This window comes from Solanum lycopersicum, chromosome 2 (assembly GCF_036512215.1).
Source record: "Solanum lycopersicum chromosome 2, SLM_r2.1".
Lineage (NCBI taxonomy): Eukaryota > Viridiplantae > Streptophyta > Magnoliopsida > Solanales > Solanaceae > Solanum > Solanum lycopersicum.
In genome coordinates, this window is record NC_090801.1 from 55,175,063 (window position 1) to 55,316,133 (window position 141,071).

The following is a 141,071-nucleotide window of genomic DNA, read 5'->3' on the forward strand; positions in this document are numbered from 1 at the left end:
AGAAATTTTATTATAAATTTGGATGAGTTTTGGGTGTAAGCTAGAGATATAGCAATATGAATGTTGTTAGTTTCGAAATCATATCGTGGTTATTTATTTGAATAGATTTTATTGGTTTGGAAGTCAACCAAAAGAGGAAGGCTCAAGTTTTGGAGTCATTGTTCGACTATTTGAGGCAAGTGGATTTCTAAACTCTTGTTAAGTGTATTAAATGCGTGTATGTCCTTGTGGTATATGTTGGGAGTAACGGGATCGGTGATGGGTTGACTTGTCCACATTGATTAATTCTAATGATGAAAAGAATGGGGATAACAAAAGGCATTGAGATTAATTGTTTATGTGTGTTGTGTTGAGAAATGGTTGAAGGCTTGTTGAATCATTGTTTATGTAACTTCATGTTTTTGTGGTTGTGAACTGTGCGATGTTATGAAAATGGTCATCTCCTCATTATATGTGTGAACTTGTCATCTGCATTATTCTGAGGCATTGGTTGTGGCAAGTGTTATGTGCATTGAGAAATAATGGGTACTTAAGAGGATGTACCATTTCGAGGGACGTATCGCGCGCCGCGATGGATACTATATTTCGAGGGACGTATCGCGCGCCGCGATGGTTACTATTATCGAGGGTCGTGTCGTGCGCCGCGACAGATGCATGGACAGATATGTCCCCCATGGGTCCCGGACTGAGAGACAGCGGGTGTGTATCACTAGGTCAGACATGCATCATTATACTTGACATTGCATTCCATTACGTTGCACATACTTATCATTAGTGAACTTGATATTGTGTTTTGCTGATCTAGTGATTGCCTTTTTGTGGAACTTGTGATTGTTGAATACTGAGCTTGTTATTGAGGATATATAATTTGTTAAAGTGTTGTTGTTGAGGATATGTGATTTGTTGAAGTGTGTTATTGAGGATATGTAAGTTTTTGGAAGTGTTGCTATTGAGGATATCTAATTTGTTTAAGTGTTGATGTTGAGGATATATAATTTGTAAGGTGTTGTTGTGGAGGATATGTAATTTGTTAAAGTGTTGTTGTGGAGGATATGTAATTTGTCTAAATGTTTTTGTTGAGTTACGTTCTATGTAAACTGTGAGTTGTTAGGTTGGGCTGATGTTTATGTAGGTTGTAGTTGTGGAGGTTCGGTTGGGGGTGGTAGGAGTACCCGTATTTCATCCCCTTAGCTTGTGTTTAGAGGTTTACTTGCTGAGTACCGTGTAGTTTGGTACTCACCCCTTGCTTCTACAAATTTTTGTAGGTTACTAGCCCGGACTTTATGATATATTCTCTTCTTTTCCGAGGCTTCCTGCAGATTTTGTGAGGTAGTTGTTGGTCATCTCAGCATCCCTCCTTACTCTTGTTTATGATTTTGTTCTACTCTAGAAACAATATCATATGAGACTTATATTTTCTTTTGATCCGATTGTAATACTTTAGACGCTTGTACACGTGACAACCAGGTTTTGGGGGTATAATGTAAGTTGATAGTAAATTTTCCGCATTTTTATTGTAATAGTTAAGTTTTAGGCTTACTTGTCTTGGTGGGATAAGACGAGTGCCATCACGTCCATTTTGGGTCGTGACAGACATACATGTTGAAAAGAATACAAACTAATCAAGAGATATAAGTTTCATTATACAAAATACAACATGAAAATTAGAATGAATATAAATGCAAATGGTATACAGATTGGAATGAATATGATTTAAGCAAGGATACAAAATTTGAAAGATAGAATAAATACACTGTGAAAAAAAGTATGTCAAATCAAATTTCTAAGTTAAAAATTTTTAAATTTAATAGATAAAACTATAACCTATTATCATAAAGTTTCATTACAATAATTATTGAAAACTGAATATTGAATTTTTTGATTCCGTGATTTTCATAACAATAAATATTAGTGAAAATTGGATATTGATAATTTTATAGTTGTAGTACTTCTTTAGTTCTTTGATTTTCATAACAATAATTAGTGAAAATTAGAAATTTATTTCGGTAAATAAAAGTGTTTATAAACAAAAAAGATTAAATTTTTTATGGATATATATTGAATTTTTTAGAACAATGGTGAAAGACGTGTTTTTTAGAACATGGTGAGAGAAGAAGAAGAGATGGAAATTGGTGTATTTTGATAAATTGTAACTGATGAGACTTTTAAGTATTTGTTTCTTTTTTAAAAAATTATCTCCCCTAAATTTCCTCAATATGTTATATAAAAGTTGTATTCTTTAAATAAAAACAAATAATAAAAACATAAATAATATGCGTAACAAACTAAAATTTTGACATTTTTACTCAATATTGAAAGTGTTGCTAATGAGCCTTCTTATATGTTAAAATATTGATATTTAAAAAAATTTCCCCAAGAAAATGAAGAATCACTTGATTCTACTCGGCCAAAATTACCTCAAACTAATAAAGCCACAAGTTCCAATAAAAAAAATGGGAAATGCATAAGTACCCCAATCTGTGCTCAAAATTCTAGAGACCCTATTACCCCATGAACTTATTTCGTAAATAATTTTTTACTTTTTTTCAGCCTACGTGGCACTAGTTTGGAAAAAAATTCATAACGCATTAGGCTCATACGTTAGTGCCGCATAGACCGAAAAAGGATAGAAAATCAATTAGAAAAATAAGCTGAATAGAGTAATAAGACATCAATATAGTATACAAATGGTATTACGTGAAAGTATTCTTTAAATATAATTTTCTCTAAGTTTTTAAAAACATTTTTTAATCATTACTCCCTCTGTCCCATTTTATATGTCATGTAAATAGTTGAATAATAATACTTGTTATTTCATTAAATCAATGCATAAATTATCATATTCTTTTTTTTTATGCTTGAGAGTTATTAGCCTTGAAAATATACATTTGACCAATTTAATAAAGTTAAGTAAATGATTCATGTTCATTAGTTAAATTAATTAATCAAAATAAATTAATTCTTATTCATTAATTGAAACTTGAGTTTCAGAAAAATTAAATAAAAATAGAAGAATAAAATTATATTATTTCTTAATGCAAGTGCAAAGTTAAAAAGGTGACATATAAAATTAGACGGAGGGAATATTTATGTATTCTTGTAATACTTTCATATAGTTTTGTGACGAGTAAATTTCATCTTAAAAAATTATAATCAAAATGAAATATTTAGCTCTTACATCAAACCCTTGTATATAAAATGAGAGAAAGGGAGAGCAAAAAGGAATGATAAGGAAAAATATTTTTTCTCATCTTATCCCGTATGATCAATAATGTTTTTACTTACCCTTTAATATCTATCCCGTGACGTATTTGTGGTGCATGTAAAGCACTTCAACACATGAAATTTGTTTAACATGTCCTAGGATGACATCAGTTTTATAAACAAAATACAGCGCACAATTAAGAGAATACTGATAAAATGAAAATATGTGAGATTATTAAAGTTGAAGGGTAACCCGTGTATTTTCACTTCTTATAGAAGAACAAACGTAATATCCAACTTTTAATTATCTTTAAGTTAATAAGCTCAATATGATTGGGAATATTCATAGTTTCATTCATGATGTGAGCAATACAAATCAAATACCATTTACAAATTTTATTTAAGAAAAACATACTCTGAAATACGTGAATAATAATAAAACTTTTAACTTCAATTTATTCTATTTTAAATTCTGATATACGAAATGACAACACTCGATTTATTCAATTTCTAGATTTCTATTAAGTTTATGGAGTGAATTTTGAGACCTCCTTTCCACTTTTTGTTCCAAACTTCATACAATCCAAAATAAATCTTATCCACATTGTTCCCCTTCCCTTTTGTTATCATAATAGTTTTTGATATCATATTTTTGTCATTAGTCTAATTTGTCAAATTCACCTTTCTCCATTGAGTATTATCTCCCCATTTAGCCATAAGATATATTGGTGAGTCGTTCCAACCGAATGTATCAGTCATCAATGACATTGTAAATTCAATGTTGTATGATGTTTTCTTCGCTATATTAATATTGTCGATACAACCAGTTACCTCCAACCAATTTACTTGTATAAGTTTTGCACCATCTTTTCTGTAATTCAAATACATTTACCAACAACATATTAGTTGACATTAAAAAATATACCGTATGTTAATCCAATTAAATTGATTTATATAAACTTAATTAATTAGCACCCTTTAGTTCTTACTCATATTTGGGTAACTTCCAGAAGCGTTTATCATTTCTCCAAATAATATCAAGTGCTTTCGGATAAACTATATAACCCTACAAACAACAAAAATAACATAATTCATATTTTTAAAAAAAAAAAATAGAAACTCGAACATAACTTAATATACATTGAAAGAAATTTCTTGCACCTTTTGTGTTTTGCAGAATTTATTATGATATGTTATAATAAATCAAATATATATAGAGATAGGAATTATTTTCATGCATGCATGGGAATCAACTACGTTGTATGAAAGAGGCATTTAGCTAAGCATACCACCGACTAAAGTAGAAATGTCGGATTTTAGTCGTATGAAACTTAATTTAAATATCGCATATTTGATGTTTGTCAAATAATTAGGTGCAAATTAAATAATTTTAGTACAAGTTGAATAGTGACGTTCAAATAAGATACATCGTGATTTTTATTTTTTTCTTTTAAAAAAATGTTATTGTTAATACCTTATAGGGTTTACTGGATGTAAATCTGAATTAATCGAAGTAATTAGCTTAACAAAATCGGAGATGATTGGACGTTAAAAAGAAGTTAAAAGTATATATATATACTATAAATTATTGTCAAAATTGAACGCATAAAACTAGAACCGTCCTTTGTCAAATTGCTAAGAGATGGAATAACATTTACCCACTACAAACTGGTTTTGTGTTATATTCTCACATGTTTAGCATAGATATTATTCTTTCTGTTCATTTTTATTGATTCGTTAATTTTATATGTCGTTAAGAAATAATAATAATTGATATAAGTATTTTATTATAGTATTCCTATTAATTAGTGTATATTCTTAAATGAAATTTATTTAGAAAATAAGTCAGTAATATTGGTGATAAAATAGAGATTTGTTCTTTTGTCTTTTCTTGCATACTTAAGAAGTAACAAAAAAAATGAAAATGTATTAATGCTAAATATGTCATTGAACTCTCATAATTAAAAGTTTGGTTCATTTATGTTATTATCGTTAAAGAAAATAATTATTTATATCATTATTGTTAATGGTGGTTTTGCAAAATTATTTTTGACACGTGACCAATTATAATTTGACTACGTCATCAATTTATTAAATAAAATAAATTGAAAAAAATAATTCAAATTTTTTTCAGAATTATGATTTTTTAATTAAAAAATTAATGACGTGACTAAATTATAATTGATCACGTGTCAAAAATGATTTTATAAAACCATTATTAAAAAATAATGGCATGAGAGTCTTTTCTTTAACAATGATGATATAAATAAGCTAAATTTTACTGACGGCATAAATAAGATTTTTCCGAAAATTTAATGGCATATTTTATCTTTTTCCCTTTATTAATAGTAGACAAGTAAAAATTAACGATTGGTGTAAGTATCTTTTTGATTGCTTTAGTTGACATCTTCCACTTTTAGACCTTGTTTTCATTGCCTTTTTAATTAATTAGATGTCAAATACCTGGTGCTGAGTTCTAGAAAAAGATTGCAAAAAGTTGTAGTTCAATTGACTCTATTTGTTTTTCTATTTTCTTAAATATATATAAATAAATGAAACATGTAAATTAGGGGTGGGAGTAGAGGTGAAGTAAAATTTTTAATAAGGAGCTCAAAATTTATAGAAATAGATAGCCGAAAGGGTTCAATATCTACTATATATACCTATAAACTTATTTTAATCAATATAAGTAATATAATTTTTTACTGAAAGAAATTCGGATGAACCCTTCATACAAGGTAGCTTCGCTCCAACACAAATAAGATAAAAGTTTAAATAATCAACGAGTTACTAATATTTTTCTTATTAGATTTTTTAATATTAATTATATTAATTAAAAATAATAATTAAGCACTCAGTATTTGATGGTGAGGAGCGCAAATTAGTTTATGCTTAAGCCGATAGAAAGAATAATAAGTGAAAGTGAATACTAATTACTTATTTTTCAACATTCAATAATATACATTGACTAATATAAAAATTGTGACGAAATACATATACTGGTCACAGATTCAAATAGTTTATAAAATAGAAAAATGGACAAATAAAAATAAATAAAATAAATATAAAATATAAATGGAATAAAGATGAATGAACCAAGCAACAGTTTTCAAACTTAAAACTTTAAAAGATTCATATTCTCATTGAAGCGGTCAAGGGAATGATATGATGTTTGTTTGTTTCTTTCTTTTATATCAGTTATTAATAATAATATTAATTTTCTATTTTTAAAATATATTGTGACTTATTGCACTTTTTGCATAGTTTTCAAACTTAAAACTTTAAAAGATTCATATTCTCATTGAAGCGGTCAAGGGAATAAGCAAGCAATATAAGAAGACTTGTTAATGCTATGATATTTGTTTCTTTCTTTCTTTTATATCAGTTATTAATAATAATATTATATTTATAAAATATTTTGTGACTTATTGCATCTTTTACATAGTTTTTAAATATGTATATTTCAAATCCAAATATTAATCAAATTAAATAATTTTGCTATTTTTTAAAAATTAGTTGTACTAATCATATCTAGGAAAAGTACATTCAAGGTTTATATATTTTTTGTGAAATATATGGCTAAATACTAGAGCCGTCAATATGGGCTACGCCCGTTGGGCCGGCCTGGCTTAACCCGAAATTTAATAGGGTTGGGCTAAGATTTTTGGAGCTCATTTAAGAAAAAGGTTTTTTAGTCCGACCTGAATAAGTCTGCTTATTTTGGGGCTTGAAAAATATCGATAGGGTCAGCCCGTGGGCCAATAAAAAGTAATTAAAAATATAATATGATATTAAAATTTAAAAATAAAGAGAGTTCAAAATCAAAACAATTAGTATAATATTTCTATTTAGATATTTATATTTTTAGTTTAAAAAAATTAATAAATATCAAGGAAAATGCACAAGTACCCCTTAGACTATGGCCAAAATCATAGAGACACACCTTAACTATAAACTAAGGTCCTATTACCCCCTGAACTTTTTTTTTGTAATTTTATACACCTTTTGTCTTATGTGGCACTCTATGTGACTCCACGCAATTGAGGCGCATCAGAGATATTTGGATGTCACGTAGGCCAAAGAGGTACACAAAGTTTCAAAAAAAATAAATTAATAAGTTCAGTGGGGTAATACGACCTTAGTAAGGTGTGTCTTGAATTTCGGTCATAGTCTTGGAGGTACTTGTGTATTTTCCCTAAATATTATAAAGATAATTTTATTTGTGAATTTGATTAACAAGTAATGACATTAAGGTCTGATTTGTTTCCATTAAAATCAAGACGTCTGAATTTGAATACGCATTTAAATATTAAGATGTGCATTAAGATCTAGATGTGTAAATGTGAATAAACATTTGAATATTAAAATAGTCTCTGAATCTGAACACTAAATTACTGGAACAGTTTGTTTTCAATATATGAATGCACATATGAAATTTAACGTTATATCGATAAAATATTATCAAAATCTTGTTAGTAAAATAGTATTTTTCATATAAAATTATATTTTGAACTTTTTTACCGTAACAAGGTAATATGATTTATCTTTTAAGAACTCAACATCAAGTTACATCTTTAATATGACTATTTTTTGCACTCAAAATACTTTGAGAATCTAATATAATGCAATTTGAAATAGTTTATATAGAGTAGTAAATATATAGTGTAGAAAAATATTTTATTTTATTTTATTATAAAAATTTATTATTGTTATCGATCAAATAACTAATATTTTTTTTTTGAAATCGTGCTAAATATTATATCATAACGTAATATTGTTTTGTCGATATTTATGATAATATTTTTAAATTATAATTTATAATTTAATTTAATAATTGTAAAAAAAATATATATTTTTAAAAAAAGTGGACTGGCCGAGCAAGACTGTAGCCCACGTACTTGTGGGCTGGGCCGACCATTTTCTGGCCCACACAAAAAATGGGCTAGCCCGGTCTGATCCGTAAAATGTCAAAACCTATATGAATTAGCCCTAATGGGTGGGTTAGACCATATTGACAGCTCTACTAAATAGAAGTAATAATTAATTATATAAAAACAAGAAGAAAAATGTCATAATTAATTGCGAAATGTGGATCATTTATATGGTTTTTCCCTCTTTTAGATAGTAATACTTTTTTTTCCCAAAAGAGCAGTAGTTTGAAGATACATGATGGCTCGATTAATATTCTTGAGAATATTGACGGTAAATAATTTTTTTATTTTATTAATTTGTCTTATTTATGTAATTGAAGCCACAAGATTTTTCTACTTGTTGACTATGCTTGTGCTTATTTTTGGTGATCGAATAGAATGGTCATTGATATTATGAATTGCTAGAGAGAATAAATTGCATATTTAGATTGTTATCAAAAAATGTCATTCTTAAGAATATGAAAGATCATTTATAAAAGTGAGCTTAGAGAAAATAAATTTTTGATATTATCATAATAAGTGAATGAGAAATTGCTAACTGAAGTAGTTCGAAAGAATACACCTCGTACTAAGTTAAAATTATATCAATCTATTAGATATTGTGTTATACCTCAACACTTCACTTAATATGGATTAAAGAGGGTGACATGTAACACAATCTTTAATAGATTGATATAATTTTAACTGCTTTATTATTTATTAGTTAAGTAATTTAGTAAACATAATCTTAATCTTTACAACTCGAAAAATTGTTCGAGAAATAACTAATTGTGGTAAGTTAATGCTGATTCTCAACACATAGAAATTGCAATTGTGTCACACTCACTGTAACAAGGCTAATTTGGGGAGTCATTTTTGAATAGCAGTGAACAAAATGTGGTTAACAGAATAACTTATCATCGTAATTAAATAGGAAAAAATTTGAAAATATATATATATATATATATATATATATATATATAAATTTTGATCGAAATCGATGTAACAATCTTAAATTTTGGGCTAAGTTTATTGTCCCATGCACTATTTAATAGTATATTTTAAAAATATATAAGTGTCTACGTGAACAACATCATTATAAATAATAATGTGTCGATCTCGACAGTTATATATCTTTAAAATACACTATCAAATAGTGCAATCGATAATAGTCCTGCCCTAAATTTGTTACAGTAATTTCGATCATAATTCAGATATATTTCGAACTTGTTGCCCTAACTAAATTAGATATAATCCTCAGGATACTCCTCCTATAGTCCTATATTTATGAGACTGTTACTGTTTAGGAAACCAATAATTTTCTTCGTAGTTTCATTTATGAGTTGAGAAATACAAATACAAAGTCACAAACACGAATTTATTTAACAAAAATATCTCTTGACAATTGAGTTACGAATGACAATTATAAATGTATTTCTAATATTACTTCTTCACTTGGCTAAATTAGTTTTTAGGTCTCTATTAAGTTTACAGAATGAATTTTGAGACCTCCTTTCCACTTTTTGTTCCAAACTTCATACAATCCAAAACAAATCTTATCAGTATTGCTCCCTTTTCCTTTTTTTATAGTAATAGTTTCTGATATCATCTTTTTGTCATTAGCCTTAGTTGCCAAATTCACCTTTCTCCATTGAGTATTATCTCCCCATTTAACCATAAGATAAATTGGTGAATCACTCCAACCGAACGCATCAGCCATCAATGCCATTATAAATTCAATATTGTATGATGTTTTCTTCATTATATTGATATTATCGATGCAACCAGTTACCTCCAACCAATTTACTTGTATAAGTTCTGCATCATCGTTTCTGTATAATTCAAATATATTTGATTGAAACGTCAACATGTTAAATACAACAGGAGATCAGTATAATTAAATTGATCTCAAGATGAATTTATATATGTACTCCTATATTGTCTTTTCATTATGCAGAATGTTGTCCTTTTATAAAAATTTATGTTCAACTTCTTTATGAAATGAAAATATAGTTGGCAAAAAATAAAATTAAAAAAAATTGTATTCTTACTCATCTTTGGGTAGCTTCCAATAACGCTTATCATTTCCCCAAACGATATTAAGTGATTTAGGATGAATTATATAACCCTACAAGCAACAAAAATAACAGAATTAAATAAATCAACATAACAAAAACTCGATGGATTAAGAATATGTAACGAGAGAAAGAAGAATTGCAATATAGGAAGTATGTGAAGTGTTCTGTACCTTTTTTGTTATAGTGAATGATGGATTGCCTTGATAGTGAAAAGATTTTGAAGCCATTTAATTTGCTATATAAGTTGAATTGTAAAGAATTTGGAGATTTCAGTGTCTTATAATAATTTTGGTTACAAAAATCACATATATATAGAGAGATAGAAATGGAATCAATAGTCACACGTAGTATTGGAATATGGAATAAAATATCATGTCTTATATTCTTATACGTCGGCATGCATTTTCCTAAGTGCGTATAAATCAAGAGTGTCGCGCGTGAAATTAATAATTAAGATATGAGTTTGATAAAATTCAATAATTTTTATTTAGTTGGTATATTTGTTTTTAAGGTAATCACTAAATATATATTAAATTTTAGAACTCAATATAATAAAAAATCGCCATATTGAAATTCATAAAATTAAAATTGTGACTCTATCAACATAAATCAGATTAATTTATTCAATCATGAAAAATGACCGAACCCACCAATAAAAAGTTCAGAATATACTCCTCACTATAATGAGTTGTCAAAATTGAATAATATAACATACCTACAATAAATTTGACAGTGTATATTATTCTCACGCGGTGAATATTATTAGTTCACATATTTCACATTTAAGATGATCTCTTCATTGCCTTTTTTTGAAAAAAAAAATGAATTATCACTTGATTCTAGTATAGATTATAGGGTTTTAGACCATTTTCTTTGCTATATTTCATTATTGGTTATGCATTTTACTATTGTGTTTCAACTTTTTTAATAAATAATTAATTTTTAATCATGGATTTTGATGAATAATTATAGAATGAATTCTTGTTACATTTTTTATATATAGAGCCGTTTAATATTTTTACTTGTTCAACTATGTTCTTATTTCAGTTGATTTGCAAGTTCATAGATTTAAAAGAGGCTTTAAAGATAACAAAGTTTTGATATGGTCAATAATGAGCGGCGACATATTATTGCTAGCTAGAATAATTTGAGAGAATACGTCCAGTAAATTATGATCATGATTGATCGAAAAATAATTGTGATAAATCGTGTTTAATATCCTGCAAATCATACATCACTCGGGGGATTCAAACCACACTAGACAAGCTCTGTACGATAAGTTCAACTCAGAAGGCATTGAGCGGGAATCAATCTCATAGTCCAAAACCTAAAAGGTAAAAAAAATCATGTATGCATGCACTAGATTAAAGGGGGAAATGGAATAAGTCATGACATCTAAGACGAACGCATTTTCAGGAAAATGGAATATATTCACATCGTATCTCTATTTTGATAATCAAAAATATACTCCAAAGTCGACGTACTGACTATAATTAATTGTCAAAAATTGAATCATAAAGATAGAGATAGACTCCAAATTGATAAAATCTCGAATAAAAATTATCATGACGCGTTAAGAATATTAGAGTACTATATTATATCGTTTTCATTGCTTATATATTGATTACTTGGTTCACATATTCCACTTTTAAAACATCTTTTTCATTTCCCCTTTTTATCAACTGCCACAAAGTTTTAAAAGTAAGGGCCAGAAAGGGTCAAATCAAAATTCCACCTATTAATTAAATTAGTTGCATTAAGTAATGTTTAAATAACACAAAAAATGAATGTGGATTTCCTTTTATATTCCAAAGCAAAGCAAGTAGTCTAGCTTGTCTCAATTTCATTATGTCAATGCGATATTTAAAAATATTAAATATTTGAATTTTAAAGTAGCAAGAATTTTAGTTAATTGATATTATACTTTTGTAATGATTAATGGTCAAATTAAGTCTCAATTGGATTATAGTAGAGTGTTGGGGGTTTTGATTCCTAATTAATGAATTGTACAATGTCTAATATTACTTAGCGTGTCCAATGAATAAACTCAGTCAATAAACAAATAGTCCTGACTAAACTCACTAAATGATAATGAAATAAATTTTAGGGTATTTAAAACATCTAAGATTATAATGTTTTGCACAACTATGAGTATTTTGTAGTTATTGAAAGGTGTGGGGATGCAAATTGAACCACTGAATTAAGTGTTTACTGTGGAATTTTCGAATTTTTAACCAAACTAAGTCATTATATAAAACAATTTATCAAAGTAATTCATTTTTCTAAAATTTTACAAAACTAGTATAAACGTATTTCATGGTAACGTTTTAGGGGGTAATAGGACATTAGTATAGTATAAGTGTGTCTCTGGGATTTCGGGCATAGGTTGAGGGGGTACTTGTGCATTTTCCCAATATTATATGTGTAAAGATTAATTTCTCTAATATAATTGAATTAAATATATCAAAGCCAATTTTTTTTTTTAAATGAGACACGTAAGAGATAAAAACAATTGTTGTATGTCACTTAAATTTCTTTATTCCTTTTGCGCATATGAATCACATAGGAGATAATAAGTTTCATCAATGTAATTATGTATACATCGTTCTTAAATAAACATAATACAACAAGGAATTTTGCTTCTTGTTATAAGAACGAAAGGTTTGTGAAAAGCAAGGTCTCAACAAAATCAAATCTAACAAATTAAATGCTTTAATTCAAATATCACATCAATACTAGACTGGTCTCTAAGTTAATCATCATTGGGTTTGAGATGATGTGATTATATAATTTATGAAGATTATCGTTCAAACAATCCACACTCTGATTCCACATGTAAGATTAAATACTTTTTATGCATAATATCAAGATCTTGAACACGATAATCTTACATAAAGATTGTCAAGAGCACATAACTAATGAGGAAGACATCATCACAGAGAAAAGCGAAAGCGTCAGTCGTAAATTGGTTCTACCTCCTTACTCTAACTTTTATGTTACCAATACCGTCGGTGATGGAATTATTCTAGAGAATATGTGATAACCCTAATGGGTAGAGTGAGGACCAATTTATAGAGGTTATGATTTAATCTGGTACGTACATCAAGTAAACAATGTACATACGAGATATATTCCTTATTAAATACTATTTATGGTATTACGTGGGTTATAAATAAACTTGGGTCATAAAAAAAATAATTAATAATAATTAATAATAAGGCGGAATGGCCTGAGAGACCCCTGTACTTGACTTCGTTTGTAAGTTGGACCCTCTTACTTATCAATTTGTAAATTGAACCCCTAAACTGGTCAGAACGTAATATTTTAAGCCTATTTTTCATCTGACTAGGGTGTGTGAAGTACTTTGCTTACATGTGGAATTCCATGTCATTTTTAATGAAATGTAAGAAATTACAAGTTAAAAATTTAAAAAAAAATAAATCAAACCACTTTTCTAATTTCTGGAAATTTTAGATGAGCATTATTTTTTTAAAATTTTTTAATCCAAATAAGCATGTTCTTCATATTTATTCCAAATTGAACACTAAATTCATGTCAAATAGATGAGATTTTTCTCCATTCGACTTGAAAATTCAAATACAAGTTCACTACCACAAATCCAACAAATCTCAATCACAATTTTGAATCAATTTCACAAATTCACAACATACGCTTGTTATTTTTCAAGCTTTCTCTAGCTTATCATGGAGTTTTAATTATTCCATATCCACCATTATCCTTTGTGTTAATCCTTAGATCTCTTTTTTGAAACCTAAAAAATAAATAATAATCTTAATATTTTTAGACTAAAAAGTTAAAATCTAAAAGACTTTTAAACTAAGTGATTAGGGTGAATGGTTGATTTGTAATGAAAAAAAAAAAGTGTGGGTTGAGAAGAAAATGGATGAAGGAGAGAATGAAGAGTGAGAGTGGTCATGTGAGTGATGAAATTCCAAGAAAAAGAAGAGAGAAAGGGGGCTGGGGGCGGAGGAGAGAGGGGTGGGGGTGGGGTGTGAGAGGGATGGTCGAGGAAGATGGGTTTTTAATTTTTTTCAAAATAATTTGATAATTATTATTATATTTAAATATTTTATGTCAAATACCTTTTTCTCTTGTTGTCAAACTTGTGTTGTCAGGTAAATTTCCAACTTATCATTATCAATTACACATAAGTTCGGTCAATAATAAAAGGGGTTTAATATATTGTGTTTTGATGAGTTTAGGGATTCAGTTGACAAATTGATAAGTAAAAGGGTTCAACTTACAAATAGAGTCAAGTACAAGGGTCTCCCGGGTCAATCCGTCTAATAATAATTCTTACACGTTTTACCCTTGAGATAAAATGTTCTTGATAATGTAATGTATGTATCAAAAATATAAATATTACTGAATCATCAAATATAAGCTATGTAAAATAGTTCAATTCCATGCAAAACACAAATTATTTTTTCCTAGCTTATGTAAAAAAATCGATAGTTAAGAAAAGTTATAACTAAGCTCCTCTTAAATCTTATATGATAATTGAGAATAATGCAATTTCGTCACACTCACTCTAACAAACTAATTTGGGGAGTCATTTTTCACTAATAAGGAACAAGTTGTGGCAAATCAGAACAATTCTATATAAATCAGTCATCACAACAACATCAAATATAATTGTTTCAAGTTACTCCTCTAACCGCCCCATATCATGTAAAAATGTTACTATTTTGTGAACCAAACTATTTTTTCTTTTAATTACAACTTTTTCTAACTTCATGTTAATGTATTGAATCATTCACTGTATTAGCTTGTAACGATTTTCGTATATATAATATTGTCAGCTATCACAAAGTTATAAATTTATTTGCTTTCGCTGATATAAAAGGGAGGAGTGTACGCAAAATTCTGGAGGAGTTAAGTGGCAAGAAAATTATAATTATATTCATGACGTAAGAAATATAAATTAAATACAAAATTACAAAATACAAATCAATTTAAGAAACACTCCAAAATACATGAACAAAATAAAAAATAATTAATTAAGCTATTCCTTTTTTGAACTCTGATTTATGGAATTACAAGGACACATGTTTCAATCTTACGAGTATTGTTTTTCCACTTGAGTTAGGTTTATGGGATGAATTTTGAGACCTCCTTTCCACTTTTTGTTCCAAACTTCATACAATCCAAAATAAATTTTATCAGTATTGCTCCCTTTTCCTTTTTTTATAGTAATAGTTTCTGATATCATCTTTTTGTCATTAGTCTTAGTTGCCAAATTCACCTTTCTCCATTGAGTATTATCTCCCCATTTAGCCATAAGATAAATTGGTTTATCACTCCAACCGAACGCATCAGTCATCAATGACATTGTAAATTCAATATTGTATGATGTTTTTTTCGCTATATTAATATCATCGATGCAACCAGTTACCTCTAACCATTTAGCCATAAGATAAATAGGTGAATCACTCCAACCGAACGCATCAGCCATCAATGCCATTATAAATTCAATATTGTATGATGTTTTCTTCATTATATTGATATTATCGATGCAACCAGTCACCTCCAACCAATTTACTTGTATAAGTTCTTCATCATCGTTTCTATATAATTCAAATATATTTGATTGAAACGTCAACATGTTAAATACAACAGGAGATCAGTATAATTAAATTGATCTCAAGATGAATTTATATATGTACTCCTATATTGTCTTTTCATTATGCAGAATGTTGTCCTTTTATAAAAATTTATGTTCAACTTCTTTATGAAATGAAAATATAGTTGGCAAAAAATAAAATTAAAAAAAAATTGTATTCTTACTCATCTTTGGGTAGCTTCCAATAACGCTTATCATTTCCCCAAACGATATTAAGTGATTTAGGATGAATTATATAACCCTGCAAGCAACAAAAATAACAGAATTAAATAAATCAACATAACAAAATTCGATGGATTAAGAATATGTAACGAGAGAAAGAAGAATTGCAATATAGGAAGTATATGAAGTGTTCTGTACCTTTTTTGTTATAGAGAATGATTGATTGCCTTGATAGTGAAAAGATTTTGAAGCCATTTAATTTTCTATATAAGTTGAATTGTAAAGAATTTGGAGATTTCAGTGTCTTATAATAATTTTGGCTACAAAAATCACACACATATATATAGAGAGAAATGGAATCAATAGTCACACGTAGTAATAGTAAGAGACATTTATATTAGCATAGAATATGGAATAAGATATCATGTCTTATATTCTAATACGTCGGCGTGCATTTGAAGAAAACGTTTTATTCCTTATGGGCTTAACTAAGTCAACTAGCTATGTATTTTATTTAAAAATGATTGCGATAAATATTCTCGTATTCTTTTTCAATTTTATATTTTATTTTCACTTTTCTGTCATATTAGTTTTATATTTTTGATACATCATTGTACAAATACAATATAAAAATTAGAACGAATACAAATACAAATGATATACATATTGGAATGAATATGACTTAGGAAAGGAAACAAAATTCTAAATAGAAAAATAAATATGAAAAAAATATATGAATACAAATATGTTTCTTAAATAGCTACATATTTATTTGACATACATGTTGGAAAGAATACAAACTAATCAAGAGATATAAGTTTTATTATACGAAATACAACATGAAAACTAGAATGAATATAAATACAAATGGTATACAGATTGGAATGAATTCGATTTAAGCAAGGATACAAAATTTTGAAAGATAAAATAAATACACTATGAGAAAAGTATGCGAAATAACAGCTAAAACTATAGGTGTAGAAATTTCTAAGTTAAAAAAATTTAAATTTAATAGATAAAACTATAACGTATTATCATAAAGTTCCATCAATAATTAGTGAAAATTGATATTGAATTTTTTGATTCCGTGATTTTCATAACAATAATTGGTGAAAATTCAATATTGATAATTTTATAGATGTAGTATTTCTTTAATTCTTTGATTTTCATAACAATAATTAGTGAAAAATGGATATTTATTTTGGTAAATAAAAGTGTTTATTAACAAAAAAGATTAAGAAAATTGGATATATATTGAATTTCTTTAGAATAATGGTGAAAGATGTATTTTTTAGAATATGGTGAAAGAAGAAGAAAGAGATGGAAATTGATATGTTTTGATAAATTGTAACTGATGAGAATTTAAGCATTTCTTCCTTTTAAAAAAATTATCTCCACTAAATTTCTCCAATATGTTATATAAAAGTTGTATTCTTTAAATAATAATGAATAATAAAAACATAAATAAGGTACATAACAAACTAAAAGTTTGACATTTTTACTATATATTGAAAGTGTTGTTAATGAGCCTTCTTAAATGTTAAAATATTAATATTTTAAAAAAAATCCCAAAATAATGAAGAATCACTTTATTTTAGTCTGCCCAAATTACCTCAAGCTAATAAAGTCACAAGTCTCAATAAAAAAAATGGGAAAATGCACAAGTATCCCTCAACCTATGCCCAAAATTCTAAAGACACACTTATATTATACTAAGGTCCTATTATCCCCATGAACTTATTTTGTAAATAATTTTCTACCCCTTTTCGGCCTACATGGCACTAGCTTGAAAAAAAATGTCAAGACGCATTGAACCCACAAGAAAGTGCCACGTAGGCCGAAAAGGGATAGAAAATCAATTATAAAGTAAGTTGAGTAGCGTAATAGAAACTTATTATAGTATAAGTATGTCTCTGAGATTTCGGACACAAGTTAAAAAACTACTTATGCATTTTCCCTTAAAAAATTACAAAATTATAGGTTGATTTTACTTTTCTACTTATTCTTATAAAGACTTTTAAAATTCACTTTTTTGCTCTGATTTCTAAGTTTCACCACTTATTCATCTAAATTTTATGATGTGAAAGCAGTATTTGAAATTATAAATATTTAAATTTCAAAATATCAAGAAATTCATTAGACCTTAGCAATATGCATTCACATATTTTGCATGAACTTTAAATAACTTTTTATATTAGTAATATGCATTCACATCTTTTGCATGAACTTTAAATAACTTTTTATTTGGGGAAATCTAGAAGCCATTGAGGAGTAAGGCAAATAAATTGGGTAACAAAATTTATCCTCAAATTCTTCTCATTTATATCTGAAATTTCAATTACATATTTATTTCAACTATATTTCACTCGGTGAGAGTAAGTTTTTTTCATTTTATACCATTTTCTTTGTTATATTTTCATTTTATACCATTTTCTTTGCTATATTGCATTATTGGTTATGCATTTACTATTGTGTTTCAACTTTTTTAATAAATAATTAATTTTCTATCATGGATTTTGATGAATAATTATAGAATGAATTCTTGTTACATTTTTATATATAGAGCCGTTTAATATTTTTACTTGTTCAACTATATTCTTATTTTAGTTGATTTGCAAGTTCGTAGATTTAAAAGAGGCTTTAAAGATAACAAAGTTTTGACATGGTCAATAATGAGCGGCGACATATTATTGCTAGCTAGAATAATTTGAGAGAATACGTCCAGTAAAGTATGATCATGATTGATCAAAAAATAATTGTGATAAATCGTCCTGCAAATCACACATCTCTCAGGCACGACTCAGAAGGCATTGAGGGGAAATCAATCTCACAATCCAAAACCTAAAAGGTAAAAAAATCCATGTATGCACGCACTAGCTTAAAGGGGAATAAGTCATGACACCTAAAACAAACGCATTTTCAGGAAAATAGAATATATTCACATCGTATCTTTATTTTGATAATCAAAAATATACTCCAAAGTCGACGTAGTAACTATAATTAGTTGTCAAAAATTGTATCATGAAGATAGAGATTGATTCCAAATTGATAAAATCTCGAATAAATATTATCATGACGCGTTAAGAATATTAGAGTACTATATTATATCGTTTTCATTGCTTATATATTGATTTATTGGTTCACATATTCCACTGTTAAAACATCTTTTTTCATTTCCCCTTTTTATCAACTGCCACAAAGTTTTAAAGGAAGGGCCAAAAAGGGTCAAATCAAAATTCCACCTATTAATTAAATTAGTTGCATTAAGTAATGTTTAAATAACACAAAAAATGAATGTGGATTTCCTTTTATATTCCAAAGCAAAGCAAAGCAAGTAGTCTACTCTTGTCTCAATTTCATTATGTCAATGCGATACTTAAAAATATTAAATATTTGAATTTTAAAGTAGCAAGAATTTTAGTTAATTGATATTATACTTTTGTAACGATTAATGGTCAAATTAAGTCTCAATTAAATTACTTAGCTTGTCCAATGCATAAACTCAGTCAATAAACAAATAGTCCCGACTAAACTCACTAAATGATAATGAAACAATTTTTAGGGTATTTAAAACATCATAAATTATAATGTTTTGCACAACTATGAGTATTTTGTAGTTATTGAAAGGTGTGGGGATGCAAATTGAACCACTGAATTAAGTGTCTACTGTGGAATTTTCTTTGCCATATATATTTGAATTCACTAAATTTTAAAATTAATTTGTACATTTGCCACTATTGCAACATAGTTTTCTCGTTCTATTCTGGAATTTTTTTATCCAACTATATTGACAAAAATGAGGGGTAAATTACTTAGAGTACACACAAGAGTTGTCTTTTTTTGAATTCCAAGATAACCCGCAGTTGTTACAATCTTTGTCCTTCGGGTGAGCACTTTGTGATTTCTGGATAAATCCCCCACTGTGTATTAGCTTGCAAATCACATAGGGAATGTAAACCGCATTAGGCAAACCCTATGCTACAAGCTCAACTCAGAAGGCATTAAGGGGAGATCAATCAGGGGTCATCCGTGTGGATAACCACCCTCCTAACCAACTAAGTCATCCCGAAGGACTTATTTTTTTTATTTTTTAATCAAACAGGAAAATTATAATCCTTTAATAATATTTTTTTCCAATTTTTTTTAAATATTTTAAATTATTAATTAGGTTAATTTTACAATATTTTTGGTTTAATTTTCCTAATTAACAACATTGTATCCATAATTAATATATCCAAAAAAATCATTATTAATATGTATTCAAAGTTGCTAAAGTATTTAACAACATTAAGTGTTGGTTATAAATACACTATTATATTATTGCTAATAATAATATAAAGACAATTATATTATTGCGGTAAATTATTCATTTGTTGCGATGAATATTTTAAACTTCTTTCCGTGAAACTAGTTAAATTGAATATATGTAATATATTTATATTAGGAGGGGGGGGGGGGGGGGGAGAGAGAAACTTGAAACAAATAAAAGAACAAATGTAAATCAATTTAATTATAGTTATAATACGAGTTTTATTCATGATATGCCAACAATCAATTAATTATTTTCATCTTACGTTTTTTCTGTAGTACAGCAAAATCAATATCTAGTTAAATCTCCGTTAAGTTTAAAAAATAAATTTTGAGACCTCCTTTTTGTTTTTTTGCTCCAAACTTCATACAACCCAAAATAGATCTTACCAGTATTATTGTCTTTTCCTTTTCTGATCATAATACTTTTTTATATAAATTTTTTCCCATTAATCTCACTTGTCAAATTCACCTTTCTTTCCATTAATCTCACTTGTCAAATTTACCTTTCTTCCATTGAGTATTATCTCCCCATTTAGCCATAAGATAAACAGGTGAATTGGTCCAATCAAATGCATAAGTCATTAGTGACACTAGACTATATTAGTATTATTAATGTATCCAGTTATCTATAACCAATTACTTGTATAAATTTTGCACCATGTGTTTTGTAATTCAAATATATTTAATGACTATGTCAGTTAATTTACAATTGCACAGTATTATATGTGTGGTAACACATTTAATTTATATAACTTAGAGTTGGTACACCAATTAATTCTTACTCGTCTTTGAGTAACTTCCAAAAGCGTTTATCATTTTTCCAAACAGTATTAAAAGCTTTTGGATAAATTATATAATCACTAAATAAGTGTATAATTTGTTCCGCCATATATATTTGAATTCGCTTAACTTCTGAAATTAATAATTTCCTCGTTCTATCGTGAAAATTTTTTATCCAACTATGACAAAAATGAGGGGTAAATTAATTAGAGGACACACAAGAATTCTTTTTTAATGACACTAGAAAATAATAATCCTTTAATTATATTTCTTTTGAAATTTCTATTAAATATTTTTAATTATTAATTACTTTAATTAACAATATTTTTGGTATAATTTGCATAATTAACAACATTGTATTCATAAGTAATATCATTGTATTCAAAGTTATTGAAGTCTTTAACAACATCAAGTGTTGATTATAAATACATAATATGCTATGTTATTGCTACTAATAATATAAAGTCAATTATATTATTGTAGAAAAATTATTTATTTATTGCGATGAATATTTTAAACTTTTTCTAGTGATACTATAGTAAAATTGTATATATGTAATATAGTAATTAGTGTGTCGGGGGGGCGCAAACTTGAAACAAATAAAAGAACAAACGTAAATCTAAATTAATTGAAGTTATAATTGAGTTTAACATATGAGTTTCATTTATGATATAACAATAATCGACAAATTATTTTGGTCCTACAATTTTCTTTGTAGTACAACTAAATCAATATCTAGCTAGATCTCTGTCAAGTTTACTGAATGGATTTTGAGACCTCCTTTCCACTTTTTGTTCCAAACTTCATACAATCCAAAATAAATCTTATCAGTATTGTTCCCTTTTCCTTTTATGATAGTAATAGTTTCTGATATCATCTTTTTGTCATTAGTCTTAGTTGCCAAATTTACCTTTCTCCATTGAGTATTATCTCCCCATTTAGCCATAAGATATATTGGTGAGTTGTTCCAACCGAACGCATCAGTCATCAATGACATTGTAAATTCAATGTTGTATGATGTTTTCTTTGTTATATTAATATCGTCGATGCAACCAGTTACTTCCAACCAATTTACCTGTATAAGTTCTGCATCATCCTTTCTGTAATTCAAATAGATTTAAAAACAGTGTCAGCTTGTAAGGTAGTACATATATATGTAGTAGCACACATTTAATTTATACGACTTAGATTTTGTTCACCAATTAACTCTTACTCGTATTTTGGTAACTTCCAAAAGCGTTTCTCATTTCCCCAAACAATACTAAGAGCTTTCGGATAAACTATATAACCCTGCGAGCAATGAAAATAACAATAGCAAATTTTAAAACATAAACTCGAACACAAGTATAATGCCCAAAGGGAAGTAGAACAAGAATTGCGAATATTGGAAGAAACTAATGGATGAAATTTTGCTCTACCTTTTGTGTTTTAGAGAATGTGTGGTTGCCTTGATAGTGAAGAGATCTTGAAGCCATTTGATTTGTACTAATTACTCACAAAGTTACAAAGAATAATGTGTAGATTTAAGTGATATGTGATATGTATATATAGAGATGAAATGCATGCACTAAGCCAAATTAAAAGGAGAAATTGGGGAATCAACTAATAGTCAAAAAGGAATGTCACATGCACTGTCCAAATAATATATTTCTTGAATGAAATGTTTTAGTTATTCATTATATCGGATTACTTTATGCACTAATTAGAATCTATGGGCTGAGCTAGTTGCCACCTGAATACGAGTTTAACGAATTCAAATAACTTTTACTTAAAGTTTTAATATATTTGTATTAAAGAAAAACTCATTAATCAAACAGCTTTTATTCATTCATATATTTAGAAAATATTCTATAATTAGTCAAAAATTGGATACGTAAAACTAGAAGTCTAGAACCGTCCTTTGTTTATGTAATGGATTCCAGTAATTACCTTGACTTAATTAATCGGATTAATTATAGAAATTCCACTTTTAGTTACTTGCTGTCATTATTCCCTACAAGTTTTGCAAATTTTCGAAATTTCTCATTTTTTTCTTAAGTCAAATATATCATTAATGTATCCCGACCTTCTTTTTAATGTGTCGTCGCATGTATCCGACCATCTTTTTAATATATCAGCGCTTTAATTTTTTGGCCATTAATGTTTCTGTTTCTTTTTTTAAAATGTATTAGCGTTTGTATTATTGTATCTGTTTGAGGGATTGCTATAGTTATAAAACTTTTAAGAGGTAAATTATAATTTTACCTTGAAAGTATGTAATTTCTGTAATTTGCCCTTAATTAATTTGTCGTCCAAATTTGACTTTTCTACTTAATTAATCTTGTGAGTAATGTCTTTCTAAAATTGATTTTTTTTTTTTTTTGCTTTAATTGTGTTTATTTATATTTATGGAATCCGATTTGGTCAGAAGATATGGAGGCAAATGATCAATTTTATGACTATGCCGACAGAGAGCATAATAGTAATGGCCTAAGTTAAATTTGACCAAAATTAAATTAGTTGCATTAAAGGTGATGTTTTTTAATAACGAAAAAGAAAAAAGAATATGGAGTTGCTTTACAATATTAGATATTGTTCAATGAACAATATTAGTTGAAAGATGATAATTCTAGAGAACACATTGATAACTAATAAAAACGTGTTCATGAAAGCAAAAGTTGATGCACTTAATTTGTTATGTGACATACAACACCGATTTATTAGTTCTTTTAATATTACTTATATCATTGCTATTTCGAGTCTTTTCATTTTGATTTCCATTGTCATCTATACGTTTTTTATGCTTTAATTATATATTAATTATCTTTTTAATAGATAATTGAGTATTTTTAATCAAACATATTCGATATCTTTAGATATACAATATATATTTAACTAAAAATATTAATTTACTTCATAATTTTCACTATTCTTAGAATGATGAATTCGCCTTTGGTAAATTCTTAAGTTCTAAAAATAGTGAAAGTCAAATTATCTAGATATATTTTTTTCAATATTGATATTTAATTGATCTTCTTAGATAACTGTCAGTGGCCACTACCGCCTCCATCGTGGCCATTTTAACGCATGAGTCGTGACCAAACTTCTTTTTTTCTTTCTCCACAATTTATTGGGATGATAATAATTAAATTAGTGATGGATAGTGGAATGGATCTTTTCGTTCAATCAGCATATAAGCCTATTTTTGCTACTATTCCATTGCTCCCTTTGCTTACTTCTTAGAAAGCTACACCTTTATTTTTGTTTTTGAAATTACTTGTGGAGAAATAGAAATTAAAAGTTGATTGTTGAGCAGATTTTGGCAACTCATTTAACATGGAGGGAGAAAGCGGACCAACGATCACTGGAGACCACTGAATCACAATGGTGGCGTGAGAGAGAAGCGGCGCAGTGGTGCACGCCATCACTGTTTCGCAATAGATCGGTGTGAGAGAGAGGTGACACAGGCTAGTGGAGAGGAGAACGAGCAGGGTGAGAGTAAAGTCATGGCAGTTAAGGGGTTTTTCGTCCAAATATGGTGGTGTGGTGGCTTAGGTTGTTATTTTTGTGGAGTTGAAAGAGGAAAGAAAAGTAGTGATGGTATGCGGCTGAGATGAAGATGGGTGAGGGAGAAAGTATATGTAATTTCACCGACAAAAAATGGCGACGATGGCGGCAATAGTTTTCTTCGGACGATTTTGGGAGTGAAATAGTGAAAATTAAGAGAATTGGATGTATGGAAATTCTCTTTAAAAATTACCAAAAATAAATTAAAATGTTATTATTTTACATTTTATTAAATAATTTTGATTAATAATTTTAAGAAAATAGTTTTGATATGACATTAATATATCTGACGTGGATATGTCATGTCAATATATAAAGGAGAGTGAGCTACAAACAATGTTGAAAAGACTTAAAAGTCTCATTTTAATTGAGTATAAGGGTCCATATGACAAGGGGGTGAATAGAAGGGTTTAGAATACAAATTGATACATGTATAAGAGTTCATATCAAACCATTTTGTCTAAATATTATATGTGTAAAGATTAATTTCTCTAATATAATTGAATTAAATATATCAAAGCCAATTTTTTTTGTTAAATGAGACACGTAAGAGATAAAAACAATTGTTGTATGTCACTTAAATTTCTTTATTCCTTTTACGCATATGAATCACATGGGAGATAATAAGTTTCATCAATGTAATTGTGTATACATCGTTCTTAAATAAACATAATACAACAAGGAATTCTGCTTCTTGTTATAAGAACGAAAGGTTTGTGAAAAGCAAGGTCTCAACAAAATCAAATCTAACAAATTAAATGCTTTAATTCAAATATCACATCAATACTAGACTGGTCTCTAAGTTAATCATCATTGGGTTTGAGATGATGTGATTATATAATTTATGAAGATTATCGTTCAAACAATCCACACTCTGATTCCACATGTAAGATTAAATACTTTTTATGCATAATATCAAGATCTTGAACACGATAATCTTACATAAAGATTGTCAAGAGCACATAACTAATGAGGAAGACATCATCACAGAGAAAAGCGAAAGCGTCAGTCGTAAATTGGTTCTACCTCCTTACCCTAACTTTTATATTACCAATACCGTCGGTGATGGAATTATTCTAGAGAATATGTGATAACCCTAATGGGTAGAGTGAGGACCAATTTATAGAGGTTATGATTTAATCTGGTACGTACATCAAGTAAACAATGTACGGACGAGATATATTCCTTATTAAATACTATTTATGGTATTACTTGGGTTACAAATAAACTTGGGTCATAAAAAAAATAATTAATAATAATTAATAATAAGGCGAAATGGCCTGAGAGACCCCTGTACTTGACTTCGTTTGTAAGTTGGACCCTCTTACTTATCAATTTGTAAATTGAACCCCTGAACTGGTCAGAACGTAATATTTTAAGCCTGTTTTTCATCTGACTAGGGTGTGTGAAGTACTTTGCTTACATGTGGGATTCCATGTCATTTTTAATGAAATGTAAGAAATTACAAGTTAAAAATTTTAAAAAAATAAATCAAACCACTTTTCTAATTTCTGGAAATTTTAGATGAGCATTATTTTTTTAAAAAAAATTTATCCAAATAAGCATGTTCTTCATATTTATTCCAAATTGAACACTAAATTCATGTCAAATAGATGAGATTTTTCTCCATTCGACTTGAAAATTCAAATACAAGTTCACTACCACAAATCCAACAAATCTCAATCACAATTTTGAATCAATTTCACAAATTCACAACATACACTTGTTATTTTCAAGCTTTCTCTAGCTTATCATGGAGTTTTAATTATTCCATATCCACCATTATCCTTTGTGTTAATCCTTAGATCTCTTTTTTGAAACCTAAAAAATAAATAATAATCTTAATACTTTTAGACTAGAAAGTTAAAATCTAAAAGACTTTTAAACTAAGTGATTAGGGTGAATGGTTGATTTGTAATGAAAAAAAAAAGTGTGGGTTGAGAAGAAAATGGATGAAGGAGAGAATGAAGAGTGAGAGTGGTCATGTGGTGGATGAAATTCCAAGAAAAAGAAGAGAGAAAGGGGGCTGAGGGGGGGAGGAGAGAGGGGTGGGGGTGGGGTGGGAGAGGGATGGTCGAGGAAGATTGGTTTTTATTTTTTTTCAATATAATTTGATAGTTATTAGTATATTTAAATATTTTAGTGTAAAATACCTTTTTCACTTGTTGTCAAACGTGTGTTGTCACGTAAATTTCCAACTTAGCATTATCAATGACACATAAGTTCGGTCAATAGTAAAAGGGGTTTAATATATTGTGTTTTGATGAGTTTAGGGATTCAGTTGACAAATTGATAAGTAAAAGTGTTCAATTTACAAATAGAATCAAGTACAAGGGTCTCCCAGGTCAATCCGCCTAATAATAATTCTTACACGTTTTACCCTTGAGATAAAATGTTCTTGATAATGTAATGTATGTATCAAAAATATAAATATTACCGAATAATCAAATATAAGCTATGTAAAATAGTTCAGTTCCATGCGAAACACAAATTATTTTTGCCTAGCTTATGTAAAAAAAATCGATAGTTAAGAAAAGTTATAACTAAGCTCCTCTTAAATCTTATATGATAATTGAGAATAATGCAATTTCGTCACACTCACTCTAACAAACTAATTTGGGGAGTCATTTTTCACTAATAAGGAACAAGTTGTGGCAAATCAGAACAATTCTATATAAATCAGTCATCACAACAACATCAAATATAATTGTTTCAAGTTATTCCTCTAACCGCCCCATATCATGTAAAAATGTTACTATTTTGTGAACCAAACTATTTTTTCTTTTAATTACAACTTTTTCTAACTTCATGTTAATGTATTGAATCATTCACTGTATTAGCTTGTAACGATTTTCGTATATATAATATTGTCAGCTATCACAAAGTTACAAATTTATTTGCTTTCGCTGATATAAAAGGGAGGAGTGTACGCAAAATTCTGGAGGAGTGAAGTGGCAAGAAAATTATAATTATATTCATGACGTAAGAAATATAAATTAAATACAAAATTACAAAATACAAATCAATTTAAGAAACACTCCAAAATACATGAACAAAATAAAAAATAATTAATTAAGCTATCCCTTTTTTGAACTCTGATTTATGGAATTACAAGGACACATGTTTCAATCTTACGAGTATTGTTTTTCCACTTGAGTTAGGTTTATGGGATGAATTTTGAGACCTCCTTTCCACTTTTTGTTCCAAACTTCATACAATCCAAAATAAATTTTATCAGTATTGCTCCCTTTTCCTTTTTTTATAGTAATAGTTTCTGATATCATCTTTTTGTCATTAGTCTTAGTTGCCAAATTCACCTTTCTCCATTGAGTATTATCTCCCCATTTAGCCATAAGATAAATTGGTGAATCACTCCAACCGAACGCATCAATCATCAATGACATTGTAAATTCAATATTATATGATGTTTTTTTCGCTATATTAATATCATCGATGCAACCAGTTACCTCCAACCAATTTACTTGTATAAGTTCTGCATCATCCTTTCTGTATAATTCAAATATATTTGATAAAAACGTCAACATATTAAATACAACAGGAGATCAGTATAATTAAATTGATCTCAAGATGAATTTATATATGTACTCCTATATTGTCTTTTCATTATGCAAAATGTTGTCCTTTTATAAAAATTAATGTTCAACTTCTTTATGAAATCAAAATATAGTTGGCAAAAATAAAATTAAAGAAAATTGTATTCTTACTCATTTTTGGGTAGCTTCCAATAACGCTTATCATTTCCCCAAACGATATTAAGTGATTTAGGATGAATTATATAACCCTGCAAGCAACAAAAATAACAGAATTAAATAAATCAACATAACAAAATTCGATGGATTAAGAATATGTAACGAGAGAAAGAAGAATTGCAATATAGGAAGTATATGAAGTGTTCTGTACCTTTTTTGTTATAGAGAATGATTGATTGCCTTGATAGTGAAAAGATTTTGAAGCCATTTAATTTTCTATATAAGTTGAATTGTAAAGAATTTGGAGATTTCAGTGTCTTATAATAATTTTGGCTACAAAAATCACACATATATATAAAATATATAGAGAGAGAAATGGAATCAATAGTCACACGTAGTAATAGTAAGAGACATTTATATTAGCATAGAATATGGAATAAGATATCATGTCTTATATTCTAATACGTCGGCATGCAATTGAAGAAAACGTTTTATTCCTTATGGGCTTACTAAGTCAACTAACTAGGTATTTATATAAGAATGATTGCAACAAATATTCTCGTATTTTTTTCAATTTTATATTTTATTTTCACTTTTTCATCATATTTTGTACAAATGATATATACATATTGGAATGAATATGACTTAAGAAAGGAAATAAAATTCTGAATAGAAAAATAAATATAGAAAAGATATACGAATACGAATGTGTTTCTTAAATAGCTACATATTTATTTGACATACATGTTGAAAAGAATACAAACTAATCAAGAGATATAAGTTTCATTATACAAAATACAACATGAAAATTAGAATGAATATAAATGCAAATGGTATACAGATTGGAATGAATATGATTTAAGCAAGGATACAAAATTTGAAAGATAGAATAAATACACTGTGAAAAAAAGTATGTCAAATCAAATTTCTAAGTTAAAAAATTTTAAATTTAATAGATAAAACTATAACCTATTATCATAAAGTTTCATTACAATAATTATTGAAAACTGAATATTGAATTTATTTGACATACATGTTGAAAAGAATACAAACTAATCAAGAGATATAAGTTTCATTATACAAAATACAACATGAAAATTAGAATGAATATAAATGCAAATGGTATACAGATTGGAATGAATATAAATGCAAATGATATAAATGTAACGACCCTCTTAGTCGTTTTAGAAATTTCAACCATTATTTTTATATTAACCTTTTTAGTAGATTTTATGATTAATTTATATCACTTATAAGAATGAGTGACATGATTTTTAGATTTAATAAAAGATTATTTTGTTGCTAATAATAATGGAAAAAAAAGAAAAGAAAAGAGAAAAAAAAGAAAAGAAAAAGGAAATTAATTCAATAAATAAATAAAATAAAATATAAAGAAAAGGGGCAAAGTGCCCTAACCCTTTTAAAAGCTGCGAGTGCTCATACGAAGAAAAAAAAAACAGAAAGAAATACGCAGGTAAGAAAAGAAAAGAAAGGGAGAAAAGAAAAAGAAAAAGGAGGAGAAACATCGATATTTTTATCTCGAGATATCAAGGTAATTATTCTTATCCTTTCTATTAAATTTTTGTGTAACTAGGAATAGATTTTTAGGTTAAAATGTGTATAATTTATACTAATATGTGAACTTGTGAACTTGAGATTATAAATGTGTATAAGTATTATGGTTCAATCATTGGACAATGATTAGTCCTAATCATTGGACAATGATTACTCCAAGATTAGGATTATTAATAGTGGAACGATAAATATGAATTTGAACATTGAAAATAAGTGGTTTCAGCAAATAGTTTTGTAGTCCGCCATTGATGTGTTGGGCAGTTAGTTTCGGCTTTAATTATTTTCATTTGATTATCATATTAGGATTCAAGTTTTGATATATTGAGATATGTGTTAAATAGTGGGTGCATTATGATATATAAAAATCATTATAATTATGTTATTCGGAGAATTAAGATTTAACCCTAAACTTGAAATTCAGAAAATATGAGATTTGATCAATTGGTTGGAATAAAAATTTAGAAATTTTATTATAAATTTGGATGAGTTTTGGGTGTAAGCTAGAGATATAGCAATATGAATGTTGTTAGTTTCGAAATCATATCGTGGTTATTTATTTGAATAGATTTTATTGGTTTGGAAGTCAACCAAAAGAGGAAGGCTCAAGTTTTGGAGTCATTGTTCGACTATTTGAGGCAAGTGGATTTCTAAACTCTTGTTAAGTGTATTAAATGCGTGTATGTCCTTGTGGTATATGTTGGGAGTAACGGGATCGGTGATGGGTTGACTTGTCCACATTGATTAATTCTAATGATGAAAAGAATGGGGATAACAAAAGGCATTGAGATTAATTGTTTATGTGTGTTGTGTTGAGAAATGGTTGAAGGCTTGTTGAATCATTGTTTATGTAACTTCATGTTTTTGTGGTTGTGAACTGTGCGATGTTATGAAAATGGTCATCTCCTCATTATATGTGTGAACTTGTCATCTGCATTATTCTGAGGCATTGGTTGTGGCAAGTGTTATGTGCATTGAGAAATAATGGGTACTTAAGAGGATGTACCATTTCGAGGGACGTATCGCGCGCCGCGATGGATACTATATTTCGAGGGACGTATCGCGCGCCGCGATGGTTACTATTATCGAGGGTCGTGTCGTGCGCCGCGACAGATGCATGGACAGATATGTCCCCCATGGGTCCCGGACTGAGAGACAGCGGGTGTGTATCACTAGGTCAGACATGCATCATTATACTTGACATTGCATTCCATTACGTTGCACATACTTATCATTAGTGAACTTGATATTGTGTTTTGCTGATCTAGTGATTGCCTTTTTGTGGAACTTGTGATTGTTGAATACTGAGCTTGTTATTGAGGATATATAATTTGTTAAAGTGTTGTTGTTGAGGATATGTGATTTGTTGAAGTGTGTTATTGAGGATATGTAAGTTTTTGGAAGTGTTGCTATTGAGGATATCTAATTTGTTTAAGTGTTGATGTTGAGGATATATAATTTGTAAGGTGTTGTTGTGGAGGATATGTAATTTGTTAAAGTGTTGTTGTGGAGGATATGTAATTTGTCTAAATGTTTTTGTTGAGTTACGTTCTATGTAAACTGTGAGTTGTTAGGTTGGGCTGATGTTTATGTAGGTTGTAGTTGTGGAGGTTCGGTTGGGGGTGGTAGGAGTACCCGTATTTCATCCCCTTAGCTTGTGTTTAGAGGTTTACTTGCTGAGTACCGTGTAGTTTGGTACTCACCCCTTGCTTCTACAAATTTTTGTAGGTTACTAGCCCGGACTTTATGATATATTCTCTTCTTTTCCGAGGCTTCCTGCAGATTTTGTGAGGTAGTTGTTGGTCATCTCAGCATCCCTCCTTACTCTTGTTTATGATTTTGTTCTACTCTAGAAACAATATCATATGAGACTTATATTTTCTTTTGATCCGATTGTAATACTTTAGACGCTTGTACACGTGACAACCAGGTTTTGGGGGTATAATGTAAGTTGATAGTAAATTTTCCGCATTTTTATTGTAATAGTTAAGTTTTAGGCTTACTTGTCTTGGTGGGATAAGACGAGTGCCATCACGTCCATTTTGGGTCGTGACAGACATACATGTTGAAAAGAATACAAACTAATCAAGAGATATAAGTTTCATTATACAAAATACAACATGAAAATTAGAATGAATATAAATGCAAATGGTATACAGATTGGAATGAATATGATTTAAGCAAGGATACAAAATTTGAAAGATAGAATAAATACACTGTGAAAAAAAGTATGTCAAATCAAATTTCTAAGTTAAAAATTTTTAAATTTAATAGATAAAACTATAACCTATTATCATAAAGTTTCATTACAATAATTATTGAAAACTGAATATTGAATTTTTTGATTCCGTGATTTTCATAACAATAAATATTAGTGAAAATTGGATATTGATAATTTTATAGTTGTAGTACTTCTTTAGTTCTTTGATTTTCATAACAATAATTAGTGAAAATTAGAAATTTATTTCGGTAAATAAAAGTGTTTATAAACAAAAAAGATTAAATTTTTTATGGATATATATTGAATTTTTTAGAACAATGGTGAAAGACGTGTTTTTTAGAACATGGTGAGAGAAGAAGAAGAGATGGAAATTGGTGTATTTTGATAAATTGTAACTGATGAGACTTTTAAGTATTTGTTTCTTTTTTAAAAAATTATCTCCCCTAAATTTCCTCAATATGTTATATAAAAGTTGTATTCTTTAAATAAAAACAAATAATAAAAACATAAATAATATGCGTAACAAACTAAAATTTTGACATTTTTACTCAATATTGAAAGTGTTGCTAATGAGCCTTCTTATATGTTAAAATATTGATATTTAAAAAAATTTCCCCAAGAAAATGAAGAATCACTTGATTCTACTCGGCCAAAATTAACTCAAACTAATAAAGCCACAAGTTCCAATAAAAAAAATGGGAAATGCATAAGTACCCCAATCTGTGCTCAAAATTCTAGAGACCCTATTACCCCATGAACTTATTTCGTAAATAATTTTTTACTTTTTTTCAGCCTACGTGGCACTAGTTTGGAAAAAAATTCATAACGCATTAGGCTCATACGTTAGTGCCGCATAGACCGAAAAAGGATAGAAAATCAATTAGAAAAATAAGCTGAATAGAGTAATAAGACATCAATATAGTATACAAATGGTATTACGTGAAAGTATTCTTTAAATATAATTTTCTCTAAGTTTTTAAAAACATTTTTTAATCATTACTCCCTCTGTCCCATTTTATATGTCATGTAAATAGTTGAATAATAATACTTGTTATTTCATTAAATCAATGCATAAATTATCATATTCTTTTTTTTTATGCTTGAGAGTTATTAGCCTTGAAAATATACATTTGACCAATTTAATAAAGTTAAGTAAATGATTCATGTTCATTAGTTAAATTAATTAATCAAAATAAATTAATTCTTATTCATTAATTGAAACTTGAGTTTCAGAAAAATTAAATAAAAATAGAAGAATAAAATTATATTATTTCTTAATGCAAGTGCAAAGTTAAAAAGGTGACATATAAAATTAGACGGAGGGAATATTTATGTATTCTTGTAATACTTTCATATAGTTTTGTGATGAGTAAATTTCATCTTAAAAAATTATAATCAAAATGAAATATTTAGCTCTTACATCAAACCCTTGTATATAAAATGAGAGAAAGGGAGAGCAAAAAGGAATGATAAGGAAAAATATTTTTTCTCATCTTATCCCGTATGATCAATAATGTTTTTACTTACCCTTTAATATCTATCCCGTGACGTATTTGTGGTGCATGTAAAGCACTTCAACACATGAAATTTGTTTAACATGTCCTAGGATGACATCAGTTTTATAAACAAAATACAGCGCACAATTAAGAGAATACTGATAAAATGAAAATATGTGAGATTATTAAAGTTGAAGGGTAACCCGTGTATTTTCACTTCTTATAGAAGAACAAACGTAATATCCAACTTTTAATTATCTTTAAGTTAATAAGCTCAATATGATTGGGAATATTCATAGTTTCATTCATGATGTGAGCAATACAAATACAAATACCATTTACAAATTTTATTTAAGAAAAACATACTCTGAAATACGTGAATAATAATAAAACTTTTAACTTCAATTTATTCTATTTTAAATTCTGATATACGAAATGACAACACTCGATTTATTCAATTTCTAGATTTCTATTAAGTTTATGGAGTGAATTTTGAGACCTCCTTTCCACTTTTTGTTCCAAACTTCATACAATCCAAAATAAATCTTATCCACATTGTTCCCCTTCCCTTTTGTTATCATAATAGTTTTTGATATCATATTTTTGTCATTAGTCTAATTTGTCAAATTCACCTTTCTCCATTGAGTATTATCTCCCCATTTAGCCATAAGATATATTGGTGAGTCGTTCCAACCGAATGTATCAGTCATCAATGACATTGTAAATTCAATGTTGTATGATGTTTTCTTCGCTATATTAATATTGTCGATACAACCAGTTACCTCCAACCAATTTACTTGTATAAGTTTTGCACCATCTTTTCTGTAATTCAAATACATTTACCAACAACATATTAGTTGACATTAAAAAATATACCGTATGTTAATCCAATTAAATTGATTTATATAAACTTAATTAATTAGCACCCTTTAGTTCTTACTCATATTTGGGTAACTTCCAGAAGCGTTTATCATTTCTCCAAATAATATCAAGTGCTTTCGGATAAACTATATAACCCTACAAACAACAAAAATAACATAATTCATATTTTTAAAAAAAAAAAATAGAAACTCGAACATAACTTAATATACATTGAAAGAAATTTCTTGCACCTTTTGTGTTTTGCAGAATTTATTATGATATGTTATAATAAATCAAATATATATAGAGATAGGAATTATTTTCATGCATGCATGGGAATCAACTACGTTGTATGAAAGAGGCATTTAGCTAAGCATACCACCGACTAAAGTAGAAATGTCGGATTTTAGTCGTATGAAACTTAATTTAAATATCGCATATTTGATGTTTGTCAAATAATTAGGTGCAAATTAAATAATTTTAGTACAAGTTGAATAGTGACGTTCAAATAAGATACATCGTGATTTTTATTTTTTTCTTTTAAAAAAATGTTATTGTTAATACCTTATAGGGTTTACTGGATGTAAATCTGAATTAATCGAAGTAATTAGCTTAACAAAATCGGAGATGATTGGACGTTAAAAAGAAGTTAAAAGTATATATATATACTATAAATTATTGTCAAAATTGAACGCATAAAACTAGAACCGTCCTTTGTCAAATTGCTAAGAGATGGAATAACATTTACCCACTACAAACTGGTTTTGTGTTATATTCTCACATGTTTAGCATAGATATTATTCTTTCTGTTCATTTTTATTGATTCGTTAATTTTATATGTCGTTAAGAAATAATAATAATTGATATAAGTATTTTATTATAGTATTCCTATTAATTAGTGTATATTCTTAAATGAAATTTATTTAGAAAATAAGTCAGTAATATTGGTGATAAAATAGAGATTTGTTCTTTTGTCTTTTCTTGCATACTTAAGAAGTAACAAAAAAAATGAAAATGTATTAATGCTAAATATGTCATTGAACTCTCATAATTAAAAGTTTGGTTCATTTATGTTATTATCGTTAAAGAAAATAATTATTTATATCATTATTGTTAATGGTGGTTTTGCAAAATTATTTTTGACACGTGACCAATTATAATTTGACTACGTCATCAATTTATTAAATAAAATAAATTGAAAAAAATAATTCAAATTTTTTTCAGAATTATGATTTTTTAATTAAAAAATTAATGACGTGACTAAATTATAATTGATCACGTGTCAAAAATGATTTTATAAAACCATTATTAAAAAATAATGGCATGAGAGTCTTTTCTTTAACAATGATGATATAAATAAGCTAAATTTTACTGACGGCATAAATAAGATTTTTCCGAAAATTTAATGGCATATTTTATCTTTTTCCCTTTATTAATAGTAGACAAGTAAAAATTAACGATTGGTGTAAGTATCTTTTTGATTGCTTTAGTTGACATCTTCCACTTTTAGACCTTGTTTTCATTGCCTTTTTAATTAATTAGATGTCAAATACCTGGTGCTGAGTTCTAGAAAAAGATTGCAAAAAGTTGTAGTTCAATTGACTCTATTTGTTTTTCTATTTTCTTAAATATATATAAATAAATGAAACATGTAAATTAGGGGTGGGAGTAGAGGTGAAGTAAAATTTTTAATAAGGAGCTCAAAATTTATAGAAATAGATAGCCGAAAGGGTTCAATATCTACTATATATACCTATAAACTTATTTTAATCAATATAAGTAATATAATTTTTTACTGAAAGAAATTCGGATGAACCCTTCATACAAGGTAGCTTCGCTCCAACACAAATAAGATAAAAGTTTAAATAATCAACGAGTTACTAATATTTTTCTTATTAGATTTTTTAATATTAATTATATTAATTAAAAATAATAATTAAGCACTCAGTATTTGATGGTGAGGAGCGCAAATTAGTTTATGCTTAAGCCGATAGAAAGAATAATAAGTGAAAGTGAATACTAATTACTTATTTTTCAACATTCAATAATATACATTGACTAATATAAAAATTGTGACGAAATACATATACTGGTCACAGATTCAAATAGTTTATAAAATAGAAAAATGGACAAATAAAAATAAATAAAATAAATATAAAATATAAATGGAATAAAGATGAATGAACCAAGCAACAGTTTTCAAACTTAAAACTTTAAAAGATTCATATTCTCATTGAAGCGGTCAAGGGAATGATATGATGTTTGTTTGTTTCTTTCTTTTATATCAGTTATTAATAATAATATTAATTTTCTATTTTTAAAATATATTGTGACTTATTGCACTTTTTGCATAGTTTTCAAACTTAAAACTTTAAAAGATTCATATTCTCATTGAAGCGGTCAAGGGAATAAGCAAGCAATATAAGAAGACTTGTTAATGCTATGATATTTGTTTCTTTCTTTCTTTTATATCAGTTATTAATAATAATATTATATTTATAAAATATTTTGTGACTTATTGCATCTTTTACATAGTTTTTAAATATGTATATTTCAAATCCAAATATTAATCAAATTAAATAATTTTGCTATTTTTTAAAAATTAGTTGTACTAATCATATCTAGGAAAAGTACATTCAAGGTTTATATATTTTTTGTGAAATATATGGCTAAATACTAGAGCCGTCAATATGGGCTACGCCCGTTGGGCCGGCCTGGCTTAACCCGAAATTTAATAGGGTTGGGCTAAGATTTTTGGAGCTCATTTAAGAAAAAGGTTTTTTAGTCCGACCTGAATAAGTCTGCTTATTTTGGGGCTTGAAAAATATCGATAGGGTCAGCCCGTGGGCCAATAAAAAGTAATTAAAAATATAATATGATATTAAAATTTAAAAATAAAGAGAGTTCAAAATCAAAACAATTAGTATAATATTTCTATTTAGATATTTATATTTTTAGTTTAAAAAAATTAATAAATATCAAGGAAAATGCACAAGTACCCCTTAGACTATGGCCAAAATCATAGAGACACACCTTAACTATAAACTAAGGTCCTATTACCCCCTGAACTTTTTTTTTGTAATTTTATACACCTTTTGTCTTATGTGGCACTCTATGTGACTCCACGCAATTGAGGCGCATCAGAGATATTTGGATGTCACGTAGGCCAAAGAGGTACACAAAGTTTCAAAAAAAATAAATTAATAAGTTCAGTGGGGTAATACGACCTTAGTAAGGTGTGTCTTGAATTTCGGTCATAGTCTTGGAGGTACTTGTGTATTTTCCCTAAATATTATAAAGATAATTTTATTTGTGAATTTGATTAACAAGTAATGACATTAAGGTCTGATTTGTTTCCATTAAAATCAAGACGTCTGAATTTGAATACGCATTTAAATATTAAGATGTGCATTAAGATCTAGATGTGTAAATGTGAATAAACATTTGAATATTAAAATAGTCTCTGAATCTGAACACTAAATTACTGGAACAGTTTGTTTTCAATATATGAATGCACATATGAAATTTAACGTTATATCGATAAAATATTATCAAAATCTTGTTAGTAAAATAGTATTTTTCATATAAAATTATATTTTGAACTTTTTTACCGTAACAAGGTAATATGATTTATCTTTTAAGAACTCAACATCAAGTTACATCTTTAATATGACTATTTTTTGCACTCAAAATACTTTGAGAATCTAATATAATGCAATTTGAAATAGTTTATATAGAGTAGTAAATATATAGTGTAGAAAAATATTTTATTTTATTTTATTATAAAAATTTATTATTGTTATCGATCAAATAACTAATATTTTTTTTTTGAAATCGTGCTAAATATTATATCATAACGTAATATTGTTTTGTCGATATTTATGATAATATTTTTAAATTATAATTTATAATTTAATTTAATAATTGTAAAAAAAATATATATTTTTAAAAAAAGTGGACTGGCCGAGCAAGACTGTAGCCCACGTACTTGTGGGCTGGGCTGACCATTTTCTGGCCCACACAAAAAATGGGCTAGCCCGGTCTGATCCGTAAAATGTCAAAACCTATATGAATTAGCCCTAATGGGTGGGTTAGACCATATTGACAGCTCTACTAAATAGAAGTAATAATTAATTATATAAAAACAAGAAGAAAAATGTCATAATTAATTGCGAAATGTGGATCATTTATATGGTTTTTCCCTCTTTTAGATAGTAATACTTTTTTTTCCCAAAAGAGCAGTAGTTTGAAGATACATGATGGCTCGATTAATATTCTTGAGAATATTGACGGTAAATAATTTTTTTATTTTATTAATTTGTCTTATTTATGTAATTGAAGCCACAAGATTTTTCTACTTGTTGACTATGCTTGTGCTTATTTTTGGTGATCGAATAGAATGGTCATTGATATTATGAATTGCTAGAGAGAATAAATTGCATATTTAGATTGTTATCGAAAAATGTCATTCTTAAGAATATGAAAGATCATTTATAAAAGTGAGCTTAGAGAAAATAAATTTTTGATATTATCATAATAAGTGAATGAGAAATTGCTAACTGAAGTAGTTCGAAAGAATACACCTCGTACTAAGTTAAAATTATATCAATCTATTAGATATTGTGTTATACCTCAACACTTCACTTAATATGGATTAAAGAGGGTGACATGTAACACAATCTTTAATAGATTGATATAATTTTAACTGCTTTATTATTTATTAGTTAAGTAATTTAGTAAACATAATCTTAATCTTTACAACTCGAAAAATTGTTCGAGAAATAACTAATTGTGGTAAGTTAATGCTGATTCTCAACACATAGAAATTGCAATTGTGTCACACTCACTGTAACAAGGCTAATTTGGGGAGTCATTTTTGAATAGCAGTGAACAAAATGTGGTTAACAGAATAACTTATCATCGTAATTAAATAGGAAAAAATTTGAAAATATATATATATATATATATATATATATATATATATATATATATATAAATTTTGATCGAAATCGATGTAACAATCTTAAATTTTGGGCTAAGTTTATTGTCCCATGCACTATTTAATAGTATATTTTAAAAATATATAAGTGTCTACGTGAACAACATCATTATAAATAATAATGTGTCGATCTCGACAGTTATATATCTTTAAAATACACTATCAAATAGTGCAATCGATAATAGTCCTGCCCTAAATTTGTTACAGTAATTTCGATCATAATTCAGATATATTTCGAACTTGTTGCCCTAACTAAATTAGATATAATCCTCAGGATACTCCTCCTATAGTCCTATATTTATGAGACTGTTACTGTTTAGGAAACCAATAATTTTCTTCGTAGTTTCATTTATGAGTTGAGAAATACAAATACAAAGTCACAAACACGAATTTATTTAACAAAAATATCTCTTGACAATTGAGTTACGAATGACAATTATAAATGTATTTCTAATATTACTTCTTCACTTGGCTAAATTAGTTTTTAGGTCTCTATTAAGTTTACAGAATGAATTTTGAGACCTCCTTTCCACTTTTTGTTCCAAACTTCATACAATCCAAAACAAATCTTATCAGTATTGCTCCCTTTTCCTTTTTTTATAGTAATAGTTTCTGATATCATCTTTTTGTCATTAGCCTTAGTTGCCAAATTCACCTTTCTCCATTGAGTATTATCTCCCCATTTAACCATAAGATAAATTGGTGAATCACTCCAACCGAACGCATCAGCCATCAATGCCATTATAAATTCAATATTGTATGATGTTTTCTTCATTATATTGATATTATCGATGCAACCAGTTACCTCCAACCAATTTACTTGTATAAGTTCTGCATCATCGTTTCTGTATAATTCAAATATATTTGATTGAAACGTCAACATGTTAAATACAACAGGAGATCAGTATAATTAAATTGATCTCAAGATGAATTTATATATGTACTCCTATATTGTCTTTTCATTATGCAGAATGTTGTCCTTTTATAAAAATTTATGTTCAACTTCTTTATGAAATGAAAATATAGTTGGCAAAAAATAAAATTAAAAAAAATTGTATTCTTACTCATCTTTGGGTAGCTTCCAATAACGCTTATCATTTCCCCAAACGATATTAAGTGATTTAGGATGAATTATATAACCCTACAAGCAACAAAAATAACAGAATTAAATAAATCAACATAACAAAAACTCGATGGATTAAGAATATGTAACGAGAGAAAGAAGAATTGCAATATAGGAAGTATGTGAAGTGTTCTGTACCTTTTTTGTTATAGTGAATGATGGATTGCCTTGATAGTGAAAAGATTTTGAAGCCATTTAATTTGCTATATAAGTTGAATTGTAAAGAATTTGGAGATTTCAGTGTCTTATAATAATTTTGGTTACAAAAATCACATATATATAGAGAGATAGAAATGGAATCAATAGTCACACGTAGTATTGGAATATGGAATAAAATATCATGTCTTATATTCTTATACGTCGGCATGCATTTTCCTAAGTGCGTATAAATCAAGAGTGTCGCGCGTGAAATTAATAATTAAGATATGAGTTTGATAAAATTCAATAATTTTTATTTAGTTGGTATATTTGTTTTTAAGGTAATCACTAAATATATATTAAATTTTAGAACTCAATATAATAAAAAATCGCCATATTGAAATTCATAAAATTAAAATTGTGACTCTATCAACATAAATCAGATTAATTTATTCAATCATGAAAAATGACCGAACCCACCAATAAAAAGTTCAGAATATACTCCTCACTATAATGAGTTGTCAAAATTGAATAATATAACATACCTACAATAAATTTGACAGTGTATATTATTCTCACGCGGTGAATATTATTAGTTCACATATTTCACATTTAAGATGATCTCTTCATTGCCTTTTTTTGAAAAAAAAAATGAATTATCACTTGATTCTAGTATAGATTATAGGGTTTTAGACCATTTTCTTTGCTATATTTCATTATTGGTTATGCATTTTACTATTGTGTTTCAACTTTTTTAATAAATAATTAATTTTTAATCATGGATTTTGATGAATAATTATAGAATGAATTCTTGTTACATTTTTTATATATAGAGCCGTTTAATATTTTTACTTGTTCAACTATGTTCTTATTTCAGTTGATTTGCAAGTTCATAGATTTAAAAGAGGCTTTAAAGATAACAAAGTTTTGATATGGTCAATAATGAGCGGCGACATATTATTGCTAGCTAGAATAATTTGAGAGAATACGTCCAGTAAATTATGATCATGATTGATCGAAAAATAATTGTGATAAATCGTGTTTAATATCCTGCAAATCATACATCACTCGGGGGATTCAAACCACACTAGACAAGCTCTGTACGATAAGTTCAACTCAGAAGGCATTGAGCGGGAATCAATCTCATAGTCCAAAACCTAAAAGGTAAAAAAAATCATGTATGCATGCACTAGATTAAAGGGGGAAATGGAATAAGTCATGACATCTAAGACGAACGCATTTTCAGGAAAATGGAATATATTCACATCGTATCTCTATTTTGATAATCAAAAATATACTCCAAAGTCGACGTACTGACTATAATTAATTGTCAAAAATTGAATCATAAAGATAGAGATAGACTCCAAATTGATAAAATCTCGAATAAAAATTATCATGACGCGTTAAGAATATTAGAGTACTATATTATATCGTTTTCATTGCTTATATATTGATTACTTGGTTCACATATTCCACTTTTAAAACATCTTTTTCATTTCCCCTTTTTATCAACTGCCACAAAGTTTTAAAAGTAAGGGCCAGAAAGGGTCAAATCAAAATTCCACCTATTAATTAAATTAGTTGCATTAAGTAATGTTTAAATAACACAAAAAATGAATGTGGATTTCCTTTTATATTCCAAAGCAAAGCAAGTAGTCTAGCTTGTCTCAATTTCATTATGTCAATGCGATATTTAAAAATATTAAATATTTGAATTTTAAAGTAGCAAGAATTTTAGTTAATTGATATTATACTTTTGTAATGATTAATGGTCAAATTAAGTCTCAATTGGATTATAGTAGAGTGTTGGGGGTTTTGATTCCTAATTAATGAATTGTACAATGTCTAATATTACTTAGCGTGTCCAATGAATAAACTCAGTCAATAAACAAATAGTCCTGACTAAACTCACTAAATGATAATGAAATAAATTTTAGGGTATTTAAAACATCTAAGATTATAATGTTTTGCACAACTATGAGTATTTTGTAGTTATTGAAAGGTGTGGGGATGCAAATTGAACCACTGAATTAAGTGTTTACTGTGGAATTTTCGAATTTTTAACCAAACTAAGTCATTATATAAAACAATTTATCAAAGTAATTCATTTTTCTAAAATTTTACAAAACTAGTATAAACGTATTTCATGGTAACGTTTTAGGGGGTAATAGGACATTAGTATAGTATAAGTGTGTCTCTGGGATTTCGGGCATAGGTTGAGGGGGTACTTGTGCATTTTCCCAATATTATATGTGTAAAGATTAATTTCTCTAATATAATTGAATTAAATATATCAAAGCCAATTTTTTTTTTTAAATGAGACACGTAAGAGATAAAAACAATTGTTGTATGTCACTTAAATTTCTTTATTCCTTTTGCGCATATGAATCACATAGGAGATAATAAGTTTCATCAATGTAATTATGTATACATCGTTCTTAAATAAACATAATACAACAAGGAATTTTGCTTCTTGTTATAAGAACGAAAGGTTTGTGAAAAGCAAGGTCTCAACAAAATCAAATCTAACAAATTAAATGCTTTAATTCAAATATCACATCAATACTAGACTGGTCTCTAAGTTAATCATCATTGGGTTTGAGATGATGTGATTATATAATTTATGAAGATTATCGTTCAAACAATCCACACTCTGATTCCACATGTAAGATTAAATACTTTTTATGCATAATATCAAGATCTTGAACACGATAATCTTACATAAAGATTGTCAAGAGCACATAACTAATGAGGAAGACATCATCACAGAGAAAAGCGAAAGCGTCAGTCGTAAATTGGTTCTACCTCCTTACTCTAACTTTTATGTTACCAATACCGTCGGTGATGGAATTATTCTAGAGAATATGTGATAACCCTAATGGGTAGAGTGAGGACCAATTTATAGAGGTTATGATTTAATCTGGTACGTACATCAAGTAAACAATGTACATACGAGATATATTCCTTATTAAATACTATTTATGGTATTACGTGGGTTATAAATAAACTTGGGTCATAAAAAAAATAATTAATAATAATTAATAATAAGGCGGAATGGCCTGAGAGACCCCTGTACTTGACTTCGTTTGTAAGTTGGACCCTCTTACTTATCAATTTGTAAATTGAACCCCTAAACTGGTCAGAACGTAATATTTTAAGCCTATTTTTCATCTGACTAGGGTGTGTGAAGTACTTTGCTTACATGTGGAATTCCATGTCATTTTTAATGAAATGTAAGAAATTACAAGTTAAAAATTTAAAAAAAAATAAATCAAACCACTTTTCTAATTTCTGGAAATTTTAGATGAGCATTATTTTTTTAAAATTTTTTAATCCAAATAAGCATGTTCTTCATATTTATTCCAAATTGAACACTAAATTCATGTCAAATAGATGAGATTTTTCTCCATTCGACTTGAAAATTCAAATACAAGTTCACTACCACAAATCCAACAAATCTCAATCACAATTTTGAATCAATTTCACAAATTCACAACATACGCTTGTTATTTTTCAAGCTTTCTCTAGCTTATCATGGAGTTTTAATTATTCCATATCCACCATTATCCTTTGTGTTAATCCTTAGATCTCTTTTTTGAAACCTAAAAAATAAATAATAATCTTAATATTTTTAGACTAAAAAGTTAAAATCTAAAAGACTTTTAAACTAAGTGATTAGGGTGAATGGTTGATTTGTAATGAAAAAAAAAAAGTGTGGGTTGAGAAGAAAATGGATGAAGGAGAGAATGAAGAGTGAGAGTGGTCATGTGAGTGATGAAATTCCAAGAAAAAGAAGAGAGAAAGGGGGCTGGGGGCGGAGGAGAGAGGGGTGGGGGTGGGGTGTGAGAGGGATGGTCGAGGAAGATGGGTTTTTAATTTTTTTCAAAATAATTTGATAATTATTATTATATTTAAATATTTTATGTCAAATACCTTTTTCTCTTGTTGTCAAACTTGTGTTGTCAGGTAAATTTCCAACTTATCATTATCAATTACACATAAGTTCGGTCAATAATAAAAGGGGTTTAATATATTGTGTTTTGATGAGTTTAGGGATTCAGTTGACAAATTGATAAGTAAAAGGGTTCAACTTACAAATAGAGTCAAGTACAAGGGTCTCCCGGGTCAATCCGTCTAATAATAATTCTTACACGTTTTACCCTTGAGATAAAATGTTCTTGATAATGTAATGTATGTATCAAAAATATAAATATTACTGAATCATCAAATATAAGCTATGTAAAATAGTTCAATTCCATGCAAAACACAAATTATTTTTTCCTAGCTTATGTAAAAAAATCGATAGTTAAGAAAAGTTATAACTAAGCTCCTCTTAAATCTTATATGATAATTGAGAATAATGCAATTTCGTCACACTCACTCTAACAAACTAATTTGGGGAGTCATTTTTCACTAATAAGGAACAAGTTGTGGCAAATCAGAACAATTCTATATAAATCAGTCATCACAACAACATCAAATATAATTGTTTCAAGTTACTCCTCTAACCGCCCCATATCATGTAAAAATGTTACTATTTTGTGAACCAAACTATTTTTTCTTTTAATTACAACTTTTTCTAACTTCATGTTAATGTATTGAATCATTCACTGTATTAGCTTGTAACGATTTTCGTATATATAATATTGTCAGCTATCACAAAGTTATAAATTTATTTGCTTTCGCTGATATAAAAGGGAGGAGTGTACGCAAAATTCTGGAGGAGTTAAGTGGCAAGAAAATTATAATTATATTCATGACGTAAGAAATATAAATTAAATACAAAATTACAAAATACAAATCAATTTAAGAAACACTCCAAAATACATGAACAAAATAAAAAATAATTAATTAAGCTATTCCTTTTTTGAACTCTGATTTATGGAATTACAAGGACACATGTTTCAATCTTACGAGTATTGTTTTTCCACTTGAGTTAGGTTTATGGGATGAATTTTGAGACCTCCTTTCCACTTTTTGTTCCAAACTTCATACAATCCAAAATAAATTTTATCAGTATTGCTCCCTTTTCCTTTTTTTATAGTAATAGTTTCTGATATCATCTTTTTGTCATTAGTCTTAGTTGCCAAATTCACCTTTCTCCATTGAGTATTATCTCCCCATTTAGCCATAAGATAAATTGGTTTATCACTCCAACCGAACGCATCAGTCATCAATGACATTGTAAATTCAATATTGTATGATGTTTTTTTCGCTATATTAATATCATCGATGCAACCAGTTACCTCTAACCATTTAGCCATAAGATAAATAGGTGAATCACTCCAACCGAACGCATCAGCCATCAATGCCATTATAAATTCAATATTGTATGATGTTTTCTTCATTATATTGATATTATCGATGCAACCAGTCACCTCCAACCAATTTACTTGTATAAGTTCTTCATCATCGTTTCTATATAATTCAAATATATTTGATTGAAACGTCAACATGTTAAATACAACAGGAGATCAGTATAATTAAATTGATCTCAAGATGAATTTATATATGTACTCCTATATTGTCTTTTCATTATGCAGAATGTTGTCCTTTTATAAAAATTTATGTTCAACTTCTTTATGAAATGAAAATATAGTTGGCAAAAAATAAAATTAAAAAAAAATTGTATTCTTACTCATCTTTGGGTAGCTTCCAATAACGCTTATCATTTCCCCAAACGATATTAAGTGATTTAGGATGAATTATATAACCCTGCAAGCAACAAAAATAACAGAATTAAATAAATCAACATAACAAAATTCGATGGATTAAGAATATGTAACGAGAGAAAGAAGAATTGCAATATAGGAAGTATATGAAGTGTTCTGTACCTTTTTTGTTATAGAGAATGATTGATTGCCTTGATAGTGAAAAGATTTTGAAGCCATTTAATTTTCTATATAAGTTGAATTGTAAAGAATTTGGAGATTTCAGTGTCTTATAATAATTTTGGCTACAAAAATCACACACATATATATAGAGAGAAATGGAATCAATAGTCACACGTAGTAATAGTAAGAGACATTTATATTAGCATAGAATATGGAATAAGATATCATGTCTTATATTCTAATACGTCGGCGTGCATTTGAAGAAAACGTTTTATTCCTTATGGGCTTAACTAAGTCAACTAGCTATGTATTTTATTTAAAAATGATTGCGATAAATATTCTCGTATTCTTTTTCAATTTTATATTTTATTTTCACTTTTCTGTCATATTAGTTTTATATTTTTGATACATCATTGTACAAATACAATATAAAAATTAGAACGAATACAAATACAAATGATATACATATTGGAATGAATATGACTTAGGAAAGGAAACAAAATTCTAAATAGAAAAATAAATATGAAAAAAATATATGAATACAAATATGTTTCTTAAATAGCTACATATTTATTTGACATACATGTTGGAAAGAATACAAACTAATCAAGAGATATAAGTTTTATTATACGAAATACAACATGAAAACTAGAATGAATATAAATACAAATGGTATACAGATTGGAATGAATTCGATTTAAGCAAGGATACAAAATTTTGAAAGATAAAATAAATACACTATGAGAAAAGTATGCGAAATAACAGCTAAAACTATAGGTGTAGAAATTTCTAAGTTAAAAAAATTTAAATTTAATAGATAAAACTATAACGTATTATCATAAAGTTCCATCAATAATTAGTGAAAATTGATATTGAATTTTTTGATTCCGTGATTTTCATAACAATAATTGGTGAAAATTCAATATTGATAATTTTATAGATGTAGTATTTCTTTAATTCTTTGATTTTCATAACAATAATTAGTGAAAAATGGATATTTATTTTGGTAAATAAAAGTGTTTATTAACAAAAAAGATTAAGAAAATTGGATATATATTGAATTTCTTTAGAATAATGGTGAAAGATGTATTTTTTAGAATATGGTGAAAGAAGAAGAAAGAGATGGAAATTGATATGTTTTGATAAATTGTAACTGATGAGAATTTAAGCATTTCTTCCTTTTAAAAAAATTATCTCCACTAAATTTCTCCAATATGTTATATAAAAGTTGTATTCTTTAAATAATAATGAATAATAAAAACATAAATAAGGTACATAACAAACTAAAAGTTTGACATTTTTACTATATATTGAAAGTGTTGTTAATGAGCCTTCTTAAATGTTAAAATATTAATATTTTAAAAAAAATCCCAAAATAATGAAGAATCACTTTATTTTAGTCTGCCCAAATTACCTCAAGCTAATAAAGTCACAAGTCTCAATAAAAAAAATGGGAAAATGCACAAGTATCCCTCAACCTATGCCCAAAATTCTAAAGACACACTTATATTATACTAAGGTCCTATTATCCCCATGAACTTATTTTGTAAATAATTTTCTACCCCTTTTCGGCCTACATGGCACTAGCTTGAAAAAAAATGTCAAGACGCATTGAACCCACAAGAAAGTGCCACGTAGGCCGAAAAGGGATAGAAAATCAATTATAAAGTAAGTTGAGTAGCGTAATAGAAACTTATTATAGTATAAGTATGTCTCTGAGATTTCGGACACAAGTTAAAAAACTACTTATGCATTTTCCCTTAAAAAATTACAAAATTATAGGTTGATTTTACTTTTCTACTTATTCTTATAAAGACTTTTAAAATTCACTTTTTTGCTCTGATTTCTAAGTTTCACCACTTATTCATCTAAATTTTATGATGTGAAAGCAGTATTTGAAATTATAAATATTTAAATTTCAAAATATCAAGAAATTCATTAGACCTTAGCAATATGCATTCACATATTTTGCATGAACTTTAAATAACTTTTTATATTAGTAATATGCATTCACATCTTTTGCATGAACTTTAAATAACTTTTTATTTGGGGAAATCTAGAAGCCATTGAGGAGTAAGGCAAATAAATTGGGTAACAAAATTTATCCTCAAATTCTTCTCATTTATATCTGAAATTTCAATTACATATTTATTTCAACTATATTTCACTCGGTGAGAGTAAGTTTTTTTCATTTTATACCATTTTCTTTGTTATATTTTCATTTTATACCATTTTCTTTGCTATATTGCATTATTGGTTATGCATTTACTATTGTGTTTCAACTTTTTTAATAAATAATTAATTTTCTATCATGGATTTTGATGAATAATTATAGAATGAATTCTTGTTACATTTTTATATATAGAGCCGTTTAATATTTTTACTTGTTCAACTATATTCTTATTTTAGTTGATTTGCAAGTTCGTAGATTTAAAAGAGGCTTTAAAGATAACAAAGTTTTGACATGGTCAATAATGAGCGGCGACATATTATTGCTAGCTAGAATAATTTGAGAGAATACGTCCAGTAAAGTATGATCATGATTGATCAAAAAATAATTGTGATAAATCGTCCTGCAAATCACACATCTCTCAGGCACGACTCAGAAGGCATTGAGGGGAAATCAATCTCACAATCCAAAACCTAAAAGGTAAAAAAATCCATGTATGCACGCACTAGCTTAAAGGGGAATAAGTCATGACACCTAAAACAAACGCATTTTCAGGAAAATAGAATATATTCACATCGTATCTTTATTTTGATAATCAAAAATATACTCCAAAGTCGACGTAGTAACTATAATTAGTTGTCAAAAATTGTATCATGAAGATAGAGATTGATTCCAAATTGATAAAATCTCGAATAAATATTATCATGACGCGTTAAGAATATTAGAGTACTATATTATATCGTTTTCATTGCTTATATATTGATTTATTGGTTCACATATTCCACTGTTAAAACATCTTTTTTCATTTCCCCTTTTTATCAACTGCCACAAAGTTTTAAAGGAAGGGCCAAAAAGGGTCAAATCAAAATTCCACCTATTAATTAAATTAGTTGCATTAAGTAACGTTTAAATAACATAAAAAATGAATGTGGATTTCCTTTTATATTCCAAAGCAAAGCAAAGCAAGTAGTCTACTCTTGTCTCAATTTCATTATGTCAATGCGATACTTAAAAATATTAAATATTTGAATTTTAAAGTAGCAAGAATTTTAGTTAATTGATATTATACTTTTGTAACGATTAATGGTCAAATTAAGTCTCAATTAAATTACTTAGCTTGTCCAATGCATAAACTCAGTCAATAAACAAATAGTCCCGACTAAACTCACTAAATGATAATGAAACAATTTTTAGGGTATTTAAAACATCATAAATTATAATGTTTTGCACAACTATGAGTATTTTGTAGTTATTGAAAGGTGTGGGGATGCAAATTGAACCACTGAATTAAGTGTCTACTGTGGAATTTTCTTTGCCATATATATTTGAATTCACTAAATTTTAAAATTAATTTGTACATTTGCCACTATTGCAACATAGTTTTCTCGTTCTATTCTGGAATTTTTTTATCCAACTATATTGACAAAAATGAGGGGTAAATTACTTAGAGTACACACAAGAGTTGTCTTTTTTTGAATTCCAAGATAACCCGCAGTTGTTACAATCTTTGTCCTTCGGGTGAGCACTTTGTGATTTCTGGATAAATCCCCCACTGTGTATTAGCTTGCAAATCACATAGGGAATGTAAACCGCATTAGGCAAACCCTATGCTACAAGCTCAACTCAGAAGGCATTAAGGGGAGATCAATCAGGGGTCATCCGTGTGGATAACCACCCTCCTAACCAACTAAGTCATCCCGAAGGACTTATTTTTTTTATTTTTTAATCAAACAGGAAAATTATAATCCTTTAATAATATTTTTTTCCAATTTTTTTTAAATATTTTAAATTATTAATTAGGTTAATTTTACAATATTTTTGGTTTAATTTTCCTAATTAACAACATTGTATCCATAATTAATATATCCAAAAAAATCATTATTAATATGTATTCAAAGTTGCTAAAGTATTTAACAACATTAAGTGTTGGTTATAAATACACTATTATATTATTGCTAATAATAATATAAAGACAATTATATTATTGCGGTAAATTATTCATTTGTTGCGATGAATATTTTAAACTTCTTTCCGTGAAACTAGTTAAATTGAATATATGTAATATATTTATATTAGGAGGGGGGGGGGGGGGGGAGAGAGAAACTTGAAACAAATAAAAGAACAAATGTAAATCAATTTAATTATAGTTATAATACGAGTTTTATTCATGATATGCCAACAATCAATTAATTATTTTCATCATACGTTTTTTCTGTAGTACAGCAAAATCAATATCTAGTTAAATCTCCGTTAAGTTTAAAAAATAAATTTTGAGACCTCCTTTTTGTTTTTTTGCTCCAAACTTCATACAACCCAAAATAGATCTTACCAGTATTATTGTCTTTTCCTTTTCTGATCATAATACTTTTTTATATAAATTTTTTCCCATTAATCTCACTTGTCAAATTCACCTTTCTTTCCATTAATCTCACTTGTCAAATTTACCTTTCTTCCATTGAGTATTATCTCCCCATTTAGCCATAAGATAAACAGGTGAATTGGTCCAATCAAATGCATAAGTCATTAGTGACACTAGACTATATTAGTATTATTAATGTATCCAGTTATCTATAACCAATTACTTGTATAAATTTTGCACCATGTGTTTTGTAATTCAAATATATTTAATGACTATGTCAGTTAATTTACAATTGCACAGTATTATATGTGTGGTAACACATTTAATTTATATAACTTAGAGTTGGTACACCAATTAATTCTTACTCGTCTTTGAGTAACTTCCAAAAGCGTTTATCATTTTTCCAAACAGTATTAAAAGCTTTTGGATAAATTATATAATCACTAAATAAGTGTATAATTTGTTCCGCCATATATATTTGAATTCGCTTAACTTCTGAAATTAATAATTTCCTCGTTCTATCGTGAAAAATTTTTATCCAACTATGACAAAAATGAGGGGTAAATTAATTAGAGGACACACAAGAATTCTTTTTTAATGACACTAGAAAATAATAATCCTTTAATTATATTTCTTTTGAAATTTCTATTAAATATTTTTAATTATTAATTACTTTAATTAACAATATTTTTGGTATAATTTGCATAATTAACAACATTGTATTCATAAGTAATATCATTGTATTCAAAGTTATTGAAGTCTTTAACAACATCAAGTGTTGATTATAAATACATAATATGCTATGTTATTGCTACTAATAATATAAAGTCAATTATATTATTGTAGAAAAATTATTTATTTATTGCGATGAATATTTTAAACTTTTTCTAGTGATACTATAGTAAAATTGTATATATGTAATATAGTAATTAGTGTGTCGGGGGGGCGCAAACTTGAAACAAATAAAAGAACAAACGTAAATCTAAATTAATTGAAGTTATAATTGAGTTTAACATATGAGTTTCATTTATGATATAACAATAATCGACAAATTATTTTGGTCCTACAATTTTCTTTGTAGTACAACTAAATCAATATCTAGCTAGATCTCTGTCAAGTTTACTGAATGGATTTTGAGACCTCCTTTCCACTTTTTGTTCCAAACTTCATACAATCCAAAATAAATCTTATCAGTATTGTTCCCTTTTCCTTTTATGATAGTAATAGTTTCTGATATCATCTTTTTGTCATTAGTCTTAGTTGCCAAATTTACCTTTCTCCATTGAGTATTATCTCCCCATTTAGCCATAAGATATATTGGTGAGTTGTTCCAACCGAACGCATCAGTCATCAATGACATTGTAAATTCAATGTTGTATGATGTTTTCTTTGTTATATTAATATCGTCGATGCAACCAGTTACTTCCAACCAATTTACCTGTATAAGTTCTGCATCATCCTTTCTGTAATTCAAATAGATTTAAAAACAGTGTCAGCTTGTAAGGTAGTACATATATATGTAGTAGCACACATTTAATTTATACGACTTAGATTTTGTTCACCAATTAACTCTTACTCGTATTTTGGTAACTTCCAAAAGCGTTTCTCATTTCCCCAAACAATACTAAGAGCTTTCGGATAAACTATATAACCCTGCGAGCAATGAAAATAACAATAGCAAATTTTAAAACATAAACTCGAACACAAGTATAATGCCCAAAGGGAAGTAGAACAAGAATTGCGAATATTGGAAGAAACTAATGGATGAAATTTTGCTCTACCTTTTGTGTTTTAGAGAATGTGTGGTTGCCTTGATAGTGAAGAGATCTTGAAGCCATTTGATTTGTACTAATTACTCACAAAGTTACAAAGAATAATGTGTAGATTTAAGTGATATGTGATATGTATATATAGAGATGAAATGCATGCACTAAGCCAAATTAAAAGGAGAAATTGGGGAATCAACTAATAGTCAAAAAGGAATGTCACATGCACTGTCCAAATAATATATTTCTTGAATGAAATGTTTTAGTTATTCATTATATCGGATTACTTTATGCACTAATTAGAATCTATGGGCTGAGCTAGTTGCCACCTGAATACGAGTTTAACGAATTCAAATAACTTTTACTTAAAGTTTTAATATATTTGTATTAAAGAAAAACTCATTAATCAAACAGCTTTTATTCATTCATATATTTAGAAAATATTCTATAATTAGTCAAAAATTGGATACGTAAAACTAGAAGTCTAGAACCGTCCTTTGTTTATGTAATGGATTCCAGTAATTACCTTGACTTAATTAATCGGATTAATTATAGAAATTCCACTTTTAGTTACTTGCTGTCATTATTCCCTACAAGTTTTGCAAATTTTCGAAATTTCTCATTTTTTTCTTAAGTCAAATATATCATTAATGTATCCCGACCTTCTTTTTAATGTGTCGTCGCATGTATCCGACCATCTTTTTAATATATCAGCGCTTTAATTTTTTGGCCATTAATGTTTCTGTTTCTTTTTTTAAAATGTATTAGCGTTTGTATTATTGTATCTGTTTGAGGGATTGCTATAGTTATAAAACTTTTAAGAGGTAAATTATAATTTTACCTTGAAAGTATGTAATTTCTGTAATTTGCCCTTAATTAATTTGTCGTCCAAATTTGACTTTTCTACTTAATTAATCTTGTGAGTAATGTCTTTCTAAAATTGATTTTTTTTTTTTTTTGCTTTAATTGTGTTTATTTATATTTATGGAATCCGATTTGGTCAGAAGATATGGAGGCAAATGATCAATTTTATGACTATGCCGACAGAGAGCATAATAGTAATGGCCTAAGTTAAATTTGACCAAAATTAAATTAGTTGCATTAAAGGTGATGTTTTTTAATAACGAAAAAGAAAAAAGAATATGGAGTTGCTTTACAATATTAGATATTGTTCAATGAACAATATTAGTTGAAAGATGATAATTCTAGAGAACACATTGATAACTAATAAAAACGTGTTCATGAAAGCAAAAGTTGATGCACTTAATTTGTTATGTGACATACAACACCGATTTATTAGTTCTTTTAATATTACTTATATCATTGCTATTTCGAGTCTTTTCATTTTGATTTCCATTGTCATCTATACGTTTTTTATGCTTTAATTATATATTAATTATCTTTTTAATAGATAATTGAGTATTTTTAATCAAACATATTCGATATCTTTAGATATACAATATATATTTAACTAAAAATATTAATTTACTTCATAATTTTCACTATTCTTAGAATGATGAATTCGCCTTTGGTAAATTCTTAAGTTCTAAAAATAGTGAAAGTCAAATTATCTAGATATATTTTTTTCAATATTGATATTTAATTGATCTTCTTAGATAACTGTCAGTGGCCACTACCGCCTCCATCGTGGCCATTTTAACGCATGAGTCGTGACCAAACTTCTTTTTTTCTTTCTCCACAATTTATTGGGATGATAATAATTAAATTAGTGATGGATAGTGGAATGGATCTTTTCGTTCAATCAGCATATAAGCCTATTTTTGCTACTATTCCATTGCTCCCTTTGCTTACTTCTTAGAAAGCTACACCTTTATTTTTGTTTTTGAAATTACTTGTGGAGAAATAGAAATTAAAAGTTGATTGTTGAGCAGATTTTGGCAACTCATTTAACATGGAGGGAGAAAGCGGACCAACGATCACTGGAGACCACTGAATCACAATGGTGGCGTGAGAGAGAAGCGGCGCAGTGGTGCACGCCATCACTGTTTCGCAATAGATCGGTGTGAGAGAGAGGTGACACAGGCTAGTGGAGAGGAGAACGAGCAGGGTGAGAGTAAAGTCATGGCAGTTAAGGGGTTTTTCGTCCAAATATGGTGGTGTGGTGGCTTAGGTTGTTATTTTTGTGGAGTTGAAAGAGGAAAGAAAAGTAGTGATGGTATGCGGCTGAGATGAAGATGGGTGAGGGAGAAAGTATATGTAATTTCACCGACAAAAAATGGCGACGATGGCGGCAATAGTTTTCTTCGGACGATTTTGGGCGTGAAATAGTGAAAATTAAGAGAATTGGATGTATGGAAATTCTCTTTAAAAATTACCAAAAATAAATTAAAATGTTATTATTTTACATTTTATTAAATAATTTTGATTAATAATTTTAAGAAAATAGTTTTGATATGACATTAATATATCTGACGTGGATATGTCATGTCAATATATAAAGGAGAGTGAGCTACAAACAATGTTGAAAAGACTTAAAAGTCTCATTTTAATTGAGTATAAGGGTCCATATGACAAGGGGGTGAATAGAAGGGTTTAGAATACAAATTGATACATGTATAAGAGTTCATATCAAACCATTTTGTCTAAATATTATATGTGTAAAGATTAATTTCTCTAATATAATTGAATTAAATATATCAAAGCCAATTTTTTTTGTTAAATGAGACACGTAAGAGATAAAAACAATTGTTGTATGTCACTTAAATTTCTTTATTCCTTTTACGCATATGAATCACATGGGAGATAATAAGTTTCATCAATGTAATTGTGTATACATCGTTCTTAAATAAACATAATACAACAAGGAATTCTGCTTCTTGTTATAAGAACGAAAGGTTTGTGAAAAGCAAGGTCTCAACAAAATCAAATCTAACAAATTAAATGCTTTAATTCAAATATCACATCAATACTAGACTGGTCTCTAAGTTAATCATCATTGGGTTTGAGATGATGTGATTATATAATTTATGAAGATTATCGTTCAAACAATCCACACTCTGATTCCACATGTAAGATTAAATACTTTTTATGCATAATATCAAGATCTTGAACACGATAATCTTACATAAAGATTGTCAAGAGCACATAACTAATGAGGAAGACATCATCACAGAGAAAAGCGAAAGCGTCAGTCGTAAATTGGTTCTACCTCCTTACCCTAACTTTTATATTACCAATACCGTCGGTGATGGAATTATTCTAGAGAATATGTGATAACCCTAATGGGTAGAGTGAGGACCAATTTATAGAGGTTATGATTTAATCTGGTACGTACATCAAGTAAACAATGTACGGACGAGATATATTCCTTATTCAATACTATTTATGGTATTACTTGGGTTACAAATAAACTTGGGTCATAAAAAAAATAATTAATAATAATTAATAATAAGGCGAAATGGCCTGAGAGACCCCTGTACTTGACTTCGTTTGTAAGTTGGACCCTCTTACTTATCAATTTGTAAATTGAACCCCTGAACTGGTCAGAACGTAATATTTTAAGCCTGTTTTTCATCTGACTAGGGTGTGTGAAGTACTTTGCTTACATGTGGGATTCCATGTCATTTTTAATGAAATGTAAGAAATTACAAGTTAAAAATTTTAAAAAAATAAATCAAACCACTTTTCTAATTTCTGGAAATTTTAGATGAGCATTATTTTTTTAAAAAAAATTTATCCAAATAAGCATGTTCTTCATATTTATTCCAAATTGAACACTAAATTCATGTCAAATAGATGAGATTTTTCTCCATTCGACTTGAAAATTCAAATACAAGTTCACTACCACAAATCCAACAAATCTCAATCACAATTTTGAATCAATTTCACAAATTCACAACATACACTTGTTATTTTCAAGCTTTCTCTAGCTTATCATGGAGTTTTAATTATTCCATATCCACCATTATCCTTTGTGTTAATCCTTAGATCTCTTTTTTGAAACCTAAAAAATAAATAATAATCTTAATACTTTTAGACTAGAAAGTTAAAATCTAAAAGACTTTTAAACTAAGTGATTAGGGTGAATGGTTGATTTGTAATGAAAAAAAAAAGTGTGGGTTGAGAAGAAAATGGATGAAGGAGAGAATGAAGAGTGAGAGTGGTCATGTGGTGGATGAAATTCCAAGAAAAAGAAGAGAGAAAGGGGGCTGAGGGGGGGAGGAGAGAGGGGTGGGGGTGGGGTGGGAGAGGGATGGTCGAGGAAGATTGGTTTTTATTTTTTTTCAATATAATTTGATAGTTATTAGTATATTTAAATATTTTAGTGTAAAATACCTTTTTCACTTGTTGTCAAACGTGTGTTGTCACGTAAATTTCCAACTTAGCATTATCAATGACACATAAGTTCGGTCAATAGTAAAAGGGGTTTAATATATTGTGTTTTGATGAGTTTAGGGATTCAGTTGACAAATTGATAAGTAAAAGTGTTCAATTTACAAATAGAATCAAGTACAAGGGTCTCCCAGGTCAATCCGCCTAATAATAATTCTTACACGTTTTACCCTTGAGATAAAATGTTCTTGATAATGTAATGTATGTATCAAAAATATAAATATTACCGAATAATCAAATATAAGCTATGTAAAATAGTTCAATTCCATGCGAAACACAAATTATTTTTGCCTAGCTTATGTAAAAAAAATCGATAGTTAAGAAAAGTTATAACTAAGCTCCTCTTAAATCTTATATGATAATTGAGAATAATGCAATTTCGTCACACTCACTCTAACAAACTAATTTGGGGAGTCATTTTTCACTAATAAGGAACAAGTTGTGGCAAATCAGAACAATTCTATATAAATCAGTCATCACAACAACATCAAATATAATTGTTTCAAGTTATTCCTCTAACCGCCCCATATCATGTAAAAATGTTACTATTTTGTGAACCAAACTATTTTTTCTTTTAATTACAACTTTTTCTAACTTCATGTTAATGTATTGAATCATTCACTGTATTAGCTTGTAACGATTTTCGTATATATAATATTGTCAGCTATCACAAAGTTACAAATTTATTTGCTTTCGCTGATATAAAAGGGAGGAGTGTACGCAAAATTCTGGAGGAGTGAAGTGGCAAGAAAATTATAATTATATTCATGACGTAAGAAATATAAATTAAATACAAAATTACAAAATACAAATCAATTTAAGAAACACTCCAAAATACATGAACAAAATAAAAAATAATTAATTAAGCTATCCCTTTTTTGAACTCTGATTTATGGAATTACAAGGACACATGTTTCAATCTTACGAGTATTGTTTTTCCACTTGAGTTAGGTTTATGGGATGAATTTTGAGACCTCCTTTCCACTTTTTGTTCCAAACTTCATACAATCCAAAATAAATTTTATCAGTATTGCTCCCTTTTCCTTTTTTTATAGTAATAGTTTCTGATATCATCTTTTTGTCATTAGTCTTAGTTGCCAAATTCACCTTTCTCCATTGAGTATTATCTCCCCATTTAGCCATAAGATAAATTGGTGAATCACTCCAACCGAACGCATCAATCATCAATGACATTGTAAATTCAATATTATATGATGTTTTTTTCGCTATATTAATATCATCGATGCAACCAGTTACCTCCAACCAATTTACTTGTATAAGTTCTGCATCATCCTTTCTGTATAATTCAAATATATTTGATAAAAACGTCAACATATTAAATACAACAGGAGATCAGTATAATTAAATTGATCTCAAGATGAATTTATATATGTACTCCTATATTGTCTTTTCATTATGCAAAATGTTGTCCTTTTATAAAAATTAATGTTCAACTTCTTTATGAAATCAAAATATAGTTGGCAAAAATAAAATTAAAGAAAATTGTATTCTTACTCATTTTTGGGTAGCTTCCAATAACGCTTATCATTTCCCCAAACGATATTAAGTGATTTAGGATGAATTATATAACCCTGCAAGCAACAAAAATAACAGAATTAAATAAATCAACATAACAAAATTCGATGGATTAAGAATATGTAACGAGAGAAAGAAGAATTGCAATATAGGAAGTATATGAAGTGTTCTGTACCTTTTTTGTTATAGAGAATGATTGATTGCCTTGATAGTGAAAAGATTTTGAAGCCATTTAATTTTCTATATAAGTTGAATTGTAAAGAATTTGGAGATTTCAGTGTCTTATAATAATTTTGGCTACAAAAATCACACATATATATAAAATATATAGAGAGAGAAATGGAATCAATAGTCACACGTAGTAATAGTAAGAGACATTTATATTAGCATAGAATATGGAATAAGATATCATGTCTTATATTCTAATACGTCGGCATGCAATTGAAGAAAACGTTTTATTCCTTATGGGCTTACTAAGTCAACTAACTAGGTATTTATATAAGAATGATTGCAACAAATATTCTCGTATTTTTTTCAATTTTATATTTTATTTTCACTTTTTCATCATATTTTGTACAAATGATATATACATATTGGAATGAATATGACTTAAGAAAGGAAATAAAATTCTGAATAGAAAAATAAATATAGAAAAGATATACGAATACGAATGTGTTTCTTAAATAGCTACATATTTATTTGACATACATGTTGAAAAGAATACAAACTAATCAAGAGATATAAGTTTCATTATACAAAATACAACATGAAAATTAGAATGAATATAAATGCAAATGGTATACAGATTGGAATGAATATGATTTAAGCAAGGATACAAAATTTGAAAGATAGAATAAATACACTGTGAAAAAAAGTATGTCAAATCAAATTTCTAAGTTAAAAAATTTTAAATTTAATAGATAAAACTATAACCTATTATCATAAAGTTTCATTACAATAATTATTGAAAACTGAATATTGAATTTATTTGACATACATGTTGAAAAGAATACAAACTAATCAAGAGATATAAGTTTCATTATACAAAATACAACATGAAAATTAGAATGAATATAAATGCAAATGGTATACAGATTGGAATGAATATAAATGCAAATGATATAAATGTAACGACCCTCTTAGTCGTTTTAGAAATTTCAACCATTATTTTTATATTAACCTTTTTAGTAGATTTTATGATTAATTTATATCACTTATAAGAATGAGTGACATGATTTTTAGATTTAATAAAAGATTATTTTGTTGCTAATAATAATGGAAAAAAAAGAAAAGAAAAGAGAAAAAAAAGAAAAGAAAAAGGAAATTAATTCAATAAATAAATAAAATAAAATATAAAGAAAAGGGGCAAAGTGCCCTAACCCTTTTAAAAGCTGCGAGTGCTCATACGAAGAAAAAAAAAACAGAAAGAAATACGCAGGTAAGAAAAGAAAAGAAAGGGAGAAAAGAAAAAGAAAAAGGAGGAGAAACATCGATATTTTTATCTCGAGATATCAAGGTAATTATTCTTATCCTTTCTATTAAATTTTTGTGTAACTAGGAATAGATTTTTAGGTTAAAATGTGTATAATTTATACTAATATGTGAACTTGTGAACTTGAGATTATAAATGTGTATAAGTATTATGGTTCAATCATTGGACAATGATTAGTCCTAATCATTGGACAATGATTACTCCAAGATTAGGATTATTAATAGTGGAACGATAAATATGAATTTGAACATTGAAAATAAGTGGTTTCAGCAAATAGTTTTGTAGTCCGCCATTGATGTGTTGGGCAGTTAGTTTCGGCTTTAATTATTTTCATTTGATTATCATATTAGGATTCAAGTTTTGATATATTGAGATATGTGTTAAATAGTGGGTGCATTATGATATATAAAAATCATTATAATTATGTTATTCGGAGAATTAAGATTTAACCCTAAACTTGAAATTCAGAAAATATGAGATTTGATCAATTGGTTGGAATAAAAATTTAGAAATTTTATTATAAATTTGGATGAGTTTTGGGTGTAAGCTAGAGATATAGCAATATGAATGTTGTTAGTTTCGAAATCATATCGTGGTTATTTATTTGAATAGATTTTATTGGTTTGGAAGTCAACCAAAAGAGGAAGGCTCAAGTTTTGGAGTCATTGTTCGACTATTTGAGGCAAGTGGATTTCTAAACTCTTGTTAAGTGTATTAAATGCGTGTATGTCCTTGTGGTATATGTTGGGAGTAACGGGATCGGTGATGGGTTGACTTGTCCACATTGATTAATTCTAATGATGAAAAGAATGGGGATAACAAAAGGCATTGAGATTAATTGTTTATGTGTGTTGTGTTGAGAAATGGTTGAAGGCTTGTTGAATCATTGTTTATGTAACTTCATGTTTTTGTGGTTGTGAACTGTGCGATGTTATGAAAATGGTCATCTCCTCATTATATGTGTGAACTTGTCATCTGCATTATTCTGAGGCATTGGTTGTGGCAAGTGTTATGTGCATTGAGAAATAATGGGTACTTAAGAGGATGTACCATTTCGAGGGACGTATCGCGCGCCGCGATGGATACTATATTTCGAGGGACGTATCGCGCGCCGCGATGGTTACTATTATCGAGGGTCGTGTCGTGCGCCGCGACAGATGCATGGACAGATATGTCCCCCATGGGTCCCGGACTGAGAGACAGCGGGTGTGTATCACTAGGTCAGACATGCATCATTATACTTGACATTGCATTCCATTACGTTGCACATACTTATCATTAGTGAACTTGATATTGTGTTTTGCTGATCTAGTGATTGCCTTTTTGTGGAACTTGTGATTGTTGAATACTGAGCTTGTTATTGAGGATATATAATTTGTTAAAGTGTTGTTGTTGAGGATATGTGATTTGTTGAAGTGTGTTATTGAGGATATGTAAGTTTTTGGAAGTGTTGCTATTGAGGATATCTAATTTGTTTAAGTGTTGATGTTGAGGATATATAATTTGTAAGGTGTTGTTGTGGAGGATATGTAATTTGTTAAAGTGTTGTTGTGGAGGATATGTAATTTGTCTAAATGTTTTTGTTGAGTTACGTTCTATGTAAACTGTGAGTTGTTAGGTTGGGCTGATGTTTATGTAGGTTGTAGTTGTGGAGGTTCGGTTGGGGGTGGTAGGAGTACCCGTATTTCATCCCCTTAGCTTGTGTTTAGAGGTTTACTTGCTGAGTACCGTGTAGTTTGGTACTCACCCCTTGCTTCTACAAATTTTTGTAGGTTACTAGCCCGGACTTTATGATATATTCTCTTCTTTTCCGAGGCTTCCTGCAGATTTTGTGAGGTAGTTGTTGGTCATCTCAGCATCCCTCCTTACTCTTGTTTATGATTTTGTTCTACTCTAGAAACAATATCATATGAGACTTATATTTTCTTTTGATCCGATTGTAATACTTTAGACGCTTGTACACGTGACAACCAGGTTTTGGGGGTATAATGTAAGTTGATAGTAAATTTTCCGCATTTTTATTGTAATAGTTAAGTTTTAGGCTTACTTGTCTTGGTGGGATAAGACGAGTGCCATCACGTCCATTTTGGGTCGTGACAGACATACATGTTGAAAAGAATACAAACTAATCAAGAGATATAAGTTTCATTATACAAAATACAACATGAAAATTAGAATGAATATAAATGCAAATGGTATACAGATTGGAATGAATATGATTTAAGCAAGGATACAAAATTTGAAAGATAGAATAAATACACTGTGAAAAAAAGTATGTCAAATCAAATTTCTAAGTTAAAAATTTTTAAATTTAATAGATAAAACTATAACCTATTATCATAAAGTTTCATTACAATAATTATTGAAAACTGAATATTGAATTTTTTGATTCCGTGATTTTCATAACAATAAATATTAGTGAAAATTGGATATTGATAATTTTATAGTTGTAGTACTTCTTTAGTTCTTTGATTTTCATAACAATAATTAGTGAAAATTAGAAATTTATTTCGGTAAATAAAAGTGTTTATAAACAAAAAAGATTAAATTTTTTATGGATATATATTGAATTTTTTAGAACAATGGTGAAAGACGTGTTTTTTAGAACATGGTGAGAGAAGAAGAAGAGATGGAAATTGGTGTATTTTGATAAATTGTAACTGATGAGACTTTTAAGTATTTGTTTCTTTTTTTAAAAATTATCTCCCCTAAATTTCCTCAATATGTTATATAAAAGTTGTATTCTTTAAATAAAAACAAATAATAAAAACATAAATAATATACGTAACAAACTAAAATTTTGACATTTTTACTCAATATTGAAAGTGTTGCTAATGAGCCTTCTTATATGTTAAAATATTGATATTTAAAAAAATTTCCCCAAGAAAATGAAGAATCACTTGATTCTACTCGGCCAAAATTACCTCAAACTAATAAAGCCACAAGTTCCAATAAAAAAAATGGGAAATGCATAAGTACCCCAATCTGTGCTCAAAATTCTAGAGACCCTATTACCCCATGAACTTATTTCGTAAATAATTTTTTACTTTTTTTCAGCCTACGTGGCACTAGTTTGGAAAAAAAATTCATAACGCATTAGGCTCATACGTTAGTGCCGCATAGACCGAAAAAGGATAGAAAATCAATTAGAAAAATAAGCTGAATAGAGTAATAAGACATCAATATAGTATACAAATGGTATTACGTGAAAGTATTCTTTAAATATAATTTTCTCTAAGTTTTTAAAAATATTTTTTAATCATTACTCCCTCTGTCCCATTTTATATGTCATGTAAATAGTTGAATCATAATACTTGTTATTTCATTAAATCAATGCATAAATTATCATATTCTTTTTTTTTATGCTTGAGAGTTATTAGCCTTGAAAATATATATTTGACCAATTTAATAAAGTCAAGTAAATGATTCATGTTCATTAGTTAAATTAATTAATCAAAATAAATTAATTCATATTCATTAATTGAAACTTGAGTTTCAGAAAAAATAAATAAAAATAGAAGAATAAAGTTATATTATTTCTTAATGCAAGTGCAAAGTTAAAAAAGTGACATATAAAATTAGACGGAGGGAGTATTTATGTATTCTTGTAATACTTTCATATAGTTTTGTGATGAGTAAATTTCATCTTAAAAAATTATAAACAAAATGAAATATTTAGCTCTTACATCAAATCCCTGTATATAAAATGAGAGAAAGGGAGAGCAAAAAAGAATGATAAGGAAAAATATTTTTTCTCATCTTATCCCGTATGATCAATAATGTTTTTACTTACCTTTTAATATCTATCCCGTGACGTATTTGTGGCGCATGTAAAGCACTTCAACACATGAAATTTGTTTAACATGTCTAGGATGATATCAGTTTTATATACAAAATACAGCGCACAATTAAGAGAATACTGATAAAATTAAAATATGTGAATGTCTTTTACAGATTATTAAAGTTGAAGGGTAATCTGTTTATTTTCAGTTCTTATAGAAGAACAAACGTAATATTCAATTTTTAATTATCATTAAGTTAATAATCTCAATATGATTGGGAATATTCATAGTTTCATTCATGATGTGAGCAATACAAATACAAATACCATTACAAATTTTATTTAAGAAAAAACACACTCTGAAATACGTGAATAATAATAAAACTTTTAACTTGAACTTATTCTATTTTAAACTCTGATATACGAAATGACAACACTCGATTTATTCAATCTAGATTTCTATTATGTTTACAGAGTGAATTTTGAGACCTCCTTTCCACTTTTTGTTCCAAACTTCATACAATCCAAAATAAATCTTATCAACATTGTTCCCCTTCCCTTTTGTTATCGTAATACTTTTTGATATCATCTTTTTGTCATTAGTCTTAGTTGCCAAATTCACCTTTCTCCATTGAGTATTATCTCCCCATTTAGCCATAAGATATATTGGTGAGTCGTTCCAACCGAACGCATCAGTCATCAATGACATTGTAAATTCAATGTTGTATAATGTTTTCTTCGCTATATTAATATCGTCGATGCAACCAGTTACCTCCAACCAATTTATCTGTATAAGTTCTGCACCATCTTTTCTGTAATTCAAATACATTTACCAACAACATATTAGTTGATATTAAAAAAGATACCGTATGTTAAGCCAATTAAATTGATTTATATAAACTTATTAATTAGCACCCTTTAGTTCTTACTCATATTTGGGTAACTTCCAGAAGCGTTTATCATTTCCCCAAATAATATCAAGTGCTTTCGGATAAACTATATAACCCTACAAACAACAAAAATAACATAATTCATATTTTTTTTTTAAAAAAAAATAGAAACTCGAACATAACTTAATATACATTGAAAGGAATTTCTTGCACCTTTTGTGTTTTGCAGAAATTGTGATTGCCTTGATAGTGAAAAGCTTTTGAAGCCATTTGCTATATTAAGTTAAATTACTCAAAATTAGTAAGAATTAATGTGGAGATTTTAGTGATATGTTATAATAAGTCAAATATATATAGAGATAGGAATTATTTTCATGCATGCATGGGAATCAACTACGTTGTATGAAAGAGGCATTTAGCTAAGCATACCACCGACTAAAGTAGAAATGTCGGTTTTTTTGTCGTACGAAACTTAGTTTAAAGATCGCATATTTGTTGTTTGACAAATTAAATAATTTTAGTACAAGTTGAATAGTGACGTTCAAATAAGACACATCGTAATTTTTATTTTTTTTTCTTTTAAAAAATATTATTATTAATACCTTATAGGATTTAGTAAATGTAAATCTTTACTAATCGAAGTAATTAGCTTAACAAAATTGGAGATGATCGGACGTAAAAAAGAAGTTAAAAGTGTATATATATATATATATATATATATATATATATATATATATATATATATATACTATAAATTATTGTCAAAATTGAACGCATTAAACTTAGAACCGTCCTTTGTCAAATTGGTAAAAGATGGAATAACATTTACCCACTACAAACTGGTTTTGTGTTATATTCTCACACGTTTAGCATAGATATTATTCTTTCTGTTCATTTTTATTGATTTGTTAATTTTATATGTCGTTAAGAAATAATAATAATTGATATAAGTATTTTACTATAATATTCCTATTAATTAGTGTATATTCTTGGATGAAATTTATTTAGAAAATAAGTCAGTAATATTGGTGATAAAATAGAGATTTGTTACAAAAAAATGAAAATTTATTAATGCTAAATATGTCATTGAACTCTCGTAATTAAAAGTTTGGCTCATTTATGTTATTATCGTTAAAGAAAATAATTATTCATGCCATTATCTTAACGGTGGTTTTGCAAAATTATTTTTGACATGTGACCAATTATAATTCGACTACGTCATCAATTTATTAAATAAAATAAATTGAAAAAAATAATTCAATTTTTTTCAGAATTATGATTTTTTAATTAAAAAATTAATGACGTGACTAAATTATAATTGATCACGTGTCAAAAATTATTTTATAAAACCATTATTGAAAATAATGGCATGAGAGTCTTTTCTTTAACGATAATGATATAAATAAGCTAAATTTTTAACTGACGGCATAAATAAGATTTTTCTAAAAATTTAATGGCATATTTTATCTTTTTCCCTTTATTAATAGTAGATAAGTAAAAATTAACGATAGGTGTACGTATCTTTTTGATTGCTTTAGTTGACATCTTCCACTTTTTAGACCTTGTTTTCATTGCCTTTTTAATTAATTAGATGTCAAATACCTGGTGCCGAGTTCTAGAAAAAGATTGCAAAAAGTTGTAGTTTAATTGACTCTTTTTGTTTTTCTATTTTCTTAAATATATATAAATAAAAGAAACATGTAAATTAGGGGTGGGAGTAGAGGCGAAGTTAGAATTTTTAATAAGGAGCTCAAAATCTATAGAAATAGATAGCCGAAGGGGTTCAACATCTACTATATATACCTATAAACTTATTTTAATCATATATAAATAATATAATTTTTCACTGAAACAAATTTGGATGAACCCTTCATACAAGGTAGCTTCGCTTGAACACAAATAAGATAAAAGTTTAAATAATCAATGAGTTACTAATATTTTTCTTATTAGATTTTTTAATATTAATTATATTAATTAAAAAAATAATTAAGCACTCAGTATTTGATGGTGAGGAGGGCAAATCAGTTTATGCTTAAGCTGATAGAAAGAATAATAAGTGAAAGTGAATACTAATTACTTATTTTTCAACATTCAATAATATACATTAATTAATATAAAAATTGTGACGAAATACATATACTGGTCACAGATTCAAATAGTTTATGAAATAGAAAAATGGACAAATAAAAATAAATAAAATAAGTATAAAATATAAAATATAAAATATAAAATATAAATGGAGTAAAGATGAATGAACCAAGCAACAGTTTTCAAACTTAAAACTTTAAAAAATTCATATTCTCATTGAAGCGGTCAAAGGAATAAGCAAGCAGTACAAGAAGACATGTTAATGATATGATGTTTGTTTGTTTCTTTCTTTTATATCAGTTATTAATAATAATAGTAATTTTCTATTTTTGAAATATATTGTGACTTATTGCACCTTTTGCATAGTTTTCAAACTTAAAACTTTAAAAGATTCATATTCTCATTGAAGCGGTCAAGGGAATAAGCAAGCAATATAAGAAGATTTGTTAATGATATGATGTTTGTTTCTTTCTTTCTTTTATATCAGTTATTAATAATAATATTAATTTTATATTTATAAAATATATTGTGACTTATTGCATCTTTTACATAGTTTTTAAATATGTATATTTCAAATCCAAATATTAATCAAATTAAATAATTTTGCTATTTTTTAAAAATTAGTTGTACTAATCATATCTAGGAAAAGTACATTCAAGCTTTATATATTTTTTGTGAAATATATGACTAAACACTAGAGCCGTCAATATGGGCTACGCCCGTTAAGCCGGCCTGGCTTAACCCGAAATTTAATAGGGTTGGGCTAAGATTTTTGGAGCCCATTTAAGAAAAGGGTTTTTTAGTCCGACCTGAATAAGTCTGCTTATTTTGGGGCTTGAAAAATATCGATAGGGCCAGCCCGTGAGCCAATTAAAAAATATAATATGATATTAAAATTTAAAAATAAAGAGAGTTCAAAATCAAAACAATTAGTATAATATTTCTATTTAGATATTTATATTTTTAGTTGAAAAAAAATTAATAAATATCAAGGAAAATGCACAAGTACCCCTTAGACTATGACCAAAATCTCAGAAACACACCTTAACTAAACTAAGGTCCTATAACCCCTGAACTTTTTTTTTTTGTAATTTTATACACCTTTTGTCTTATGTGGCACTCTATGTGACTCCACGCAATTGAGGCGCATCAGAGATATTTGGATGCCACGTAAGCCAAAGAGGTACACAAAATTTCAAAAAAAATAAATTAATAAGTTCAGTGGGGTAATACGACCTTAGTAAGGTGTGTCTTTTGAATTTCGGTCATAGTCTTGGAGGTACTTGTGTATTTTCCCAAAATATTATAAAGATAATTTTATTTGTGAATTTGATTAACAAGTAATGACATTAAGGTCTCATTTGTTTCCATTAAAATTAAGACGTCTGAATTTGAATACGCATTTAAATATTAAGATGTGCATTAAGATCTAGATGTGTAAATGTGAATAAACATATGACTATTAAAATATTGTCTCTGAATCTGAACACTAAATTACTGGGACAGTTTGTTTTCAATATATGAATGCACATATGAAATTTAACGTTATATCGATAAAATATTATCAAAATCTTGTTAGTAAAATAGTATTTTTCATATTAAATTATATTTTGAACATTTTTTACCGTAACAAGGTAATATGATTTATCTTTTAAGAACTCAACATCAAGTTACATCATTAATATGACTATTTTTTGCACTCAAAATACTTTGAGAATCTAATATAATGCAATTTGAAATAGTTTATATAGAGTAATAAATATATAGTTTAGAAAAATATTTTATTTTATTTTATTATAAAAATTTATTATTGTTATCGATCAAATAACTAATATTTTCTTATTTTTTTGAAATCGTGCTAAATATTATATCATAACGTAATATTGTTTTGTCGATATTTATGATAATATTTTTAAATTATAATTTATAATTTAATTTAATAATTGTAAAAAAATATTTTTTTTAAAAAAGTGGACTGGCCCGGCAAGACTGTAGCCCACGTACTTGTGGGCAAGACCGATCATTTTCTGGCCCACACAAAAAATGGGCTAGCCCGGCCTGATCCGTAAAATGTCAAAGCCTATATGGATTAGCCCTAATGGGTGGGCTAGACCATATTGACAGCTCTAATAAATACAGGTTCAACTTTAACTAAATTTTTAAAAAAATATTTGTTGATTATATAAAAAAAAATATAGAAACGTAGTTTTCAATATTTATATTTTAAAATGTTTTAGATATTTTTTTAGAAATTATATGTATAAATCATATTTAAGAAAAGTACAAAGAAACCTTTTTTTTTTGCGTATGGCTAAACAGAAGTAATAATTAATTATATAATTTTAACTGCTTTATTATTTATTAGTTAAGTAATTTAGTAAACATAATCTTAATCTTTACAACTCTAAAAATTGTTCGAGAAATAACTAATTGTGGTAAGTTAATGCTGATTCTCAACACATAGAAATTGCAATTGTGTCACACTCACTGTTACAAGGCTAATTTGGGGAGTCATTTTTGAATAGTAGTGAACAAAATATGGTTAACAGAATAACTTATCATCGTAATTAAATAGGAAAAAATTTGAAAATAAATAAATATATATATATATATAAATTTTGATCGAAATCGATGTAACAATTTTAAATTTTGGGCTAGGTTTATTGTCTCATGCACTATTTAATAGTATATTTTAAAAATATATAAGTGTCTACGTGAACATTATAAATATTGCATCATTATAAATAATAACGTGTCGATCTCGACAGTTATATATCTTTAAAAAACACTATCAAATAGTGCAATCGATAATAAGTCCTACCCTAAATTTGTTACAGTAATTTCGATCAAAATTCAGATATATTTCGAACTTTTTGCCTTAGCTAAAATAGATATAATTCTCAGGATACTCCTCCTATAGTCCTATACTTATGGAACTGTTGCTGATTAGGAAACCAATAATATTTTCTTCATAGTTTCATTTATGATTTGAGAAATACAAATACAAAGTCACAAATACAAATTTATTTTTAGAAAACACACTCTAAAGTACATGAAAAAGAATATCTCTAAACAATTGAGTTACGAATGACAATTATAAATGTATTTCTAATATTACTTCTTCACTCGGCTAAATTAGTTTTTAGGTCTCTATTAAGTTTACAGAATGAATTTTGAGACCACCTTTCCACTTTTTGTTCCAAACTTCATACAATCCAAAACAAATCTTATCAGTATTGCTCCCTTTTCCTTTTATGATAGTAATAGTTTCTGATATCATCTTTTTGTCATTAGTCTTAGTTGCCAAATTCACCTTTCTCCATTGAGTATTATCTCCCCATTTAGCCATAAGATAAACTGGTGAATCACTCCAACCGAACGCATCAGCCATCAATGACACTGTAAATTCAATGTTGTATGATGTTTTCTTCGTTATATTTATATTATCGATGCAACCAGTTACCTCCAACCAATTTACTTGTATAAGTTCTGCATCATCCATTCTGTATAATTCAAATATATTTGATAAAAACGTTAACATGTTAAATACAACAGGAGATCAGTATAATTAAATTGATCTCAAGATGAATTTATATATGTACTCCTATATTGTCTTTTCATTATGCAAAATGTTGTCCTTTTATAAAAATTAATGTTCAACTTCTTTATGAAATCAAAATATAGTTGGCAAAAATAAAATTAAAAAAAAATTGTATTCTTACTCATCTTTGGGTAGCTTCCAATAACGCTTATCATTTCCCCAAACGATATTAAGTGATTTAGGATGAATTATATAACCCTACAAGCAACAAAAATAACAGAATTAAATAAATCAACATAACAAAAACTCGATGGATTAAGAATATGTAACGAGAGAAAGAAGAATTGCAATATAGGAAGTATATGAAGTGTTCTGTACCTTTTTTGTTATAGTGAATGATTGATTGCCTTGATAGTGAAAAGATTTTGAAGCCATTTAATTTTCTATATAAGTTGAATTGTAAAGAATTTGGAGATTTCAGTGTCTTATAATAATTTTGGTTACAAAAATCATATATATATAGAGAGAGATAGAAATGGAATCAATAGTCACACGTAGTAATAGTAAGAGACATTTATATTAGCATAGCATATGGAATAAATTATCATGTCTTATATTCTTATAAGTCGGCATGCATTTTCCTAAGTGCGTATAAATCAAGAGTTCGATAAAATTCAATAATTTTTATTTAGTCGGTATATTTGTTTTTAAAGTAATCACTAAATATATATTAAATTTAGAACTCAATATAATAAAATATTGCCATTTTAAAATTCGTAAAATTAAAATTTTATCTCTATCAACATAAATCAGATTAATTTATTCAATCACGAAAGATGACCGAACCCACCAATAAAAAGTTCAGAATATACTCCTCACTATAATGAGTTGTCAAATTTGAATAATATAACATACCTACAATAAATTTGACAAAGTATATTATTCTCACGCGGTGAATATTATTAGTTCGCATATTTCACATTTAAGATGATTTCTTCGTTGCCTTTTTTTAAAAAAAAAATGAATTATCACTTGATTCTAGTATATATAATGATTTTTTTAATATATTCTTAGTTCCTTCTTTTATCTTTATTCATTTTTTTTCTTTTAAAATCTGTAAATGGTATATGTACACAAATTGATTCATCAAATTTTCGATTGCTATAATACTTGCTTCAAAATCATTCAATTGTTTTCTTGGCTTTATTAATTTCTAAAAATTTGAAGAAAATTTATTGTTCTCCATCGTGTTCATTGGATTTGTGCGAATCTGTGAGTGTAATTAAGTTTGGTGTATGGAATCTAAACAATTGATATCTAATTTGGTGCGAAGATTTGAGCCAAAAACTAAAAAACTCCATTGACATACAAAGCATCTCAAAATCAAAAAAGAAATGTGAATTTTTGGGTTTGAATCTAAAGCTAAAAATCTTCATTTGCAATTACTAATCTGTAGAGACTAAATTGAATCCTTTATGAGAATTCAATTGTTGAGTTCTTGAATTTGAAAACATTTGAATCAATTGATTTGAACTAAAAAAATTGATGAATGAAGGGTGAAATACAAATTTATGGATAACCATCGTTAAAGAGCTTTGAAGTTCAAGTATAAATTTTTAAATTTGTCGACGAATTCATTTTTCCGGGTGATTATTTCCTTGTCATTGTCGGCTCCTTCAATGAGTTTCTCTGATAAATATAAAATTTACCATCCACCAAAGATGCAGTTGAGACTGGGACAATAATATCCTCCATTAAAACAGTATCATTTTGCTTATAAAAATAAATAATATAATATATAATATACTATTTCATTGTAAAAATATATAATAAAAATATTGTTTTTACTGCTCTTTTGCTTCTCAATTTTACTTCTCAATCTCTTTGAGAGAGCGAATGTACTTTCTATGCCAACTCAACATTTAAGACGTTATTTATTTTATTTTTAAATTATCCAATAGGGTGATAAAATATCCATAAATTTAGAATGTGTAATTGAAATTTCAAATATAGATTACGGGATTTTAGACCTATATTTCATTATTGGTTATGCATTTTACTATTGTGTTTCAACTTTTTTAATAAATAATTAATTTTCTATCATGGATTTTGATTAATAATTATACAATGAATTCTTGTACATTTTTATATATAGAGCCGTTTAATATTTTTACTTGTTCAACTATGTTCTTATTATAGTTAATTTGCAAGTTCATAGATTTAAAAGAGGCTTTAAAGATAACATAAGTTTTTGTTGTGCGGAATTTGATATAATACGAGAAAATATAAACGCGAAAAACAAGACAACAGATTTACGTGGTTCACCAATAAATTGGCTACGTCCACGGGAAGAGGGGGAGCAGTTTTATTATGGAGAGACCCCCGTCTTTTCTGTTTGTAGCGGGTCTGATTCAAAGCATTCAACAGTTTTGATATGGTCAATAATGAGCGGCGACATATTATTGCTAGCTAGAATAATTTGAGAGAATACGTCCAGTAAAGTATGATCATGATTGATCAAAAAATAATTGTGATAAATCGTCCTGCAAATCACACATCTCTCAGGCACGACTCAGAAGGCATTGAGGGGAAATCAATCTCACAATCCAAAACCTAAAAGGTAAAAAAATCCATGTATGCATGCACTAGCTTAAAGGGGAATAAGTCATGACACCTAAAACAAACGCATTTTCAGGAAAATAGAATATATTCACATCGTATCTTTATTTTGATAATCAAAAATATACTCCAAAGTCGACGTAGTAACTATAATTAGTTGTCAAAAATTGTATCATGAAGATAGAGATTGATTCCAAATTGATAAAATCTCGAATAAATATTATCATGACGCGTTAAGAATATTAGAGTACTATATTATATCGTTTTCATTGCTTATATATTGATTTATTGGTTCACATATTCCACTGTTAAAACATCTTTTTTCATTTCCCCTTTTTATCAACTGCCACAAAGTTTTAAAGGAAGGGCCAAAAAGGGTCAAATCAAAATTCCACCTATTAATTAAATTAGTTGCATTAAGTAACGTTTAAATAACATAAAAAATGAATGTGGATTTCCTTTTATATTCCAAAGCAAAGCAAAGCAAGTAGTCTACTCTTGTCTCAATTTCATTATGTCAATGCGATACTTAAAAATATTAAATATTTGAATTTTAAAGTAGCAAGAATTTTAGTTAATTGATATTATACTTTTGTAACGATTAATGGTCAAATTAAGTCTCAATTAAATTACTTAGCTTGTCCAATGCATAAACTCAGTCAATAAACAAATAGTCCCGACTAAACTCACTAAATGATAATGAAACAATTTTTAGGGTATTTAAAACATCATAAATTATAATGTTTTGCACAACTATGAGTATTTTGTAGTTATTGAAAGGTGTGGGGATGCAAATTGAACCACTGAATTAAGTGTCTACTGTGGAATTTTCTTTGCCATATATATTTGAATTCACTAAATTTTAAAATTAATTTGTACATTTGCCACTATTGCAACATAGTTTTCTCGTTCTATTCTGGAATTTTTTTATCCAACTATATTGACAAAAATGAGGGGTAAATTACTTAGAGTACACACAAGAGTTGTCTTTTTTTGAATTCCAAGATAACCCGCAGTTGTTACAATCTTTGTCCTTCGGGTGAGCACTTTGTGATTTCTGGATAAATCCCCCACTGTGTATTAGCTTGCAAATCACATAGGGAATGTAAACCGCATTAGGCAAACCCTATGCTACAAGCTCAACTCAGAAGGCATTAAGGGGAGATCAATCAGGGGTCATCCGTGTGGATAACCACCCTCCTAACCAACTAAGTCATCCCGAAGGACTTATTTTTTTTATTTTTTAATCAAACAGGAAAATTATAATCCTTTAATAATATTTTTTTCCAATTTTTTTTTAAATATTTTAAATTATTAATTAGGTTAATTTTACAATATTTTTGGTTTAATTTTCCTAATTAACAACATTGTATCCATAATTAATATATCCAAAAAAATCATTATTAATATGTATTCAAAGTTGCTAAAGTATTTAACAACATTAAGTGTTGGTTATAAATACACTATTATATTATTGCTAATAATAATATAAAGACAATTATATTATTGCGGTAAATTATTCATTTGTTGCGATGAATATTTTAAACTTCTTTCCGTGAAACTAGTTAAATTGAATATATGTAATATATTTATATTAGGAGGGGGGGGGGGGGGGGGAGAGAGAAACTTGAAACAAATAAAAGAACAAATGTAAATCAATTTAATTATAGTTATAATACGAGTTTTATTCATGATATGCCAACAATCAATTAATTATTTTCATCTTACGTTTTTTCTGTAGTACAGCAAAATCAATATCTAGTTAAATCTCCGTTAAGTTTAAAAAATAAATTTTGAGACCTCCTTTTTATTTTTTTGCTCCAAACTTCATACAACCCAAAATAGATCTTACCAGTATTATTGTCTTTTCCTTTTCTGATCATAATACTTTTTTATATAAATTTTTTCCCATTAATCTCACTTGTCAAATTCACCTTTCTTTCCATTAATCTCACTTGTCAAATTTACCTTTCTTCCATTGAGTATTATCTCCCCATTTAGCCATAAGATAAACAGGTGAATTGGTCCAATCAAATGCATAAGTCATTAGTGACACTAGACTATATTAGTATTATTAATGTATCCAGTTATCTATAACCAATTACTTGTATAAATTTTGCACCATGTGTTTTGTAATTCAAATATATTTAATGACTATGTCAGTTAATTTACAATTGCACAGTATTATATATGTGGTAACACATTTAATTTATATAACTTAGAGTTGGTACACCAATTAATTCTTACTCGTCTTTGAGTAACTTCCAAAAGCGTTTATCATTTTTCCAAACAGTATTAAAAGCTTTTGGATAAATTATATAATCACTAAATAAGTGTATAATTTGTTCCGCCATATATATTTGAATTCGCTTAACTTCTGAAATTAATAATTTCCTCGTTCTATCGTGAAAAATTTTTATCCAACTATGACAAAAATGAGGGGTAAATTAATTAGAGGACACACAAGAATTCTTTTTTAATGACACTAGAAAATAATAATCCTTTAATTATATTTCTTTTGAAATTTCTATTAAATATTTTTAATTATTAATTACTTTAATTAACAATATTTTTGGTATAATTTGCATAATTAACAACATTGTATTCATAAGTAATATCATTGTATTCAAAGTTATTGAAGTCTTTAACAACATCAAGTGTTGATTATAAATACATAATATGCTATGTTATTGCTACTAATAATATAAAGTCAATTATATTATTGTAGAAAAATTATTTATTTATTGCGATGAATATTTTAAACTTTTTCTAGTGATACTATAGTAAAATTGTATATATGTAATATAGTAATTAGTGTGTCGGGGGGGCGCAAACTTGAAACAAATAAAAGAACAAACGTAAATCTAAATTAATTGAAGTTATAATTGAGTTTAACATATGAGTTTCATTTATGATATAACAATAATCGACAAATTATTTTGGTCCTACAATTTTCTTTGTAGTACAACTAAATCAATATCTAGCTAGATCTCTGTCAAGTTTACTGAATGGATTTTGAGACCTCCTTTCCACTTTTTGTTCCAAACTTCATACAATCCAAAATAAATCTTATCAGTATTGTTCCCTTTTCCTTTTATGATAGTAATAGTTTCTGATATCATCTTTTTGTCATTAGTCTTAGTTGCCAAATTTACCTTTCTCCATTGAGTATTATCTCCCCATTTAGCCATAAGATATATTGGTGAGTTGTTCCAACCGAACGCATCAGTCATCAATGACATTGTAAATTCAATGTTGTATGATGTTTTCTTTGTTATATTAATATCGTCGATGCAACCAGTTACTTCCAACCAATTTACCTGTATAAGTTCTGCATCATCCTTTCTGTAATTCAAATAGATTTAAAAACAGTGTCAGCTTGTAAGGTAGTACATATATATGTAGTAGCACACATTTAATTTATACGACTTAGATTTTGTTCACCAATTAACTCTTACTCGTATTTTGGTAACTTCCAAAAGCGTTTCTCATTTCCCCAAACAATACTAAGAGCTTTCGGATAAACTATATAACCCTGCGAGCAATGAAAATAACAATAGCAAATTTTAAAACATAAACTCGAACACAAGTATAATGCCCAAAGGGAAGTAGAACAAGAATTGCGAATATTGGAAGAAACTAATGGATGAAATTTTGCTCTACCTTTTGTGTTTTAGAGAATGTGTGGTTGCCTTGATAGTGAAGAGATCTTGAAGCCATTTGATTTGTACTAATTACTCACAAAGTTACAAAGAATAATGTGTAGATTTAAGTGATATGTGATATGTATATATAGAGATGAAATGCATGCACTAAGCCAAATTAAAAGGAGAAATTGGGGAATCAACTAATAGTCAAAAAGGAATGTCACATGCACTGTCCAAATAATATATTTCTTGAATGAAATGTTTTAGTTATTCATTATATCGGATTACTTTATGCACTAATTAGAATCTATGGGCTGAGCTAGTTGCCACCTGAATACGAGTTTAACGAATTCAAATAACTTTTACTTAAAGTTTTAATATATTTGTATTAAAGAAAAACTCATTAATCAAACAGCTTTTATTCATTCATATATTTAGAAAATATTCTATAATTAGTCAAAAATTGGATACGTAAAACTAGAAGTCTAGAACCGTCCTTTGTTTATGTAATGGATTCCAGTAATTACCTTGACTTAATTAATCGGATTAATTATAGAAATTCCACTTTTAGTTACTTGCTGTCATTATTCCCTACAAGTTTTGCAAATTTTCGAAATTTCTCATTTTTTTCTTAAGTCAAATATATCATTAATGTATCCCGACCTTCTTTTTAATGTGTCGTCGCATGTATCCGACCATCTTTTTAATATATCAGCGCTTTAATTTTTTGGCCATTAATGTTTCTGTTTCTTTTTTTAAAATGTATTAGCGTTTGTATTATTGTATCTGTTTGAGGGATTGCTATAGTTATAAAACTTTTAAGAGGTAAATTATAATTTTACCTTGAAAGTATGTAATTTCTGTAATTTGCCCTTAATTAATTTGTCGTCCAAATTTGACTTTTCTACTTAATTAATCTTGTGAGTAATGTCTTTCTAAAATTGATTTTTTTTTTTTTTGCTTTAATTGTGTTTATTTATATTTTATGGAATCCGATTTGGTCAGAATATATGGAGGCAAATGATCAATTTTATGACTATGCCGACAGAGAGCATAATAGTAAAGGGCCAAAATTCCTCTAATTAAATTAGTTGCATTAAAGGTGATTGTTTTTTAATAACGAAAAAAAATAGAATATGGAGTTGCTTTACAATATTAGATATTGTTCAATGAACAATATTAGTTTAAAGATGATAATTCTAGAGAACACATTGATAATTAATAAAAACGTGTTCATGAAAGCAAAAGTTGTTGACTTAATTTGTTATTTGACATACAACACTGAGAATATTTCATTTCATTTTGATTCCCATTTACTACTAGTTCTTATAATATTACTCATATAATTGCTACTTCAATACATTTCAATTTGATTCCCACTATTAGTGTGTTTTTTATGCTTTGATTATATATCAATTGTTTTCTTTTCTGAATGTTATGCAATGTTTTCTTTAACAATCAACTAGTTTATTTATTTATTTATTTTTAAAAAAAACTAATTTAAAATAGTTTATTTGAGCCAAGAGATTCTAATCAAACATAAATTAAGATTTAATATGAAATAAATTATGTAAAGAACTTTAAAATAAAAATGATAAAATTTCAAAACGCTAGAAGGAGGGCTTGAACCTCCGACCTTGTGGTTAACAGCCACACGCTCTAACCAACTGAGCTATTCCAGCTTGTTTGAAATGAAATTGGTTTTGTTATTAAAATACCAAATTTCTGTTGCAATATATGTGTCCAATAAACACAAAGTCAAGGAAATCTAATTCAAATTGAGGTCTAAAACAAATCGTAAATATTTCTATAATTGGAAATAATAAATGAGGGAGTAAAGCATTTCAATTTGACAATGAGTAGGAAGTTTATTTAATCGTAAATCTAATTCACTCTATTTTGCTCCCTAAATATAAGAAAAGGCTAGAAACTCATATTTTTCTTGTTATATAATACAAAACACACAAGGTGTGCTAAAGAATGTTTTCTAATATCAGTACATTTGATTGGTCTAAATGTTTGAAAAATATTTTGGTTATTAAAAATAAACTTGCCTAGTGACGTTTAGTCACATTGGTAGTCTGTTCCCTTATGTCACATAAAATGGGTATAAATCTGACTATAACTCAGAGAATGTAAAATCTTAAGAAACGAAGGGAAATTTTTGAGATATACGAAATACATGTGTTAATATGTTAGGCGCTTGTACATGTTAGACACATGATAAATGGAGTCCTGATAAATAATGAAGAGCGCTTTCCATAAACTGGCAAAGAGCATGAACGAGCTCGAAAATGTACTGCTCATTGTGGAGGTTATATCTCCTCATATTGCCAATTTATAGCTCTAGTTCTTGATCGATTGATGCAGCTTCCAGGTCTTCAAGACTGACTGGTTGGTGCAGCTGCATTGATGAAACACAAGTTTAATATGGGCTCAACCGAAGACTAGATTGCTAGGTACTCAAAGCAGCAGAAAAAGCATGTAACAATGATAAAGAGTGCATAGAAATGCATCCAGACCATTTTAGTTGCAGCTCATACATAGAATATCCTCATTTGCCAATATTAGTGTTCATAAGCATTTATCAGAGGAAAGACAACTAAAGAGAACCAAAATTAGCCAAACATTTGGTCGCATGTTTGAGACTACTGGAGCTTTTTTGATACTGTAAAAACTCAAGTTACCAACACAACAATGATATGTATTATAACCGCTGAAGAACACAAAATACAATTGAGGAATGGAAACAACAAGCTAATGAGAAGGTTAACCGAAGGGGAAGAAGATCAGAAAATATAGAGATAAAATGATAAGATAGAAGGGGATGAAAAGCTCGACTAAGAATGGAGATGAGAGAATCAAACTCTTTACTCAACAATTTGCGTTAATCATTGAATCACATACCACTACCTTATTTAAGGAACCGTTCCCATGCCCACTTCTCAACCCGGATGCCAAATTAACCTGCCCTATTACTTGTTCTAGGCCCAATAGCTCTTGTCAACCCAATAACTACTTTTGCGTCCCTGGTATCCACATTAGGCTGGACTTAGTTCATAACAGATACTCCTCCCAACAAAACCAAGAAAGATTAATTAAAAAACAGTCAAACTTTGGAGAGGTAAAATAGCTGACTCGATGCATGTTTGGTCATGAAAGCCACAATCTGAAAAATATTTTAGGCAGCCAGGGCATGTCAAAGCAGGTAGCGTAGTCAGTAGAAACTGTTGTTGTCTAAGGAGCAGCTTTAATATGAATCTTGCTTTAGCAACTTAACAGAAAATTAAACAGATAAATAGCAGGAAAGGCATCTCCAGATAACTAGGATCAAGAAGAAACATACTGCTGTTGCAACAGAAAATAGGTGGAAGGCACGCAAGGAAGCATCATTTTCTGAGGGAAGAGAATCATGGTTCCACAATGTTATGTTTTGGAACTTTGCCTTCATCTCCCAGCAACTTGAATCTTCCTCGGACCTTTTCCTTTTCTCAACAAGCATTTTCTTTCCCAAGACAAACCCTGAAGAAGCAAGAAAAATGGTTTCAAATTACACAAAGTTAAGTAGATTAAGAGGACCCAAAATAAAGTTGAACTAGAATAATCCAGTTATGAAGCCTCCAAAATCAATGATGCTGGATGGGCAATTATATCAACATAGCAGTGTTTCCTCAGTACTACAGCATATAAAGCACAGTTGTATGTGCAGCCACTCACCAAGAGTACAATGTAGTCATTGATGGTTATTATCCAAGCAGCAAGTATTGAGACTTTGATAGATTTGATTATGGTCCCCTTTGCTTAATTTCTAACCATAATGTTTGCGCAAAATTATTTTAATCTCCCCATTTCAATTAATTTATCTTACTCTCAGGACTCTGCAAAACACACAATTTTCTCATCTTCTGCTCTCGTCTCTTTGTTCATTATATATATATATGAATGGAGATGGACCAACGCTTATTGAGCCTTTTATCACTTCTCTATACCGCTTGTTTCCTCTGCATCTGTTATTTCTTTGGGATGATCTACTTCATCCTATTCAATTCCTCCTTTGCCTTCTTTTTCTCATTCTCTTCCTGTCCACACTGCTGGGCCAAGCATTCTGCCTGTAGGCCAGATTGGCCTACCTTCGCTCCCACCTTGCAATGGAACAATTGAACCAACAGTTCCATCTCCCTTCCCCTCTGTCGCGGCTTTGACAGTACTTAGTTCACTAATTTGGTGACTATCAAACTTAATTCTGTCGAAGATTATCTCACTTGGCGTAATCAAGAGACTTATTTACATTTTTCAAATTTCGTGTCAAGTCAACCAAACAAACAAATTGAACCAGGGGTAGGTACTAGACAAGACGGTCCAACACCATTATTATAAGAAAATAAAATACTTTACCAGAATAGCCATGAGGAATTGCAACAGTAGTACCCTGAAGCTTCCTTCCTCTAAAATGAGATTCCTCCACACTTAATCCATCAACAATTACACCTTCATTTCATTCACAAATTCAAACACGGATTAAATAAATAAAAGCAAAGTTCTTTCAAAAACTAAGTTTTTAATACCAAAACCAAAAATTTCAAGTAGAGTATCAACTTGACTAGCATAAATAGAATAATTATACCGGTAGATTTGGGTTTGAAGTACTGTGAAACATCAGATGGACCATTGAACTTGATACAGCACGGCAGCTGGTGCACTTTTCCGGTGAGTTCCACCACCTTCTCCGGCGGAAGACTGCCGGTAAGATCAATTGTGCCTGAAATTCCACTGTTGCTTCTCGCCATTGCTCGATTGAACTGGTAACGAGTATCAAAAGAACCCTAAAGGTAACCTGCCCCTTCTATTTTCCCGCGCTTATTGTTTCGATAGTAATTTTATGTTTAACCACCATCAAAATTATATTTTGTAATACATTACGTAATTGCGCTCCATAATTTGTTATGAAGCATAAATGCAAATTGACATTTGTTTGTATAAAAACGTTATAGAATCTGTTATAAAGCATAAATCGTAGGCATACATTTGTTTGTATAGAAACACAAATCGACATTCGTTTGTATAAAAATGTATATTATATGACGAAAGGGAGATTACACTTAAATAAAACTGTTATTTTAGGATTTAATTTGAGTTATATTTTGTTATTTTATACCAGTTTCCTTATTTGAATTCGTTTCATTTATTTTTCTTCTTAATTTATTTTAAAAAAATATATATATTTTCACTTTTTAATAATTACTATTTAATTTTAAATTTCCACTTGAACATTTGTCATATCTCTTTTAACTTAAAAATCATCAAGTATTCAAAAAAAAAAAACTATCAAATTAAAATAGGAAAAAGAAATACTTCCTCTACACCAATTTATATAACTCACTTTTTCTTTTAGTCAATCTCAAAAAATTGAAATATTTCTATAGTTAGTAACAACCATTATAAAAATTTATGATTTATTTTAGAATACAAATTTCAATCTTTTTAATTTCTTTAACTTTATACCAAAGCAAATTAATTCATAAATTTAGACTGAAAAGCTTGGAAATTGGAATGTTAGGGTGTATATTTTACAATAGAAACTATTTTATTACGATAAAGTGATTTTCTTACTTATTTTTTTAAATCCAAAGAGCAGTGGCGAAGCCATCAAAGTAGTATTAATTGACAGTTTGACACCTTTGTAGAGAAATTACACAATATGGATAAGCAACTTTTTAGGGATATATACTATACATTGATTCTTTTTTTGGGCTTATTTTTTTTATATTTTCAGTTTCATTGGTGAAAATCTCCTCCCCGTATATAATCTAAACAAATATGAAAAAGTAATAGAGCATTGTAAAAGGAACTACCTAATTCTTCTAAACAGAATCTTGCAGCAAATAAACCATTTAATTGATAACATTTGGATACAACAGAACCTAACACATGTACTTGCATCAGATACAACTTCTAAATCACTTGACAGTATTGTTTTAACTCTCAGGATCAGATAAATACACAGGGCTATCTAAATCACCCATTTCTGCTGAGGCAAATGACTCAGAACTATCTGCACTTGAGAGGGAAGAAGGCGATCCATCAGAGTCCGACATCCCCTCATCATGCATAATGATGTGTTCATCATCAATCTCAGATGTATCTGATCCAGAACCACCTAGGAGAAGCTTGTTTATGGCTCCTTTTGCGGTCTCAGTGAACCATTCGTCCTCGGGTAGGGCACTGATAAGAAGAGACATTTTCATTGATGAGGCTCATACATAAAGAAGATGAAAAGTAGTAAGCTAGGTGAATGAATACCTTTGTGGATCTACGCCCCTGGCAGAAAAAGTCCTCACTGCACGTGCAATTATGTCTGATGATATTTGATGCACGTGCCTTGATGGATAGCCCGCGAATCGTGCAATTTCAACAGTGAAGTGCATGTCAAGAATTAACTGTCAAACAAAAAGTTGATATCAAGATACAAACAGAGCATTTCACGTTGAATATCGCAAATACATGTTAGTATGACGTAGTATCTTTTTGGAATTTCACCAAGTTAATGGCTAATGAGAGAATACTCTAAAAATCAATCAACATTTTTGTGCCGATTGGGCTGAGGAAGTAATAAGGGCATGAACAAGATACTTCCATTTTCCTTTTTTTGATATGGAACCAAGATACCAATATTTTCAAACACCGAGATACCTGAAGAGTTACTTTTAGAAAGAGGTAGCACACAAACGGCCGTCCTATGCCCAACTATGTATCCTATAAAAAGTTGTCTACCCAGAATTTTCAATAACAGTTTTGAACTTGAATCTACAATAGAACCATACAATATGTTCTGTTGCAGAGTTCAAATTAAACAAAGCTGTAACAGCTCCCACACAATATCCCAAATTGTATGAAAATCCGGGAAGCATGCAAACAGGTGATAAGGTGAAAAAGTAAAATGAAATTGTGCTAATACTCTATTATATTCAGGTAGTACAACTAAAGACAGGGTAGTAGATATAAAAAATACCTGCTGCAAACCCAGCGGCTGCAGAGGAGCTGACTCATCCTCTAGAACACTCCAAAATTCTTGTTCATCAGACAACCACATTACCACAGTCTCTGTCAGTCTGGCAAGCAAAACCTTCTGTATCTTCTCTCTTCCGAGAAGAACATCTCCTGCCACAGTTGCTAATTGCTGCAGCTTACCAAATAATGCCTACAGGTTTGAAGATTTATCACCTTTTCGTTACATGAAAGGATTGGAAACATAAGCATTTTATAAGGTTCTCATTTAGCAAAAACTGTTGAAAGCACTTCGCAAGAAAATCACTGAATATTAGCATTTGGATAGTCAGATAAGAATTGACAAACAGTTGTAAACCACCATCAGAGAGAAAATGTAAAACTATGTTTCTTCTGCTTGAACTTTATAATAAAGTCAAACGAGCATCTGCTGAATATTATGATGAATGATTGTCTAATTTATTTATTTAAAAAAAATACTTAAGGAGGCATTTGGCCATGAAATTTATCACTTTTTCCAGGGCTGAACATCGGAAACACGTTTGGCTTTAAAATTCAGGAAGAATTTAAAAAACAACAAAAGGGTTTTTTCACTCCAAATTACTCACAAAAAGTCAAAAACAACTCCAATTTGTATTCACGGCTTTGAAATCATTTTTCACTTTAAAACAAAAACTTACTTTTTTCAAAAACATGATCAAACACCCACTTGGAATCTCCTTAAAGTTGCTACTATAAAGCAGTGATTGATGACCAAGCAGAAGCTGGAATTGAAGGTTTTGAAGGAGAGTTATTTACTAACAGCAAAGCAACACCAACGGTGAACCAGAAACTCAACTGACACAGCATTAACCTACTTGGATAAAGGAATATTACACATTCAGTCACCCAATTCACAGAAAGGAAAACTTAATTAATCTTGGACCATTTTTTGTGAAGGAGGAAAAGAAGAGAACAAACTAAGACAGTAAAAAGAATTAACTAGGGTGTGCTATTCATGGAACCAATAAGTAAGGATCATTTTGGAAACTAGAAAACAAGGATTACAGTACCTGAAATGGCAATGAAGGTAGCGGATCAGCGTCCCAAATTGTATCTTGTCCGACACCACTCAAATAAATCTGAGCATCTAATCGTGCATCACCATCTCTTGAATATATGAAATTAACAACATATTGTCGACAGAAATTATCTCTAAGTTTGTCCAGTGAATGCTGAAGTTGACGCCTCCAGTCCTTGAGTTCTACGGTATTGTTTGCGGCAGGCATCACATTTTCAGACCCCACTTCCTTGCTTTCATTAAGAACATTCCAAATTCTAGATACAACCATAGGCAATAGTTCCTCAGCAATGGTAAATGCAGTTCCCAATAGTGCAAGCTGCTGAGAGTCTGTTTCAGCTCTAAAAGGAACAGGTTCTTTCAGCTCAGTGAGATTATCATCCTCAGAAAGACCAGGCAGGGCTTTAATCAAAGAATCCACATACTTGTCAAAAAGATGTGAAATTCTGGTCAATATGTTAGCTCCAAAATGTAGAATGACTAACTGGGTGAGCTTCTCCACTATTTCCTGCAGAGGAGGCCAAAGTTGGATCAAATTATTATTAAGCCATCATTACAAGAAACAGATATCTGATGCAGTGCTATTGTTCTTGTCTCTTTTTTCTTTCCACATGTTGCAGTTCAAAGCAATCTCAAACATCTATGGGTGCTCCTACTTGAGAAACGACAACTACTTGAGAGTTGAGACATCTATTTAAGTGGCACCGAATTGAAGGTTGTCCTAAAATTGCAGCTAGCAGAATCCAGCAGAAAGAGAACAAAATCACGTGCATTTATGCAATATACACACGAAGACACACATATTCATATACTGCACTATTGTAAATGGTAGTTATGCCACCATGCTGAATATGCAGCAATAAGTCTGTTACATACAAGACAGCTACTTTTTCCCTTTCTTCATTGGCAAAGCAGAAAAGGTCCTTTGACGGAGTGTCACTTTCATGTTTTTATACTATTTTCTGCTCAAGAAATATTTCTTTTCTTGGACCAAGGAGGCACACTTTAACCCCCAAGGTTCTTTCTATTTCTGCTAATGAATCTGGTAGTTGAATATACAAGAATGTGTGTGTGTGTGTGGATGCAGAGCAAGAGAGAAGAGAATAAAGTATCTAGACTTAATCTTCCAGTCTCTCAACAGATTCAGTTGTGTCTAGAAAGGCCAATCATAGAGATCTATCAAAGACGACATTATAGATTACAAATTGGTTAGAGTTCTTGCCGAATTACCAATTTTCAAAAAAAAATAAATGGTTACAGTTCTTGCAAGAATACTTGCACACCTATTAGAAAAGTTATGTAAAAGACCTTGCATAACAACTATAACAAGGTGAGGGAGGTCTTTATCGATGGAGCTTTTTTAAAAAAAAAGAAAAAGAAGGGGGATTTAAGTCTGCACTGTGCACTTCATGAATCTGAGTCCTTTGAGGGATACAGTAATAACACTTGAGCAATCAGATGACCAAACATTCATAAATAAGGATTAAGACTTACTTTGACTATATATATGAATTTCATTCCACTTTCAACAAGCAGAGTATCAGATGTAGTTGCAAATGTAGATAAAGGAGACGCAAACCGAGGTGACAATGGTTTCCCTTCATCACTTGAAGCAAAATCAAGAACCGCTTTCCTGGCTCGTATATAGTTCAACTCGAGGACTTCTTCCATATATGGGTGCAAAAGCACCAAGAGTAATTTTGACAGTTTAAGGCCCTGTTTCTCCAGGGCATTACAGTGGTTAAGACTGGCTTGAACACAAACACTTGCTGCATGTAAAGCAGGAGCTCCATCAGAAGGTGGTGCATGTTCTTTAACTAACCGCACAAAGTATTCAATCTCCCTTTCTGCCCACTGGATAATTCTGTTGCTATAAACAGGATTGTCACCAAACATTGCACCAGATTCCTTAGTAGCCAAAGAAATGGTAGAGAATACAAGGTTAGACAATGTGGCTGAATAAGTCTCGGGATAACAAGGACAAAGGGGAAGGAAAGCCTCAATACTTTTCCGAAGACGAGATCTGTACGAATTAACAAGTAGCTGATGTGCCAAAGAACCTCTACCAAGCTTGAGCAAAGCAGACAAGGCTTTCTTAAGTTCAACAATGCCAATTGAGGGTCGTTCAGTGATCTCAACCAGCTGATTCTCCAGCATCTTTTTTCTTTTAGACAAAGCAGATTTAAAAGATGATGGTTCAGTAGGTGAAGTGTCTCCTGAACTTTTCAACTCAGGATGACTTCTTTCTTTAGCATCTATTGCCTCTATTACTTCCTCAATCTTGTGCTCAGCCAGAAGAACATCAATATTCTCCAAAAACAACATGTTTTCATCTTCCATGTCATTCATGAAAGTATCACCATAATCAGAGCTCCGAGAGCTTTCATTAGCTTCTTGGACATCACCACTTGTTCGGCTCCATTCATCCAATTCTCTGCATACACCATTCATGAGATCTTGAACAAGAATACCCTGTGCGGATATATGCTTTCTAAGCTCATTGAGCTCGTGTTCTGTTTCCACAACTTCCTCAGACAATCTACAATGACAAGAACAGATTAGAAGTTGACCTTTGCACGTAGAGGGGTCACGTACCATACATGAGTTCATTTAAAATTGCGTGATAAGAGTGTATAAAAGTATCCTATGTGTCTATGATTTGGCCAATAATCCAGTATACTTCAAAGAATCTGCACAAAGGACCCATATCCAAGTTGCACCGTTTAGGATGGGTACATCAAGGCGAATGAAGGACACATAACATAGATCAGGAGATTAAACTGAAGGTGATAGGTAGAAAAAACTACATAAAGCAGGCTGATGCAAAAAGTAGGCAGTAATGACAAAAAGAACATATGTAAAGTTCAGAAAGACTAGATGCAAGTAACCGGTCTAGCTAAATTTATGGAGATTATTAACACCACTACAATTTAATCTAGAGATAGTAAGTTGAAAAGTCAATAAACGTTCTTTCAATGTGTTTTTTCATCTCTCATGTTTTTGTCGAGAAGGGACTGTCTTGTAACCTTCTCCAATAAAAAAGCTCCCATATAATAATTAGGAATTTAAGAAGAGCAATGTGATGATTATTCTCCTATTTCACAAAAAGATGCAAGAGCAATTCGTCCCTTTATCACATGCTATCTCTGCTTTCAGTTCCTCCATCAGATTATGCAAGTAAAGCGTTCAGTATTGATGTAGGACTTCAGATCAAGTAGATAATGGAACCATTATATTTTGATTAATCTGACAGCTGTTTGGTTAAATTAACTCTTATTATCCTTCTTTGAATTTTAAAAAAAAAAATATAACAAACAAAAAGCAGATAATATAGAAGGGTGCCCAAAAAAGGAAGCATAAAACAGGGGATAAATTGCACTTCTCCAGATAAATATTAGATATCTTCTAATGCTGTGCTTATAAACCAACTGTTTAAAGGATGTGTCTCACCAAACCTTTCTACTTCTTACCATTTCCCCACAACAGAAGCCAACCCCAACCCACACACACACACCCCACAACCTTATATAGGGAAAGACATGTCGGGTTCCCTCTACAGTTCTAAGGAAGGATTCTCAGTATCATAGACTAGAACATCAAGAGGTAACTTATAAAAAGTGGACACAGTTGGGTTGAATTCCGGTTCTTCTAGAAATAGGACATGTGTCCATTTGCTATTGACATGAACTCAACATCAGACTTTAGTATGAGTCCAAATACATAGACTACCAGATAGTTCTCATGGTCTCCTAGCTGTGAAGGGATGCCGCCTTCTGTAAAAATTATATCACGTCGCTTTGAAGTAGTAGTACCTGTATTTGCCGATGATACACATTTTCTCATTTAAGTTTTGCCATTGTGCCCTTAGAAATTTTAGTTTCTAACAGACTAGTAACCACAGTTTCCATAGAAAAGGCAGGAAAATGTTTACGAAAATGTAGCATTGAACAGAATTTCTCTTCCACTTTCTTTTGGTCTAGTAAAAGAATTTCATCAGCCAATACCTCAAGAAGGCCAGGCACTTAGTTCGAGTATTACCACACAGGTTTTCCACCGCATCCTTCAAATCCAAAAGCTCAAAACAGATTTTCCTAATTCCCTGCACAACTCAGAGCAATAAACTGGGGACCATAAGAAAGACAAAAACTGGCAAAATCAGCAAGCACTCCAAAAATAGTGGGAAAGATAAAGACTACTTCTATCTGTGATATATTGAAAAGTTAACCAAAAAAGAAACGGAACAAGCACTAAAAGAAATTGAGTATGCATTTTTGGAAATTAAAAAAGGTAATAGTTTGGCACATAACAAGCACTTACAGATGTTTGTACTAGCAATTTTTTCCTATCTATTCATGGTATACAGAATTCCTAACATCGACATAACAGAAATCAAGTTCGATTATTGCACAACATATCTCCACACACACAAAAAAAGTTAAGAGATGTTATCAAAGATTAATAGGGAAGAACTCTTATTGAATTGGTTGAAGATAAATACACGAGAATCTCTACATGAATTTTAGTCTACCTACAATAAAATAAGGAATTATTTTGTATGTCCAATAATATATATTCTTTATGGATATGGGTTGTGTTAGCATCAGGACATGTTGTCAAGAAAATTCTGCCCACCAAGGCGTATATAGGCTCAGACCAAGTATTGTAGTGGGATTCGAACATGAGATTTCTAGGTTGTTACTCCCATGACACAACCTCTAGGTCATCCCCTTGTGAACAAAAAGGGGCATCCATTAGCTTTCTTCCTTTAATCTTTTATTTGGGAAAAAAAAACTAAGTTTACCTAGCACTTGTTAGCAAAGCAGAGTAAAACTCCCTTGCCTTCTTTTCCCAACTCCTCTTATTTGATCATAATTCTTCTCGTCTACTCACCGCATTGCCAACCATTCTCCCTATTTTAACCTTTACCTAAGGATGGTTGCAAGCATTCTGGTATGATCCACTACATTTGCTCATTTTAACTCTCAACTACAGTTCGGAATTATTCTGGTCAAGACCTTAACAGACAGTATTCTGAATTCAAAGTCCACGTAAATATACTCATTTCTAGATAAGGTCTTCATAAATGTACTCGAATTGTCAAGATTCATGTCAAACTATATCAGCGAGATTACACTAAGAATTATCCACTAAGTTGATTATTTGAAGAAATTTACTAAATCAACATTAACAAAATGAAAGAAGGCACTACTGGCACATTAATACATCAGTAAACTAGTACATAGATGTTCAAATTTTACTAGTCTAAAGCAAAAAACAAAAAAAACGATTATATGGAAGAGCATCTTTGATGCATAGAGAAGCTATAGATAATCAACGAACATCCAAAAATGCTTAACCGCCCCATCAAACATGATTAATTCAACCACTCTATGAAACTCAAAATTCTATAATCCATCCACATGTAGATGAAACGGATAGCTTCTAAGCTTCCCTACTTCTAATAATCAGATCCATAAACCAGTCATGCAAAACAGAAAGAACAACAATTTGTAGCTAGTTTTAAGCCCTGTTCTCCCTCAAAAATCACACACATCATCACCAACAAAAAATCACGAACCAAGGAACCAGCTCTTGTCCCTGCCTAGCATATAACCAAGTTACGGCAGACACACTTCAGGAAGACCTAAGCCAAATATTTTCACCAAAGCAATAACATTTACTCCCAGCACTTGAAATATAACCTAGGAAACCAAGTTGAATTTGAATTCCCAATATAAGGAATATCCACTTAACTATTCATGGAAGAACTAAAGTTTAGTATCACTTCAGCAGGTAAAACTAGGTTTGTTTCTTCTACTCTAAAAAGGGATACCTCAAGAAACCAAACTAAATAAAAATTCCAAAAAAAAAGAATCCCACCTAAAAATACTCACAAATTTAGCTCAGAAAAAACAGATCAAACTTCAAGGAAAGAACAAACACACTTCCACATTTCATCTCCAGCACTTGAAGCGAAAACCCAGGAAACGAAATTAAACTACAACTCCAAAAATAAAGAACACCCAGATTAAAAGTTCCAAACTTGATTCCAAAAATTGATCAAACCCCAACAACATATAAGAGCAGTTGAATTTGCTATCACGCTATTTTGTGAGTTAATGAGACAAAATGGGGACGCAGGGAAAATGCAAAAGATAGTACCTTTTCAGTCTTGGACTGGTAAATTGAGTCGATCTTGGACTGAGGAGTAACACTTTCAATACATGGGAAATCATCTTCTTCTTCACTGCTTTCCATCCTCATTTGGCGTTTCCAACCAGTAGATTTTCGGCTTTTGCAGCTATGGAAATGGGGAAAATGAAGAGACACAGAGTTCAGTGTAATTGGAGAGTTCCAAAAAATAGCCTTTAAATTAAATTATTTATGTATAGTCATAGGTCAATTTATTTAATAATGACAAATTTATTTATTCTACATGAAATCTAGATTGGTGTGACATAAATAGAAAATGAGGGATTAGTATGAAGTACAGGAATTACATATATTTGAGGCTAATTATGTTCTATTTAGAAAAAAAGTTTAATTATAAAAATCTCCAATTTTTCATGTTTTCGGAGGACACATTATACATTAGTTAATGGTAGGATGTATTCCACAGGAGATGGATATATCCTAGAAGAAATAGGAATGCTTGAAATCCTTTTATTCCATATTGGAGTAGAAATCCTTTTATTCCATATTGGAAAAGTTATCGTGGGTCTTGTTCTGGTAAAGGTCACCTTACACTTTGGGTATCTGTTCGCGGATGACCTAACTTGCTATTGAAAGGAAATTAATAAAAATTATATAGATTATAATATCTTAAATTGTGTATTTACATAAAACAAATTCCTAACTTGTATTATCATTCACTTTCAAAAAAAAAATTGACAAAGAAAAATAAAAAAGTCAAAATATCCTTGAAAAGTCATGACTACGAACATAACTAATATGAATCTGAAAAAGAAGAAGAAAACAAAAGGGAAATATCATTAACGAAAAACTACTATTACTACTTTGTGATTGAAAAAGACTATGAAGAGCGAGCTCGAAAATAAATTGTATAAAAAGAAATAGGTATATTTTTATAAATTTTTATAAAATATAAAAGTTTGATATATAACAAAAAAGTCGCGTACACTTGGGTGCAATTTATTTAATTTATCCAATAAAGTTTTGGTAACGTGAACAATAAAAAGAGAGAACTTTACATGAAGCGCAAGTTTGATTATAACAGCAACAACTAAGTCTAAATACATTTCATTGATAATATCAAGTACAACATATGATAATGTTTTAACTTGGTCAAGATTGGCAGAGAGAGTACTTGTGAAGAAATACATAACAGACAAGGAAAACACTTCCACAGATAATTAGGATTGTGGAACAACTGCAGATTACAAATGTTGCAGATAACTTAAGAGGGGAAGAATATGAAGCTTAAAATGTTATTATTCCCCAAGTCTTCAGAAACTTGAATCCTATTTAGTGTTTAGTTGAAGAATTAGCAATCACATTGAGGCGTCAAGTAAAGCATCAGAGACATCAAGTTCCACGTTCAGGTTTTTGGCTGAAGGCATTCCTGCAACCACTTCTTCTTCAATGCCACACTCGTTTGTTCCTCTTCTGATCTTGAAGTAACCATCCTGCCATGAAGACAAACATATATTTGAGAAGAACATCATAAGGATGTACGCGCTGCTTAATTAGCACATCTTCAAGAAGTAGGAAAGATGCAATCACCCAAGAATGCACATGTACAAAAGTATTAGCACGGATATTGAACATTATGAATTAGTGTGTAAGATCCTATTAAGAAAGGGTAAACCAATGGTTCAACAACTTCTAATATTTCTCATAGGAGGAGAAACTATTTTTGATCAAGTAAAATGTTGAAAGAAAAAGGGTTAGATCAAGACATACATCACCCCATCCTCTGTTCCATTGATTGGCAAGGAGCTGCAAAGCCAAAAAAGATTATCAAATTTAGAAAGGACAAAATGATTTTGAAGATCTTCATGGCACAATTAGAAGATGTCAACAAACCCAATAGTCCTCTCCATCCTCAGAGGTTCCCCATCCAATGAGCTTAACAGCATGGCCTCCCATTTCCTCACCATTTATGTGCTTGTAAACACCAGACTTGTAGTGAGCGAAATCCTGTGCTCGAGAAACAGTTTGTCATTCAGTATAGGAAGGTCACCAGTAAAAATAGGAGAAGATAACAGAAAGAGTAAAGAAACTAATCCAAGTCGGCAAATTTCAATTTCACCAGAAGAGAGGTGAGAAATTAGTGCATTTAAACAATGACCTCTAGATGCATTTAAGCAGATCATTGGACTTCCTAACTGGTACTTCATTGTCATGGACATAATTATCCTGGAACATAAACCTCTACAGATCACTAATTGACACAATATTTCCACAAACATAGTAGATGGTAACACTAGAATTCAGAAAGGTAGAGTTGGTGACCAACAAATATTTTGAACTCTGTTGAATTATCAACAATTATTTGACAGTTAACCATCAAAAGAAAGTGATTTCAATTATATTTTGCTATTTGATTCAGCAAAGCATTATTATTGTCCATATGATTTGTAAGGAAATCACATTTGAAAAATTAGAAAAGGATATTTGTAATATATTTAACTAAAGTTCATCAGAGTTATCCTGAAATAAGCCGTCCAAGGTTAACAATATCACGGGGTAGATAGAGAACTGCTGTTTGATTGTTGCTTGGGATTAAGGCATAGTTGTTATTGTTGTTGTATATCAAGTTAATGCAACATTCAATTTCGTATCATATAATATAAATTGTGCCCAAAAATTCAGGATCAGAACTTTACTATCTTCCAATCATTCTTACCTCGTAAACAGTAAAAGAAACCTCAACTGGTCCATTCTTGTAAACTTCTGTCATGATACTGTATGGGTCGGAGTTAATCAGGTATGCATTAACACCAAAATGCTTGGATTTACTCCAGAGTAGATTCTCTTTAACACACTTCCTCTTGCACTGTGGAGTGGGATATCCAGGTTCACATCCAGGGTGAGAACATCCCTTATTATCAAAGTAAGGGTCACACTGGCAGGAAAATTTTTATTAGTCGAGCATAATAATCCACAATCTTTTTTCAGATCGGTATAAGAATCCCACAATATCTGAAAGATGTAATCTCTCTGAAGTACAATAAGTGTATAACAAACCAGTATACCTCTTCAGTGACCACACCCTTGCGAACAAAGTATTTCCAAGCTTCTAACGGATATCCACCATCACAACCATCCCCGCATAAATAGCCACAGCATGCTATGATATCATTTGCTGACAGAGAGATATTCTGCCTCACACATAAAAATTGAATCATTAGCGACCATAACTAGAATAAAGTTGCAAGTTTTTGCATTAAGGAATGAATTTACCAATCCATAATGAATACAGAAACGATCAGACAACGACTCAGCAGCACCAAAAGCCCAACAAGAACCACAATGTCCCTGAAATACAAACAATCAGATTGTTAGAATACCAGGAAAGAGCAATAAGCAAATTCAGGAGGAAAAACAAATGAGTGAAAGTAGAACCAAGACAAATCACCTGATCTGGCGTCGCAAAACAGTACCGGTGCATGACATCAAAAGATGGAAAGCATTAGCACCACTCTAGAGAACTACAGCACTAAATCAAGGACAAAAGAGAAGAAACTAACCAAGAATTCTCCCAATAGTGCTACACTGAGGCCAAGCCACTCGTGCATCAAACTCTTGGGGTAACTTCAAAAGTTTTGGATGAGTTAAAATAGGGATGCCCTTCAAATCACCCTTTCTTGTGGGCTTAACTCCAAGAAGGCGCTTAAATTGGGAAACCTGTGAATGAAGGGTACATGCACTCATAAAAGGAGAGTTGAAGGATGTGGCATTGCACAAAGAAAGTGCACCTAAGTTTGTTCAAAACGAATATACACCTTTATGGAAATCTCACCGTGAAATTCGAGAATTGAGGGTTTAGTGCAGCTCTCCATCCAGCTTTTTCATTTTCATTAACCTGTTTGACGATTGAGTCCTGTACGACCATTCAAAAAGACTCTGTGACCTTTAGTTTGATCAGAGTACAATGACAGTAATATCTTCTCTATGATGAAGGAAATCATACCTGAAGGATTGCAGATTCCGCTTTAGCTTGGGATATTGGATTTTCTGCAACAACCTGATTGCCGTTCAAAAAAAGAAATTATGTATTCAACAATAGACTACATGAAGATTAAATAACTTCGGGTATAGGCTTCAACATATGGTACTTTAACCAACCAAGACTAAGCTTTCCCAATAATTGGACCTAAAACATTCAGATTTCAGACTGTCAACCTTCTAAATGCTATTAAATTGAATCCCTAATATCCTAGTCACTGTAATGTCGAATCAACATTGAGAATATGAAAGAGATTAAGAACTCGACCATGTAATTTTGGCTCAAGCAGCAATGCTTCTCCTCCACCATTTCCCCTTTTCTATTTCTTAGCAAAATGGGGGAAGTCTGGGGTGAACTCTTCAATTTCCCACTTGCAAACTCAACATAGCAGCAAAATGCTGTTTCGCATTACTAGTTTTCTTTAATTTAACGTACCATGAAAATTCTCATTCATTTGACCCACATACTATTTTCTTTCTTCTACTCATGAAATACACACAACCATTGTTGCAAAATCTACACTTGTACTGCAAGTGTATATTGTTTTGCATGCATTTAGCTGCAAGAGAACTAGGACTGGAAAGAAAGCTATGTTTACTTCGACCTAAGTTGGTAAATTGATCTGGTACATAATATTTAAAAGTTAGTTGTATATATAAAAACTGTTTTCATTTTCTTCGTTTGGCAATAGACAATAGATGCTACTATATGTGCTAAGTCTAAATGTTTATGCATGTCCCATACAACTCACAAATTAGTCATCAACATCCAAATATAAATAAGTTAGAGCGAGAAAGCACCAAGTTCAGGCTCTGGTACCATTTGACAATTCCCACTCAACATTTTATAATCAAGGAACTTAAATTGTGAATATGAACCAGCACAGAATAAACAGTGGCCTTGCAGAAGCTCATGGCAAACTAGGATTTGTCTCCACATGGTTTAATTAGACAATTACTTTCTTAGGAGTTAGGACCTGGGCAATTATTTGCTATGAAACATCTTTCTAGCTTTATGTAATCTTAGAGATGATCTACCGTAGTAAAAATTCATGTATTGGCGCTTCATTCATATACACCTGTAAAGTTTATGGTATGTGAAAAAACATATACACACTACCATTACACCATCCATCCCCTCCTCCTTCCCACGCTGTCAACCTCAACCCAACATACTTACATTTTTTTGGTACATAATATACTTCAACTACATGTATATAGATATATAAATATATTCCAGGCAACATCTACACACACAAGATCACCCCACCCCCAAACCCAAAAAGGGAAAACAAACAGACCCCAAGCAAACCTCATCCTCAAGAATTGCAGTCAATATAAACAGAACCTTCAAGAAACATTAAAAAGATTTCCTTTTTTAGGGGTATATTAGTTAATTAACTAATTATCATCATGATTACCAAGATTAAGCTCAACCCAAAAGCTATAAATGAAAAGAACATGGGGGGTTTCGGTCTGATACAATAACTTATTCCATCCATTCATCTAAAAGATATATAAAGCAAACCGTTTCATCCAAGAACACAAAAACAAAAAAAAAACATAAAGAATCAAGAATCAAACCTGCAAAACAAGGGTGGAGACAGAAACCAAAAGCAAAAAAGTGGCTATGTGCTTCATATTTTTGGGCCCTTTTTCTTGGGTTCTGTAATGGTGGCTTAAAAATGGAGGAACCCCAGAAAATATATTTATAGATACAAGGAAAAAGATGAATGAATTATTGGCCCTCTTTGTTTGACGTATTAAAAAAGATCAAAGCTTTTATTATTGCTCCACTTTTAAGATAATTTTGAATTAATTATAATGTTCAGTTCCCTAGGTCTGGAAAATGTTTAGCTGAGGAACACGTGTAATTCTTTTATTGGATATAAGAGTGCACTAATTTGTCATTTTAAAGATAAATTAATGATGAGATCTATTATCACCTGTTTGGCTAAAAATAATGTTTCTAATTGGAAATTCAGGATAATTCGCATTTTCTTTACGGGTAAATTCTCATCGTATAATAGCTTGTCAATTATAAAGAGGAGGTAAATATCACTAGACAAGTTCGATTCAAAAAGCATTGAAGAGAAATTGATTTTGAATTATCTATATATATAATTATTGGCAAACTAAACTGACTCATCTCGAAGGGTAAAATATTAAATGGAATCTAATTTTTTAATACTATATTTTAAATTTGAAATGAACTATCCGGTATCCACTTGTTTGTTTAACATTATTTGGAGAATGGGCCGTAATTTCAGTTCTTGTTCTTTTATGAAATAAATAATAAATAAAGAAATATGAAAGATCACGTAATGGGTCTTATGAATATACGTATATCTTTCCGACTTGAATAGAAAAATATAATACTATAAAAATAATTTAGTAATAATATGTTGGTAAGGTACTAGATTAGTTTAGCTAACACTTAACATTGAGAAATAAAAATTCTTAATGATAGAATATTTAGATTTTAATATAATAACTTAATTTATATTTATCTCTTCTACTTAATCATTTGTCAATTTGACCCTTCAATTCATTAAAATGCAATATTTCAAACCCATCTGATCATTGACTATACTTATGTGACATTAAAATGAATGAGTTGGCGAGAGAGTGTAACACACACACCCAAAGATAATTGAAGAACATTTTCATTTTAAACAATATAAAATAATATTTTTTAAAAAAAAGTTTCTTCTTCCCCTCACCTCGTGATCTTCTTCATTCATCCCCCACTCTCACGCTTATCACCTTCCCAACCTTCCTTATCAGCCAACCTGCTACTTCAATCCCTCTTTTCAGCCATCCCTCACCCCATATCTGTCCTAACTCCCATTTTTAGTCATCTCCAAAAATTTCATATCCGCACCAACCCCTCTTTCGGCTTTCAACTATTTACCACTTCATCTTTACCTCAACTTCTTTTTTCAGTCACGCTCACCCCCATTAATAGACTTAGATTTTTTTTTAAAAAAAATCATTTTAGTTTCACCAAATACCACTATTAAAGAGTAAAATTTCAACTACAAAAGGCTTACAAAGTAAGGAAAATAAAAGGAAACAAAGAAATATTAATTTAGATCCAATTTAAAATTCAAGATTTTCTTTTCAAAACTCTCATTCTCAATGTCATTTTTTTTTAGAAGACAAGTTTAAATGGAAGAAACTATTTTTTTGTATGAAGACAAGCTTAATGGAACAAAAAAAGGCTATGATCAAAAAACACCCCTTTTGGCGGAGGAACAGGGTGGTCGGCGGTGGCATTGATGGAGAAGGAATATGAAATCTATGAACGAAATTTCATGTTACCGGCGGGATATACAAAAGAATATGTGTTTTGTCCGTAAAAAAAAAGAGAAGAAAAGAAAACGGATGGGGGTAGGTGGTGATTTTATTTTTTGGGTGAAGGATAGAGGGTGGGGAGGAAGAAGATGAAGTGAGAATATGGAAAATGAGTATAGAGAGAGAAAAAGAATTGTACCTTTTAAAAAAATATTATTTATTTTAAATTTTTAATTTCTGATGTGTCATTAAAAAATAATAATAATAATATTGACGTGTCATTAAAAAATGACGTGAAATTTCATGTGTAAATTGATTGCAATACACGCACACACAAACGATGAGAAAGGGTTTTCAAGTATTGTGTTTTATTTAGTTTAGGGGTCCAAATGACAAAGGGATAAGTAGAAGGGTTCAAAATACAAATCAATTCAAATACGAGGGTCTATCAGATCATTCCGCCTATATGTTATAATCTTAATAAACATTTTTTTTTCTATACAGTAAAAGAAAGAGTTTCAAAAATGTTAGCTTTAAATCATTTAAAAAAGGGAAAAGGGTCAAATATGCCCTTAAATTATTCGAAAAGGTCTAGATATACCCTCTGTTTAAAGTTTGGTTCACTCATGTCCTCGCCGTCCAACTTTTGGTGCAAATATGCCTTTATAGGCGTTAGTTGCCATGTTGGACATACATGAACCAAAAGTTGGATGGCGAAAACATGAGTGAACCAAACTAAAACGGATGATATATCTAGACCTTTTTAAATAATTTAGGGGCATATTTCATCATTTTCCCTTTAAAAAATAAATAGGCTATTATGATCTTTAAAATACTTTGGTAGATTTGCTTGCTTGAAGAGGGTTATCCTTCGTAATTGGTCATTTCTCCTTTTTACTTGTTTAATAACAAATCAGTAAATTGTTATTTATTTTTAATATTGTTTTATTATTAAATAATTATATAAAGTACTAATAATTTAGAAAAGAAAATAGTAAATAAAAAATATTTTTATTTGAAATTTAAAATTTTAAAATATAATTAATGAAACTATTTCATAATATATATTTTTGATAAAATCAAATATATAAGAACATGGAAGATTATTGAAAAAAAAAGTCATCATTTGTTTATATATAATTAACACTCTATATGTGTATAAAATATAGCTTTAACTATCTAGGTATAATATTTTCATGAATATAATAAATTATTATTTGAAAATTATCATTTATACATGAATCGAGAGCATATTTTAACTTTTTAGGCAAATACTATGAGTGTATGATTTATAATTACTTAGAGTGTGTTGGTTAAGATTAAAAATATTATTTTAGAAATAACTTTTACGAAAATAAATATATTTCTTACTTAAAATTAAAAATATTTTTATATAATTTAGACAAATACTATAAGAGAGGAAGATAGAAGGTAGAGACGTGTGTGGTGAGATGGGTTTGGATGTGGGGGCGGGGGGGGCGGTATCAACATAGAATATTATGTATAATTTTTTTTCCATACGTCTATTATAGAAATCATTTTTTAAAAGAAAAAAATATTTTTTAGAAAAAATATATTATTAAGATTTTAACTTATCAAATATTAAAAAAAGAAAATTAACATTTTATATAACAAACACACCTTTAGATTCATTAAATTTCTTTTATCCAATTTCACATTAAAACAAACTTTTAAAAAAATAAAAAATAATAGTTAATAATATTGCACGAGCCATATATTCAGACGAGTGACTTTAGGCCAAAGTTTTAAATAAAAATTATGTAATTTAAAAGTGGCGTGTGGACAACTAGTAATGGTATAGCACGGCAGGCATGCCCACTGTTTTCAGCTTCTAGCTAATTCCCAAACTTATTTATTGGTTTGTTTTTTTTAATTTATTTATCTTATAATTTTTTTATTTTATTTTTAAAAAAATAATTTTTAAGATTTCTCATTAACACTTTGGCAAGAAAATGCGCTAACGCAAAACTGCTATTCCTTCTTTCTTGCTCTTTATTTCAAACTCAAGAAAAGTCTTATCGATATAAAGAAGAAAGAAAAAAAAAGCAGTCCTAACCTATATAGACATGGGGATTCAAAAGTTGACTTTTTACGTAATATATTTACGATCATAAAATTAAAAAAATATTTTGCTACATCATATATTTTTAATTTAAAATTATAATTTATTTTTAAAAAAAATATTATTTTTTTAAATTCCATATCGAACTGAAACTAATTAAATACTAGGTAGCAATTTACATTGAGGCATCATCAAGTTCTACATTCAATGCCACCCTCATTTATTCCTCTTTCTGATCTTGAAGTATCCATCACGTCATCATGGAGAATAGAGTTCTAATTTATGTGCATCGATTATGTATAATTTGTAGTAAATGATAAATAATTTGAGATAAATAGTCAATACGGATCAAGTAATATAAAATGAAAATTGTATAAATTATTATTAGAGTCATATTTCATCGAGTTGTGCATAACTTTATCTGTTTTTGTTTGAGTTGTTTTTTTTTAATTTTTATTTAAAAAGCTTTTAGGTCGATGCCTCAAATCCCAATTAAATTTAGGTTCACACGACCTCAAAGTGAATTTGGAATTGAACTCCATAAACTACTGATCCAACCTTTAGTCTTCTGTTCACGACATTTAAAATCTGTATATATATATACATAGACAATTAAAAAAATTACATTATATATTTCGTGTAATTTTTGTTGAGGGGGTTAGGCGAACACCCTAACAAACCCTAGATCCGTCTGGATTCAAGACCACAAAATTTATGATTTTTTTTTATTTTCTTGAACTTCATGTGTCAAATCGAAACTAACTGAAACGAAGGGAGCAAGTGTAACAAGCAAATTCTTAAGTCGTAAAATTGAAAAGTGAAAAGTTACTATTAGAACAAGTATTAATTATGAATTATACAGATTAAATCGACAAGATAAATATGCAAATTCATAAGGTTTTTTCATCCCCAGTATCATATTAATTTGCTAGTATTATTATGTAATGTTCTTGTTGAAGAGATATCAATTTACATTGAGGCATCAAGGACAGCATCACCAAGTTCCACATTCAAATTTCTTGCTGAAGGCAATCCTGCAACCACACTATGTTCAATGCCACACTCATTTGTTCCTCTTCTAATCTTGAAGTATCCATCCTGTCATCATGAAAGAGATAAGAGTTTAACTTACGTGCACTGACAATGTACAAATTGTAGTAAATAACTTGCTTTAACCGGTGGAAATACTATTCACATTGTCAGTATATATAAGTTAAAAGTCGTATAGATATGCGTGTGTGTTAGTGCATGTTCAACAAGAAGTGGTGAGAGCATTAGGAGAAAACTAATCAAGGATATAACATACTTCACCCCAGCCTCTATTCCAAGAATTAGCAATGAGCTGCAACAAGATATTAAGAAGGTGATTAAATTATTGACTAAATGATGTGTGATTTTCGATAGTAAATAGAAGACGATAACTTGAACACATCAACTAACCCAATAGTCCTCTCCTTGCTCGCTAGTTCCCCATCCAATAAGCTTAACAGCGTGTCCTCCCATGTTTCCCCCTGTTACATGCTTGTAAACTCCTGATTTGTAGTGAGCAAAATCCTGTGTTTGACGAAAAGGTTCAAGTTATTAAAGTGCTGCTTGTAAAAAGAGACAACAAAGGTTATATAAGCTCAGACAATGTGGTATTTGAGAGCTGTATGGCATAATCCTTCTCCTTGTTACCTCGTAGACAGTAAAAGAGACCTCAACTGGTCCGTTTTTGTATACTTCCGCCATGATACTCTGGGGATCATGGCTGACCCTGTATGCATTTACACCGTAATGCTTTGATTTCCTCCATAACACATTCCCCTTGACACACTTCCTATGACATTTTGGAGTGGGGTATAGTGGTTCGCAACCAGGGTGGGAACATCCAGTAGTGTCGAAGTAAGGATCACACTGCCAGCATTTACTCAATTTGTTAGTGATTGATCGTAAACAGCCATACTACTCTAGGTGTTTTACATAAAGCTGTAATTTCACTGAGGTGACACTAAGTCACCATTTACCTCTTCTGTGACCACTCCCCTACGTTTAAAGTATCGCCATGCTGCTATAGGATATCCACCATCACAACCACTCCCGCATAAAAAGCCACAGCACGCTAACAGATCATTTACAGACAGAGAGATACTCTGCATTACACATTAAAAGTTTAACATCAGTGACTGTAACTACAGTCAAACTTCACAAGTTTGTGTGCTAAGATGAGGAGGTGGTTACGTGCTTGGCTCATAGTCATGAGTCATGACATAGAATTAAGCTGACACATGAGAGGGCGTGTTGAATTAGGGTCGTGAAATGTATCATTTCAAACAGTTTAAATTAGGTAATCACATAGTTCAACAGAACGTACCAAATTATAATGGATACAGAAACGATCAGACAGCGACTCAACAGCACCAAAAGCCCAACAAGAACCGCAATGTCCCTGAAATATATAGGATTAGACCACTTGAGAGAACCTGCAATGTGCTATTTAGCACATTTAATGGAAAGAAACTAGACCAGTAGCAGAAAATCACCTGATCTGTGATGCAAATTTGTCCCGGTGATTGATGTGCAAAGATAGAAAACATCAGAATCTCTATTATAGAACTATGGCTAGAAAGGACGGACAAGGAAGTGAAATAACTGACCTAGAATTCTTCCAATTGTGCTGCATTGAGGCCAAGCCTTTCGTGCATCAAACTCTTTTGGTAACTCCTTAAGTTTTGGATGAGTTAGAACAGGAATTCCCTCCAAATCACCTTCTCTTGCAGGCTTAACTCCAAGAAGGCGCTTAAATTGGGAAACCTGTGACAACCAAATATGGACATAACTATAAGTGCATGTTTTCGGTGTATAGCTGCAAAATTGCATGAAGAAGTATGAAACATCCCACTAAAAGAAAATGCAACTGTTAGTGATCAATAAGTTGCCTTAGTTTCAAAGTTACTAACTCATTCTTTTTATAGAATGTAATTGTAAAGTCATATTTTAGGTGACATGAGTCATGACAATGCAAAAGTTTAGACCTTTACAAGTTAAATCTTTAGCTATATGATGGTCTCACCGTGAAATTCGATAATTGAGGGTTGAATGCAGCTTTCCATCCAGCTTCGGCATTCTCATTGACTTGTTTGACGATCGAGTCCTACATAATCATCCAAAAATTAAGGTGTCTCAGTTTTAAATTCGACATGAGCACAATGACATTAACATCTTCTTGAATCATGAAGAAAAGAGCATACTTGAAGGATTGCAGATTCAAGTTTTGCTTCAGTTATTGGCTTCTCTGCAGCAACCTGCTTTCAAGAAAAAGACAGCATTACAAATTTACAATACTCTTAGCCTGAATATTTCTTATTGACAAAAATATGTATGTAATACATCATATAACTAAAACACTACAACATGGGGAAATTACGACGAAATATAAAGCAAGCAGAAGTTGTAACTAGTCAACTATTTCTTCTCTTTTTCCCCCTTTTGTATTACTTTATGAAGCAATACTTCCTCTCATGTAGACTCACGTATATATAGAAGACATAATATATAAAGACTCATGTATATATAGAAGACATAATATATAAACAGACACTCAAACACGGTTTCAGCTGACAAGTGAGCACTCCAATTTGAAAATGCATATTTAGACAACTCAACTTGGTCACAACTGACATAAGAACACTTCAACTCGTACCCATAGCGTCTCGTGGACATCTGACATGACACATAAATTTTGGAGGTGTCCAGATGATCATTTTGTAAGTTTGAGTTTTCAACTAACACATTGGAGTCGAGTTGAGGTGTACAGATGTACATACTCAAAGTTAGAGTGCTTACTTGCCGCGACCAAGTTTGAAATGTATGTTTATGTATAAACACTATATAGGAACATGTAAGTTAAACTAATACATAAAAACATGTCTTTACTTTCTTTTTTTCCCATTATATAAATCAGAAAATCATTAAAATCCATTTATGTTCATCATATCAAGTCAAAGTTAAACTTAAGCATATAAAGTCCAACTTACTTAACAATCTTTGATCTTTCTCAAGAAATAGCAAAAGGCTATTCCATTTAATCATCAAAAACTAATAACCATGACCCCGATGGTTTATAACCATCGAAGTAAGCTCGGCTTACATCCTATCTTATCCTACTTTCCCCTGACTCTACTCACGGAATCACACTAGTATGTTGTTGTTTATGAAAAATTCATTCAATCTAGTTCAAATGATTTATCTAATCCGAATAGACTCAAAATTCTAGCTCCGTCTCTGATCTAAACAAAACCAACAATTTAATAAGTAAGAACAACCCACAAAAGATAGTACTATACAACATGTTTAGGAAAATTGAAGAAACAAACCTGTAAGATCAGGATAAAGAAAGCACCAAAAAGCAAAGGAGTTATTAATGACTTCAAAGTCAAGGCCATGTTTTTTTTTTCTTTCTTTAAAGCTTTCCAATTGTGTTGTGGAATTGGTGGAATCTCAAAGGTATTTATAATATAAAAAAGAAAAGGAAAAAAAAAACCCCAATTTTTATTGGCCCATTCTCTGACAATATATTAAATAAATGCTTTTATCAAACAAGAAAATGATGTCTAGTGTCTACTTGTGGTTGGTTTTATAAGATATTTTGTTGGATTCAATAATTTTTTTCAGTGTTTTACCTTTCCCAAAAGTCTAGTTCAACTTGGTATGTTAGGTATTCCACTTGGACTATTCACAAGCAATACTGTTCCTAGATGGATAGAAAATAAGTAATTCACAAAAATATGATATTTGGTTGATAATTTAGAAATTCGTTATGTATTATATAATGCACGATAGAAGATGAAATAATTTATATATATATATATAACTAGTCTTTGACTAATGAATACCCGTATATACATAAATTTATTCATAATTAATTTGTATATTACTCATACCTGCATAAATCTAACTAGCTGCCTGACTGTAAAAAAAAATTCATTATACATTAAAAATCTTATATGTTAAATATTATTATTTTTGTAGAATATTTGAGGTCTACATGTGAGATTGCTTGAGGAAACAGACTTTACATGTGCAACCAGAGTCAATATTCATATTTCAATTTAATTGCAGTAACAAGCTGGATGAACAATAAGGCAAGAATAAGTTTGAAAATTGGAGTAATATTGTTTTATTGAAGTATAATTAAATTATTCCAAATCAATCAAATATCTTGAAATTGTAAAGGATAACATTAGTTTTGGATTATGTGACAAAATCATAATAGAATTTGATTAAGTCACGTTTCATCCAAAGCCAATGATATTACAAAGTAAAATTCAAACTAATTTTTTGTTTAGATTTTCTTGTTGTTTACTTTAATCAGGTGTACAATTTTCCTCCATAAAGTATGTAAAGAAACTACTTATATCGTGTCAAATTTATTGTCATATTTCTTTAAATTTCTACCAATAATTGAAAATGCTATTTTTCATTAAATTATCGCCCTTACTTTTCATTTCTTTTCCCACTAGTAATGTTCTTTTTTTTCTTTTTCCTCTTTTTTTTTTTTGATTGATTGAAAAAGATCTAAAAATACATATATATATATATATATATATATATATATCATATTTTTAGAGAATTATAGGTAATTTTATTTTCTCAAACGCATCTTGTATTCTTCTTTATTTTCTATAAAATAAAATAATAAATAATGATAGTGAGCAGAAATAACTCTTTTTAAGTTTATAGAAGGTGAGCACATTTTGTCTAATTTAACAAATAGATTCTATAAAAAGCTAAATCTTTTTTTAGGAAAAGTTATTTATAGAGGGGTTTGCATAGGTTGTTCCCCTTTCTTTAAAAAGAAAAAATGGGGGTTGGGAAGGGAAAATACGGAGGTAATTATATGGTAGAGAATCGTATAACTCCATCAACAACATAAAAATTCATGAAATTAATCAGAGATATTAAGATTGTCCTTATGAAATGTTATTGAATGAACAATTATGTTTTTAAAAATTTTCACAATATGACAAATCTTCATATCACTGAAATCTGACTTAATCTAGATTCAAGCAGACATGACACAAAAAATAATTCATAGTGAAAACTTTGAAATGTACATCTAATTGAATCCACAAGATGAAAATGCATGCATTAACAATTTGTATATTATTAGTATTATGTTTCTAATACATTCTCCCAGCTTATGTATAACTAATCCAATGTTTTATTTGGTATAAAGCTAGTATTAACCAATATATATATAAAAAATTCATAGTATTAGTAATTCAAGAGGTTTTAATGCATGTATTAATATGATTAAAGATACAAATGTCTCTCAAAACTTTTTCCATGTCATTTATACCATGTTTGTGGATGGTATTGTTGTATAGAAATAATGATAAAATCATAACCAATACAATCATAACTAATACTAATACATCATATTCAATATAATTCTTATGTATACTACCAAACGACTCCATAAACTGCATAGACTTTGGTAGTAGTATTATTTAGTCTTGTTGATGAAGTGACATTTTACATTGATGTATCAAGGAAATCATCATCAAGTTCCACATTTAGATTTCTAGCTGAAGGCAATCCTGCAACTACATTAGATTCAATGTCACACTCATTTGTTCCTCTTCTGATCTTGAAGTACCCATCCTGGCATACACACACAAACACACTAAGACAAAAAAAAAAGTAACTTTTTCGCTTGTGTAAAATTAGGAGTTGATTTCTCATATAGTCACTTAACTAGCCGTTGTTATCTCAAAAACTCAATTTCTTTGTTGAAGAAAATCAGAATAAAAAAGTAAGTATTAGTTGAGTGACCATCTGAGAAATCAACCATATAAACTCAATAAGGACATACATTGCCCCAGCCTTTGTTCCAAGAATTCACAAGAAGCTGCATAAAAAAGAAGATGATGATTAACTGCTGATAAGTTAACATAATCTTAAATGGATACTTATAGTTACAACATACCCAATAGTCCTCTCCTTCCTCACTAGTTCCCCATCCGATGAGCTTAACAGCATGGCCTCCGATATACTCCCCTGTTACGTGCTTGTAAACTCCTGACTTGTAGTGAGCAAAATCCTGTATAACCAAGTAACTTATGTTACTGTTTTGTGCTAAGCAATCTACGTTGTACCTAAAAGTATTTCGCCAGTAAATACGTTCACAGAATGTACAAATACCTATCATTCTTTACCTCATAAACATTTAAAGCAACCTCAACTGGTCCATTCTTGTAAACTTCTGTCATGATACTGTATGGATTGGAGCTGATCATGTATGCATTGACACCAAAATGCTTGGACTTACTCCAGAGTAGATTCTCGTTAACACACTTCCTGTTGCACTGTGGGGTGGGATATGTAGGTTCACAACCAGGGTGGGAACATCCAATATTATCGAAGTAAGGGTCACACTGCAAGAACAAGTTTTACAAACTTATGAGTCGTTGAGCATATCCCTCTGAGGTGACTAAGTCGAAAAGAATATTATTTACCTTTTCTGAGACCACACCCTTGCGGATAAAGTAATGCCATGCTGCTATGGGAGATCCACCATCACAGCCATTGCCACAATGAAAGCCACAGCATGCTATTACATCATTTACGGATAGAGATATATTCTACATCACACACCAAAAGCAATCGTCAAAGATCATCGTTGAAATGAAATGCTGCAAGTGTTCCTTTGATTAACATGAATTTACCAAACCATAATGAATACAGAAACGGTCAGAAAGCGATTCAACAGCACCAAAAGCCCAACAAGAACCGCAATGTCCCTGGAATATAAAGGATAAGACTACTATAGAACCTGGAAAAGGCATTTAGCATTTTTAAGAGAGAGACTAAATAGCAAGCAAGAGCAGTCACCTGATCTGCAATGTAAGATACAGAAAACATCAGCATTGTACTGATCAGAATATAGCATAGAAGGACCAAACAATAAGATGAAGAAACTGACCAAGAATTCTTCCAATTGTGCTACATTCAGACCAAGCTGTTCGTGCATCGAATTCTTTTGGTAAATTCTTAAGTTTTGGATGAGTTAAAATAGGGATGCTCTTAAGATCACCCTCTCTTGGGGGCTTAACTCCGAGCAGGCGCTTAAATTGAGAAACCTGTGAAAATAGGAGCCAGAAAGGATGAGAAATTATTCCTATAAAACTGTTATTAGTTAGAAATATATAAAGATATTACTGTGAAATTCGAGAACCGGGGATTGAATGCAGCTTTCCATCCAGCTTTACCATTTTCATTCACCTCTTTGATGATTGATTCCTATATGATCATCCAAAAATCTTTCTCAGTTTTAAAACTGAAGGTGCAAGGACAGTAAGCTATAACATAAATCAAGAAAAGAAGAATATACCCGAAGGATTACGGATTCCCCTTTAGCTTCAGATATTGGCTTCTCTGCAACAACCTGCTTTTATTTCCATAAGAACAAATGATAGATCTAGTAATTGTATTCATCAATTAACAACACTAAAAGATAAAAACTTTTTGAGTATAGGCTTGCAAAACTCCATTCACTATCTCTTTAGTTGAGCAAGCAGAACTTTAACATAGTCCACGACAAGAGGGGTGTTGCTCGGATAGTAGGCACCCCTCACTTCCAACCCGAAAGTTGTGAATTCGAGTAACCAACAGAGCAAAAAGGTGGAAGCTCAAGGGTTAAAAAAAACATAGTACACTTATTTCTTCTCCTTTTGTCCCCTTTTCCTATTTTGTCCTACAGCAGGTTTTGTCTTACAACTAATTAGCTACCGGTTGATCATAAATGTTACATGTAATCACATTTATTCAATTATAGTTTTATAAAGAGGAGAAGGAGAGCCTAAAATTGTCTCCATGTCACCTATAGATCAAAGGTTCGAGCCGTAAAACTTGTCATCGATCAGGGGTAAGCTACCTACATTACGCCAATAGGAGTGCAGCACCTCCTGGGCTGCTACATGTACACGATGCTTCGTGCACGAGACTGTCTTTTTTAGTAGTGTTATACAGAGGACTGGTATTCAAACAAAAAAAAAAGGAACCTTGACTTAGCTCAGGCATAATCCCTGAAACTGCAAAATTAAGTCAATGTTTCTGTTTTACACTAATCTATGAAATCAGTATAAAGTATAATCCATAGTAAATCATATGCAAGAAGTGAGAAATAGTATAGAGAGGTTAATAGAAGCAAGAACCAAACCTGCAGGATAAAGATAAAGAAAGCACACAAAAGCAATGGAGTTGGTAAGAACATCTTGTTCATGCCCATTTTCAACTCTTTTTGTTTTTGAGTTCCATGGAAACACAGAGAAATATGTAGTAGATACAAGAAATTAAGAAAAATATGGAATGAAAGACAAGTAGTGGCCCACTCTTCGACATACAATAATTATTTGACTATATATCAAGCTAATAGAGTACCATTATTTCGGATAGTTGGATATTGTTTTCCTTTTAGAAAAAGGTTTTAATATTTTCGGTATCTTTTTTTTTTTAGGAAATGTTTGTAAATATAAGTTTGTTTTCTTCTGACTTAATTAACATTCACAATATGATTCTAGGATTTTGAGAGTTGTAGTTATGGAGGAGAATTTCGTGTACCTCCTTATATTCTGAGTGAATTGGTATAGTTTGTACGCTCATATTTGTACTTGATTACTCATCTCCTTTGTGGACATAGATCGCCATCACCGTTGTGGACATAGGTCGATTGATCTAACCACATTAAATCTGTCCCTTTTAATATGTTTCTCGTTTGTTTTCTTACTCGTGATCTTTTCAAGTTTGTTTACTAGCTTTCGCATTACATCTGCTTATTTTGATGATAACACAAATTTGCAACGATCTCATTCGGGGAAAGCGTTAAATAGAGGAGCAACTCATCCATTGCACCATAATATTTATTAGTAAAGAATTTAAAAATGAAGATTTTTAGATATTTTCTTTGGATGCTTTTGTACGGGAGGAATCAATCTAGCTAGTTTTACTCTCTATTTAATTGATGCTATTTTTAATTTTATTTATTATTACCTCTTCTCTCTCTCTCTTTTGGCTCCAATTGGGAGAAGTGAAAAAAACGTGATTCATATGTACAATTTTAGATCACACGAAAAAAGTTGCGTTATCTGCGTGCCATAACGAATAAAAAAAGTGACACGTACCCTTATCTGTCTCTTTTTCACTGGTAACATACTTTTTCTATTTTTTCATTTTATTTGAAACTAAGTAGTGCTATAAAATTTGAAGAACTTAAATCTTTTTTTTTCTTGCAATATTAACTAGGCCAATATTAAATTTAACGTTTAATTTCGTATTAATACAAGAAATCAGTATAGAGTAATTCATCATTCACAATCACTTGGGAATAATTTTACATCTACGAAGCTAAAAGAAAGACTAATGCGCAAAATCTAATCAAGGCGAAGAAATACATTAAAGTTTAAAGCCAAAGCAATATAAATGAATATCGATAGGCACAAAGTTATCAATTGCCAGCGCTCTTGCTGGGTTCAGCATCTGCTGCAGAACTGTAAGCAACATCAGCCGCGGTGGTGTCCATGTCATTAAGACCCAACTCCTCGTTTTGCTCCCACGATCTAACGTACTCTTCAACTGCAGCAATGGTGTAATATGTTCATAAATGAGCAATATTTAACACGCCTATCGTCAAAAGATCCATAAACTTTGGGTTTCTTCTTTCTTAAGAGTGTACGCAAACCTTACGTAAGTGCAAAAATGACTTACATGTCAACTGTTTGTCATCCTTGAGATCATCAGTCGCAGGAGCAACAAAAGAATTTGCAAGTGCATCATCGATGATCAATGTCCACGGTTGTTTCAAGCTCAAAAGCTGTGGAATGTTTGAAATGCAAAAAAATACATATATTAAATAAATTCATTTGGAATGGAATTACATAGAGGAAGTTTAAAAGGAGACTTGTTTTTTAAAATACAGATTGTATCTTTACATCTCAGTCATGGTACCAAAAATAGTTATAACTACCTAAAATAGCTCCTCTAAAGGAGGTTAGGGGTCATTGGGACATGCTGGTAATTATTTTCCACAAACATTTTTGCAGAACCAGGTGATTCACATCTCATAATCTTGAATAGATATGAAACTCTTAACGGAGAAATCACATATAAGGTTAAACGATATATGATATAGCAAGTAAGAGGTATCTCTCCACATTTACCTTGTCTACTCTTGCTCGGAAATCCAACCACTTGCTCTTCCTGTCTTCCTCAAGACTGTCACCAAATGTGAATCCATGCACTCTCTCAAGACCTACATTTAAAACAGAAAGTGCACTCAAGAGGATGTTTAAATGACAAATTAAGGAAGACCAAATACGGATATTAAAAAAGACGATTTAGTAGTCCATGTAAACTTATATTAGAGTATTTGCACATCTCAAGAGTTGAGATATTGATTAGACAAATGCCATTTGAGACAACAAATCATTCAGTTAACAGCCACAATATAAACAAAAGAAGAAACCAGAAACATGTAACGAGACTCGAATACGACCACTGTAGATCCACAGTAGTTCAATTGAAGCTTGATCTTTGGATGAGCTTGAAAATTCAACTATGCCTCATTGAAATAATCGATGCACTGAATATGCATCCACAGATTATCATCCAAGAAACAGTAACAACAAAAAGGAGGAGAAAACAAGGTAAAACATGATACTCACTTTCACTAATCTTTGTGATTAAACCCTCAACTGTCGTCACCATTCCACCCAAAGTGCCACTAGTAAGCTCTAATTCAAGCTCAGGAATTTCTACTCCAGCACTATCCGACTGGTAAATATAAAACAGCAATTTGGAGTCAGGAATGCAAGCAAAAAAGGTGAGTGAAACAGTTAAATGGCTCCAAGCCATTAAAAAAACAATTTTCCTATTTGTAATATGTGTGATATCAAGCAGATTCAAGATAATTAGGGCTCAACAGTTGGAATGAAGGTACTGCATAGTATAAGAATGATACTATCAAGTAGAACTAGTTAAAGAGTCGCGCTTTTTCAATTTTATTTTTTTTATGCATCAGATGATGCCTGCTCTTGAACATGATCTTGATGCTGTCGTCTCATTCCATTTCTTATTCTTTTCATTAAACTGTGAGCATCACGGTTGAATCAAATTCACACCAGTATTAAAGCACAAAATTCACAACAAAACCACTAATGTAAGAAGAAAGGAAATGGACAAAAGATCCTGAATAACCCTACCTGCAACTCCGACCACCACAAACACCAGATAACTCTGCCACCAAAGTTTAAGCAGATGGGAAAAATCACCTGTTTTTGTCTCTATTGGGGTTTGAAACCTTCTTATTATTTCACCCACTTCATTGACCACTTGCCACACCCTTACCCTTAGATGTCATGGTGCTTTGCTAGTCTTTTTTTTTTGGTTTTGAAAAAATATCTCTCTGATCTGATGTTGGAATGTTGAAAGTTGATACTGTTTGTTACTTCGTTCATTAGTTTTACTTTGTTCATTAGTTGTTTTTTTCCCCTTTTGATAAGGTAAAAGTTTCATTTAAGAAGTACAAAGATGATATAGAAAGGAGCAAAATATAGAAATGAAGCATAGCCTAATACACTCTTCTTCCTAACAGGTCTAAGAAGTCCATATACTGATTAAGATTCACTAGTAGGCTACTTTTACACCGAAATACAAATTAGTTATTCTTTGCCACCCATCATGCATTCTACCGCTTTTTACTTGTAACCCTCTAAAACTAAGTAATATAATCTTGGGTCATTAGGAAGAAATGTATTCCATTTACAGATACTGTTTCATGTTTGTTCTTCAAGCATGTTCTCAAATGCTGTATTAACAAATCCACAAGGGAAAGAAATTTTACAAAAGCCTCCCAACTTCCAGACAAAAAAGTAAAATCTTGGTGTTCATGGCTACATGCTGGATATTTACATCCTTACACAACTTCGCTTTCACTGATAGTGATCTTCAAAGTAGGAGAAGTACATGTTACATGTGAAAGCAGTACGTAAATGTGCTCCTAAAGTCAAATATAATAGAGTAACCAAAATAGTTTGTTTTTTTTTTGAGAAAGGTAACAAATGAATGATCAACAAAAATAAATAAAAATAAACAGATTAGCCAGCATTTTTGCAAAATATAGGCTGGAGAGTTGCACCTTAATCACATCACGGCTTAGATCTTTAATGTTTTCCACATGAAGTGTAATTTTCTTTCCCTTTTCAGATATAGGACCACCAGGTTTCAGCTGCAAAGACGAGCATAATCTTCTCCGTAATCTCATTTACAAAAATTCCAGAAGCTATTCTCTTCTAGTACATGACAGAAATTACCTCAGAGTTGCGATAACCACAAGCATCACAAGAGGATGCCATAACTATTACTTCTTGAAAGTATGGTATATCTTTAAGTGGTCAAGTTTAACAATACCATAGAAGCAGAATAACTTGCAGCAGATGACAGTAGCAATTCTTATAGAAAATGCTAAGTCACAAAGATAAATTAATCAAAGCAAATTACACAAAAAACACAACACCAGATGGTAAGAGCTATGTATAGAAACTCTTACCTTTGATAAAAAAAAAAGTTGTGTATATCAAAAAAGAAATACGGGGCCAATTCTCTTTACTTGCATCTAATCACTGAAAAGAAGCTCACAATCCCATCCAGATTCTTTTAACTGTTTTAGGATGTTGCTGTTGCGGAGATTTAATAACAGAGATGTATAGGGACCCTCCAAGAAATGAAAATCATAAGCTAGTACATTTTATAATTAAGCTCATACAATTGTCAATGATTACAATTTTAGAAGCAGATGTCCTCGTAGAACAAAATAAATTTGTAACAAATACAATAAACAGATGGGCAACAATTGCAACTACAATTAGTAATCCCTTCTATTTCGCAGCAAGGGGCTGTGTGGGGGAGGAATGCAGAAATGAGGTTTTATATTGTGTAAATATAGAAAAGGATACTGGTAACAAACATTTTACAATCACACTTCGCCATACATGCTCCACAAGTTGATGGAAACACCATCACCTGTCAAAAAGAATAAGCAATCAGAAGGAAAGTTTAAAAGGGACAGACATAGTAAGAAACCCCAGCAGGAAGACGTACCTCTTCAGGAGCTGAATATCGAAATAGAGCTTCAGCCATTTCTGCACTGTTACCCTGAGCAATAGCCTGACGTCCCGCTCTTGCTCCAACTGATCCGTGTGGTTCATTTAGCAGTCGATCAGGAACATTATTTATCCCCTCATTGGATACCTCATCACTTTGTCCTCCAAGCTGTGATGGGTCAGCAATATACCCTAAAGCTGCCTGCTGTTCAGGAGTTCGCTCATAGAATGTGATTGTCAATGAGGGATCAGGAGATGGAGCTAACCTGTCAGGTATGCATTCACCTGAGCATAAGGTTAACAATAATAAAACAGTGTAGCCTAAAGTAAGCCTACTACTCGTAGGTTTTATAATCACATACAAACAAAGACTCTTTTGATGTTTTAATTGACATAACTTGTACTTTTTTGCCGTCAAATTAACAAACAGAGTTTCGAGATTGGACATGAAAAGAGCAGATCAGATACAGAGGATTTATATAGCCAGCCTGCATTGAGCCATAGTTAATTAATTGATCAATTTATGAACAAAGGCAGTCTGCATAAACCAAACTACACACAACTCTGTTTCTTGCTTACCAAAAAGAAAAGGATTTTTATCCAGACAAAGATGCCTTCAGATTAGTAGCAGCAAAAGATCAGCTACATTACAACTTATACTCAAGACTTTTAGATGAAGAAGTTATTAAAAGTAAATATTGCACCTGAAACCTCCATATTTTAAGTAATTAAGGTCCACATGCAGAATTTTGAATTTGGCTCCTCTTATTTGATAAGAGTTATCCTCCCTATAACATACGTTTTAACAGTATGTTCTCAACAATTGTTATAGGAAGATTATTTTGTTTCCCCTTCAATTCATTATTTTCATCATTGCTACTTTCCCTACCCTGTAATCACCAATTAAGAAAGAAGGTTAATTTTAGTTGTTCTATCCAGACAATTAGTCCGATACTGTCCTCATTGTCAACTTGATTATGTAGAGTGGCGTTACCCCAGCTTGAACATTTGCTTTACACACTGCTATACAACGTCAGGGCCGTACTTGGTACTTCACTTCCCAATTTTATGTGAGTTGAATAAGAATATTTGCTTTACACACTACTGAACAACATCAGTGCTGTACTCGGTACTTCACCTCCTAGCACTCAATGGAACACAAACATGATCAGAGAGGAAAAAGGAGACAGCATTGTTCTAACACTTTATTGTGAACATTTCTTGATCTGTATTAATGGCATATGTTATGCCTACATATTCACATTTAGTAAGCTATTTCTTTTTGGGAAGATTAACGACTAGTTCCAAATAAACTGTAAAAGTATTTGGTTCTACTCATCCATCCCCAAAAAATTCAAAATTTCAGGTAACAGTGTCCAGCATGCTGCTAGTGTCTCTGATGTTACCATGATAAATCATATGATTGCACAAAAAAAAAATTGTTACAGGCATGAAGCACTCCAATATACAGATAGGGCAACAGTAGAAGTCATAACATTTCTATTGTAAAAAAAATGAGTCTCTTACGGGTTGTCAATGAAGCTGTTACCAGCAGGATCATCAAGAATAAAAGTAAAGGATGAATCTCCTGAAGCACATGCTCTCAGTTTTATCAAGAACTGATCTATTGCTTCAGCCATCTTCGGATCCACTTTCTGCAAGCGCCATAGAAGGAAATATCAGAATGACAAAATATGGAGAAAATGACAAGACCAATGCGAGTGAGCCTCTAAACCAAGCGAAACACTCCACCTTCCGTTCATCTTGAAGAGCCTCTAAACCGTCAGCAGCTCGAACCAGTATACCTTCTATCTGTAATGTAGCACAGAGAGATTTATTAGAATATTTATTAGAAGCAATTGAGTATTCTTTTTCCCTTTCTAAAATTTTCTTTATTTGCAGCTGGGAGAACAAAAAAAACTACTGCTCCTACATCCTTTCTCTTCTTGAATCTCCCATAGAACCATAAATTCCAAATCCTGACACATAACACATCAGGACGTAAAAGAAAAATTTGATGACAATGTTGAAGGTTTCTGAACTACTCGTGCCTAAAATTTCATTAATACATTGAGATGAAGGCATAAATAAACCATTTAATCAAAAGGATATCTTTTGAAAAGGCAAGCTAGTAAAAAGGCAGATACCGTTGACAATGATCCACGCTGAGCTTCAGGGGGGATCTCAAAATCTAGTTCGGGTATCTGCACAGCACAAGCATAAATTAGTAAGATAATGAATATAGAACACCATAAAAGTGATTATTGAAGATGTAGCAATCAAGAAACAAATATATGTACAAGTGTAACTCCAGAAAAAGTAGCTCGTTTAGGACCATAATCACAATTTGTTGATCCTTCACTAAGAAATACAAGCATCCATGTAAAATACACATTATCTTCTATTCTTGTATCTCATGAACACAACGACATCAAACATGGAGATCTAACAGGTCAAAGTGAGACTCCAAACAATTTACAAGTGTGCTTAATAGAGTACCTTGATGGTAGCACTTTCAGACTTCACAACTGTTCTGTTGAGCAACTGCAGTTTCAGAATACCAGTTAGTCAGCATTCGCAAAGAGTTGATTAAAAATTATCATTACCTTAAAACAACCCCTGCATGCACAAAATTCTTCATTTCACAAAAATATGCATAAAGCAGCCTACTAGCTCTCCAACGTTGGCAAGATAACTTTTTTTCTCACGAAATGAGTGAAAAAAAATCATGATAAGTTGCAATTACGCACCGCACAGAAACAACAAGACATTATTCCACTTTAATAACCCCCCGAGAACTTCTTGGAGAGATACGCTGGGTTCATTGAAAGACGCAGTAAAACTATTGTAGTAAATTGTATATAGCAACCTAGTGCTTCATCTAACAGCATATAGCAATGCCAACAGATGTATTAGAGGAAATACCTTTTTATCGCCTGATGGAACATGCAAGCTATAGCAACATCCTCGAGGCTGAATCTCTCCAGCGAACTCCACTTCATTATTTCTTTAGAAGGGAAATGAAAAGGGTAGGAATATAAGGTAAGGTAGGTAATTGAGCCGAAAGTTACTCCAATTTCCAATGTCTTCTGAGATGAAATGCCTTACCTTTCACCACAATGTGGACAGTCAAATGCTGACAATAATATCTGGAAAAACATTAAATTTCCCTTTAGAATGACCATCATTGATGCAAAACAGAGAGTGTGACAACATTGGTCACACACAAATGAGGTTTTTCACATGCTTATCTTTTTCAAAATTTTCAAGAAGCTAGGACTCTATCCCACATCATGCAGTTCTTTTAATTATCAAAATGCTGGTCAAAATATTGCCAGATTAGGATTTGATCTAAATTCAGGGAAATGCAACAGTGCTAAACAATAAGAGTATGTCTTTCTGACCAGAATTATCTTATTATTTGAAATATGCTTATCAAAAGAGAAATATTGATTAGTCAAAACTCTGGTTTGGTTGGACACACAACTCTTTGCCTAGAACTATAAGCAAAGAGGAAGGAAGCAGCGTACCTTTCTAAAGTGTGGAATCAGTGTTAAGAGTAACCTTGTTGTACCCTGTCAACAGAAAGAATAAGACCATTACACGAAATGTCGTATCCTACTGATAGTTTCCATACAAAACCCAAAAGCAATAAAGCCCAAGAAACCAATAGATTTCCCACCAATGTAGCTCTAACAAAAATTGAAAAGGGGGAAAAGGAGTTTAATGCACCACAATTTATTACCAAAAGGCTAGCTCTATAGAAAATACTCAGATAAATACTATGTATAAGAAGTAAAGAGACTAACCAAAGCATATGAGTTCTTCAATTCAGCACACTTTCATGCTACTACACTTTTAGAACTCTTCTACAGTAATTTTCAAGAAGAAAAAAAAGCTATAACTTGTCCTTACCCCAACTAACACCCGAAGAAAACAGACTCAAGAATCACAATATCCCATCAAAATTGTAACTTTATAGCATATACACCCTCAGTAAAAGTAAATTAACCAACAAAACTAGTACATTCTTCAGCTAAACCAAAGTTTCCATCTTTTCTATAGTGTACAAGTTCTAACAAATAAAAAAAAAGATGACTTTTTTCCTCAAGTAAGGATGGATAACAGAAAAAAGCAAAAAGAGTCAAGAAGCACATACATTCTCACCACATCGCATACAGAGGCTTTCAACCACATAAAGTGGGGTATCAATCTCAACATCATCTCCGCCGGCTGCAACTGCTTCCACCACCGACCTCACATCCATTATCTGTTCCTTCGGCGCCGCCATTCTCTATAACTACTAACTAGTACAGAAATAGTCACAGGGTGAGACAAAAACAAGAGTTTATTTTGTTACTTTCAAATCAACCTTCTCTTCTGCTCTTCAATACCTTTTTCCAGAAAATAAGCAAAGTTTAAGGTTTTTTGCCGATGGTGGCGGAGAGGGAAAAAATATAACTTCTCAAAATTTTTGGGTTTAAGGCCGCAGAAGAATCCAGTAGTAACCAGAGAATACTTACAACCGTATTTTGAGTTACCATTTTTTGTAAGTTTATTAACGTAAGCCGTCTTAGCTCAGTGGTAGAGCGCGTGGCTTTTAACCACGTGGTCGTGGGTTCGATCCCCACAGACGGCGGAAGCTTTTTTTAAAAAAATTAAATTTCTTTTTAATGCTAAAAATTACTTACTCCTAATTGTTTTTCTAATAAGCCTTTTTGCCTTTGATTTTTTTAAAAAAACGTACAGTTTAGTTCTCATCAATAATATCAACTTCATCTTTACATTTTAGTTTGATTTATATTTTTTAAAATAAATTCAAGTAGTTCTTGTTAATAATAAATATCAACTTCCTATGTATATATATTAGTTTGATTTATAATTTTTATATTCATAAATTCATACTAAAAGCTAGCTTTATCTTAATCGAGTTTTTCTATTAATTTAAGCTTTTATTTACATATATATATATATATATTTATTAAGTCAATTTAGATTGAATGTCTACTATATCTATAAACAACAATAATATCAAGTATTATTTTACAAAATGGGACCCGAAATAGAGTACTCCATTAGAAACTGTATTCTTACGTCATGGAGGTAGATAATTATGTTTCATAGGATCTTGACTCGCCTCATAGAGGATTACGTATTGATTGTTTTGATTTTGAAGTGTATCAGTTTAAGTTATTAGTTATTGATTGTTATTGATTTTATTATTAAGATTTGACATATACAAAAGAAGGCTAACTTTTATATATAACAAATATAAAATTTATTTTATATTTGTATGTTATAGCAAAGTTTGCATAGCACTCCATATCAAACATTTATAAAATGAGAAAGAGACTTGAACAAAGAATTGTATTTGTATAAAATGAGAAAGAGAAAAAGACAAAAGAGACTTGGGCACGGAATATACAATTGAATCGAATTGTATAAAGCAAGAAAGAGAGAAACTATATACAATTTCAATTTGTATAAAACGAGAAAGAGAGAAAGACAAAAGAAATTGGGTAAGGGAGTATTTTTATTGTATAATTATAAGTGTATAGGACGAAAATATATGTATTTTGCATGGATGCTTGTATTTCTTAGTGAAGGATCAATTTTCTCTCGCTTTTTACAAACACAAACAAAATTTATACATTTTGCTTTAGTTTGTATAAGCGAGAGAGGCGAGGGTGGCAAGCGAGATTAGGGAGAGTGGCGAGCGAGATCTGGGAGAGGGGAGAGCGGGGAACAAAAATATATGTATTTATACAATTTCCTTTGCTTTATACAAATAGAAACAGATTTTATACGCTTGTGTTTGTATAAAAGCGAGAGAGGAGAGTGGCAAGCGAGAGTTTGAAGGAGAGAGGTGACTGACAAACAGTTTGCTATGGGACACAATTAAATCAAATGATAGTTATAGCAATTAATTTGATTTATTAGTTTGCCACTATATATATTTTTTTTAAAAAAAAAAAATTAAAAATTACTTTAAAACAAAGTGACAAATCAGAATCGTGCACATGAGTTAACAAGTTGCATCTTATTCGAAACAAGCATTAGTATATATTATAGAATAACCAAGAGTTTGAGGTCATCAGAATTAAAAGTATAAACTAAAATCCAAGTCATATGCCAAATGAAGTGAATATAATTCTTTAGTTTACTATCATATTATCAATTAACCCGTTAGAAAAAAGTTCAAACCTTTAAGAACTAATAACCTCATAATAAAAATAAATAACACTTGTTGAAATCGATAAATCAATAACTTATTATCGATAAATTAATAACCTTTACTCAATTCGAATTTATGAACTATGGTTCGATTTTGAAGATTTATTCCAGTAGATATTATACTTAATGACAATTTTTTCTTAAAAGAATAATAACTTATTATTATTATTATTATTATTATTATTATTATTATTATTATTATTATTATTATTATTATTATTCTAACCTAAAATATGTTCTTGATAGTATATTAAATATAACTTTTGAGTATGACCAAAAAATATAAAAAAAAATACTCCGCAAAAGTTAATCAACTCTATTTTAAGTTAGTTTTTGTCTTTTGAAAGTGTTTAACAAATATAAAGAATAACTTAAAATAAGTTAGAAAGTTTTGACAAAATACAAAAAATGACTTAAAATAAGACAAATCAAAAGTAGATTCTGTCCTACTTTTTATTTTTTGATTTAAAATTTATTATAATTTGACTTTTTATTTTCAATTAAAAAAAACTATTTTTTTAAGTCAATTCAAACCAATTGTTTATTAGTTTGATAGCAAAATTGAGAAGAAACCAATAAAAATACAATTACTATTTTACCAACTTAATTAGTTTGAATTTTTATTTTAAATATTTAAAAAAGTAATAATCACCCAAGTAAATTACAACATTTATGATTTGGAAAATGGAAAATGGTCTAAAATACCCTCAAAGTATTGAAAATGGTATAAAATTACCCTCCATCCAGCTATTGGCTCCAATATACCCTTCCCACACACCTATTGGGTCTAAAATACCCTTGTCATCCAACGTTTTGGTTCAAAATTGACCACTTATTTAACAGTTTTATTTTTAAACTATTTAAATATTTTTTTAAATACATGGCGCTCAACTATTTGTTATATTTAATTTATTACTATAATTTATAAATCAATCCACTACCCATCCATTACGAATTAAATCCTCCAAATTAATAAATCACTCACATTATTAATGCAACAATAGAAAAGCTACTGCCACTTGAGTGTTCTAAAAAATTTGAGACAAAAAAATCTATAGAAGTAAATTATTATACATTCAAGTGTCTAAATAAAAATTACCGATAAACTTAAAAGTTTGACTATGTTCATCTTAATCATTCTAACGTCTCAATTATGTGATGTTACTTCATAGGTAACTTTTTTTTCAAAATAATATATTAAAAGCTGTAAAACAAATCATAAATATTTTAAAATTATATTTTAAAAAAGTGAATGAATTAATTCGGGATGTATTATTTCTTTACCTTTAATCATCAATTTCTAATTCAATCTTGAAAGAGAATCAAATTGAAAGTGTACTCCTAAATAAGCAGCTCAACATAAATTTAAATGGAGCTTCGATTCGGACTCGAATAATTTTAGATGTCATTTTCATTAATCTATAATTTCATCGTGTTTTAATAGTGTTTATGATGATTTTGATATTATAATTGGATTTTTAATTAAGTGGAGTTTAGTTAGTAATGGGTGGGTGGTGGGTTGATTTATAAATAATACAAATAAATTAAATTATAACCAATAGATGAACATCAACTATTTTAAAAATATTTAAATAGTTTAGATTTAAAATCATTAAATAAGTGGTCAATTTTGAACTCAAAGGACAAAGGATATTTTGGAGGCAATAGGTGGATGAAAAAGGACATTTTGGAGCCAATAGATGGATGGAGGGTAATTTTATACCATTTTTAATACTTTAAGGGCATTTTAGACCCTTTTCCATTTGAAAAATAACTCAAACCGATTTACTATCTCAGGAAAAATACTTTACAAAAACATGGAAAACATATTATATTATATTTACTTAATACTAAAAAAAAATATATATTAATGAAATCTTTTCCCCTCCACAAAAAGAAAACCAGAAAAGCTTGAAGAGCAGTGAAGATGAGAATGATCAAGGTACTTCCATTACCATGTCCAACATACCTATATCTTCACAAAATCGAAGCTTCCACTTCTTCAACCCACAAATCAAGAAGAGCTTTTTCTCTTTCTGCACTCACTATTTCACTCTCTGCTCTTGTTTTCTCTAGTGGAAATGCACCCACTACTTCAATTTCTTGGGCCAATCCTCAAGTTCCAAAATTCTTGGACCTCCCTAATTCTGGAGGTGTCAAGGCCTTGGACCTTCGTGTTGGTGATGGAGAAACCCCCATTGATGGTGACTTGGTACCCCTTTTAATCTTTTTCCTGTGATGCTTTCTTATTCTTCTTCTGTTCCCTAAATTTTGTACAAAGTTAGGATCTTTTTGAGTTATTGGTAACAAAATTTGTTCTTGGGAATTTTTTTAGTGAAATATGTTTGTTCTTGCACATTGTCATCAGCTGTACAGACTTGTCTTCTCACTGTAATTGGACAGGTTGCAATTCATTATTACGGGAGGCTTGCTGCAAAGCAAGGATGGCGTTTTGACTCGACGTACGATCACAAGGATGAAACTGGTGAACCAATTCCTTTTTCTTTTGTCCTTGGTTCGGGCAAAGTGAGTTAACCTGTCTTTTACACTTGTCCATTGAAGTTTTTTCTTTTTAACTGAGCAAAGAGGACTCAATGTAATTTGTTGAACCTGAAAAGATTGAAATTTCGCCCAAGACAAGGTAGATGATAGGAGAATAGAGGATGCAGGGGATTTAACAAATCTTATATTTTAAAAGTTAGAGTAGATCAGGGAAGATGGTGACTTGATATGGATACAACCAGAGTGGAAAAGGTAGCATGTAGGAATGTGCATTCCTCTGTGTTGTTGTATCTTGCTATCATGTAGAAATGTGGTGAACAGCATGTGGGAGTATGCAGTCCTCCGTGTTATTGTGTTTTGCTATCATCCTTCAGATTGTTGGTGAAAGCACTATGTTTGTGAGTTTTCCTTTAGGCTGGTTAGTAATAGTTACCCTGTAATTCAATTAATGTTGTTTGAACTTATCCTTCCGTTGGCTATATGGCCCTATGAGATGCTCCTCTGGATAGATATTAACTAACTTGACATCTTCATGATTTAAGAAGGTAGCTAGTACATACAAAATATACCACCACATTGAAAAGCTGCCATCATAGTATGATCCATATGAAAATAGCCTAAACAAAATGATGCTTCTAGACTAATTGATTCTATGCCTTTGTTGCTGCTACAATGTTTCTTCCTCTTTGTGGTCCTTCAATTTCTAGCATCACCTACAAAAGTGGTAAAACCTATAGTTTCTGGCACTACCTAAGGCAGTGGAAGCAAACTACTTTGTAAAGTTATTTTGAAATGCTTGACACAAGAATGATAAAGGAAGAAAAGAAAAGTAAATGCAGTTAGAAAAACGAAAGAAGAAGGTTCTGGGCCAAGACTGCATGCAGGAAGTAGGAACAATGACCATCTAGCATAAGGTAGGAATGAAGGAACATTGGCAGGTAGGCGAGGACTACAACTATGGAAAAGTTCAAATGTAGGTTCAGGGTAAGGTGTATCCAAGAGGAGAACATGATAATAAAGTAAGATGAATGTTTTTTTTCTTCTTCTGTAATTTGGATTATCGCTAAAGTGCCAAAATTTGTTACTTTTGTTTTATTAATGAAAAATCCGTAGATGATGTTAGTTGTAAATATCCAACTCTACCTATCTCGCATGTGTTTCCTCATACCGTCATTGTAGTGAACCTTCAAACGAGATATTTCCTTTTTCTGAATTTCCTTACTTTTTTGGTCTTTCAGAGCAGGTGCTTGACTATGCTTGTTTTGGTTGTTTCAATTTGCTTTGATCATCGTTTGAGTTTTTCTGTCATGAATTCTTTCTACTTTGAAGTAGTATCTGTTCCACTAATCTGAACCTACTAAATTATATACAAAAATAAATTGTAGCAATTAATTCTACATCTTTGTCTATGTATTTATTGCAGGTTATATCAGGGATTGAAACTGCTGTGAAATCGATGAAAGTAGGCGGCCTTCGCCGAGTTATTATCCCACCATCTCAAGGATATCAGAATACATCCCAAGAACCCCTGCCACCTAATGTGTGAAGTTGCTCTTCTTCCTTTATAATCATAATTTAGTACTTCTCAGTTGCATTCTTTTGGATAGATTTGGCAGGGAAGTGTAGTTAGTTTTCTAATTCTAGAGCTCTTTCTGCATGAATGATGCTGTGGGGTTCTTACCGAGCCTGGGTTTTGGAAAGTAAAAGGCATGGAATCATGTCTTTAATCTCCTTTATATGTTTGATGTATGTTAATCGTGTGAACTGTTACCCTTTTGCAAGAAGAAGTATTACTTCTCTACTAGTTAGTTAGCAGAAAAAAATTTGTTCAAGAATTACGTTACTCTTTAAGGCATAATAAAATTATAATTCTACACCGACAAGGGTTATGGTGGAGCGGTAAGTATTTCTTCATCCTTAACCAGAGTTCTCGAGTTTGAGTCAAACAAGATTAGTTTGGGGATTATGTAGTCGACCTTGTTAGAGTCTTGGAAGTGATTTCAGAGTCTTACTATCCCAGCCTTTTTCTGTTGGTTGATTCAGTCATTCATAATATCTGCAGTACAAAGGTCTTTAAAACTGATTGATTGTATTTATTTGGTGTTGAAACCGAGATTAGTATTACTTCTAATATTTTTTAGGAAGAGACTAGGAAAAGTTTTAATCTCATTAATATATTTCATTTGGAACTTAAGTTAGTAACATTTTCTCCCTCTTTCAGTATTTCGATCGGCAAAGACTTTTTACTACCATTTTCAACCCAACCCGTCTTGCAAATGGAGAAGGCGCAACATTGGGGACAGTCATATTTGATATTGAATTGGTCAGCCTGAGGCATCTCTGATCTCAGATCATTTAGCAGCCATGTTTCTCCACTTTACTGGAGTATGGAGCAATTGTTGTCAGTTCGATGACGATGGAAGGTAAATCTACTGTTTTATGGGAAATGTTGTACACATTATTAATGCTGATCACCTAGTACTTGAAGTATTTGAAACTGTGTTTCTTTAGAAGGTCTGTCCTGAATCTCTACCACATATTCTTGACAATACTCGTAGTACAACATAACATGCATGTATAGTTATTGAATGCTTTATAGAGGAGTTAGCTCTAAGATGAGATAAATACCTCTAACTCGCGGTTATGTATGATAGAGATTCGTTAGCCTCTTAAGTTGCAAGTTGTTTGTTTCTCTGCTTGACAAAGCTTCTTGTTTGTAGTTTTGCTCATACTGTATACTCAGTAGCAAGTTAAAGATATCTCATTCTTAGTCAATTCATTGTTGTGCTTTCAGGTTTACAGATGATGAAATAGTGTTTAGCTAAAGAAGCCTCAGTGAAGAGTTTGGTCCTATGATGTACCAAATTGCCATATAAACAAAGGCAAAGGGGGAGAGCGCTTGAGGGAGTTTTTACAACTCTTTAGACGAAATAATACATGTATATATGTTCATTCAACTTGATGCAGACTTAAAAGAAAGTAAAATAAAATTTCTGAATCTTGTGATCTTACATTAACGATTTTGTAATTTTCTCTTATTGGTCTATCATTTTGATCTTTTTGTATAAGATTTAGTTAACGATTAAATCAATAACCCAAATTAGATTATACTAGATCTTTATTTTTTATCCCTAATTATATAATAGTTGCTTAGATTTTAAATACGAACTCTATTTTCTTTTACATTTTAAGGAAAAAGGTCAAATATGCCCCTAAACTATTTGAAAAGATTTAGATATACCCCGTTTAAAGTTTGGTCCATTTATACCCTTGCCGTCCAACTTTTGGTCTATATATGCCCTTTTGGGCGTTAGTTGGCCAACTCGAAATATCCAACTCATTTTACTTTTATTTAAATGCCAAATGGATTTTCCACGTCATTTTTATGTATTATCACTTGACATTTATATTCAAGGAAAAAGGGTCAAATATGCCCCTAAACTATTCAAAAAGGTCTAGATATACCCCCGTTTAAAGTTTAGTCCATTTATATCCTCACATTTCAACTTTTGGTCTACATATGCCCTTATGTGTGTTAGTTGGTCAACTCGAAATATCCTACTCATTTTACTTTTCTTTAAATGCCACATGGATTTTTCACATTATTTTTATATATTATTACTTGACATTTATATTAAAAGAGAAAGGGGTCAAGGGGTCTTTTATGCCCCTAACTATCCGACCTAATTTTAAAACACATATACGACCAATTTTTTAAAATACCGTATATGGGTCGGATTAGGACATATTGAACCATTTAAAAGGCGAACACTATCGTGCTCTAATTGGAACCGCCGAGGAATCAATGGCACGACAACAGAAGGAAAATGAAGTCGAGGTTTGAAAAGCGTTTCGGCGCAACACAGAGCTGGAGGCACAAACCTGGCAGGCAAGGGCGAGAGCGGAGGAATTCGCCGCAACAACGTTACAGTCACAACTGCAAGCTGCAGTAGGCGATGATGATGTAAATAACAGAATAATTCACACATATATGAGTTGGATTAGGGGCATAATTGAACCATTTAAGAGATGGTCGTATATGTGTTTTAAAATTAGGTCGGATAGTTAGGGCATAAGTGACCCCTTTCTCTTTTAATATAAATGTCAAGTGATAATATATAAAAATGATGTGAAAAATCTATTTGACATTTCAAAAAAGCAAAATGAGATGGATATTTCGAGTTGACCAACTAACACCCATAAAGGCATATGTAGACCAAAAGTTAAAAGGCTAGGGTATAAATGGACCAAACTTTAAACGAGGTATATCTAGACCTTTTTGAATAGTTTAGGGACATATTTGACCCTTTTTCCATGAATATAAATGTCAAGTGATAATACATAAAAATGACGTGAAAAATCCATTTGACATTTAAATAAAAGTAAAATGAGTTGGATATTTCGAGTTGACCAACTAACATCCAAAAGGGCATATATAGACCAAAAGTTAAACGGCGAGGGTATAAATGAACCAAACTTTAAACGGAGGTATATCTAAACCTTTTTACATAGTTTAGGGAATATTTGATCCTTTTACCTACATTTTATAATTCTTGGCTTGACGGGGTTCTACCCATCCGTGTGAACTGACTTTATTTTTCTTCTTTTTGAAAGATTACTATTTACTACCATGCAATTGCATCACCTTTGTTGCTTAACTAGAAAGAAAATAACTTCATATTAGAAAACTTACTTGAATTTGCTGCTTCTTGTATGAACAGATCATGAAAATCAGAGAAAACAAAGAAAATTGGAGAACCATTTTTATTGATTAAATCAAAAATCAAACTACTAAAAATTAATAAACAAAAATTAATAACAAATATCTTATTAATTTGATTATTGATATTCGATAATACATAAAATCGAAAGCTACTAACCAATAACATTTTCTTTTGCAAAAATATGTTATTTCATTCTGTTAAATTTTCTTGCAAAAACAGATTTTTGCAAAAGAAAATGCAAAAACCCTACTAAACGTAACCCTCCTACTTTGATCCTCATTCTTCACTGTGGCGTCTCATATACTGAGACGTTATTCACTTAAGCCTAAGCGATTTTCATCATATGTAATATTCCCATTCAATTTAAGCAAATCAAGGTGATAAAACTTTTTCCTATTTGTCACTAATTTTTTTTCTCAATTCTTGAATTATAATAGTATTTGTTAGTAATTGTGCTAATTTTCTTGAATGATATGGATATGTTTGATTTTCTGTCATTTTCCAAATGTCCATCATTCTTAGGTTGAATAAATATAATAAAGTCCCAATCTTTGGTGGGTTCATGAATAAGTTACTTTTATAGTAGTAAGTATGTGATAGCCATCATCCTTTTGCGAAATTGAATCATAAAGCCTTAATCTTGGGTGGGTTCATTGTTGAGTTACTTCTATTTTCATTGTTTATAGTATTTCATTTACTTAATTGTTCTAATAATTTTTCAGCTGCATTTATGGTAAGGTGGCCTGTAAAGCTTTTCCTTTTTCTAATTATGTTCTGCTGATTTTTTCAGTTGATTCCATTGTATGTAGGGCCTTAATTGAAACTGTACATGCTTCTAAGTAGATTCTTAAGCAGTTTCCTTTCCGGCCTAGTGCCTGGTCCAGCTGTTTGGTAATTTTGTATTTCTAGCAACTTGTTGGTTTCTTGAAGGAGATGGTAAATGGTCTACTATTGCTTTGTTCCATAATTGCTCCTCCTGAGGAAGACACGGTCTAGATCACTTCATGACTCAGACGTTCTGTTAAGCATACGGAATTGATGCATCAGATCACTTGTTATTACCTAAGATTTTATTTTGGTTATCATAGTGTTCCATTATGTTAGTTTATTGCGCATGCGATGTTAGCTTGGGGTTCGGTTATTTGTTTTCTACAAGAACATGATGTTTCTTTTTGTGCATTTTTTTCAGTGTGCATGTTCTTGAAAGATGTGGCGTTATCTATTCAAAATTTTCTTGATGATCTGTGAAGATATAATTCTGAAGATGTTCACTTGATATGATTTTTCCTCTCTTATGCAGATTCTGTGGGTTTGCTGATAGAGAAGTGATGGCAGAAGAAGGTGGCAGAAGTTTTGCCCGAAGGAACCAATTGTTAGACATAGAGAAACAGGTTCATAAGTGGTGGACAGAAGGTGATGTTTTCAGAGCTGAACCTAAAGAATCGCCTCCTAAAGTGGGTGAAAAGTTCTTTGGGAATTTCCCTTTCCCTTATATGAATGGATATCTACATTTGGGCCATGCCTTTTCATTGTCAAAGCTTGAATTTGCAGCTGCATATCACCGATTGAGAGGTGCTAGTGTTCTTTTGCCTTTTGCATTTCACTGCACAGGAATGCCCATAAAGGCATCTGCTGATAAGCTTTCGAGGGAGATATCGAGGTTTGGGAACCCACCCGTGTTTCCTGTTGTGAAGGAAGCGGAGAATGTTGAAACAGAAGTGAAGGTTGAGGGTGAAGGAAATCAGGGTTTGCCAGGTGGAAACTTTAAAGGAAAGAAATCAAAGGTTCTTGCAAAGACTGGGGGTGTTAAGTACCAGTGGGAGATAATGAGGAGTTATGGTCTGTCTGACGAGGAAATTGCGAGGTTTAAAGACCCATATTACTGGCTAACATACTTTCCACCACTGGCTGTAGAGGATCTGAAGGAGTTCGGCTTGGGTTGTGATTGGCGTAGAACTTTTATTACAACTGATATGAATCCGTACTTTGATTCGTTTGTACGGTGGCAAATGCGGAAGCTGAAAGCCTCGGGAAAGATTGTTAAGGATCTCAGGTACACCGTATATTCGCCCCTAGATGGTCAGCCATGTGCTGACCATGACCGTGCTTCTGGTGAAGGAGTTATCCCTCAGGAGTACACTCTTATCAAGATGGAAGTTCTCTCACCTTTTCCACCAAAGATGAGTGTTCTGGAGGGGAAAAAGGTATATCTCGCAGCAGCTACACTGAGACCAGAGACCATGTATGGGCAAACAAATGCTTGGGTTTTGTCCGAAGGAAAATATGGGGTGTTTGAGATTAATGATACTGAGGTTTTTGTGTTGACTTATAAGGCAGCTCTTAATCTAGCCTATCAAAGGTTGTCTCGGATCCCTGAGAAGCCGAGTTGTTTGCTTGAATTATCTGGTCAAGATCTTATAGGTTTGCCCCTGAGGTCTCCCTTGGCATTTAATAAGACAATATACACTCTGCCCATGTTATCTGTCCTTACTGAAAAAGGTACAGGAATTGTAACTAGTGTTCCCAGTGATTCCCCCGATGATTATATGGCCCTACATGATTTGAAGTCAAAGCCAGCTTTCAGGGCCAAATTCGGTGTGAAGGATGAGTGGGTCTTGCCGTTTGAGATAGTCCCAATTATCAACCATCCAGATTTTGGAGACAGGTCAGCTGAGAGAATTTGTATTGAAAAAAAATTAAGAGCCAGAATGAAAGAGATAAGCTTGAAGAGGCAAAGAAAACAATTTACAAGGGTGGGTTTTACGAAGGAACCATGATTGTTGGAGAATTTGCTGGTATGAAAGTCCAAGAAGCAAAAGGTCTGATCAGGAGCAACCTTTTAGAGATGAATCAAGCAGTTATATATAGTGAACCTGAGAAGAAGGTCATGTCGAGATCTGGGGATGAGTGTGTTGTGGCTTTGACTGATCAGTGGTATCTCACTTATGGAGAATCAGAATGGAGGAAAGCTGCAGAAGAGTGTTTGGCCAGTATGAATCTCTACTCTGATGAGACACGGCATGGTTTTGAACACACTCTTAGCTGGCTTAATCAATGGGCTTGCTCTCGCAATTTTGGGCTGGGAACTCGTATTCCTTGGGATGAGGAATTCTTAGTTGAGTCCTTGTCTGATTCCACAATTTATATGGCATATTACACCGTGGCACATTTCTTGCAGAAAGGGGACATGTATGGTAACGATCACTCTTCAGGACCGATGAGATCTGGGAATTCTTGTTCTGTAATGGACCTTTTCCTGAAAATTCTTCTATATCTTCTTCTCTTCTCAAGGAAATGAAGAAGGAATTTGACTACTGGTATCCCTTCGATCTCAGAGTTTCTGGGAAGGATCTTATTCAGAATCATCTTACCTTTTTCATCTATAACCACGCTGCCATGTTCCCTAAACATTACTGTCCGCGTGGTTTCAGATGCAATGGGCATATAATGCTCAACTCTGAGAAGATGTTCAAGTCTACGGGAAATTTCCGAACACTCCGGCAGGCAATTGAAGAGTTTTCAGCTGATGCCACACGCTTTGCTCTTGCAGATGCAGGTGATGGGATGGACGATGCTAACTTTGTCTTTGAAGCAGCTAATGCTGCCATCTTACGTCTCACAAAAGAAATAGCATGGATGCAGGAGGTTCTTTCTGCAGAGCCATCTTTAAGAAATGGGCCACCATGCACATATGCAGACCGCGTGTTTGCTAATGAAATTAATATTGCAGTTAGGACGGCAGAGAAGAACTACAGTGAATACATGTTTCGGGAAGCTCTGAAAACTGGTTTTTATGATCTTCAGGCTGCCAGAGATGAGTACAGGCTTTCTTGTGGTTCAGGAGGCATGAACCGGAATTTGCTATGGCGATTTATGGATGTTCAAACACGACTCATTGCTCCAATCTGTCCACACTATGCTGAATATGCCTGGAGAGAGCTTTTGAAGAAGGATGGTTATGTCATAAAAGCTGGGTGGCCTGAGGCTGATTTGCCCGATCTTACCCTTAAGAAGGCCAACAAATATTTGCAAGATACGATTATCTCGATGAGGAAGCTACTTCAGAAGCAGGTTTCTGGTTCAAAGAAAGGAAATGTAAATCTGAATAGCCAAAACAAACCTACTGTGGGCCTGATATATGTGGATGAGCAGTATGGTGGGTGGAAAAAGGAATGTTTGGGGATTCTGCAAAGGAAATTTGACACTTCAACCGGCTCCTTTGCACCTGATAAAGAAATACTCTCCGAATTGCAGAAGAGTGATATTGCACAGCAAGGCAATTTCAAACAAATACAAAAGCTCTGTATGCCTTTCTTGAGGTTCAAGAAAGACGAAGTATTGGCAGTTGGGGTTCAAGCGTTGGACTTGAGACTTCCTTTTGGAGAGATTGAAGTCCTTGAGAAGAACTCAGACTTGATCAAAAGACAGCTTGGTCTCGAGAGATTGGAGATCTTATCTATGATAGATGATGCCCTGGAGAGAGCAGGGCCTCATGCTGCAGTCGTGAGGCAGAATCCACCATCACCAGGCAATCCAACTGCAATCTTTCTCTGAAAAAAACATTTTTGCAGAACAAGTTATGAACATTTTTGTCCCAGCATCCTGCCTAATAACTTGTCCAAGTATGGTTATGTTTTTTGGTTTTAGTGTTTTAGCCAATTTTCAGATTTAAGGCCTCCCCTTTGTTCAGACCAAATTTGTGATTGCTACTTCCATTTCTTCTAATTATATTATGTAACCTTTACTTCAGTGTATCTATAACATTAATTCAGTGAAGGAGTTGATATAAAGGTATATGATATTCTGATGTTTGTTAGTATTTCTGTTCCTTGGAAACCTTTTGACAATTGTGATAAACAAAAGGCAGTGTTCCTTGCCTTCCTATTATAAATAGAGTGTTTTTCTAGCTTTTTACAAATTTTTTTAACGAATTTTTAAACTGCTATCTTTTGGATATGTACAAGGTAAAAATTTTGATCTTATGCAATATCTTATAAATCACATTAGAGAGATAATTCGCACTAAACAAGCTCGTGTGATGAGCCGCAAACAGCCCTTACTTTTGCTAGCAAGAGATTCTGAACTTGAGACCTCGAAAGATCAGCTATACATTTATTTTGGGAGGTCATGGATCTTGTTATGCGTGATAAATTATTTATTTATCCATAAATATTAATTCTATTATTGTATTTAAAAAATCTAAATCTATACCTAAAAAGAATTCTATGAAGTTTAGGTTCTAATAGGGATCAAAACTAAAAACACTGTCGGTTTGGTAAGACCACCTTTGATGAATTATTGCTTTTTCAGCTTATATGTCTTAATTTATAATCATTACTTTTGATATGATCAAATTTTCTTTTGCTTTATTCTTACTTAAAAAAATAGTATTTTTTTTAAAATTATTTGATATACCCTTCTCGAAAATGGAATACAAACTTTTCTCATTTTTATTTTGTCATTCGTTCTTCTACGTGTAAAGAAATTGTTTTATATTTATAATAATATTTTCATCATTTTTATAATGGTTTATTTGAAAAAAAAAAGTTTTTTATATTTAGTAGAAATTAGAAAATGGTGTTCGATATAATATTTGAGCTACTTTTGGTCACTTGCCTTGTATAGTGGTGGACTCGCTTTCTCTCTCTAAAAATCAAGAGAGAGAAAAAGGGCACAAGGATATAGAGGAGTCCATTAGTCTACACTTTTTCTCACCTTTGAATTCTTCTTTGTTTGCTTGCTAAGCGAAATCGAAGAAAACCCACAAAACCAGATCGGCGATCCACCGAAAAGCAAGAAATCGGTTGTAAATGGGTCAACAGAAGGCTTTGATCTATGCGTTTGTCGGTCGTGGGAATGTTATATTGGCTGAATACACAGATTTCAGTGGTAACTTCAACTCCATAGCTTATCAGTGTCTTCAGAAGCTACCTGCTTCCAATAACAAGTTCACCTATAATTGTGATGGTCATACCTTCAACTACCTTGTTGATAATGGATTCAGTCAGTTCTCTTTCCCATAAAGCTCTTGTTTTCTGTTGGTGTTTTTGTTTCTGTTTCTGGGGTTGTTTCTATTGATGTAGATATAAAAGGGATCGAAGAAATTTTGAGTTCGTGTTTTTTGTTTATGAAAATAGTGGTTTTTGGTATTAACTTCATTTAATTTGTATTCTTAATCCGGAAATATGATGATTTAACTCTAGTACTGGGATTAAAATTGATCTTAAAAATAATTCTAGTACTGTGAAATATATGTTGTTGATTGTAGAGAGAGTGAAGTTCATCCCCGTATTCGTGGTTGTATTGGGGGTTCCCGGATTTTGTGTTCTAGGAGGGATTTTTTATCGTTGCATCTGAAATTAGGGGAAATGAAAGGGATCAGTGGACTTGTAGATCAGTTCCCTCTGTGGATTAAGTTTTGTGTATCCATTTCACCGCGAACTTCAGGATTTTCTGGGAGGGGAATGATTGTTTAATTGTTTGTTCTTTGCTTTTAAGGGGCATTTCTCAGTTTTCTTTGGTGGTAAAGTGAATCAGTTCTTTTTCTATTATAATTGTTACGATTGTATGAGAGCTTTCTTTTTGTACTTCTCTGACTGGTTGATGAAGTTGGATGAGTTTACTACTTCGGTTCATTTATATTTGTTTGATAAGCAATAAGATGTACTGATTGGTTACTGCATCACTTGGTTTCGATTTGTTAAAAAAATTGTTCAATTGAGGTTATTTGGAGGGAGTGTACTAGATTCGAGAGTTGGTTAAGATTTATGATCTTCCGGGAGTTCTGCTTCATTATACTGCTCTGAGATGCAAAAGTGAACCTGAGTAATCAAATGCACCTGAATTCATCGCTTTAGGTTATATTTTGTGCTAGGATGAAAACCATGGGTGATGGGACAGCAGGGTTCAAATCGCTACAGATACATAAAATGCTAGGGGTTTCCTTTCCCTCTGTCTAAGACTTGGTGGGCACTGGGAAGAGTTCATCAGTAGTCAGTACCTATATGGTTTTGCTAACCTACTGCACGAAGGTAGCAGATTAGCAATGTCTTCATTTTTTATTTTCCTTAAATACCCTTATTTGCTTATTATATTGCATAATAGAGAGACTTTTTGATCTCTTCACAAAAATAACCCGACTGTCCAACATCATTTGGTATCTTCATTCCCTGTCACTCTGTCTTTTCTTCCCTGCCTTAATTCTCCTTCCAATTTCTCTTCACGCCACCCTCTCTGTAACACAGAGTTTTTATCGTCAACTTCAATTGATTGATTCGGCCAAATACATTTTAGACTCCATTTATTCTCCTCAAATAACATGTTTTTAATCTATAAGAAAACCAAACTCAACTAATCTTTTCTTTTCATGTGTTTTTCTGGCTTCAAAACTCTCTTTTCCTTTCCTCCACAGATCCAGAAATCACTTGCATTAGAATAATATAATAATATAAGGAGAAAGAGGTTTCTCGCCAAAAACTAAAATTTGCACAGAAGAACAATTTTGGTGGATAGAATCTTTTAAAGATTAAGGGGAAAAAAGAGTCAGCGGGGGAGGAGGAGGGGGATGAAGAGAAAGGAAGTGGAGAGAAGCAAAACGTTTCCTACATTCATGTAGTAGATTAAAAACCCAATCCCCTACCCACACACAGATGAGCATATTTTAATGGCTTCACTTTTACTGTGATCAACTTGGATGTTTTATATTTGTCCACTGGAGGAAAGATGAGACTGGTGGTCAAGATCATGTAATTTACCATTTTGATATTTTTCATTTCCATGTCGTCTTGTGTCCAACTCTCTTCTACAGCTTGTCATGCCACTGGGAACTGAAGTCCCAGTTGTGTTTTCGTTAGATGCACTTTTAACTGTTTTCAGTTACTTTTAGTGCCTTGAAGGCACCAATGTGAAGTCTGTGATCATCATTAGTCCAGCTGGTTTTTTCATAATTCTTAGCAACTGGAAAGCATTTTTTGGAAAGAGACTAGATGTATATTTAAGAGAATGTTTCACCTTCCAAAATGCAATTCCTTAGCTTCTTACTTTACTCTGATCTGATGATTTTATATTTACTCTGAAGTGAAGACCATCATACCTGAGTGTCTAACCGTGGAATTAAATAGCTATTATGAGAGGAGAATCCGAGTAATATTAGAAAATCGTTTGTTATTCTGCTCTCTTGCACTTCCAGAAATTTTCCAATGTTGCATTTAGTTGATTAGTGGACTTACCTATGCTAACTTTATAATTCTCCTTACAGCGTACTGCGTGGTTGCTGAGGAGTCTGTTGGAAGACAAATTCCAATAGCGTTTTTGGAGCGCATTAAGGATGATTTCATGTCAAAATATGGGAGTGGGAAGGCTGCGACAGCTCCTCCTAATAGCCTGAACAAGGAATTTGGGTAATTTAATATTAAAAGTTTACTTTAGTGGTATGTGAAGGCAGAGCTTTCTGTTGAGTCATCTAACTATAGCACTCTTTTAAGTGCAGCCCTAAGTTGAAGGAGCATATGCAGTATTGTGCTGAACACCCTGAGGAAATTAGCAAACTTGCCAAGGTGAAAGCACAGGTTTCAGAAGTTAAGGGTGTTATGATGGAAAACATTGAGAAGGTAAAGTGTCTCTTCATCTATCGTTTGATGGTTGATTAGTTCTTACTTCCTTATGTGATGTTGTTATTGAATCCCCATATAGTGGAGTAACTATGTGATTCATAATTGTTCTGAAGATTCCTTCTGCCAACTGTAGAAATACTTGAGCTAAATTTGTAAATTTCTTTGATCATTATGCTAACTTCCAAATGGAGGGAAACGAATATTGAGGATTCATATAGCCGAACCTAACTAGCTTGCATTAGTGTAGTTACTGATGTTTTACTCCACTCCATTCCACTGCACTACATTCTTAGCTCAATTCTTTTTGTACAGAACACTAATATTTTGTAGAGCCCAAGTTGATCAATTCATGCAGAAGGACTTCCTGCTGAAAACTTGTAATGTGGAGTTTTTGGAATATTTACTAACAAACAGGAAGTGATTTATTGGAACGGTATCTCAGGCAAGCTCCGTCAATGAAGAGTGAACTCAAATCTTCATCATTTCCTAGAATTGAAGATTGCATTATATAAACTCATTTCATAGTTACATACAATCTTACTGTTCACTGAATAATTTTTAGGTGCATTACTTCAAGACAAACTATTAGTCTGAAGGGAGTCTTCTTTTGTCAACCCGATTATATACTGTTATAATTATAATGTGATCACAAGGCTGGATCTAAGGCATCAATATATTTGGAGTCTTAATCGAATCATAAATTCCATTAAGAAATGATTATTGTGATTGCATCTAATGCTTTTCTCATTTCAAAACCTTTCCTTCATGTGTTATTATGCTTTTCGCTCTACTGGTCGACATTATGAGAGTTGATGTGGTATGTTTCTTTGTTCGAAATTCTAGGTTCTTGATCGTGGAGAGAAGATAGAGCTTCTTGTTGATAAGACAGAGAACCTTCATCACCAGGTTATCATTTTATATATATGTTTTTTTAAAACTTGCATTTAAATCCTTCTATTCAGAACAATTTGAATTAGATGGTTTCGATTTTATTTTACAGTTTGCTTTTTTGTTTTATCTTACTGTTTGGGAATGGGATTGACTCTTACTGGTGCTCAATCTTCACATGGACAACTTCTTCATAGGATATCGTTTGCATGTTAAACCTAACTTGAGGGTACTCTTAGCTAATGTTACTATGTGGTTTATACGTGAGCTACAAGTGAACAACTCAGTTCATTCTGAGTTGAGTGCCAACTTCACTTGTGTGTGTTTTGGGGGGGGGGGGGGAGGATCATATATGCCTTTTGATTCTAACTTATCCATAGGCTAAGGTGGGTTGCTCTGTCAACAAGATAATGTCGCCTTTGATTTGCTTGATTGTTGCCTACCTTATTCTTCCATTAGTCTGACTTTGTCGTAACCCTATGATGTTGAGAGACAATGGTGCTCATATCTTCCTCAACTTAAACAAAAGAAGTTATGTAAGCTTTTACTTCTTTCTTCATTTAAAAAAAAGAGAGTATAATAAACTTACCTGTTTGCTTGCCCCCTTCTGTATGTTGTAATGAGATGTGTTCTAGTGCTGTATGGATGGACTATCATTGATGGTTGGCAACGTCTAAAGATATTACATGTATCCTTGTCAAGTTGATCAGTTTGTTATAATATTAGTCGTCAACTTATATAATATTAGTTATCAACTTATCCTCCCCCCCCCCCCCCCCCCCCCCAAAAAAAAAAAAAAAGAAGATTTGTTATGATATTAATTAGCTTCAGTTTTCATTTAAGCAGCAACTTTGTTGTAGTTAACCATCATTATTGTATAGAGTTCTAGTGGTTGTTGTTTTTTCTTTTGCCCCAAAAAGAAGTCGGTGCCATCTGTACAAAGCACCAACCAATGCTAGTGGCTTCTTTGATTGTAACAGGCACAGGACTTCAGGAACACGGGAACCCAAATACGGAGGAAGATGTGGCTGCAAAACATGAAAATCAAGCTGATAGTGTTAGGTATCCTGATAGCTTTGATCCTCATCATTGTTCTCTCAGTTTGCAAGGGATTCAATTGTGGAAAGTGAGGGAGGATGTTTCTATTGTGATGCTATAGTTGTATGAAAAGCTTTGTCCTATATCAGCATTTACATTTCTGTGAGAATAGAGACGATGTATGTTCTGTATGTATTAGCCTACTTACTTTTTTTCTGTTTGTTGAAGCAGAATGGATCTGATTTTCTCTTCTTTATATTCTGGTCTAAATGTAGTAGTATGTGATGCCCCCGCCATTGAGAGGTCATTTTGTGCTGTTAGTGATTTGTTCCTTTTTTATAAAGAAAAAGACCTCCAATGCTAGAAACTCTTATCAATGAAATTCAAATTTTCATCCAGGTGGTTTTGCGTACCATTTTATATGTTGGTACCCTAAGCATTGCTGAAGAATATATTTTTGTTAATCTAAACGTGTACACAATTGATTTTTGTCAACCTTCCTCTTTTATTTGGGTTTAAGATTAACAAAAAAAGCGAGTTCACACAAAAGACAATAACTTCCATTGTTTTTTTATCTATAAAGATTTTAGTAGGATATAAGTATATTACTGTTCACTGAAGAACATTGTCATTTTTAATTTCCCTGCAACTCCGAGGCATAGGCTTAAAAACCTTGTAGTTGGAGTTAGAGGGTGTCTCTTGATACATATGTGTCAACATTTATCCTTTCGTACCAAATAAACTTTTTATGTGTTCTCGAAAAAATATCTCACTTTCTTTTTTTTTTTTGAAATATATAAGTTCCTTACTTCTTTTCAATTCTTTACCAAAAGATGATATATTTATTCAATATTTTTTCAAAAAAAATATTCTACATATTTTATATATAAAACAGACAAAAAGATCAACATTTCCTTTTAATTAAGAATCACATAATTTTATATCCCTTCATTAATCCTTTTTTAAGTAACACAAATCGAATACGTAATATGTAGGTCAAACACATTAAAGAGTATTTAAGCCAGTATTTAATAATTCGAGCTATCCGGACCGATATTTAATGTATATGAGCTACATATTATGTATTTGAGCTAGTTTTAAACATATCCGAGCTATATATTAATGTGTCTAAAGACAATATTTAATGTATAAAAAACTATATATCAAATATTAATGTATCCAAGATTTCAATTATTGTGTCCAGGTATTTTGATTTTTAAGGAATTTATGTAATTAAAAAACTTATTAGGGATGGATTGTGATTTCATAGAGTATTAAAACTAGAGCAACTTTCATACATAGCAAACATAAAATTCATGTTTGTATGCTAAAGCAAAGTTTGCATAGTTGCACTTCATAGAAAACATATAAATGTATAATTCGCTAATGCATATACAATTCAAGCGAATTGTATAAAACGAGAAAGAGAAAGAGACTTGGATAGAAAATTGTATAAATGAAGTGTATATATAAACGAATTGTATAATTATAAGTGTATAGAACGATTATATACAATTTGAATTTGTATAAAACAAGAAAGAGAGAAAGGCAAAAGAAACTGGGCAGAGGAGTATTTTTATTGTATAATTATAAGTGTATAGGATGAAAATATATATATTTGCATGTGTATATACAATTTTTTCTCGATTTATACAAACAGAAATGCAATTTATACATTTCGCTTTTGTTTGTATAAGCGAGAGAGGCGAGAGTGGCTAGCGAGATTAGGGAGAGTGGCGAGCGAGATCTGGGAGAGGGATAGAGATGAACAACAATATATGTATTTATACAGTTTTCTCTGTTTTATACAAATAGAAACAAATTTTATACAGTTGTGTTAGTATAAAAGTAAGAGGAAGCGAGAGAGGATAGTGACAAATAGTTTGCTATGAAACATAATTAAATAATGATGGTTATAACAATTAATTTAATTTATTAATTTGCCATTATATATAATTTTCCCTCGAAATTATGAGATTTATGCTAAAATTAATGGGCTGCCGTGATTGGGTCCGCTGACCCGTTTTCCTGCCCTCGGTTCATCGAGCTCTGGCGGTGCCGTGTTCGCTTAATCCCAGTTTGAAAAGGAAAAGGAACGAGCGGGACACGAATTATAAGAGGGAAAGGATGAAGCTGATTCACTGGACCTTCTTCTTCAACTTTTAACAATTATGGCCACTTCTGATTCTCAGCGTCGCCGCGTTTTTGGTCAGCCTTATTTTCTGTATCTCTCACTTTTATGAAATTCTGTTTGGATTATTGTAATTATACAAACTGTGTTGCTTAATTAGTTGAAAAGATTGGAACTTTAACCAATTGGACAAACTAGGTTGCTTTTGTGTGTATATTAGTACTGATAGTAGGATATTAACCTAATTTGAATTTATTTGTGGGCGATGTAGTTGGGAATATACCCTATGATGCTACTGAGGAGCAACTAATGCAAATCTGTGAGGAAGTTGGACCAG

The 141,071-nt window shown here is 30.6% G+C and overlaps 18 protein-coding genes, 4 long non-coding RNA genes and 2 other non-coding genes across 24 annotated transcripts in view; 5 read left to right on the forward strand and 19 right to left on the reverse strand.

The window, feature by feature from the left end:
* Positions 1-9,416: 9,416 nt before the first annotated feature.
* On the reverse strand, positions 9,417-10,484 carry LOC138341775 (protein PHLOEM PROTEIN 2-LIKE A9-like). The gene is made up of 3 exons (XM_069293519.1): positions 10,363-10,484; positions 10,166-10,242; positions 9,417-9,946 (listed from the first exon to the last, which is right to left on the reverse strand). The coding sequence occupies exons 1-3, from the start codon at positions 10,417-10,419 to the stop codon at positions 9,586-9,588; spliced, it is 495 nt and encodes a 164-aa protein (XP_069149620.1). The 5' UTR covers positions 10,420-10,484; the 3' UTR covers positions 9,417-9,585.
* Positions 10,485-15,093: 4,609 nt separating this feature from the next.
* Positions 15,094-16,344, reverse strand: LOC138337108 (protein PHLOEM PROTEIN 2-LIKE A9-like). The gene is made up of 3 exons (XM_069293520.1): positions 16,197-16,344; positions 16,001-16,077; positions 15,094-15,780 (listed from the first exon to the last, which is right to left on the reverse strand). Exons 1-3 carry the CDS (start codon positions 16,251-16,253, stop codon positions 15,273-15,275), a joined length of 642 nt encoding a protein of 213 aa, XP_069149621.1. The 5' UTR covers positions 16,254-16,344; the 3' UTR covers positions 15,094-15,272.
* Positions 16,345-21,729: 5,385 nt separating this feature from the next.
* Positions 21,730-23,572, reverse strand: LOC138341776 (protein PHLOEM PROTEIN 2-LIKE A9-like). The gene is made up of 3 exons (XM_069293521.1): positions 22,508-23,572; positions 22,303-22,379; positions 21,730-22,189 (listed from the first exon to the last, which is right to left on the reverse strand). Exons 1-3 carry the CDS (start codon positions 22,562-22,564, stop codon positions 21,829-21,831), a joined length of 495 nt encoding a protein of 164 aa, XP_069149622.1. The 5' UTR covers positions 22,565-23,572; the 3' UTR covers positions 21,730-21,828.
* A 4,015-nt stretch (positions 23,573-27,587) lies between these two features.
* LOC138341777 (uncharacterized) lies at positions 27,588-28,684 on the reverse strand. The gene is made up of 3 exons (XR_011214724.1): positions 28,557-28,684; positions 28,361-28,437; positions 27,588-28,142 (listed from the first exon to the last, which is right to left on the reverse strand). It is a non-coding gene; the product is annotated as an uncharacterized lncRNA (long non-coding RNA).
* Positions 28,685-39,809: 11,125 nt separating this feature from the next.
* On the reverse strand, positions 39,810-40,877 carry LOC138341779 (protein PHLOEM PROTEIN 2-LIKE A9-like). Its single transcript, XM_069293522.1, has 3 exons — positions 40,756-40,877; positions 40,559-40,635; positions 39,810-40,339 (listed from the first exon to the last, which is right to left on the reverse strand). Exons 1-3 carry the CDS (start codon positions 40,810-40,812, stop codon positions 39,979-39,981), a joined length of 495 nt encoding a protein of 164 aa, XP_069149623.1. The 5' UTR covers positions 40,813-40,877; the 3' UTR covers positions 39,810-39,978.
* Positions 40,878-45,486: 4,609 nt separating this feature from the next.
* On the reverse strand, positions 45,487-46,737 carry LOC138341780 (protein PHLOEM PROTEIN 2-LIKE A9-like). Its single transcript, XM_069293523.1, has 3 exons — positions 46,590-46,737; positions 46,394-46,470; positions 45,487-46,173 (listed from the first exon to the last, which is right to left on the reverse strand). The coding sequence occupies exons 1-3, from the start codon at positions 46,644-46,646 to the stop codon at positions 45,666-45,668; spliced, it is 642 nt and encodes a 213-aa protein (XP_069149624.1). The 5' UTR covers positions 46,647-46,737; the 3' UTR covers positions 45,487-45,665.
* A 5,384-nt stretch (positions 46,738-52,121) lies between these two features.
* On the reverse strand, positions 52,122-53,964 carry LOC138341781 (protein PHLOEM PROTEIN 2-LIKE A9-like). The gene is made up of 3 exons (XM_069293524.1): positions 52,900-53,964; positions 52,695-52,771; positions 52,122-52,581 (listed from the first exon to the last, which is right to left on the reverse strand). The coding sequence occupies exons 1-3, from the start codon at positions 52,954-52,956 to the stop codon at positions 52,221-52,223; spliced, it is 495 nt and encodes a 164-aa protein (XP_069149625.1). The 5' UTR covers positions 52,957-53,964; the 3' UTR covers positions 52,122-52,220.
* Positions 53,965-57,979: 4,015 nt separating this feature from the next.
* Positions 57,980-59,076, reverse strand: LOC138341782 (uncharacterized). Its single transcript, XR_011214725.1, has 3 exons — positions 58,949-59,076; positions 58,753-58,829; positions 57,980-58,534 (listed from the first exon to the last, which is right to left on the reverse strand). It is a non-coding gene; the product is annotated as an uncharacterized lncRNA (long non-coding RNA).
* A 5,242-nt stretch (positions 59,077-64,318) lies between these two features.
* Positions 64,319-65,262, reverse strand: LOC104645912 (uncharacterized). Its single transcript, XR_011215159.1, has 3 exons — positions 65,150-65,262; positions 64,976-65,052; positions 64,319-64,858 (listed from the first exon to the last, which is right to left on the reverse strand). It is a non-coding gene; the product is annotated as an uncharacterized lncRNA (long non-coding RNA).
* A 4,708-nt stretch (positions 65,263-69,970) lies between these two features.
* On the reverse strand, positions 69,971-71,156 carry LOC101268738 (protein PHLOEM PROTEIN 2-LIKE A9). The gene is made up of 3 exons (XM_004233849.5): positions 70,944-71,156; positions 70,747-70,823; positions 69,971-70,527 (listed from the first exon to the last, which is right to left on the reverse strand). The coding sequence occupies exons 1-3, from the start codon at positions 70,998-71,000 to the stop codon at positions 70,167-70,169; spliced, it is 495 nt and encodes a 164-aa protein (XP_004233897.2). The 5' UTR covers positions 71,001-71,156; the 3' UTR covers positions 69,971-70,166.
* Positions 71,157-76,069: 4,913 nt separating this feature from the next.
* LOC101260710 (protein PHLOEM PROTEIN 2-LIKE A9) lies at positions 76,070-77,080 on the reverse strand. The gene is made up of 3 exons (XM_004253326.5): positions 76,848-77,080; positions 76,643-76,719; positions 76,070-76,529 (listed from the first exon to the last, which is right to left on the reverse strand). The coding sequence occupies exons 1-3, from the start codon at positions 76,902-76,904 to the stop codon at positions 76,169-76,171; spliced, it is 495 nt and encodes a 164-aa protein (XP_004253374.1). The 5' UTR covers positions 76,905-77,080; the 3' UTR covers positions 76,070-76,168.
* A 1,359-nt stretch (positions 77,081-78,439) lies between these two features.
* Positions 78,440-78,513, reverse strand: TRNAN-GUU (transfer RNA asparagine (anticodon GUU)). Its single transcript has one exon. It is a non-coding gene; the product is annotated as a tRNA-Asn (tRNA).
* A 461-nt stretch (positions 78,514-78,974) lies between these two features.
* LOC101254055 (uncharacterized protein C12B10.15c) lies at positions 78,975-81,764 on the reverse strand. The gene is made up of 4 exons (XM_004233179.5): positions 81,456-81,764; positions 81,227-81,319; positions 80,178-80,353; positions 78,975-79,235 (listed from the first exon to the last, which is right to left on the reverse strand). The coding sequence occupies exons 1-4, from the start codon at positions 81,616-81,618 to the stop codon at positions 79,170-79,172; spliced, it is 498 nt and encodes a 165-aa protein (XP_004233227.1). The 5' UTR covers positions 81,619-81,764; the 3' UTR covers positions 78,975-79,169.
* Positions 81,765-82,704: 940 nt separating this feature from the next.
* On the reverse strand, positions 82,705-91,531 carry LOC101253747 (exocyst complex component EXO84C). Its single transcript, XM_004233178.5, has 7 exons — positions 91,059-91,531; positions 88,901-88,995; positions 86,391-87,435; positions 84,889-85,404; positions 83,841-84,029; positions 83,132-83,268; positions 82,705-83,053 (listed from the first exon to the last, which is right to left on the reverse strand). Exons 1-7 carry the CDS (start codon positions 91,158-91,160, stop codon positions 82,807-82,809), a joined length of 2,331 nt encoding a protein of 776 aa, XP_004233226.1. The 5' UTR covers positions 91,161-91,531; the 3' UTR covers positions 82,705-82,806.
* A 609-nt stretch (positions 91,532-92,140) lies between these two features.
* Positions 92,141-96,904, reverse strand: LOC101252354 (cathepsin B-like protease 3). The gene is made up of 11 exons (XM_004233173.5): positions 96,672-96,904; positions 95,053-95,106; positions 94,882-94,962; positions 94,610-94,766; positions 94,498-94,502; positions 94,323-94,397; positions 94,115-94,240; positions 93,766-93,984; positions 92,943-93,056; positions 92,820-92,855; positions 92,141-92,542 (listed from the first exon to the last, which is right to left on the reverse strand). Exons 1-11 carry the CDS (start codon positions 96,726-96,728, stop codon positions 92,408-92,410), a joined length of 1,059 nt encoding a protein of 352 aa, XP_004233221.2. The 5' UTR covers positions 96,729-96,904; the 3' UTR covers positions 92,141-92,407.
* Positions 96,905-101,250: 4,346 nt separating this feature from the next.
* On the reverse strand, positions 101,251-104,987 carry LOC101251744 (cathepsin B-like protease 2). The gene is made up of 11 exons (XM_004233171.5): positions 104,823-104,987; positions 103,698-103,751; positions 103,520-103,600; positions 103,104-103,260; positions 102,990-102,994; positions 102,821-102,895; positions 102,474-102,599; positions 102,145-102,363; positions 101,908-102,021; positions 101,774-101,809; positions 101,251-101,565 (listed from the first exon to the last, which is right to left on the reverse strand). Exons 1-11 carry the CDS (start codon positions 104,889-104,891, stop codon positions 101,437-101,439), a joined length of 1,065 nt encoding a protein of 354 aa, XP_004233219.1. The 5' UTR covers positions 104,892-104,987; the 3' UTR covers positions 101,251-101,436.
* A 1,735-nt stretch (positions 104,988-106,722) lies between these two features.
* Positions 106,723-109,842, reverse strand: LOC101252653 (cathepsin B-like protease 2). The gene is made up of 11 exons (XM_004233174.5): positions 109,670-109,842; positions 108,842-108,895; positions 108,670-108,750; positions 108,434-108,590; positions 108,343-108,347; positions 108,177-108,251; positions 107,967-108,092; positions 107,667-107,885; positions 107,438-107,551; positions 107,324-107,359; positions 106,723-107,112 (listed from the first exon to the last, which is right to left on the reverse strand). Exons 1-11 carry the CDS (start codon positions 109,736-109,738, stop codon positions 106,984-106,986), a joined length of 1,065 nt encoding a protein of 354 aa, XP_004233222.1. The 5' UTR covers positions 109,739-109,842; the 3' UTR covers positions 106,723-106,983.
* Positions 109,843-110,758: 916 nt separating this feature from the next.
* On the reverse strand, positions 110,759-119,134 carry LOC101251441 (uncharacterized). Its single transcript, XM_026029314.2, has 17 exons — positions 119,000-119,134; positions 118,765-118,912; positions 118,136-118,180; positions 117,714-117,754; positions 117,531-117,612; positions 117,105-117,149; positions 116,753-116,809; positions 116,358-116,417; positions 116,133-116,260; positions 114,604-114,871; positions 114,459-114,525; positions 113,817-113,887; positions 113,642-113,731; positions 112,170-112,278; positions 111,666-111,757; positions 111,214-111,319; positions 110,759-111,081 (listed from the first exon to the last, which is right to left on the reverse strand). The coding sequence occupies exons 2-17, from the start codon at positions 118,894-118,896 to the stop codon at positions 110,954-110,956; spliced, it is 1,521 nt and encodes a 506-aa protein (XP_025885099.1). The 5' UTR covers positions 118,897-118,912; positions 119,000-119,134; the 3' UTR covers positions 110,759-110,953.
* LOC138341783 (uncharacterized) lies at positions 114,966-115,448 on the reverse strand. Its single transcript, XR_011214726.1, has 3 exons — positions 115,310-115,448; positions 115,185-115,219; positions 114,966-115,093 (listed from the first exon to the last, which is right to left on the reverse strand). It is a non-coding gene; the product is annotated as an uncharacterized lncRNA (long non-coding RNA).
* Positions 119,135-119,172: 38 nt separating the features above from the next.
* Positions 119,173-119,244, forward strand: TRNAK-UUU (transfer RNA lysine (anticodon UUU)). Its single transcript has one exon. It is a non-coding gene; the product is annotated as a tRNA-Lys (tRNA).
* A 3,439-nt stretch (positions 119,245-122,683) lies between these two features.
* Positions 122,684-126,486, forward strand: FKBP17-1 (peptidyl-prolyl cis-trans isomerase FKBP17-1). Its single transcript, XM_004233177.5, has 5 exons — positions 122,684-123,051; positions 123,243-123,365; positions 124,765-124,881; positions 125,563-125,764; positions 126,136-126,486. Exons 1-4 carry the CDS (start codon positions 122,767-122,769, stop codon positions 125,683-125,685), a joined length of 648 nt encoding a protein of 215 aa, XP_004233225.1. The 5' UTR covers positions 122,684-122,766; the 3' UTR covers positions 125,686-125,764; positions 126,136-126,486.
* Positions 126,487-128,302: 1,816 nt separating this feature from the next.
* Positions 128,303-132,855, forward strand: LOC101251146 (leucine--tRNA ligase, cytoplasmic-like). The gene is given in 4 exon segments (XM_019212240.3): positions 128,303-128,442; positions 129,366-130,753; positions 130,756-131,259; positions 131,262-132,855. Coding segments are annotated over 3 exon segments (3,222 nt in total). The 5' UTR covers positions 128,303-128,442; positions 129,366-129,393; the 3' UTR covers positions 132,620-132,855.
* An 824-nt stretch (positions 132,856-133,679) lies between these two features.
* Positions 133,680-138,854, forward strand: LOC101252950 (vesicle-associated membrane protein). The gene is made up of 5 exons (NM_001348449.1): positions 133,680-134,068; positions 136,323-136,464; positions 136,554-136,674; positions 137,521-137,583; positions 138,546-138,854. Exons 1-5 carry the CDS (start codon positions 133,876-133,878, stop codon positions 138,693-138,695), a joined length of 669 nt encoding a protein of 222 aa, NP_001335378.1. The 5' UTR covers positions 133,680-133,875; the 3' UTR covers positions 138,696-138,854.
* A 1,720-nt stretch (positions 138,855-140,574) lies between these two features.
* The window catches only part of LOC101252047 (cleavage stimulating factor 64), a 7,600-nt gene continuing 7,103 nt past the window's right edge, over positions 140,575-141,071 (forward strand). The window contains exons 1-2 of the mRNA XM_004233172.5: positions 140,575-140,811; positions 141,006-141,071. The exon at positions 141,006-141,071 is cut by the window's right edge and continues 13 nt beyond it. Of these exons, the coding sequence (XP_004233220.1) occupies positions 140,775-140,811; positions 141,006-141,071 (103 nt within the window). The 5' untranslated portion in view covers positions 140,575-140,774. The remainder of the gene's footprint in view (positions 140,812-141,005) is intronic.

What these genes read in the sequence shown, in the direction of transcription:
- LOC101253747 (XM_004233178.5), bottom strand. Translation starts at nt 91,160, where the DNA reads ATGAGGATGGAAAGCAGTGAAGAAGAAGATGATTTCCCATGTATTGAA. An exon ending in ACCAGTCCAAGACTGAAAAG is followed by an intron (nt 88,996 to 91,058) that starts GTACTATCTTTT and finishes TGAGTTGTGCAG; the next exon opens with GGAATTAGGAAAATCTGTTT. An exon ending in AGGGGCGTAGATCCACAAAG is followed by an intron (nt 83,054 to 83,131) that starts GTATTCATTCAC and finishes TCTTCTTATCAG; the next exon opens with TGCCCTACCCGAGGACGAAT.
- LOC138341775 (XM_069293519.1), bottom strand. Translation starts at nt 10,419, where the DNA reads ATGGCTTCAAAATCTTTTCACTATCAAGGCAATCCATCATTCACTATA. An exon ending in CATTCACTATAACAAAAAAG is followed by an intron (nt 10,243 to 10,362) that starts GTACAGAACACT and finishes TGTTGCTTGTAG; the next exon opens with GGTTATATAATTCATCCTAA. An exon ending in TGGAAGCTACCCAAAGATGA is followed by an intron (nt 9,947 to 10,165) that starts GTAAGAATACAA and finishes TGAATTATACAG; the next exon opens with AAACGATGATGCAGAACTTA.
- LOC101251441 (XM_026029314.2), bottom strand. Translation starts at nt 118,896, where the DNA reads ATGGCGGCGCCGAAGGAACAGATAATGGATGTGAGGTCGGTGGTGGAA. An exon ending in CTGAAAGTGCTACCATCAAG is followed by an intron (nt 116,810 to 117,104) that starts GTACTCTATTAA and finishes TGTGCTGTGCAG; the next exon opens with ATACCCGAACTAGATTTTGA. An exon ending in GTGGTTATCGCAACTCTGAG is followed by an intron (nt 113,732 to 113,816) that starts GTAATTTCTGTC and finishes TCGTCTTTGCAG; the next exon opens with CTGAAACCTGGTGGTCCTAT.
- LOC101252354 (XM_004233173.5), bottom strand. Translation starts at nt 96,728, where the DNA reads ATGAAGCACATAGCCACTTTTTTGCTTTTGGTTTCTGTCTCCACCCTT. An exon ending in TCTCCACCCTTGTTTTGCAG is followed by an intron (nt 95,107 to 96,671) that starts GTTTGATTCTTG and finishes AACGGCAATCAG; the next exon opens with GTTGTTGCAGAAAATCCAAT. An exon ending in AGGGTGTGGTCACTGAAGAG is followed by an intron (nt 93,985 to 94,114) that starts GTATACTGGTTT and finishes TTTTCCTGCCAG; the next exon opens with TGTGACCCTTACTTTGATAA.
- LOC101254055 (XM_004233179.5), bottom strand. Translation starts at nt 81,618, where the DNA reads ATGGCGAGAAGCAACAGTGGAATTTCAGGCACAATTGATCTTACCGGC. An exon ending in AATTCCTCATGGCTATTCTG is followed by an intron (nt 80,354 to 81,226) that starts GTAAAGTATTTT and finishes TTGCTTCTTCAG; the next exon opens with GGTTTGTCTTGGGAAAGAAA. An exon ending in TATTTTCTGTTGCAACAGCA is followed by an intron (nt 79,236 to 80,177) that starts GTATGTTTCTTC and finishes TCATCAATGCAG; the next exon opens with CTGCACCAACCAGTCAGTCT.
- FKBP17-1 (XM_004233177.5), top strand. Translation starts at nt 122,767, where the DNA reads ATGAGAATGATCAAGGTACTTCCATTACCATGTCCAACATACCTATAT. An exon ending in CCCCCATTGATGGTGACTTG is followed by an intron (nt 123,052 to 123,242) that starts GTACCCCTTTTA and finishes GTAATTGGACAG; the next exon opens with GTTGCAATTCATTATTACGG. An exon ending in AAGAACCCCTGCCACCTAAT is followed by an intron (nt 124,882 to 125,562) that starts GTGTGAAGTTGC and finishes TCCCTCTTTCAG; the next exon opens with TATTTCGATCGGCAAAGACT.
- LOC138341781 (XM_069293524.1), bottom strand. Translation starts at nt 52,956, where the DNA reads ATGGCTTCAAGATCTCTTCACTATCAAGGCAACCACACATTCTCTAAA. An exon ending in CATTCTCTAAAACACAAAAG is followed by an intron (nt 52,772 to 52,899) that starts GTAGAGCAAAAT and finishes CATTGCTCGCAG; the next exon opens with GGTTATATAGTTTATCCGAA. An exon ending in TGGAAGTTACCAAAATACGA is followed by an intron (nt 52,582 to 52,694) that starts GTAAGAGTTAAT and finishes TTTGAATTACAG; the next exon opens with AAAGGATGATGCAGAACTTA.
- LOC138337108 (XM_069293520.1), bottom strand. Translation starts at nt 16,253, where the DNA reads ATGGCTTCAAAATCTTTTCACTATCAAGGCAATCAATCATTCTCTATA. An exon ending in CATTCTCTATAACAAAAAAG is followed by an intron (nt 16,078 to 16,196) that starts GTACAGAACACT and finishes TGTTGCTTGCAG; the next exon opens with GGTTATATAATTCATCCTAA. An exon ending in TGGAAGCTACCCAAAGATGA is followed by an intron (nt 15,781 to 16,000) that starts GTAAGAATACAA and finishes TGAATTATATAG; the next exon opens with AAACGATGATGAAGAACTTA.
- LOC101252950 (NM_001348449.1), top strand. Translation starts at nt 133,876, where the DNA reads ATGGGTCAACAGAAGGCTTTGATCTATGCGTTTGTCGGTCGTGGGAAT. An exon ending in CCTTGTTGATAATGGATTCA is followed by an intron (nt 134,069 to 136,322) that starts GTCAGTTCTCTT and finishes TTCTCCTTACAG; the next exon opens with CGTACTGCGTGGTTGCTGAG. An exon ending in CAGAGAACCTTCATCACCAG is followed by an intron (nt 137,584 to 138,545) that starts GTTATCATTTTA and finishes TGATTGTAACAG; the next exon opens with GCACAGGACTTCAGGAACAC.
- LOC101251744 (XM_004233171.5), bottom strand. Translation starts at nt 104,891, where the DNA reads ATGGCCTTGACTTTGAAGTCATTAATAACTCCTTTGCTTTTTGGTGCT. An exon ending in AGCAAGGAGAGGACTATTGG is followed by an intron (nt 101,810 to 101,907) that starts GTTAGTTGATGT and finishes ATCTTGTTGCAG; the next exon opens with CTCATTGCTAATTCTTGGAA. An exon ending in GGAATAGAGGCTGGGGTGAA is followed by an intron (nt 101,566 to 101,773) that starts GTATGTTATATC and finishes TCATGATGACAG; the next exon opens with GATGGATACTTCAAGATTAG.
- LOC101268738 (XM_004233849.5), bottom strand. Translation starts at nt 71,000, where the DNA reads ATGGCTTCAAAATCTTTTCACTATCAAGGCAATCAATCATTCACTATA. An exon ending in CATTCACTATAACAAAAAAG is followed by an intron (nt 70,824 to 70,943) that starts GTACAGAACACT and finishes TGTTGCTTGTAG; the next exon opens with GGTTATATAATTCATCCTAA. An exon ending in TGGAAGCTACCCAAAGATGA is followed by an intron (nt 70,528 to 70,746) that starts GTAAGAATACAA and finishes TGAATTATACAG; the next exon opens with AATGGATGATGCAGAACTTA.
- LOC101252653 (XM_004233174.5), bottom strand. Translation starts at nt 109,738, where the DNA reads ATGGGCATGAACAAGATGTTCTTACCAACTCCATTGCTTTTGTGTGCT. An exon ending in CCCGGTTCTCGAATTTCACA is followed by an intron (nt 108,591 to 108,669) that starts GTAATATCTTTA and finishes CTATTTTCACAG; the next exon opens with GTTTCTCAATTTAAGCGCCT. An exon ending in GGAACAAAGGCTGGGGCAAT is followed by an intron (nt 107,113 to 107,323) that starts GTATGTCCTTAT and finishes TGTGTATGCCAG; the next exon opens with GATGGGTACTTCAAGATCAG.
- LOC101260710 (XM_004253326.5), bottom strand. Translation starts at nt 76,904, where the DNA reads ATGGCTTCAAGATCTCTTCACTATCAAGGCAACCACACATTCTCTAAA. An exon ending in CATTCTCTAAAACACAAAAG is followed by an intron (nt 76,720 to 76,847) that starts GTAGAGCAAAAT and finishes CATTGCTCGCAG; the next exon opens with GGTTATATAGTTTATCCGAA. An exon ending in TGGAAGTTACCAAAATACGA is followed by an intron (nt 76,530 to 76,642) that starts GTAAGAGTTAAT and finishes TTTGAATTACAG; the next exon opens with AAAGGATGATGCAGAACTTA.
- LOC138341779 (XM_069293522.1), bottom strand. Translation starts at nt 40,812, where the DNA reads ATGGCTTCAAAATCTTTTCACTATCAAGGCAATCCATCATTCACTATA. An exon ending in CATTCACTATAACAAAAAAG is followed by an intron (nt 40,636 to 40,755) that starts GTACAGAACACT and finishes TGTTGCTTGTAG; the next exon opens with GGTTATATAATTCATCCTAA. An exon ending in TGGAAGCTACCCAAAGATGA is followed by an intron (nt 40,340 to 40,558) that starts GTAAGAATACAA and finishes TGAATTATACAG; the next exon opens with AAACGATGATGCAGAACTTA.
- LOC138341776 (XM_069293521.1), bottom strand. Translation starts at nt 22,564, where the DNA reads ATGGCTTCAAGATCTCTTCACTATCAAGGCAACCACACATTCTCTAAA. An exon ending in CATTCTCTAAAACACAAAAG is followed by an intron (nt 22,380 to 22,507) that starts GTAGAGCAAAAT and finishes CATTGCTCGCAG; the next exon opens with GGTTATATAGTTTATCCGAA. An exon ending in TGGAAGTTACCAAAATACGA is followed by an intron (nt 22,190 to 22,302) that starts GTAAGAGTTAAT and finishes TTTGAATTACAG; the next exon opens with AAAGGATGATGCAGAACTTA.
- LOC138341780 (XM_069293523.1), bottom strand. Translation starts at nt 46,646, where the DNA reads ATGGCTTCAAAATCTTTTCACTATCAAGGCAATCAATCATTCTCTATA. An exon ending in CATTCTCTATAACAAAAAAG is followed by an intron (nt 46,471 to 46,589) that starts GTACAGAACACT and finishes TGTTGCTTGCAG; the next exon opens with GGTTATATAATTCATCCTAA. An exon ending in TGGAAGCTACCCAAAGATGA is followed by an intron (nt 46,174 to 46,393) that starts GTAAGAATACAA and finishes TGAATTATATAG; the next exon opens with AAACGATGATGAAGAACTTA.